Source organism: Lacerta agilis, chromosome 18 (genome assembly GCF_009819535.1).
Source record: "Lacerta agilis isolate rLacAgi1 chromosome 18, rLacAgi1.pri, whole genome shotgun sequence".
Classification (NCBI taxonomy): Eukaryota; Metazoa; Chordata; class Lepidosauria; order Squamata; family Lacertidae; genus Lacerta; species Lacerta agilis.
The window spans coordinates 7,724,787-7,862,461 of NC_046329.1; the positions used below are offsets into that span (position 1 = coordinate 7,724,787).

Sequence of the window (137,675 nt, forward strand, 5' to 3'; positions counted from 1 at the left end):
GGAGTGCCTGGCATGCTCTGGTCCATGGGGTCACGAAGAGTCGGACACGACTAAACGACTAAACAACAACACATGGAGGCGAAGGCTACTTCGCCCATGATCTTGTTCCACGCCACCCAATCTCCAAGGAATGCGAGAGTCCAGGGGGTTCCAGGGACTTAACACGGGGTTCTTGTTTCCTTTTGGAAATAAGACAAAGAGCAGACAGGTACATCTTTATATTATACAGCTTATTTACTCATATCTACAGCCTGAGTGACGCGGGTGGTGCTGCGGTCTAAACCACAGAGCTTGCCGATCAGAAGGTCGGCGGTTCGAATCCCCGCAATGACGGGGTGAGCTCCCGTTGCTCGGTCCCAGCTCCTGCCCACCTAGCAGTTCAAAAGCACGTCAAAAGTGCAAGTAGATAAATAGGTACCGCTCCGGCGGGAAGGTAAACGGCATTTCCGTGCGCTGCTCTAGTTCACCAGCCACATGACCCGGGAGCTGTACGCCAGCTCCCTCGGCCAATAAAGCGAGATGAGCGCCGCAACACCAGAGTCGTCCGCGACTGGACCTAACGGTCAGGGGTCCTTTACAGCCTGAGTCTATGATGGAGGCATTCAAAGCATTAACATTCCTGAAAGGGTCTTGTTTTCCCCCACGGCTTGCAGCCTTGGGTTCAAAGAGAAGCCAACCCTCGCTCTGCCTCTCTGGCTCTCCAGTTTGTTGTTTTGCTTCTCCGTCACATTGCTGCAAAACTGTGCTTCGAACTCCGGCTTTGTCCAATGATTGGAGGCAGCGATTCTTCTGAATGCCAGTCGCTCATAGCCACAGGGTGGGAGAGTTGCTGTTGGGCTAGGGTCCTGCTGTTGGGCTAGGGTCCTGGCTGGCTGCTGTGAGAATGGGATGCTGGACCCGATGGGCCACTGGCCTGTTGCAGCAAGCTCTTCGGCTGTTCTCTCTCAAACCCATATAGACCTACCTTTGGGAGGGTAGCTAGGGACTTAGGAGGCGGCATCCCAGCAGAGAATCCTCACCTGGAATACTGTGTCCAGTTCTGGGCACCTCAGTTCAAGAAGGATACGGACAAGCTGGAACGTGTCCAGAGGAGGGCAACCAAAATGGTCCAAGGCCTGGAAACGATGCCTTAGGAGGAACGGCTTAGGGAGCTGGGTATGTTTAGCCTGGAGAAGAGAAGGTTAAGGGGTGATATGATAGCCATGTTCAAATATATCAAAGGATGTCATCTAGAGGAGGGAGAAAGGTTGTTTTCTGCTGCTCCAGAGAAGCGGACACGGGGCAATGGATTCAAACTACAAGAAAGAAGATTCCACCTAAACATTAGGAAGAACTTCCTGACAGTATGAGCTGTTGGACAGTGGGATTTGCTGCCAAGGAGTGTGGTAGAGTCTCCTTCTTTGGAGGTCTCGAAGCGGAGGCTTGACAGCCATCTGTCAGGAATGCTTTGACGGTGTTTCCTGCTTGGCAGGGGGTTGGACTGGATGGCCCTTGGGGTCTCTTCCAACTCTAGGATTCTATGCTTCTATGATCAGTTAGAGCAGCGGCACGGCGATGCCCCCACTTCTGGTTCCGCCGCGCCACCCTTCTGAGTCCCCACTTGATAGGGAAGGAATAATGGAGTCGGGGCTTTCCGTGTTGTATGTATGTGTGTGGGCGTGTGGGAACCCACCCAGCCCTCCACGCCCTCTGTATATCCGGAGCTGAAGAGCTCTCAGCGTTTACTGGGTGCTGTGGCTGAAGGGTGCTTGAGAGGAGCGTGGGGGTGTGATGCATCGCCAACCTGAGCACCTCGCTCCATCAGCGTGCCAAACAAAAGCCGAGGGCACTCCAAGGGCGAGGCAGCAGCGCTCGAGGGCTCTACTGAGTGTATTAAGTGGTTTAATGTTGCAGAGGGGGGAAGCAGAAGGAGATGGGGGGGGAAGGCAAGAGAGAGGCTGACATGCCGTCTGGTAGGAGTCATAACAGCCGGAGGCAGCGAGGAAGGACGGGGCTGGCGCACAGAAAGGGAGAATGAAATAATTGTCGGCGTATGAAAGGGACCCGAAGGGTCATTTAGCCCAACCCGCTGCAACCGAGAGTCTGCATGTTGTTGTTGTTGTTGTTCAGTCGTTCAGTCATGTCCGACTCTTCGTGACCCCATGGACCAGAGCACGCCAGGCACTCCTGTCTTCCACTGCCTCCCACAGTTTGGCCAAACTCATGTTAGTAGCTTCGAGGACACCATCTCGTCCTCTGTCCTCCCCTTCTCCTTGCGCCCTCCATCTTTCCCAACATCAGGGTCTTTTCCAGGGAGTCTTCTCTTCTCATGAGGTGGCCAGAGTCTTGGAGCCTCAGCTTCAGGATCTGTCCTTCCAGTGAGCACTCAGGGCCGATTTCCTTGAGAATGGATAGCTTTGATCTTCGTGCAGTCCATGGGACTCTCGAGAGTCTCCTCCAGCACCGTAATTCAAAAGCATCAATTCTTTGGCGATCAGCCTTCTTTATGGTCCAGCTCTTGATGGTCCAGTAGGATCTGATAAAGAAAAGAAGAAGAGTTTGGATTTGATACCCCGCTTTATCACTACCCAAAGGAGTCTCAAAGCGGCTCACATTCTCCTTTTCCCTTCCTCCCTCACAACAAACCCTCTGTGAGGTGAGTGGGGCTGAGAGACTTCAGAGAAGTGTGACTAGCCCAAGGTCACCCAGCAGCTGCATGCGGAGGAGCGGGGAAGCGAACCCAGTTCACCAGATTACGAGTCCACCGCTCTTAACCACTACACCACACTGGTAACACACCCACAAGGATGTTTTGCCTCCAGGGTCGCTTTGCTGTGAAGAGATAATAATAATAATAATAATAATAATAATAATAATAATAATAATATTTTGCCCATCCCAGATGCACCTGCCCAGACGGAGCTTGCAAATAGCCAGAGGTGTAGGAAGTTCAGGTGGTACCCGGTGTGGAAAATTTCTTGTCACACCCCCCCCGATTGATTCCCCCCCTCCCCATTGCAAAAATGGTTTTACGTTATTTAATATTTTCTTACAAAGGAATAATGACAAGTAATAATAATAATAAACTTTTATTTATATCCCGCCCTCCCCAGCCGAATAATAATAATGGTATAACCACATCAGCTAGCAAACATGGATACGTATGCAATAATGTTATTGTTTTAATTAAATAAATTGTTTAAATTGTTACTAAGGAAATGATTATTTTTCTCCTTCTGCCTGGAAACCTATGTCCCCACTATGGAAGGACGTGTGGGACCAGAATTGGCCTCCACAGTCACTTACGGACTCACTTTTTAAACGGTGTTTACGGAAGACAATCTTACTCGGCTACGAGGGATCGCCAGAGAAGAAGAAGATTTTGCTCAATGACTCATCCAGACCTGATAAGCTCCGCCCCCAGGGCATCTGGCTCCTCCCTTGTGCCAGCACCACCCACCCTTGCTATGCCCCTGCATAGCTGCCTTCAAATGTCTTCTAAAAGTCAGATAGTTGTTTATGTCCTTGACATCTGATGGGAGGGCGCCACCACCGAGAAGGCCCTCTGCCTGCTTCCCTGCAACCTTGCTTCTCGCAGGGAGGGAACCGCCAGAAGGCCCTCCCCAGCCGAAGTCGGGCTCAGGGTGGCTAACATCAGATACATAACATTGGTATAAAACCAAACAATAATTAACCCACCTGAGCCTCAGCCCCTGGTTCTTCTCTCTCTGACCCCGGTCCTGATCCATGCCCACAACTCTCCTCTCTTCCCAGCCCTTTGAGCTGTCAAGTGCACGAGAGGGAGGGAAGGAGTGGGGTGAGCTGCGAAAGGCTACATTTCGCGTCACACCAGAGGAAATTAAAAAGATTCATGCCACCGGCGTTCGTCTCGTTAAAGGTCCGCTGCTCGTTAAGGCTGCATCTCACCGCCGGGCTGGCACAGCAGGCGAGGACACCTCATAAATTACAGGCGGGCACTCGAAGCAGATGCCCCTCTGACAAGCAGGTGGAAAGGAGGGGGAGTCAGCCCAGCCTAATCTGACACCGAAAATAGGCTTGGAGGACAGCCGCCACTGAGATTTCACAAAGAAGAGGGGGGAATGTGGGTTTTTCAACGGAGGTGCAGGCCTTGGAGGCCATACCTGAGTCAGCCAGGCAAGTGCCTGGGCATTCACTGGGTTTGGGTCAGTTTGTACACACGTCTAGATCATAGCAGCCTCACTGCTCTGGAGAAACCGAGAGCTTTAAAGGGGCTGGAGGGCTCCCATTGGCTTCTGACGTCACCTGACGACCTGGAGGACCAAAAGCTGCACTACCACCTCCTGGCCACTAGTGGCGCCCAAGTGCAGCGGAGATCACCCTCTGCTGCAGGGCTGGGAGTAGAGCAGCAGGAGTCAGGAACTCAGATCGACCTCCCTGTACCCACTCATTGCCAAAAAGGCAGGCGTGGGGATTTTGTGATTGGTGTCCGCAACCATACCTAGTGGTCGACTGCAGTGGGGCTTGCTTTCACCACCTATCAACTGATGGGCACTGATGGCGAGCCCTGCTTGCAAAGACCGAGAGTTCCCTTTCAGCTTCCCATGGTTCCTTTGGAGCTGGCTCAGCCACTTACGGTAGGACTCACCGTCCCTACCTTATCAGCTGATCGGCGCTGACCGCAAATCCTGCTTGCAAAGGAGAAAAAAATTCAAGAGTTCCCTTTCAGCTTCCAATTGCCCCCGTGAAGCTGTGCCCAAAGATGGATGCAGCCAAGGTCTCGGGTGCCATCAGGGCCGGCGCGTCCATTTAGGCGAACTAGGGAATTGCCTAGGGCGCCAAAATGGAGGGGGCGCTGGCCAGGCTTGGGCGGGATGGGGCTAGCAAGAAGCCCTAGCGCCGGTCCTGGGTGCCATCCCAACAACGAACTCCAGTGTGATGTAGCTGTTAAGAGTGCCAGCCGGGCTCGGAGCTGCGAGACCCGAGTTCGAATCCCAGCTCAACCATGAAGCATCACCGGGCGAGTTTGGGGGAATGAGTCTCTCTCTATCTGCCTGGCCTACATTGTGGGCCGTTGTTAGGATAAAATTTGGAAATGGTGGGGGGGGGGGTGGAATACACAGAGGAAAACAAGGGAATCTGCATAAACAAATAAGGGGGGGGAATATCTTCCCAACCGGCTTCCAAGAAAGAATGCCAACGGAGGTCTCTGTCTGTGTGTGAGTTTGCGGCGAGGTCCGTGGCCAGAGGGAAGTTGCCACTTGCTTGATTCGGATGCTATTCTGAGGCTTCTCGAAAATTTGTGAGCTTTGACACCCTGTTTCTACACTTATTCTACCCCCCCCCTTCCATCTGTTCCACGGCAAAAGTGTACGGAGATTTTTGCATACTGTTGCTGGGCAAAGAGAGGAAGGATTTCTCTTTCATACTAAAATCCCTGTTCTTCCTTTCCCCTGCCTCAGTCCTCACGGCAGCCCTGCAAGGAAGGGAGTTTGGACTGACAGGAGAGACAGAACAGTACAGGTGAAACTCGGAAAATTAGAAAATCGTGGAAAAGTTCGTTTATGTAAGCAATTCTTTTCATTAGCTTTGTTGTTGTTGTTGTTCAGTCGTTCAGTCGTGTCCGACTCTTCGTGACCCCATGGACCACAGCACGCCAGGCACCCCTATCCTCCACTGCCTCCCGCAGTTTGGCCAAACTCATGCCAGTCGCTTCGAGAACACTGTCCAACCATCTCATCCTCTGTCGTCCCCTTCTCCTTGTGCCCTCCATCTTTCCCAACATCAGGGTCTTTTCCAGGGAGTCTTCTCTTCTCATGAGGTGGCCAAAGTACTGGAGCCTCAACTTCAGGATCTGTCCTTCTAGTGAGCACTCAGGGCTGATTTCTTTAAGAATGGATAGGTTTGATCTTCTTGCAGTCCATGGGACTCTCAAGAGTCTCCTCCAGCACCATAATTCACAAGCATCAATTCTTCGGCGATCAGCGTTCTTTATGGTCCAGCTCTCACTTCCGTACATTACTACTGGAGTTTAATATACGAGATAGACTCATGACATGCAAAGCGAGATATGTCAAGCCTTTGCTTGTTATAATTGTGATGATTATGGCGTACAGCTGATGAAAACCCCAAAGTTGAGATTGTTAATTTGGGGTTCTCATCAGCTGTACACCATAATCATCACATTTATAACAAATAAAGGCTTGACATATCTCACTTTGCATGTCATGAGTTTATCTCATATATTAGTTTCACCTTTTAAGTTGAATTACTGAAAGAAACGAACCTTTCCACGATATTCTAATTTTTCGAGTTTCACCTGTAGCTGGCTGGATTTATAAGAACATGAGAAGATGTTCTCATCAATGGCCATATAGTCTTCAATTTTGTCAAGTCCACTTTTTAAAACCATATGTGTGTACCCTATAAAATTTTAGGGTACACACACACAGAGAGAGCAAACACACGCTCCGCGGAAAACCCAATCCTTCGCCCTTCAAAATTTAGGAAATATTCCCTGGGAAGGCTGGACATTATTTTAGCCCACAGAACAATCCCAAATACCTCTCCTGGTTATTCTAAATTAATTCGTGGTGCTGTGGGTTAAACCACAGAGCCTAGGGCTTGCCGATCAGAAGGTCGGTGGTTCGAATCCCCGCAATGACGGGGTGAGCTCCCGTTGCTCGGTCCCAGCTCCTGCCAACCTAGCAGTTCGAAAGCACAAAGTGTAAGTAGATAAATAGGTACTGCTCCGGCGGGAAGGTAAATGGCGTTTCCGTGCGCTGCTCTGGTTCGCCAGAAGCGGCTTAGTCCTGCTGCCCACATGACCCGGAAGCTGTATGCCGGCTCCCTCGGCCAGTAAAGCGAGATGAGCGCCACAACCCCAGAGTCGGACATGACTGGACCTAACGGTCAGGGGTCCCTTTACCTGCTGGAGGCAGCTTTCCCCAATAGTTCTTTCACTTACAAATCCTGTCTTTGGGGCACAGGACAGGAGGTGTCCTGTGACCTGGATTCAAGAAGGAGAAAGTATTTACCATCTCAAAAGAATAGCCAGACTGCCCAGGTAATGCAATGAGCAAAACATTATCACGTAGCTTGGCAGACAGGAGAGAAGCCACACTCAAATTTATGTTTCTGTGATGTATGTATGATGCTTTTTGCGTGATCTTTGGTTAAAGGGGTTGGGGCAATGTCTCTATAAAGTCTTAATTGTTCCTGCAGTTTGTTCTTGGTCCCTCGCCTCCTAGCAAGAAGGGGGCGGAACTCTGTTGCAACAGAAAAATAAAAATCTTCCTTGCTTTCACTGAATGCTGCTTCTGTCCTTTCTCAGACCAGTCATGGACCAGTCATCTGTGCCTCTTGTGGGTGCGAATTCCATAATCTAACTCTTTTATCTGTCTTCCGCCATTCAGCTTTGTTCTGGCTTTACGAGAGGGGGAGAAAACCATTCCTTTGCCCACTATCTCATGCTAGAAGCATGGCACTGCAATCAGATATAGATCAATGCATCTCATCTCTTCCTGGACCTCTGTTTCCCCTTCTCTTTCCAGGTTATCATTCTGTGCCCAGCAAAGTTTGATTTCAGTTTCACCTGTTTCCTAAAGGTAAAGGAAAACGGACCCCTGACCATTAGGTCCAGTCGTGTCTGACTCTGGGGTTGCGGCGCTCATCTCGCTTTATTGGCCGAGGGATCCGGCGTCCAGCTTCCGTGCCATGTGGCCAGCATGACTAAGCCGCTTCTGGTGAACCAGAGCAGCGCACGGAAACGCCGTTTACCTTCCCGCCAGAGCGGTACCTATTGATCTACTTGCACTTTGACGTGCTTTCGAACTGCTAGGTTGGCAGGAGCTGGGACCGAGCAACGGGAGCTCACCCCGTCATTGCGGGGATTCGAACAGCCGACCTTCCGATCGGCAAGCCCTAGGATCTATGGTTTAACCCACAGCGCCACCCGCGTCCCTACACCTGTTTCCTAGCAGACCTCTTTTTCTTTCTTTCTTTTCTGGGCAGAGCCCTGCAAGACTCCGTTTTGCAGACAGTACGGTAACTGGGGCCAGGGAGGTGGGGCGGGGGGACTGCGGGCAGGTAACAAAAGGAGAGAGTGTTTGCATCAGGTTCCAGGAGCAGGAGGAAAACAAACGCTCAAGGCGAACAGGTTCCCTTTTGGATAAACACAGGGCCTGGGCAAAAGTCCAGCCGTGCCCAACTGCAACAGCTGGCAAGCAACCGATGCCCTGCAGAGGCTGGCAAGAGGGCACAGGAGGAGGAAGAAAACCTGTACTGTTTGCCCACATTTATTTTATTGTTTTCCCATTCCGTTCCTCCAAGGAATGCAGCGTAGCACACACGGTTCACCCCAACCTCCTCATATTATCCTTACAACAACCCTGCGAGGTAGGTTAGGCCGAGGGACAGCGCCATCCACGGAGAGTTCCAGGGCCAAGCGGGGATTCAAAATCTAGTCTCCCCCAATGAAGCTGAGGTAGAAAAGAAAATGTTAGTAATTAATTGTGGGATATAAATGTTTGTAAAAAGTGTTAAGGGGGAAAGAAATGTGGTTTAAATTAGATTTGGAAGATGAGAGGAAAACTGGGAATTATGTGTTACTTTGAAGTCAACAGGGGGGGGATTCGGGGAAGTCAGTTTAAGAGATGAATTTGTGGGAAGTATGAATACCTGGCCCAGGAAAAGGGTTTGGGCAATGATTTTAGTATGTTGTTGTTCAGTCGTTCAGTCGTGTCCGGCTCTTCGTGACCCCATGGACCAGAGCACGCCAGGCACCCCTATCCTCCACTGCCTCTCGCAGTTTGGCCAAACTCATGTTAGTAGCTTCGAGAACGCTGTCCAACTATCTCATCCTCTGTCGTCCCCTTCTCCTTGCGCCCTCCATCTTTCCCAACATCAGGGTCTTTTCCAGGGAGTCTTCTCTTCTCATGAGGAGGCCAAAGTACTGGAGCCTCAACTTCAGGATCTGCCCTTCCAGTGAGCACTCAGGGCTGATTTCTTTAAGAATGGATAGGTTTGATCTTCTTGCAGTCCATGGGACTCTCAAGAGTCTCCTCCAGTACTAGAATTCAAAAGCATCCCTTCTTCGGCCATCAGCCTTCTTGATGGTCCAGCTCTCACTTCCATGTTACTACTGGGAAAACCATAGCTTTAACTATACGGCAAGGTGATGTCTTTGCTTTTTAAGATGCTGTCTAGGTTTGTCATTGCTTTTCTCCCAAGAAGCAGGCGTCTTTTAATTTCATGACTGCTGTCACCATCTGCAGTGATCATGGAACCCAAGAAAGTGAAATCTCTCACTGCCTCCATTTCTTCCCCTTCTATTTGCCAGGAGCAATGGCCCATTGATGATGGGACCAGTGGCCCATTTTAGTATGGTATTTTAGTATAGTATGAGGTTAAAAGTGGAATGATTTAATGTACTCCTGTGAAAGGGGGGGGGGGGTTGGATATTTTGCTCCCCTCGGTGGGAGAGGGGGGAGTATGAAAAGTTTAACCATGTAACGATTTGTGCTTTTAACTGGGAAATCTTATAATTTTTTAATGAAAAAGGATTCAAAATCTAGTCTCCCAGTGAGACTGCAGATTTAGAATTATGTTAAGGGTCAAAGAAATGTGAAATAATTAATTAAGATTATAGTTAAAGAAAGGGATAGGATCTTTTGAAAAAATAAGGTTTGTACAATGTAAAGAAATTACTAAAGACAAATGACAATGAACGCAGGAAGGGCAGACGTGAGGAAGTCATTTTACAACGTTAAGGAAAGAATCAGTTTTTAACCAATAATTTTTTGTTTTTCATTATTATCGTTTGTTTGTAATAATTTTTCTTTTTATTTTCTTTTTGTAGTTCGTTTGTAATAGTTGTATTTGTTTTTGTTTGTTCCAAAACAGAGTTTTAACAGCGAATCCGTAAGCGACTTCGGAGGCCAATTCTGGATCCACACGTCCTTCTACAGTGGGGACATTGGTTCCCGGGTGGGACTTGATCCCGGTGAGGGTTCGCCAAGCGTGCCTTCCTCTTAGCACGTTTCTCCCTCGTGTCCTGAGTTCGAGCGTCTTCAAAGCCCACGCCGCCTTTGGGAAAGGCTGTTCTCCAATTGGAGCAATCACTTCTCCTACCTGGTTGATTAACTTTCTGCAAGGGCCGGCACTGATGCCGAAATCCAGCGTCGCCTGAGCTCACTGAGAGCCAGTGTGGTGTAGTGGTTAAGAGCGGTAGACTCGTAATCTGGGGAACCGGGTTCGTGTCTCCTCTCCTCCACATGCAGCTGCTGGGTGACCTTGGGCTAGTCACACTTCTCTGAAGTCTCTCAGCCCCACTCACCTCACAGAGTGTTTGTTGTGTGGGAGGAAGGGAAAGGAGAATGTGAGCCGCTTTGAGACTCCTTCGGGTAGTGGTAAAGCTGGATATCAAATCCAAACTCTTCTTCTTCTCTACGAGTGCAGCGTTTGAGGACCGGGACATTCGCAGGGAAACCAAAATGCTTGTTCACAAAGCTATTGCACTACCAAATTTACTGTATTGCTTGTGAAACGTGGACAACTTACAAACGCCATCTCCAACTCCTCGAAGGATTCCATCAATGGTGGTGCCGTAGCGGCACCTAGAACCCATGAGCGTATAGGAAGAAGTCACGGGCCCATCTGGTCCAGCACCCTCTTTGCAAAGGAGCCACCCAGATGACCCTCAGGGAACAGAAGAAGAGCTTGCCGGATCAGGCCACAGGCCCATCTCTCGACCCAGAGCTGCCCCCTCGCATGCAGAACCGGAAAGCAATCAACAAAGAAACCCTGCGGGTCCTGGGATCTCCGAGTCTTTTCTTCCCGTTTGGCGTCATGGCTTCATTCATTACCAGGAAGCGATTTGCAGCGCAGCAGTTTAAAGGCCGGGCTTCTTTTCAACTCGCCTTTGTTCCTTGCACAATGGCAAAGCGAAAAGAGAGAGAGAGAGAGAGAGAGAGAGAGAAGTTGCCGGATAAATAGAAAATAGGAAGCATAAATCAAAGTCAGGGGCTTGTTCTTGTTCCGCACTCACCTTTACCTGGGGGCGGCGGGAAGGTGTCGCGGGATATTAAAATGAGAACGATCAAAAGGCACTGGGGTTTTTTTTGCCTCTCTCCAAGGAAATGCCTACTGCTTTGCAATTGAATGGGGGAGAAGACTAAGGGGGATAAGAGACACGATGGAATCATAGAATTGCGGCGTTGGAAGGGACACCCAAAGGTCATCTTGTCCAACCCCCTGCAAGGACTGAGGTCTGCAAAAAGGAGCAGCCTATGTTCCGAGGGCAGGATTTGACACCTAATAAAGCTAATAAAGCGGGTGGCGCTGAGGGTTAAACCGCAGAGCCTAGGGCTTGCCGATCAGAAGGTCGGCGGTTCGAATCCCTGCCACAGGGTGAGCTCCCGTTGCTCGGTCCCAGCTCCTGCCAACCTAGCAGTTCGAAAGCACGTCAAAGTGCGAGTAGATAAATAGGTACCGCTCCGGCGGGAAGGTAAACGGCGTTTCCGTGTACTGCTCTGGTTCGCCAGAAGCGGCTTAGTCATGCTGGCCACATGACCCGGAAGCTGGACGCCGGCTCCTTCGGCCAGTAAAGCGAGATGAGTGCCGCAACTCCAGAGTCGTTCGCAACTGGACCTAATGGTCAGGGGTCCCTTTACCCTTTACCTAAAGCTTCTGAAACTCCCCATGGCCAAAATGCTCGTGGGTGAGCATACTGAAAATTTGATCCTGTTAGGTACTCAGATTATGAGAGAGGGGTTTTGTTTGTTTTTTAAGGTGTCTCCCTTTCTGGGGCAAAGTCTTTCAACGGATAATCCAAGTCACCAAACAATCTGCCTCACCAGATCCCAAGATACCAGTAACTTTATTTTCCTACTATTATCCGGCTGCTCCGGATTTGTCTAATAAAGAGCTTATTGCTCACCTGTTCCTCGTGGCTGAGAAACTTGGTATATAGCCAGATGATGTAGGGGGAAAAACCTGTTCCCTTTTTGGGATATTCCAGAGCCCACATAGAGTCCTTAAGTGGGTTCCCTGTTGGTAGGAGAAAATAGACAGAGGCCAACCAGAGTATATTGAGAAGCAAAGCAGATAGTAAGCCTGATCTTTATTAAACTGTTGCAACAGGGTCCCCCGCTCACCCCACGCAGGAGGGTGGAGAGAACTCAGAACAATGGTGTCCAAGCCCTTATATTTGTTGTTTAGTCATTGAGTCATTGAGACTGATCGTCGAAGAATTGATGCTTTTGAATTATGGTGCTGGAGGAGACTCTTGAGAGTCCCATGGACTGCAAGAAGATCAAACCTATCCATTCTGAAGGAAATCAGCCCTGAGTGCTCACTAGAAGGACAGATCCTGAAGTTGAGGCTCCAGTACTTTGGCCACCTCATGAGAAGGGAAGACTCCATGGAAAAGACCCTGATGTTGGGAAAGATGGAGGGCACAAGGAGAAGGGGACGACAGAGGATGAGATGGTTGGACAGTGTTCTCGAAGGTACTAACATGAGTCTGACCAAACTGCGGGAGGCAGTGAAGGATAGGCATGCCTGGCATGCTCTGGTCCATGGGGTCATGAAGAGTCGGACATGACTGAATGACTGAACAACGACAATAACATTGAGTCGTGTTTGGTTTTATGCTGTTTTTTAAGTTGTTTTAATCATTGTCTTATTTCTGTTGTTAGCCGCCCTGAGCCCCGTCTTTGGATTGGGAAGGGCGGGGTAGAAATAAAAATTTGTTACTTATTATTATTATTAATATCTTCCGGGGCCCTCCTTTGTGTGCCTCCTCCTCGAGAGGTCCAGAGGGTAGCAACACAAGAACGGGGCCTTCTCTGCAGTGGCTCCCCGTCTATGGAATGCTCTCCCCAGGGAAGTTCACCTGGCACCTTCATTATACACCTTAAGGCACTAGGCAAAAACGTTCCTTTTTAACCAGGCCTTTGGTTGATCTTACTGACTTCCAACACCATTTTAGAATGTGGCCTTGAGTGGGGGCGGGTTATTGCTTTTCATTTGATTTTCTGTGTCGTGGTCTTTTTGTGAACCGCCCTGGGACCTCCGGGAATAGGGTGGTGTATAAGTTGAATAAATAATAATAATAATAATAGGAATAATTTATTATTGGCCAAGTACATTTTCCAACATACTTGGAATTTGTTTCAGCTACATTGCAATGTAAACATACAGACACTTGTTCCTCTCACAATACAAAGAAGCAGAGAAACACCACCCATAATTTACCTCCCCTTCAGCTATACAACTACGAATTTAACAATTTAATGGCACAAGGGGGAAAAACTATTCTTGTGCCTGGCCGATTTTGTCTATGAAGTCCTGTAGCGACGTCCAGATGGAAGTGAATCAAGCAGATGATGACCGGGATGTAAAGGATCTGCGACAATTCCCTCTGCTCTCTTCCTAACTCGGGTAGCATAAATTGTCTCTATTGAAGGCAAGCTAACACCAATTACCCTTTCTGCAATTCTTACAGCTCGTTGGAGCCTTTTCCTGTCTCTCTTGGAGGCTGTACCGTACCAAGCTGTTATAGAATTACAGAGAACAGTTTCAATGATGCCTCTGTAGAATTGGATCAACACTTCCTGGGACAATTTAAATTTCCTAAGTTGACGCATAATAATAATAATAATAATAATAATAATAATAATAACCCACTGACTGCCATCCTGCCCCCCATCCCTCCCGTTGGCAACCTCCGCTCTCTCCTATAGGCAACAAAAGCGTAGCAATAATTATAATAATAATAACAGGAAATTTATGTAAATTGGGCGGGTGGGATTCCATCAGCTCCCCAGAAAAGGCCGCAGGGGCGAGGGAACGAGAGGGAACGAGATTGCAGCAAATCAAATCAGAGACGAACCGAGAAAACTGCAATACTGAAATATTGCCTCCGGCGTTAAGAATGAAAATCTCTGGGTAGTTCGAAGGATTCGTGTTGACACACTTCTAAGCAAGATGTGGGGAAATGAGGCGGGGAACGGGGAGAGGAACAATCTTGAAGAAGCAGACGTAAACTTATCCCCCCCCTCCCGCCGCCGCCATCTGTTTGTAGCTGGATTCCCTCATTCCCAAACCAATTTGATCTTTGTTTTATTTCAGCAGAGACCTCTGCCAAGGCGGAAGGAGAAAAAGAATCCTAGGCAATTAAAAACCATGAGAAGTGCGGAGGGTGGGAGGGAAGGGGGCAGCAGTCGGAGGAGAGACGAACCCTCCAAGATCCGTTGTCCGCAGCGGATCTGGGAGCCAGGAGGAGGCCGCAACAGCGAAGTGCCCAGCGCCGTAATTGGCTGAAGGTTATTCCAAGGCTCTGGCCGGCAAGGAAACCGTCTCAGGCAGCCTCCAGAAGCCTCCACTCCAGAGGACGATGCAATTATCTTTGGCAGAAGCCATCCAGCAGCGGCAGAGCGATGAAAGAGACAAGTGGGCGTCTCAGAAAGCTACGGATGCGTCTCCCTTTGTGGCAAAGTGGCAAGGAATTCGCCGGCGTAGGTGATCAATGCGGCAGCCGAATCCGGCTGGAACGCCTTATAAAAATAATGTCAGGCAGCGTGGTGCAATGGTTAGAGTGCTAGATCAAGACCTGCGAGACTAGGGGCTTAGCTATGCAGCTGCAAATCATAGAATCCTAGAGTTGGAAGAGACCCCAAGGGCCATCCAGTCCAACCCCCTGCCAAGCAGGAAACACCATCAAAGCATTCCAGACAGGTGGCTGTCAAGCCTCCGCTTCAAGACCTCCAAAGAAGGAGACTCCACCACACTCCTTGGCAGCAAATTCCACTGTCCAACAGCTCTTACTGTCAGGAAGTTCTTCCTAATGTTTAGGTGGAATCTTCTTTCTTGTAATTTGAATCCATTGCCCCGTTTCCGCTTCTCTGGAGCATCAGAAAACAACCTCTATATGACATCTTTTGATATATTTGAACATGGCTATCATATCACCCCTTAACCTTCTCTTCTCCAGGCTAAACATACCCAGCTCCCTAAGCCGTTCCTCCTAAGGCATCGTTTCCAGGCCTTTGAACATTTTGGTTGTCCTCCTCTGGACACGTTCCAGCTTCTGAAGAAGTGTGCATGCACACGAAAGCTCATGCAGTCATACCTCGGGTTACGTCCGCTTTGGGTTACGCACTTTTCGGGTTACGAACAGCAACCCGGAACCAATAAAGTACGTAACCCCGAGATACCACTGTACCAATAACAAACTTACTTGCTCTCTAAGGTGCTACTGGAAGGATTTTTTAAATTTTATTTCGACCACGGCAGACCAACACGGCTACCTACCTGCAGCTGCAAATATAACGTTCTAAGTGCATTACACAAATGTGACACTGGATGGCGATGGTGAGCTAATGGCCAATTCCACATATATTTTCAAACAGTTTTTTTTTAAAGTATTTTCACGGCGTTTTTTAAATATATGTGTAGATTCAGCCCAGGGCTCAAATCCCCACTCTCAGCTGTGAAGCTCACTGGGTGACCATGGGGAGCCAGCCCCTGTCTCTCGGCCTCACAGGGTTGTTGTAGGGAATCAAATGAGGAGGGGGAGAACCAACTTGAGCTCCTTGGAGAAAACGTTGAGATATAGATGAAAGAAAATAAATAAATCGTCTAAGCCTAGCACTGGCGACTCTGACTGGCAGTAAGCTCTGAGCAGAGAAGGGTGTTTTCCTCCTGCTCTGTCAAACCACCGCCACCCCATCTCCAATTTTTGGTGTTATATATATATATATTTGCAGGGCTGGGTGGCAGCAGCTAAACCCAAGAAAGTAAAAAATGGTAGGATTTTGATGATTTGGGATGGGAAGGGAGAGAAATGCAAACTGCAGAGGAATTCCTGGGCGAGCCTATGCAATACGACCTGGCCAAGCCTGGGCCATTAAGAAACAATACAGGACCATTGAGAGCTATTGGCTCTGTAGTCTAAACCACAGAGCCTAGGGCTTGCCGATCAGAAGGTCGGCGGTTCAAATCCCCGTGATGGGGTGAGCTCCCATTGCTCGGTCCCAGCTCCTGCCAACCTAGCAGTTTGAAAGCACATCAAAGTGCAAGTAGATAAATAGGTACCGCTCCGGCGGGAAGGTAAACGGCGTTTCTGTGCGCTCTGGTTTCTGTCATGGTGTCCTGTTGCGCCAGAAGCGGTTTAGTCCTGCTGGCCACATGACCCGGAAGGCTGTCTGTGAACAAACGCCGGCTCCCTCGGCCTGAAAGCGTGATGAGCGCCGCAACCCCATAGCCGCCTTTGACTGGACTTAACCGTCCAGGGGTCCTTTACCTTTTTTTTTTCTTTTTTCTTTACCTTATTGGCAATGCAAGAGAACTGTCCTTCCCCTCTGCCCTGAGCATAGCTGTCAACTTTTTACTTTTTTAAAAAGGGAAATTCCCTTATTCCGAATAGGAATCCTCGCAAGAAAAGGGACAAGTTGACAGCGATGGCCCTGAGGTGTGAACAGAAACAGGGGATGGCAAAGTAGCCAGGGTTACTGAGTGTGAGGTGGAAGAAGAAGAAGAAGAAGAAGAAGAAGAAGAAGAAGAAGAAGAGGAGGAGGAGGAGGAGGAGGAGGAGGAGGAGGAGGAGGAGGAGGAGGAGTTTGGATTTGATATCCCGCTTTATCACTACCCGAAGGAGTCTCAAAGCGGCTCACATTCTCCTTTCCCTTCCTCCCCCACAACAAACACTCTGTGAGGCGAGTGGGGCTGAGAGACTTCAAAGAAGCGTGACTAGCCCAAGGTCACCCAGCAGCTGCATGTGGAGGAGCAGGGACGCGAACCCGGTTCACCAGATTACAAGTCTACCGCTCTTAACCCCTACACCACACTGGCAGCAACGGAAAGAGAAGGAGGAAAGGACACTGGGGTCAATTGGGGGCGGGGGCTGGCTGGGGAAAATGTCTGCAACTGTCCCTCTTGAAAAGACCATGTTGTAAGATCTGGACTCTCTCCACGCAGACTGAAGGTGTAAATAGGTGAATCAACCATATCTCTGAAAGCTACCACAGTCTTCGCCGTGTCTCGATTCTCCAAAGGACCACAGTCCCCGGGTGAGTGCCTCCCCCCCCCCGGGCTCCTGCCACTGCTCAGCAGAGGGGGGGGGAGGCACCCAACTTTACTAATACAGTGGTACCTTGGTTCTCAAACTTAATCCGTTCCGGAAATTCCGTTCCAAAACCAAAGCGTTCCAAAACCAAGGCGCACTTTCCGTAGAAAGTAGTGCGAAATGGATCAATCCGTTCCAGACTTTTAAAAACAACCTCTAGAACAGCAATTTAAGATGAGTTCTACTATCAAACGGGACCGTTGATCCGTAAAATTGAAAGCGATAAACGATGTACTGCAGTCACACAATCGGTCCATCGGTAGGTGGACTGGGTTCCACACAGTCACAAAACAGAACGAAAAAAGCTACAAAAATGCTAAATAAATAGCAACCACAATCAGACCACTGCATAACATTCGAAATGGAAGTGTGGCGCTCAAAACGGAAGCGTAACACTCAAAAACGGAGCACGTTCGGCTTCCGGAAAAAGGTTCGCGATAAACGATGTACTGCAGTCACACAATCGGTCCATCGGTAGGTGGACTGGGTTCCACACAGTCACAAAACAAAACGAAAAAAGCTACAAAAATGCGAAATAAATAGCAAAAACAAACGGACCTCGGCGTAACATTCGAAACGGAAGCGTGGCGCTCAAAACGGAAGCGTAACACTCAAAAACGGAGCACGTTCGGCTTCCGGAAAAAGGTTCGCAAACCGGAACAGTTACTTCCGGGTTTGCAGTGTTTGGGTTCCAAGTTGTTTGAGTACCAAGGCGTTTGAGAACCAAGGCACCAATGTACATGAAAGAAGTTTTCTTCTCCTGAGAAAGGAGTTTCCATTTTTCTGGCACATTGAGAAGATCGAATGTTAATGTCTAAGTGGTGTGTACATCAAAACATTTTATTTTATTTTATTTTATTGAGCAAAGGGAAAACAACAGCCATCAAACAAACAAGGAACGTTAAACATTTCCGTGTTTAATTAGAAACATATTCAAAACAGCCAAAGCTTTCCGGACAACAAATTCTCCCGTGGATAACTGTGTGATAGAATAGGCCGTATTTGTTCATATATGTGCTAAGACTTCTGCAGACATTCGCCTGGGGAGGGAATGGGCAAAATGAGTTTCTATTTTAAATAAAAAAATAAAAAAATCTAGGAAGCAATGTGATAGATCATAGAGAAGCAAGTGGGGGCATGCCCAGAGAAGGCGGGTTTGTTCGTTTTTTGCATTGGAAAAAAGAGAAGCAACTTTTAAATGCTGCCCTAGCGTCACAGCACCCCCTGGTGGCACAGGAGGGAATTTTCAGCCACCATGACCCAAGCAGCCAGTCCTAAGAGTTAATTTTTAAGAGACACACTTCTGGCCCTGGTAGTTGAGCCTTCCAAACTCCCATTAACTGAAAGGAGCACCAATGTCAGTAGGGGGGGAAAAAACCAGGCAGTGTCAGGCAAGTAGCTCCAGATCATTTGCTCCCCTTTCCCCTCCCTTCTTCCAGCGACTCCAAAAATGCAAAGCGCCAGAATTCAGAGACAGGAATTTGCAGAAAAGGAGGTTAGAGAACCACACAGTTGTTCCTCGGCTGCCTCCATTCCAGGCTGTTTGGGAAGCCAGAACGTCTTGGAGGCCTCTCCTTCCAATCGAGAATCTCCATTTTCATCTACAAAGTGAGACCTAACCCAGCTTCTCTCACTGCCCCCCACCCCATTTTTAATAAAAAATAAAGGAAACCGAGAAACCTTCCAACACTCGAGCTGATTTGCTAGAAAGCTGGGCACAGGCCTCCCTGCGGTGTAAGCCATCTGCACTGATTTACAGCTTTGCGCCCCACATCTGGAATGGGGAGAAGGACATTGCTGACTTTTTAAAAGGATTTAAAAAGAGTGGGAGAGACTGGTGATGGGGCGGAAAGAGTCGTGAAGGTGGAAGTGCAGGTAGAATCTGGGATTTCCGACTCCACTTCAGATCTCTCTCTCTCTCTCTCTCTCTCTCTCTCTCTCTCTCTCCTCCGCCAATAGATTGCTGCTTCTGCAAAGCTAGACGCAAGGATTCCAGGCTCGGATTTGGCCGGTAGGAAGGCTGGGACAGCTTCTGCACAGAGGGCCAGATTCCTAATGGAAAAGACATTTCAGTAAGGGGAGCAACTGGGGGGGGGGCTTGTTGTTAGCGGGTGGCCCGATCCCTTGTGGTGTCTGCACTGCTGCACATATCTCTGGCTTCTTCCTCCCTCCCCCTTTTAAAAATATGATATTTTCCTTGCAGGGTCATTAAGGGTCATGAATGAATGAATGAATCTTTGTTTTCATCAACCATCGGCCAGAGCAATAAAACAACAATACGATATACAAAAAACAGAAAATAAAAAAGTCAGTTATATAAAATACATTTTAGGGTTTTGAGTCAATAGTCAAATAGTGGGTCTTATTCTGATTGCCCCAGAATGAGTTAAGTATGAAAACGCAGGGCAACGACCATATATTCCTGTGTATTCCTGTGCCCCACCTCACCCCCGTGTATAAGTCAACCCCAATTTTGGGGGACTCCAAATTAAGAAAATGAAGTGGGGGGGGGAGAGAAATTGCCCAGAGGTGGGTGATTGGCTGATAGGTGAGGTAAACCTCTTGACGACTGTTAACGACTGCAATTGGTCTTACAGGGAAAAGTACCACCAAATCACCCATCTCCCTCCACCCTTCTGAGTAATACACCCCTCCCCACCCTCTCACTATATATAAGGGTCTGGTGACTTCTGTTTCAGTGTATCTGAAGAAGTGTGCATGCACACGAAAGCTCATACCAAGAACAAACTTACTTGGTCTCTAAGGTGCCACTGGAAGGAATTTTTCTGTTTGTTTGTTTCGAATAGGAAGCTGAGTCAGACTGAGTCAGACCCTCGGGTCCATCTAGGCTCAGATTTGTCTACACGGGCTGGCAGCAGTGGCTCTCCAGGGTTTCGTAGCCTCCAGCTTTAAGCCAGGGATCGAACCCGTGACCATCCGCACGCATGCAAGCAAAGCAGCTGCCCTGCCAACCAAGCTACTGTACATTCCCTTCCTCCTGTTCCTTTTTAAAGGTTTCTTCTCAAACAGGTCACACAAGTTCTGGGAGCACCTAAAAAAACAACAACCCTGCAGGACCTATTGGGGCCTCCTTTGCAGATGGAGTCTCAGTTCAGATTTGCTGAGGGTGTGTGTGGGGAGGGAATTTAGGGAGGGGTTTTTTTTTGCTTCCCCCGCACCCACCTAGCAAGGCCCCATCAGCGCTGACAGGTAACCCGACAAGCCGTCATTCAGAGGGAGACGTTGCCAAGAAGGTGGAGGAGTGGGGAATGGCAATGGCGGGGGGGGGGGTGATTTTCGGGCCGTGGCGTTGAAATCCTTGGAGAAGAACAGGCAGCGGCCCAAAAATAAAAACGAAAATGAAGAAGATATTACCGAGTAGGCAGAACTCAAGGGCAAGGCAGTCAGAAACTTTTAACTGAATCCTCCAAAGATGGAGAGCATGGTTTTCAGCAACATTCTCCATCCTTATCCTTTCAGATCTGACTTGGGGGACCGGCCCTCTATCCCCCCAAATATATTTTTGGGGCTCGTTTCCTATTCCCTATTATTTTTACTGCCTCATCTTTCCAGTCTCCCATCTTCGATCTTCCACATTCCCGCATCGGTCTGTAGTGATTCTCATTTGTGTGTGTGTGTTTTTTTTTAAAGAAAATTCATCAGCAATGCAAAACAAACAAACGAACAAAAAACAAAACCAGATGAACTGGGCTGCTGGGTGTTTGGAGACAGCAAATCTGAGCTCCTTGGAGCGAACAAAAATTACTTAACAATTAAATATGAGGCGGTGTCAGAATTCCAAGGAGGGCGTGAAGCAAGGCCAGTGAGAGGTGTGGCCTGGGGAGAGTTCTGAGGGCCAGATAGAAAGGTGCCGAGGGCCTGAGGTTCCCCATATTGCCCTGCCTTAGGGTTATACAGATAGCTGTCAACTTTTCCCTTTTCTTGCGAGGAATCCTATTCGGAATAAGGGAATTTCCCTTAAAAAAAAAAAGGGAAGAGTTGACAGCTATGGTTATACATAAGTCTCTTCTATATGGAGTCGCGTGACCTCATTTAATTTTAGCATTATTTGAAGTCCCCCTCCCATCTTGTGGCAGTCAGTTCCACAAGCCATTGAAGCAACGATGCGCTAACATCACGCCACCAGAGCAGAGGGAGAGCTGCAGCAGCAGGATACTTACCCACCCGCGTCACTGCTTCCACCTTACCGCCTGCCGCAGGTGGAGCTCGCTTTCTGCGGCGACGATGGGCTGTTCGTTCTGCAGGTGGTAGTTTATCAGGTGGCTGATGCTCTCGAACAAGGCGTCCTTTGTCCTCACCTGAAGCAAACAGGTGCGGAGAGCAGGAGGTTTCATCTTAGCCCATGGGAGAAACAGAGGAAGCACATAGATCTTGCAAGCATTGGTGGAATCAGGCTTGAGGCTCCACCCCCTGCTCCTTTAGCCACACCCAACATCCAATGCAGTCCCCTCCCACCTGTGGCCACGCCCTTCCTTAAAGGAACAGGTCACTAGTTTGGTCCAGTCCATTATGTATCCAAACGTTTCGAAAGTTTAAAAGGTAAAGGAACCCCCGACCGTTAGGTCCAGTCGTGTCCGACTCTGGGGTGGCAGCGCTAATCTCGCATTACTGGCGTACAGCTTCCGGGTCATGTGGCCAGCATGACCAAGCCCCTTCTGGCGAACCAGAGCAGCGCACGGAAACGCCGCTTACCTTCCCGCCGGAGCGGTACCTATTTATCTACTTGCACTTTGACGTGCTTTCGAACTGCTAGGTTGGCAGGAGAAGGAACCTGAGCGACGGGAGCTCACCCCGTCATTGCGGGGATTCGAACTGCCGACCTTCTGATTGGCAAGCCCTAGCTTTAATCTGTTTTTAGTCTATTGCTATTTTGACTTTTAAACTAAGTTTTAAATTCCTTTTGTTAATTTTTCTTACTGGTAATCTTGTTTTATCCTCTCTCCGCTGCGCCCCCCCCCCCCGGCAGATGCTATTAAAGTTTGAAAGGTTAATATCTTTTTTTTAGGGGGGGGTAAACCACCTATGTGTGTAGATTTTAAGAAAAAAAGAAAAAAAGTAAGTCCTACTCGGAGCAGACCATGGAAATTAATGAATCTAAGTCCGCTGTGTTCATTTGCTTCAATGGGTCTACTCTGTGTAAGAGCGATGCTGCATGCACCCCTATATTTATAGATCACTTCGGAGAGGCAGAAGCAGCAATTTATGGCAATAAAATACAGAACGCTTAGGAAATTCAATACAACCGTACAGATATGAAATACTAAAAGTCTTCATCCAAATAAATTTGTGCCTAAAATGCAGAAGAAAATCCATGCAGGGATGTATATTAGTTAATTTGTCTTTCGGGCTCCTTTTTCATTTTGTTAGGTATTTTGAATAAGACGTAATTCTTATTCTTTAAACTGAGAGCAAAGGAAGCTGTATTTTAAGCACCGAAATTTGATTATGTTACAAAATTCTGCTTTCTGGATGGGCACTGGTGTCATGGTGAATTTGAAAAATGCTTTTGAGCTGTGTATATATTCAGTATTATCTAAACAGCGTGGTCGTGTTCTTATTGGGAACTGCCCTGGGATATATTTATATGAACGTAAATATAATACATTTTTTAAAAGTACTGCTAGGCATGTGCAAAGTGCCTTTCCCCTCCCGTCTGCAGAGCAGCAACCTACACTCGGGGGTACGTCAGGCTCAGAGGAGACCCACTGAGACCAATGGGTGCCTCAGTCCCCAGCCACACTCTTTGAGGTCCAGCTGCTTACCACGCCTTCCGGGTCCACCAGGAGCAAGTGCTTGGGCTGCCCACTTTGCATCCCGGTCAGGACGTATTGTCCCGGGTTGGTGACGCTGTCCCTGACCAGGAAATCCCCATCCACCTGCAGCAGCTTCTCCGCGTCCCTCCGGCTCAGCTTCCCGCGGTACCAGGGCTCCTGCTTCAGTTGCTCCTCTGTGGGGGCGATGGGCGCCTTCCGGGTGGGCGGGCTGGGCCACTGGTCCTCAATTGGCGGGCTGCCGCCGCCGACACCCGCGCCACAAGCTGACATGGATTCGTGAAGCTTCAGAGCATCCTCAAACGGCCCTGGGGGAAACCAAAAGGCTGAGGTCAACTCAATCAAGGACAGGGAATCAAGGGCCGCATTCCCTTCCAGGGTCCACTTGTCAGCGGTGGGTGGGGCAGAGGCGAAAGTGGGTGGAGCAATGAACTAGCAGCTAGTTTCCATACCCCATCCTGGTCCTAGACTGCCCACATCTCTATCTTAGTGCTGTCCGTGGTGCTGAAGCCACACATTCCATCTCAGACGCTTTGCTGTTGCAGTCAAATCTGGAGCCCACCTGCTATAGGGGGATTATGGTCATTGTCCTTAGGAGCACAGAAAGTCGCCTAACACTGAGTCAGGCCATTGGCACATTTAGCTGGGTACTGCCTGAGTACTGATTCCATCAATGGTGTCTCCGAAATACTTTACACATCACTTGGGAAGACAGGCAAACTAATGCCAGTGTACTGGAAGAAGCAAAGATCCCGAGTGTCGAGGCGATGATTCTTCAACATCAGCTTCGTTGGACTGGCCATGTTGTGCAGATGCCTGATTATCGTCTTCCAAAGCAACTGCTCTATTCCGAACTTAAAAATGGAAAGCGTAATGCTGGCGGTCAACAAAAGAGGTTTAAAGACTCTCTCAAGGCAAATCTAAAAAGAAATGTAGTATAAACACCGACAACTGGGAAACACTGGCCTGCGAGCGCTCCAATTGGAGAACAGTCTTTACCAAAGGCGTTGTGGGCTTTGAAGACACTCGAACTCAGGACGAAACGCGCTAAGAGGAAGGCACGCTCGGCAAACCCTCACCGGGATCAACTCCTGCCCGGAAACCTATGTCCCCACTGTGGAAGGACATTTGGGTCCAGAACTGGCCTCCACAGTCACTTGCGGATTTACTGTTAAAACCATGTTTGTGGAAGACAATCTTACTCGGCTACAAGGGATTGCCAGAGAAGAAGATCACATTCAGGATTGAGTCTGGGGTCTTCTGCATGCAAAGCAGATGCTCTAGCACTGAGTCATGGTCTATTTCCCAAAATGGCTAATGGGTGGGGTGCAGGAGGTGGTCAACATGCCTGACCCACTGCTAACACACTACATTATTATTTGCTTTTCTTGGTGCAGAATTCAGGCACTTGGCCTAAATTCGACAACTGCCCCATCCACTTTGAGCACAGAAAGTCGGGGAGGGAATGGTGCCAGAAGCCCTTCAAATTTTTCACAATACAGTGGTACCATAGAAGCCGAAAGGAATCCGTTCTGGAAGTCCGTTCGACTTCCAAAACGTTCGGAAACCAAAGCGCGGCGTTCCGATTGGCTGCAGGAGTTTCCTGCAGCCAATCGGAAGCTGCAGAAGCCGTGTCGGACGTTCGGCTTCCAAAGAACATTCGCAAACCGGAACGCTCACTTCCAGGAGGTTTACGGCGTTCGGGGGCCAAAACGTTTGACTCGCAAGGGATCCAAGGTACGATTGTACAATAGAATAATATCTACAGCAAATAGAATTGCTCTGGGCACCACAGTTCAGGAAGGATACTGACAAGCTGGAACGTTTCCAGAGGAGGGCAACCAAAATGGTCCAAGGCCTGGAAACGATGCCTTAGGAGGAACGGCTTAGGGAGCTGGGTATGTTTAGCCTGGAGAAGTGAAGGTTAAGGGGTGATATGATAGCCATGTTCAAATATATCAAAGGATGTCATATAGAGGAGGGAGAAAGATTGTTTTCTGCTGCTCCAGAGAAGTGGACACGGGGCAATGGATTCAAACTACAAGAAAGAAGATTCCACCTAAACATTAGGAAGAACTTCCTGACAGTGAGAGCTGTTCGGCAGTGGAATTTGCTGCCAAGGAGTGTGGTGGAGTCTCCTTCTTTGGAGGTCTTGAAGCGGAGGCTTGACAGCCACCTGTCAGGAATGCTTTGATGGTGTTCCCTGCTTGGCAGGGGGTTGGACTGGATGGCCCTTGGGGTCTCTTCCAACTCTAGGATTCTATGATTCTAAGACATGAGAGAGGGGGGAAAGAGAAGGAGAACAAGAAAATGAAGGGGGGCGGGGGGGCAGGAAGAGGAATGGCGCCAGAACCTTTCCTTGCCGCAAACTAAACCCCTTCGTCCCTCTCACGAAAGCTCCCCTCATCAGATTCGCTTTCTGTTGTGTTTATTTTCTCTCCCCACACTTACGCAACTCACCCCGAGCCCCATTCAGTGTGGGAAGGAGATATTAATAAAAATTATCGTTCAACTCTGCCAGGTGGGAGTAGCGCACTTCTGTCAGGTTCCGCCCTGCCAGCGTTTGCAGCGGCAACTTTTGAGAGGAGAAGCGGAGGGAGAGGCAGCCCTCGCCACCTGCTCCGTCGCCCCCCCCCCACTTCCTTACTCATATCAAAGAGGTCCTTTGTGGGGCTCCCGTCAGGCTCTCGGTGAACCCCAGCATCTGCCTCCCAGTTCTCCAGGCTCTGTGTGTTCACATACATGTGCTCTTCGTAGTCTTGGGAGCCCAGGGGCTTTCCATCTGCCTGGACGTACCCGTCACAGCTCTGGCCTGGAAGAAACAACCACAAGCAGCTCACCATAAGGATTCCCTGGTCCTGAACGAGGTAACTGTGCCCCTGAAGGACCAGGTGCGCAGCCTGGGAGTCATTTTGGACTCACAGCTGTCCATGGAGGCGCAGGTTAATTCTGTGTCCAGGGCAGCTGTCTACCAGCTCCATCTGGTACGCAGGATGAGACCCTCCCTGCCCATGGACTGTCTCGTCAGAGTGGTGCATTCCCTGGTTATCTCCCGCTTGGACTACTGCCATGCGCTCGCCGTGGGGTGATGGCGGAGGGGAAATGAGCGGCGTGAAAGGGCTGGCTCTGGAGAGGGGCTGGTTAAAATGGCACTCAGTCAGCTCAGCCCAGCCTCCTTCCTCCTCTAGGCAGGGCAGGGAGAAGCCAGGAGGGAGGAGGGAGGAGGCGGCGCCGCGGTATGTGAGAGGGAGAGGGGGGGGAATGGAATGGGACAGGGGGGAAATGGCGCAGCCCGAACAAACAGAATCCCCACGCCGATCCACGGACAGTCCACAGCCTGGATCCTGAAGGCAATTGGGCCTGATTTGGCCCGCGGACCTTAGTTTGCCGACCCCTGTTCTCCCTCCCTCCCTCTGTATCTCTCGATGGGCCCCTTTTGCATAAAGGACCAGCAGCACTTGGAGAAGAACTTGAATCAGAAAGAGGAATAAGTGGTTACCGTGAGCATCAGAGTCCCAGTTCAAGTTGGAATGAGTGCTGTGGTCTCTCCTGGCCGGAGACGCAACCTACAGAGCAGAAAATTGGGGGAGGGGGACGACGACAGATGTCACGCTTGGCTGGAAGGCCATAATAATAATAATAATAATAATAATAATAATAATAATAATAATAATAACAACAACAACAACAACAACAACAACAACTTATTATTTATACCCCGCCTATCTGGCTGGGTTTCCCCAGCCACTCTGGGTGGCTTCCAAGAGAACATTAAAATACAATAGTCCGTCAAACATTAAAAGCTTCCCTAAGGAGGGCTGCTTTCAGATGTCTTCTAAAAGTCTGGCAGTTGTTTTTCTCTTTGACGTCTGGTGGGGAGGGCGTTCCACAGGGCAGGTGCCACCACCGAGAAGGCCCTCTGCCTGGTTCCCTGTAACTTGACTTCTGAAGAAGTGTGCATGCACACGAAAGCTCATACCAAGAACAAACTTAGTTGGTCTCTAAGGTGCTACTGGAAGGAATATTTTTTAAATTTTGTTTTGGCTTCTCACATCGAGGGAACAGCCAGAAGGCCCTCGGAGCTGGACCTCAGTGTCCGGGCTTAAAAATGGGGGTTGGAGACACTCCTTCAGGAATCAATTCCTTAGGCAATCGAGATTACAAAGGTTCTCATCTCGTGGGGCCGTTGCTCAAAGGTGGCACTCACACACCTGTCCCCAGAAGTCCGGTTTCAGAAGGAGGCGGTTGCATTTTACGAATAATACTTGCAAAGGGAAATTTGTGGTCACCTGGCTGAAATGACTGGCGCAGGAGAGCTGGGAATGGGCGTGGCTCAGGGAGGGGCCATGATGAAGGCGGGAGTCCACCAGCCCACCAATGGGCGGCTCCTTTCCTGGGATGCTGTTGTAATAGTCGTGCTCCAAAGCTTCTTCATCCTCTCCCCAAGCAGAGTCTTCCGTTCCCATTGCCCTGGCCGGGAAGATAAATTGGGAAGGGAGGGGGGTCATGTGAAAAATGAAAGGCACAAATACAGGATGGGTGACACCTGGCTTGAGAGCAGTACATGTGAAAAGGATCTAGGAGTCTTGGTAGACCACAAACTTGACATGAGTCAACAGTGTGATGCAGCAGCTAAGAAAGTCAATGCAATTCTGGGCTGCATCAATAGGAGTATAGCGTCTAGATCAAGGGAGATAATAGTGCCACTATATTCTGCTCTGGTCAGACCTCACCTGGAATACTGTGTCCAGTCCTGGGCACCACAGTTCAAGAAGGATATTGACAAGCTGGAACATGTCCAGAAGAGGGCAACCAAAATGGTCAAAGGCCTGGAAACAATGCCTTATGAGGAACGGTTTAGGGAGCTGGGTATGTTTAGCCTGGAGAAGAGAAGGTTAAGGGGTGATAGGATAGCCATGTTCAAATATATAAAAGGATGTCATATAGAGGAGGGAGAAAGGTTGTTTTCTGCTGCTCCGGAGAAGCGGACACGGGGCAATGGATTCAAACTACAAGAAAGAAGATTCTACCTAAACCTTCCTGACAGTAAGAGCTGTCCGACAGTGGAATTTGCTGCCAAGGAGTGTGGTGGAGTCTCCTTCTTTGGAGGTCTTTAAGCGGAGGCTTGACAGCCATCTGTCAGGAATGCTTTGATGGCGTTTCCTGCTTGGCAGGGGGTTGGACTGGATGGCCCTTGGGGTCTCTTCCAACTCTAGGATTCTATGATTCTATGACACAACAAGCGACCAATGGGATTCCACTTGAACTACACAACTGGACATCTTTTCTTTATCTCGTTCCAGCAACGGTGGAACTGCCCTCAAAGTTACGGATGGGGTTAACCTGCCCATTTTAGTTTAAGAACATAAGAAGGGCCATCTCCTCTTTCAAAGCCATCTTAGTTGGTTGGCCATTGCTGGCTCCTGCAGCAGCAAGTTCCACAGTTTAAACTATGTGTTGCATCAACAAAATCCTTCCTTTTCTCTGCCCTGAACCTTCCAGCTTCAATTTTTTTCCCCAGTTCCTCATTTTATTTTATTTTCGAAACTGGCTCGGTTTGCCCCATTTCCACATCTCTTCATGAACCGCACAGAAACGCGTTTAGAGTCCTTATGAAACGTTCTGACGGCGTTTGAAATTTCAGCGCTCCCTCCGCCCCTTACAGTAATGCATATTTCATGCTATTTTAATTCATATATTCCTTTTCTTTTTTTAAAAAAAGTATTTTTATTAAAGATTTCTTGATTTACAAAAGTATGTGCAATGTCTCTCTCTCTCTCTCTCGTATTTTTTCCATGTATCATTTTTACAAATAAGTTTCACGATCAAGGTGTCTCCCCTGCCAGGTAAGTAGGGGATTTAAGTATTATAATAATCTGAATTGTTGATTCTTTTAATTAATTTTTAAATTTATTCTTTTAAAGCAATAATTATTAATTTTAATGTACTTTAATTTTAAGACGGCCAACCCCTTTTAGATCAAATCTCAGATCAATTTTAAATTGCATTTATTATTGATTCTGTATGTGTCTTGTGTGTGTGTGTGTGCTGGTCATCGACCGTAATAAAGAACTACTACTAAAATAAGTTTCATTTGTTGAGATATTGGGAAGAAGAGGTGGACAGGGGTGGGAGGATGGGTGGGGTGGGGTCAGGTGACGATGTTTCTGTTTTACTTAATATACGTAGGGTTTGATGTCAGCGTTGCTTGTGCAGGTTCTCTGTTGTTTGCTTGTGTTCCTTTGGTGGTGAGAGGGGTTGGGGTTGGGCTAGGATGTGGTTGTTCATTTGTGTTTGGCTGTGGTGGTCTCTGTTTTCATGTGTGAGTGGGTTGGGTGGGTGGGTGTTTTGGAGTGGGGCTGAGAGACTTCAGACAAATGTGACTAGCCCAAGGTCACCCAGCAGCTGCATGTGGAGGAGTGGAGACGCGAACCCGGTTCCCCAGATTACGAGTCTACCGCTCTTAACCACTACACCACACTGGGGTCTTCTTCTGTTTGTCCCCATGTCAGTTTTAGCTTATTGGTTAATTTTTCTAGTAAGGCTGTTTCCCATACAATACCCACTTTTTATCGTTGCTGGAGAATTGCCCCCAGAGAGGTACGAATTCTGAAATACCTACCTGTCCTGCAGCCCCATAGCCTTGGGGGGGCTGTGGAGATATTGCTTAAACCGGAGCTCGAAAGCTTGCCCCACAGTATTGATGACACTCTGTGCCAGCCCGTCGCAACACTCCAAGATGTGACAGGCTGCCAATCAGAGAGAGAGAGAGAGAGAGAGAGAGAGAGAGAGAGAGAGAGAGAGAGAGAGAGAGAAAGGAGTTACTCAACACTCACTCAGGTTGATGACAAGCTCAACATGAGCAAGCAGAATGACACAGCTGCTAAAAGGATGAATGTAAAACTTAGACTACATAAGAAGCAGAAGTTTACAAATATGCCCACCCTGGCCAGGGGTATCCCAACCCTGAACTGCTTGAGACCTCAGAGGAAGAGAAGGATTTGAACTCGGGCCCTGGTACCGAGTTTTTCTGGGCAGTCACCAGCGACCCACTCCCCTGGCAAGAGACATCAGCACCAGATTCTGCACCTATCTCCCCAAAGTTGTTAGACCCTAGCAATTCTGAGGAATGGGCAACTGAGTCCTCCAAGGAATCAGAGAGTCCACAGCCCCACCACCTAGAAAGAAGCAGCCCTATCTCCAAAGGACAGCAGTCCTTGTTTAACCAGTTGGCTTCAGCAGCCACGAGGCAGGGCTTCAGTCTGGGTCCTCCACACCCAAATTACAGGTGAAACTCGAAAAAGTAGAATATCGTGGAAAAGTTCATTTATGTAAGCAATTGTTTTCATTAGCTACTGGAGTTGAATACATGAGATAGACTCATGACATGCAAAGCGAGATACGTCAAGCCTTTATTTGTTATAATTGTGATGATTATGGCATACAGCTGATGAAAACCCCAAAGTTGAAATTGTTAATTTGGGGTTCTCATCAGCTGTACGCCATAATCATCACCATTATAACAAATAAAGGCTTGACATATCTCGCTTTGCATGTCATGAGTCTATTTCATATATTAGATTCACCTTTTAAGTTGAATTACTGAAAGAAATGAACCTTTCCACGATATTCTAATTTTTCCGAGTTTCACCTGTATAAAGCTCCGGCAGTAAGAGCTGTTCGACAGTGGGATTTGCTGCCAAGGAGTGTGGTGGAGTCGCCTTCTTTGGAGGTCTTTAAGCGGAGGCTTGACAGCCATCTGTCAGAAATGCTTTGATGGTGTTTCCTGCTTGGCAGGGGGTTGGACTGGATGGCCCTTGGGGTCTCTTCCAACTCTAGGATTCTATGACTCTATTGCAGCAAGCTGGTGCTGAAACAACTTTTCCCCCTTTCTCAAATAGCTGCTGTCCATGGTCCTGAAGCAATTGCTCTTAAACCCTTGGCCCACCACCCTGAGTTCTGTCCAGGGTCCTGACCTCACACAAGCACAAAGCTGGCTTGAGTAGCCCTGAGTCTGCTCCCACCATCTCATTTGGACGGTCATTCGCTTGTGGCGATGGAGACGGCTCTGGAACCAAGCAATTAGATGTAACTGCTAAATAGCAGTTTGCTACCAAGGAGTTTGGCCAAACTGCGGGAGGCAGTGAAGGATAGGCGTGCCTGGCGTGCTCTGGTCCATGGGGTCACGAAGAGTCGGACACGAATGAACGACTGAACAACGAACAACCAAGGAGTGTGGTGGAGTCTCCTTCTTTGGAGGTCTTTAAGCAGAGGCTTGACAGCCATCTGCCAGGAATGCTTTGATGGTGTTTCCTGCTTGGCAGGGGGTTGGACTGGATGGCCCTTGTGGTCTCTTCCAACTCTATGATTCTATGATTCTTTGATTCTCTCTTAGACACCTGTGTAGGTGGATCCTCTTTGACAGTAACGAGGCTTTTGAGAAGCCTCTTCATAGTTTTTTTTTTTAAAGGTACCCTTGCTTGTGTTGGGGAACTGAAGGAGATACGAGACAGGTTGACCACACAGGATACAAATTTTGACCCTTGCGAATTGCTGTAAGATATACTTAGCGTTTGTATTGCACGGTCAAGTGTTCAGAGCAACCCGGGGGGGGGGGGTTGCCAGTCCTTTCCTTAAACCCCCTCATTGTAGAGTTGTTCTCACCTCGTTGATTGATGGGGTCCTTTGCAACGTAAGCCACGTAGTCAGTTGTGTCCTGTCCAAAAGCCCAATGAAGAAAGGACAGTTAAGGGGTGAAAGATAGAGTGGAGTAGGAGAGCTGGGGGGGATCACATCTGGCAACCAATGTCTCCCTTTGGTTTCAGATAGTACATAGGTAGACAAGTATAAGAAGCCCGGGACACCAATTTTCATTTACAGGAAGTCAACTCTGGAATTTATCCTCAATTCTGACCAAAAATAAGCCCCCTAGAGCGCAATATGCATGTCTTGGGTTTTTGAGACTCATCTACTATCTGAAACCAAAGGGATACATTGGTTGCCAGATGCGAAATATATTTCCAGCTCTTCTTCCCTGCTGGTTCTCATTAGCAGAAACGACAGCTGAAGAGGGAGGAAAGGAGGAGGAAGAAACACATTTTTGTATTCATGTAGGATTTCCGTTTTAAATTTGGGTACGGCATGCACCTGCGCAAGTGCTAAGGTCCTCGGGTGAGCACCTCCTCTCGGTCTCATCAACATCAGAGGCATGGTTGGTGGTCTCACGAGAGACAGGGCCTTTTCTGTGGCGGCTCCCATATTGTGGAATCCCCCTCCCAAGAGGCTAGATTGGTTTCCTCCTTGTTATACTTTCACTCGTAGGCGAAGACATCCTTATTCAGAAAGGCCTTTGGAAACTAAGGAGATGTTGCTTTTAATTTTAATTCCCGGTTATAAATGTGTTCTGCTGTATCCAAATTGTTTCCAGCTAGTTTGTTTTCATTATTCTGTGTGTTTGTAAACGCTGGGAGCTGCCTTGAACCCCAATTTGGGAGAGAGGCAGGATATAAATACATTCAAACAACAAGGCTTTCTTTGGCGTGGTTACAATGATTGTGGAACGCAAGTTCCCGGGGGATGAGAAACACAAGCGAGCCTGCAAACTTTGGCCACAAGAATGAAGCAGCAATGCATGATGGGGGACACCTGCAAAATGGCAACTTTTGTAAATCATACCACCAGTTACAAAAAAAAAGGATTAGGCTCCTGCACTTATTTACATTTATGGTTATATTTACTTCCTGCAAGGAGCCCAATGTGGCACGTGTGGTTTTCTCCCTTCCCATTGCAAAGTCGCCTTAGCCTGAGATGAGGGTCACCAAACATCACCCAGTGCATGTGCCCGGCTGTGTGGGGATGCAAACCCTGCCATACCGGATTGTAATCTTGCACTATAGCCAATACACCACACCAAGGTAAAGGTAAAGGACCCCTGGACGGTTAAGTCCAGTCAAAGGCGACTATGGGGTTGTGGCGCTCATCTCACTTTCAGGCCGAGGGAGACGGCATTTGTCCGCAGACAGCTTTCCAAGTCATGTGGCCAGCAGGATTAAAGTGCTTCTGGCGCAATGGGACACCGTGATGGAAGCCAGAGCGCAGAGAAACGCCGTTTACCTTACCGCCACAGAGGTACCTATTATTCTACTTGCACTGGCGTGCTTTCGAACTGCTAGGTTGGCAGGAGCTGGGACAGAGCAAGGGGAGCTCACCGCGTCGCAGGGATTCGAACTGCCAACCTTTTGATCGGCAAGCCCAAGGGGCTCAGTGGTTTAGACCACAGCACCACCCGTGTCCTTCACACTAGTTCCATGAGACACATAATAAAGAAGAGTACGTGGGTTTTGGAAGGAGAGATCCTGAAGCTGAGGCTCCAGTACTTTGGCCACCTCATTTGTAGAGAAGACTCCCTGGAAAAGACTCTGATGTTGGGAAAGATGGAGGGCGCAAGGAGAAGGGGACGACAGAGGACGAGATGGTGGGACAGTGTTCTCGAAGCTACCAACATGAGTCTGACCAAACTGCGGGAGGCAGTGGAAGACAGGAGTGCCTGGCGTGCTCTGGACCATGGGGTCACAAAGAGTCGGACACGACTAAATGACTAAACAACAACAACAACAAGTGGGCTTTGTTCTCTGGCCACAAACCCTTCTTTTACATAAATAATAATATGCTGAAGGAGTTGTCAGCTGCAACAGAATAGCCCAGCCCTTTAACTGTCCAGCAGGCTGCACTCAGGCAGGTGGGGCCTCATATTGGTGACTACCTCGCCCTGCTATAAAATAGACTCAGCTGCTCAAGGGTCTTGCTAAGGCAAGCTGGATGCCTGGTCTCAGCTACAGGAGTGCTGTCCGTGGTCCTGAACTCCCACCTCGACCTCCTTCCCTCTCCTTGCCTCAGCCCTGCTCAAAGCAGCCTTACCGCTGCTCCCCTTGTTCTGTGCCACTGACCCTCCCCAGTGGTGCCCCCCCTACGGATCATGGCCACAAATAAGGGTGCAGCTCTAGGGCTGCTGTGCTTTTTCACCTCCTTTCAAGGGAGGTGTCCAGGGTACAAGGAGGGGGTGTTGGTTCCAGAGGCTCTGAGACTTCCTGCAAACCAACCCTGCCCCACACTGGCTTCTAGCCCTTCTGCCTTCAGAGCTGATGCGCAACCTTCCACCACCTCATCAGATGGAGGTGGAGGTCTACAGCACCCTACAGACCCTCGGGCACCCTCCCAGGATGCTTTGACTTGCTTCCAAAGTCACCCATCAATTCTTGCATTTTGCACTTGCATTGCATCCTGGGGAGGAACATGGGGGGGTGGTAGTAGCATGTCCTTATCAGCCCTCCGAAGAACCTGAACAATTTCCTTCCAATAACGTTGGGCTTTTTATATAGCCATATATGAAAATCAGAAGCAGCACAGCTCTGACATTAACCTATTCATTTGGCTTAATTTGAAAGGAGTTAAATACCAATTATGTAAACCTGCAGAACAATTTATCCTCAAAGGGGTAGAAATGGAGAAGTTTAAGCTCATTTGCAAAAATAGCTTCCCATATACTCGCGGTTATCACCACCCCCCAATAATAATTCTAATTCGCTTTCAAACCTTGGATTTTAAACCCCCCCCCATGTTTCTATCATTAAACCCCAATCTATATTTAGTTAATAATATTTCAGCGCTCAGTAACTATGAAATTATTTTTCAAAACCAAGTTAGTTGTCTATTCACTTTCCTTCCACGATAATTTAACAAACAACTTAATTGAAAATATTCAAACCATTGAATTCAATCGTCGTGCAATCTTTTACCCATTTCTGTATACTGAAAAAAAAATGAGCATTTCTTTTAAATGTAAAAAAGGATATTTTACTGAATACAACACTTTTCCATGCTACCAGATTTCTCAGCTTTCTTTGCACATACAATCGTACCTTGGCTCACGAACGGAATCCGTTCTGGAAGTCCGTTCGACTTCCAAAACGTTCAGAAACCAAAGCGCGGCTTCAACTTGCAAGGTTTTTGGGATCCAAGGTACGATTGTAGTCCAATTGCCCACAAACCCACAGGTAATCACTTTTTTAAAAAAGAGCAACATTCACACACAAATTTTAAAGGCTCTCACAAAAATCCCGTTGGGGAAAGGCTGTAGCTTCTGTTTTCCATGCAGAAGGTTCCAGGCTGAACCATGAGGACTAGAATTTTACATTTAGAGAAAAGGACCGTAGCAGAGTGGTAGAGCAGCTGCTGCTTTATATGCGGAAGGTCCCACGTTCAAACCCCAGCATTTCCGAGTGGGGCGGGCGAAGACAGTCCCTGCCCAAAACCTTGGAGAGCTGCTGCCTGTCAGTGTAGACAGTATTGAGCTGGGTAGACCAATGTTCTGACTCTGTACAAGGCAGCTTCCCACATTCCTAACCCTGCACCTCTTTGTTATCTGAAAGTCAGCAGGCTTCAACCACTCTAAAGGGGGGGGGCGGGCTCTGCCTGCAAATTTCATCCACTTCTGCCAAAAAAGTTACCTTTCGCTCCATAAGACGCACTTTTTTTCCTCCTAAAAAGTAAGGGGAAATATCTATGCGTCTTATGGAGCGAATGGTGGTCCCTGGAGCTGAATTACCCAGGGGCCAAAAGAGGGTGGTGCTTTTTATTTTACAAAGAGAAAAGGGGGTGTTGAAAGGACCCCGCTCAGCAGCTGATCAGCAAGAGATTGGGAGAGATATAAGAGTCCCTGGCTCCCTTTCAGCCCTGCCCCCTTGCCCAGGCCTCCATTGTTGAATGTGCTGCAGAGGGAGGTTGTTTGTTTCCCCAGCGACATGAGACTGGCTGATTAGATTATTTGTCTGGAAACAGTAGAAACGGCTCCCTTTCCTTTAGAAGCTGCAGAAATGTGAGTTGAACCCCATAAAAATGGGGCTTTTCCTCTTTGCTTTTCCCCCTTTGCAAAAGGAGCGTTGCTTTCCCCCCTTTGCAAAAAAAGCTGCAAAACTTTTAGCTGATCCTCAAAAAAAACCACAGGGCTTTTCCCTTTGCAAAAAAGCTGCAAAACTTTTAGCTGATCCTCAAAAAAAAAACAGGGCTTTTCCCATTGCAAAAAAGCTGCAAAACTTTTAGCTGATCCTCAAAAAACAGGGCTTTTAGAGGAGGAAAACCAGAAAAATATTTTTTTTCTTGTTTCCTCCTCTAAAAAAATATTTTTCTGGTTTCCCTCCTCTAAAAACGAGGTGCGCCCTATGGAGCGAAAAAATATGGTACGCAGCAAGCAAGTGTGGCCTGGTGGTTAGAGTGTTTGCCTTAGAAAGACCAGTGTTCAAATCCTTCACCTGGCCATGAAGCTCACTGGGTGACCTCTCAGCGCTAACCTCCCCTCACAAGGTGGTTGTTGTGTGTGGGGTCAAATGAGGAGGAAGAAGAACTGTGTATGGCACCTTGAGTTTCTCGGTGAGGAAAAAAGGTAGGATATGATCAATGCAAGAAATAAATAAGTATTCGGCAGTAGCAAATCCGAAGCTTTGGGAAACGAACCAATGTGAGGTTCGCCGTTGGCTCCTGATCAAAGGGAGCTCATGCCACTTCAGAGTGCGCAAGCAAAGTGAGCTGCTGTCTGAAGCATGCAGGAGATTTTTTGAAGCATTTCCCACGCACCCCTTAGTCAACAAATGAAAAAAAAACCCATTTCTACTGGAGCAATAGTACTATATTCAACTGGATCTGAACCCGCATATTATGATCTTTCAGGATCATTGTTATTACTGCTGCTACAACCATCCCTCTTTTCTGTACACTATCATTTGAAACTTATGGCCCACCTTCTTATGGGTTTACTTGAAGAGGGTTTCAGGCTAAGAACGCCATACAATGCATAGAAACATAACAGGACAATATCCTCTCATGTTCATTATTTTATTATTATTTTGGTTTATCGTTTTTATTTTTAAAATCTGCACACCGCCCTTCACCCAAACGTCACGGTGCGGTTCACAGCACGAAAATACAAAACGTAAACACAAAATACATAATAAAAACAAGAACGAAAGAAACATTAACCCACCCAACCCCCTCCCACAAATGTTTGCTTCCTTGAGCAAAAAGATTGGATGGATTCCATCCTTTTTTTCTCTCCAAAGAGCTCAATGGGGGCATGTAGATGGTTCTCCTCTCCTCATTCAGTCTCAGCAATAACCCTGTGAAGTTGGTTAGGCTGAGAGGCACTGACTCGCCTGCAGGATCATCCAGTGAGCTTCATAACCAAGACGGGATTTGCCCTGGCCTCCCAGGTCCTAAGGGACGCGGGTGGAGCTGTGGGTTAAACCACAGAGCCTAGGGCTTGCCAATCAGAAGGTCGGCGGTTCGAATCCCCACAATGGGGTGAGCTCCCGTTGCTCTGTCCCCAGTTCCTGCCAACCTAGCAGTTTGAAAGCACACCAGCGGAAGTAGATAAATAGGTACCGCTGTGGTGGGAAGGTAAACGGCGTTTCTGTGCGCTCTGGTTTCCGTCACGGGGTCCTGCTCCTGCCCACCTAGCAGTTTGAAAGCACATCAAAGTGCAAGTAGATAAATAGGTAACACTCTGGTGGGAAGGTAAACGGCGTTTCCGTGCGCTGCTCTGGTTCGCCAGAAGCGGCTTAGTCATGCTGGCCACATGACCCGGAAGCTGTACGCCGGCTCCCTCGGCCAGTAAAGCGAGATGAGCGCCGCAACCCCAGAGTCGTCTGCGACTGGACCTAACGGTCAGGGGTCCCTTTACCTTTACCTTTACCCAGGTCCTAGTCTGATGCTCTAACCGCTCCACCACACTGCCTCTCTCTAGGCACTTCCACCAGCAACAACAGAACCTCTGGTTCCGGTGCTCCAGCCCCTGTGTCCAACCTGCCTAATCTGCTCCAGACATCTGAGACGGATTTGAGGGGTTCCATGGTGTTGCTGGAGGCAGGGAAGAAGTCCTGTTGAACAAAGGGATGCCTGATCATTCTGCACCCCCGGATCTCGCTCACCAGCTAAAAAAACGACCAAAGGTCAACTATCCGAAAACATTGATCACGGTGGAGCACTCGGGGGAGGGATGGCAAAAGAGCAATTAGCTAAAAGCCTCCTGGAACAGATGTGGGTTTGGACAGACGCCCGTGAGAATAAGTGAACGGGCCAAACAATCTTCCCTCCGGAGGGTCATAAAGCACAGCATCCGGAGAGGCCTAATGATAAATGGGGGGGCTGTTGGGCTGATGGGAGTCGTAGGCCAAGACATCTAGAGGGCAGCAGGTTGGCTTTGTCAAGAAAGGTGCTGCTGCTCAGTGGTTAGAGCACTTCCCCAGTCCAGTCCCCATTTGCATCTCCAGGCAGGGGAAGACTCAGGGGTGTAGCAAGGGGGCGGGGGGCCGCCCCGGGTTCCATAATGGAGGGGGTGACAAATTATCAAGGAACAATTTGGGGGGGGATTTGGAAAAAAAATTGATATTTTTTTTTTAATGCCTGCTCCGAAGGTCTTATCTTACTATACTAGGGATTATATAGCTATATATGAAATTTCATGCATATCGGTTAATATCTTGACCCTCCTCCACCAAAATAGCTGTTCGCTTGGCTGTTTTCCTATGTCGCGAAGGCTGAAATATCAGTTCAGTGGGAGCACTTACTGCTCCCAACCTTAACCCTGTGGAAAGCCATCTAATTAGACTTTAGTTTGATTTTGAGATGCTTTTAGGAGGTAATTTAATTATTGTTTGATTTTTATACCAATGTTATGTACCTGATGTTAGCCACCCTGAGCCCAACTTCGGCTGGGGAGGGTGGGATATAAATAAAAGGTTTTTATTATTATTACTTGTTACTATTCCTTTGTAAGAAAATATGAAATAACTTAAAACCATTTTTGCACAGGGGGGGAATCAATGGGGGGGGTTGACAAGAAATTTTCCGCACCGGGTACCACCTGACCTTCCCATGCCTGCGGGGGAGGTGACAAAAAAATTTTTTGCCCCCGGGTATCAATTTACCTTGCTACGCCCCGGGAAGACTTCCAGCAGTTTCAACAGGTGTACTTGGAGGAAGGTGGCGCTGTGGTCTAAACCACTGAGCCTCTTGGGCTTGACAATCAGAAGGTCAGCAGTTCGAATCCCCACAACGGGTTGAGCTCCTGTTGCTCTGTCCCAGCTCCTGCCAACCTAGCAGTTCGAAAGCACACCAGCGCAAGTAGATAAATAGGTACCGCTGCGGCGGGAAGGTAAACGGCGTTTCTGTGCGCTGCTCTGGTTTCCCATCACGGCGTCCCGTTGCGCCAGAAGTGGTTTAGTCCTGCTGGCCACATGACCTGGAAAACCGTCTGTGGACAAACGCCGGCTCCCTCAGCCTGAAAGCAAGATGAGCGCCGCAACCCCATAGTCGCCTATGACAGGACTTAACTGTCCAGGGATCCTTTACCTTTACCTTTTACTCTGAGGAAGACTAACGTTTGGGAGGGCCAATCCGTTGCCTCCCTTCTGGGGTGTCCCAGGAGTAGGGGAAAAATGTGGGTCACTGATAGGACCTGCCATTAGAGGGTGGGGAGGCTGCCTTTCCCATTCCTCTCTCCCCTCCCACGTCGAAGTTTTCCTAGGATGACAGAGTACCCGGGGGATTCCGGGAAAACAAAATGGCGGCCAACACCAAGGGTGGCAAGCCACCAAAACTGGTTTCGGGGCCACTGCCACAAGCCGTAGCAACCAAAGGAATTGAAATTCAAGGGGAGGGGAGAAACCTCCGGAAAACGAGGAAAACAACCGTCAAATGAATGAACGGATAATGAAATGAATGTTGTTTTAACGAATGAATAATGCAATGTTCACATTTAATAGTGGGGGTGAAGAGGCTCACAGCAAACATTGTTGCACCCTGGTCTTTTCCGAAGGCCAGTGAAGACCTTTCTCTGCCTGGACAGAGATGGATCTCCCCTTCCTCCTTCATAGCTGAGCTATGGACGTCCCCATATTTGAATATTTGTTTACTGGCAAGTGGCCAACGGTGGCTAAGGTTATAGGTTATAACAAAAGCCTCCGAAGACCAGTTGTTGCTGGCAATTGCAAGCATTCCCCCATCTCTGTTCTGCGTTATTTCCTGTGCCCTCACCATCGCCTCACAACAACCCTGAGAGGTAGGCTGGCTCAGGCGCAGTGGTTTGGCCCAAGATCACCCGTGGAACTTCATGGCTGAATGGGGATTTGAACCCATTCTTAGGCTCCATTTGCAATATCCGTTTAAAGCAGCGTCATGCCACTTTAAACAGTCATGGTTTCTCGCAAGGAATCTTGGGAACTGTAGTTCAGTAAGGGCGCTGGGGCTTGTTAGGAGACACACACCCCTCTGCCGCTCAAAGAGCTAAAATTCCCAGAAGGTTTTAACGGCCAATCCCTCTTCTCAAGGAACTCTGGGTATTGTACTGAGGGGAAGAGGGGCCTCCCCAAATATACTTCCCAGAATTCTTAGGGGGGAAGCCATGACTGTTTACAGTATTTGGCTGGGCTTCCCCAGCCACTCTGGGCAGCTTCCAACAAAACATTAAAATACAATAATCAATCAAACATTAAAAGCTTCCCTAAACAGGGCTGCCTTCAGATCTGGTAGTTGTTCTCTTTGACATCTGGTGGGAGGGCGTTCCACAGGGCGGGAGCCACCACCGAGAAGGCCCTCTGCCTGGTTCCCTGTAACTTGGCTTCTAGGAGGGAGGGAACCGCCTGAAGGCCCTCGGCGCTGGTCCTCAGCGTCCGGGTAGATCGATTGGGGTGGAGACGCTCCTTCAGGACAGTTACAAGTAGGTAGCCGTGTTGGTCTGCCATAGTCAAAACAAAACAAAATTTTAAAAATCCCTTCCAGTAGCACCAACTAAGTTTGTTCTTGGTACGAGCTTTCGTGTGCATGTATCTGAAGAAGTGCGCGTGCACACGAAAGCTCATACCAAGAACAAACTTTGTTGTTCAGTCGTTCAGTCGTGTCCGACTCTTCGTGACCCCATGGACCAGAGCACGCCAGGCACGCCTATCCTTCACTGCCTCCTGCAGTTTGGCCAAACTCATGTTAGTAGCTTCGAGAACACTGTCCAACCATCTCATCCTCTGTCATCCCCTTCTCCTTGTGCCCTCCATCTTTCCCAACATCAGGGTCTTTTCCAGGGAGTCTTCTCTTCTCATGAGGTGGCCAAAGTACTGGAGCCTCAACTTCAGGATCTGTCCTTCTAGTGAGCACTCAGGGCCGATTTCCTTGAGAATGGATAGGTTTGATCTTTTTGCAGTCCATGGGACTCTCAAGAGTCTCCTCCAGCACCATAATTCAAAAGCATCGGCGATCAGCCTTCTTGATGGTCCAGCTCTCACTTCTGTACATTACTGCAAACTTAGTTGGTCTCTAAGGTGCTACTGGAAGGAATCCTTCAGGACAGTGATATGAAATGGATTTAAATGCACAGTGCAGGTGGTTTCCTTGCAGGCAGGAAACCTCTGGCCCTCCAAATGTTACGGGACTACGGTCCTCATCTTCCATGCTGGCTGTGCCCGGTGGGAGTTATAGCCTGACAACATCTCAGGGGAACGCAGGCTGTGTTGCTTAATGCTTGTTTAGGAGAGCTTTTGGTGTTTAATAGACTATTGTATTTTAATATTCTGTTGGAAGCCACCCAGAGTGGCTGGGGAACAAATGTATTATTATTATTATTATTATTATTATTATTATTATTATTATTATTATTATCATTTCCATGCAGGCCCATTCCTACAGTCCTTTCGGCACAGCTTTATTTTGGAAAAGCGTGATAGGAGCACGGTCGTCCTGTGATTCATCCGTCCCAGATGTGAGGGCCTGTGTCTCTTCCCTGACTGCTCCCGCAGTTTGATACACACACACACACACACACACACACGCCAAAGCTTTCGAACCCCCCCTTACCGTATCACCCCCTGAAGCGAAGGAGATGGATTGCATGTGGTGGTTCGCGATGATCTGTGATGGAAAGAGACAGGCAGAGGTGGGTGGGTGGGTGGGTGGGAGGGAGGGAGAGGGGTTGAGAAGAGTTTGACAGACACGGAGGACAAAGAAGGTCACGGGGATGACTTAGCCATTGCTCAGCGACTGGGTCGATATAGAGCAGTTGGAGAGAGGGGGGGGGACTCAGCAGATCGATCTGCACTCGAGCCTCTCAGGTGGGGGGACCAAGGCCTTCCTCAAAAACATTGGGGTGGCCCAGGCTGATTTCGGCACAGAACGGGGGACAGGACAACCTTGGGGCGGGGTGAAACCCCCCCAGCCCCATACGGATTGGCGAGGTCTTCGCAGGGAGCCCCACCGCCAGCGCCGCTGAGACAATCTGCCCTCTCTGATGTCACGACGCCTGGAACAAGCGGATATATAAACGTGTTCCATTTGGTTCCTCGTTTACCCAGTCTCCAATTATTGTTGTTGTTGTTGTTGTTGTTGTTGTTGCTGCTGCTGTTGTTGATGATGATGTTGTTGTTGTTGTTGTTGTTATTTAAAAACCCCAATTAAAAAATAATAATAATTAAAATCACCAATAAGCTAAATACCTGATTAAAACAGATTCTACATACATAGCTGGCTTCCGCGAAACAGAAATGGCACTTGCTAAAAACTTTGGGAAAGGCGATTCTGCAAGCGAATGTGTTTTTTTTTGCATGTTACGCTGTGTTACAACCGTTTTTGTACGCGTTGCTCAACTAGGGAACTGCAGTCCGAAATTCAGAGGTGTGCAAACAACTTACGGATGCTGTTTTCTTCTGGGAAGTGGCCATTCCATAAATGCAAATGGAATTGGATTCCCACCCCACCTGACAACCTTACCTGGGCCAGCTTTGGTGACCATTGTCAGGGGCCAACGCAGGCCAAGCTGTTGCCGTCCAATGACTCAGACTACAAATCCCATCAGCCCCGGCTAACACTAGGCCTGGCCAATCCAGGGTGCTGATCTACATCTGGAGGGCGGGGCTTGATACCTGTGGTCGTTCATTCCCGGGCAGCTCATTTGGATAAAATTCTGGCATTTTTCCCAGTCTTAAACTTCAGTTCTCTACATTTTTTGCAGCCATTGGCTAATTATATACAGTGGTACCTCGCAAGACGAATGCCTCGCACAACAAAAAACTTGCTAGACAAAAGGGTTTTGCGATTTTTAGGTGACTCGCAAGACAAATTTTTCTATGGCCGTGCTTCGCAAGACGAAAATTTCAATGCATTCCTATGGGAATTAAATTCCTATGCATTCCTATGGTCGCGCTTCGCAAGATGAATTTTTCGCAATACGAAACGACTTGCAGAACGAATTAATTTCATCTTGCGAGGCACCACTGTACCCCGTATTTTCTGGCATATAAGACGACTGGGCGTATAAGACGACCCCCAGCTTTTCCAGTTAAAATATAGAGTTTGAGATATACTCGACTGCAGATTCTCCACCCGGAATATAAGACGACCCCTGACTTTTGAGAAGATTTTCCTGGGTTAAAAAGCAGTCTTATACGCCAGAATATACAGTAACCAGATCTAGATGCGTTTTGCTTCTGGCTTGCTAGATGGTAATCAAGGGCTCTGTTGTTATCTGGGCTACGGCCTTATTTTTTTTGCATTTACAGGTGAAACTCGAAAAATTAGAATATTGTGGAAAAGTCCATTTGTTTTCATTAGCTACTGGAGTTTAATAGATGAGATAGACTCGTGACATGCCCAAAATTTGGGGGGCGTCTTATACATGGATAGATCTCTCCCCGTGTTCTTAAACCGGAGTTCCCAAAACTTGGGGGCATCTTATAGACAGAAAAATATGGTATTAAAAACATCTTGAAAGTTTGCAAGCACTTTGGCTTGGATTTATCCCAATAAATGTATTTTTTCCCCCTATGCAGTGTTGACGACTCTTCACATTTTTGGAAGCACTTTCCCCCAAACATAGCACAACCTTTCTACGCAATTTTTAGGAATGCAGGTTCATTTTTATGCACCTTTCCTCCCCTAATTCGCGCATTTTTGCTTGGTCGGAGAACCGCGTTGCAAAATTCAGACCAGTGCGGATTTCGAGGGACGGCTGTGTTTTTGGTTCTCGTGTTCTTCCGGAAAGAATGGGTTCGATAGATTTGGCTTTAAATGCAAACCAAGTTGAATTTCTTCCCCCTGTTCCAGCCGGGACTGAGGTTGCTGGTTCACGGGCACACAGAGTCCCTGATGGGGGTTGCCAAATTATTTCCTCTTCCTGTAAATTTGGGCTGACACAACACCCCCTCCAAAAAAAGGCGGGGGTTGAATTTAACAAACAAGTTAGTCCTTGTCGAAAGGTGTTTCCCCCCAAAAAACAGCAATGAAACAGAAGTATTTCACTGAATCTGCTACATTTGCCTGTGGTGACATCATAAATTCAGCACATAATCCCTGATTGACAAGACCAGGCATCCCCAATCTCGCCCCTCCAGATGTTTTTGGGACTACAACTCCCATCATCCCTAGCTAACAGGACCAGTGGTAAGGGATAATGGGAATTGTAGTCCCAAAACATCTGGAGGGTCGAGATTGGGGATGCCTGGACTAGACCAACCATGTGACCAGCTGAGGAAGTATTGCCCTCTGTGACATCATCCGTTCAACTTGTGATCCTGCGTAACCATATGTTGGGAGGGGGGGAGTATGTTCCCCTCGGCATTTGGGTATCACATCTACACAGCATCTCCCATCTTACTTCTCATCCCTTACCACTGCAAAACATCGTTTTGCGTTTATTAAGGCAAGGTTTCATGCCTTTCCTTCCGGGGTCATGTCACATAGATTCTCTAGGGGCCGTGTATCAGATTTATGCTCGTGTGATGAGTTGTCGAGGGAATCCCTCCTGCATATTGTTTTTTCATCTGCCCTTTATACGGTGATGTCAGGAGAAATTTGTTGAGCCCACTGGTCCAAAAATTCTCTGGACTTCCAGTTGAGATCCAGCTTGCCCTTTTACTCCAGGATTCTAACCTAACAGTAACCTTGCAAGTGGCAAGGTATCTGACTTCGGTTCTGAACCGTAAGAGGCGAAATGGCCTATTACAGGAGTCCTAGTGGTTCATTTCCACCCCTTTTGGGCCAATAACTCCTGATAGCACCATAGGTTGAATTTAAATTTATTTTTCCTGATTGTAAATATTTTATGTTATTATTCCTATTTTAATGTAATTATTTTAGCTGTTTCCGCATGGATTGTAAGGCAGGTATGATTTGTGTGTCTATTTATGTATGAGCTTATAGCTGCAATAAAGTTTATTATTATTATTATAACTTGTGATCCCTGATTGACTAGGACCACACATATGACTAGCCCAGGAATTGTTGCCCTCTAACTTGGCTTCGTTGACCCTCAGTGACATCACCCAATCACTGCAAGATCTCTGATTTTCTAGGAACACCCTGCGGCTGGTCCAGGAACTGTTGCCCTCCCTCCACCTTGGCTTCATTTGCCCACAGTGACATCACTATGTGAGCCCTGATTGGCAAGGATCACGCCTGTGACAAAATGGGTGGTTGAAGGGCCCTAAGCTGAGAATATTGGGATATTGGGGGGGAGCACTGAGGGCTTACCTGACGGGTTGTAGGGATCATGAGATTCAGCCCGTCGATGGAAATGTTGACCGCTATACTAATGCCAGCGAAACGGAGGTTGCTTTTGCCGAGAATTGAGAAGAGAGCTTTGTTAGGTGCCTGGGAAGAGAGAGGGAAGTAGGAGAGAGGGTCATGCCAAACAACTTGTGAAAAAACTTAATCCTTTATGGCCATTTCTGCATCACAGCTGTCCATGGAGGCACAGGTCAATTCTGTGTCCAGGGCAGCTCCATCTGGTACGCAGGCTGAGACCCTCCCTGCCTGCGCACTGTCTCTCCAGAGTGGTGCATGCTCTGGTTATCTCCCGCTTGGACTACTGCCATGCGCTCTCCGTGAAGCTACCTTTGAAGGTGACCTGGAAACTACAACTAATCCAGACTGGTGACTGGGAGCGGCCGCCGAGACCATATAACTCCGGTCCTGAAAGACCTACATTGGCTCCCAGTACGTTTCTGAGCACCATTCAAAGTGTTGGTGCTGACCTTGAAAGCCCTAAACGGCCCTGTATCCCTGAAGGAGCGTCTCCACCCCCATCGTCCCGCCTGGACACTGAGGTCCAGCTCCGAGGGCCTCCTGGCGGTTCCCTCCCTGCGAGAAGTGAGGTTACAGGGAACCAGGCAGAGGGCCTTCTCAGTGTTGGCACCCGCCCTGTGGAACACCCAGCCACCAGACGTCAAGGTAATAAACAACTCTCTGACTTTTAGATGACATCTGAAGGCAGCCCTGTTTAGGGAAGTTTTTAATGTTTGAAGTTTTATTCTGTTTTTAGTGTTCTGTTGGGAGCTGCTCAGAGTGGCTGGGGAAACCCGGCCAGATGGGCAGGGTAGGAATAATAATAATAATAATAATAATAATAATAATAATATAGTATTAGTATTACACACGGGAGTGTTTCCCAGCCCTACCCAGAAATGCCATTGGGGACTGAACCTGGGTCCTTCTACCCACAAAGCAGATGTTCTGCCACTGAGCTGTGGTCCAGCCAAAAACTACTGATTTATGCAATAATTTCATAGAGGGTGGGGAGGATATCAAACCCACCTTCTTCTTCCAGGTCCCTTTGACTCCCGGGACAGCTTCGTACAGTCTGTTGATGGCTTCCCTGGAAAAGGGAAAAACAATTCCAGAATATCAGCTACGGATAATAAATGGCTCACTGCTGGGCCCCTCTCTATCTAGTCAAGCGTGGGTCACCACAAACATGTAAACACACCAGCCTACCTTTATATTACTTTTATTTTATTTATTTAGACTTATAGGTAAATGTAAAGGACCCCTGGACGGTTAAGTCCCGTCAAAGGCGATTATAGGGGTTGCGGCGCTCATCTCGCTTTCAGGCTAAGGGAGCCGGTGTTTGTCCACAGACAGCGTTCCGGATCATGCGGCCAGCAGGACTAAACCGCTTCTGGCGCAACGGGACACCGTGACGGAAACCAGAGCGCACGGAAACGCCGTTTACCTTCCCGCTGTAGTGGTACCTATTTATCTGCTTGCGCCGGCGTGCTTTCGAATTGCTAGGTTGGCAGGAACAGGGACAGAGCAATGGGAGCTCACCCCGTCACGGGGATTCAAACTGCCGACCTTCTGATTGACAAGCCCTAGGCTCTGTGGTTTAGACCACAGTGCCACCTGCGTCCGTATGTCCACTCTAGGCAACAGGAAACACACACACACACCCCATTTATTTTTTAGCTACGGTATTACAGGTGTAACTCGGAAAATTAGAATATCGTGGAAAGGTTCATTTCTTTCAGTAATTCAACTTAAAAGGTGAAACTAATATATGAGATGGACTCACGACATGCAAAGCGAGATGTGTCAAGCCTTTATTTGTTATAATTGTGATGATTATGGCGTACAGCTGATGAGAACCCCAAATTAACAATCTCAACTTTGGGGTTTTCATCAGCTGTGTGCCATAATCATCACAATTATAACAAGCAAAGGTTTGACATATCTCGCTTTGCATGTCATGAGTCTATTTCATATATTTCGTATATTAGTTTCACCTTTTAAGTTGAATTACTGAAAGAAATGAACCTTTACAAGATATTCAAATTTTTCGAGTTTCACCTGTAATCTTACGTAACACACCTGCTTCTAATTTTTCGAGTTTCACCTGTAGCTGGCTGGATTTATAAGAACACCAGAAGATGTTCTCATCAAGGGCCACATCATCTGCAATTCAGGGGATCGTAAATGGTGATGTTGCTGTTTAATGTTTGAATTTAAATTTGCAATGTAAGACTAAATTTAAAAAACGTTTTTCTCCTCCTCTCGTGACACTGGGGTTTGTGGGCATCAACTGAAGCGCAGTGCGGTAAGATTTTCCAACATATTTTTATATGCTTCAGTATACCTGAAGGAGCATCTCCACCCCCATCGTCCAGCCTGGACACTGAGGTCCAGTTCCAAGGGCCTTCTGGAGGTTCCCTCCATGCAAGAAATGACACTAAAGGGAACCAGGCAGAGGGCCTTCTTGGTGGTGGCGCCCTCCCAATCAGATGTCAAGGAAATAAACAACTATCTGACTTTTAGAAGACATCTGAAGGCAGCCCTGTTTAGAAAAGTTCTTAATGACAGATGTTTTAATGTTACAGGTAGGTAGCCGTGTTGGTCTGCCATAGTCAAAACAAGATAAAAAATAATAAAAAATCCTTCCAGTAGCAACTTAGAGACCAACTAAGTTTGTTCTTGGTATGAGCTTTCGTGTGCATGCACACTTCTTCAGATACACTGAAACAGAAGTCAGATGTTTTAATGTATTTTTAATCTTTTGTCAGAGGCTGCCCAGAGTGGCTGGGGAGGCCGAGCCAGATGGGTGGGGTATAAGTAATAAATTATTATTATTATTATTATTATTATTATTATTATTATTATTAAATTTTTCAGCGGGGAAGATGCAGGGCGGATAAAAGGAAGCCCTTCTCTACACAGCGCAGAGCTAAACTGTGGAACCCCCTCCCACAGGGGGCAGTGACGTCCAGCAACGCAGCAACGTAAGAGATTATGAAAGAGGTTGATTCAATTCATGATCCCACCAAGCCGGCGGTTAATTGGGGGCGGTCAAACGAAGGCAATTTGCAACGAGAGAGGCAGAGACCAGGGAGGTGTTGGAGCAGAGGTTCGGGGAGGGAGAGAGAAGAGCTACAGAGGCAGACCTCCCAGCCTATCCCCCCTGCTGGCACAGAAATCCCTATCAGAGCGATCCATTCCCCCCACCCCAAGCAAACTTGCTGCCTGCGCATTAGGACTCCAAAGTCATTGGGGTCGGCAGGTGAGAAGGGGCAGCGTCTCTTCAATAATGCATGGCCCTCCTGCCCCACTGCGGAGACGCCTTCCTTCTCCGGTTACCCACCATCGATCTGCACTTTGCACGGGCGAGAGAAGGGGGCTACCCCCTCACTGTGGTTCCCCCTCCCTCCTCCTGCCCGTAGGGCTGATGCGTCAAGCACCCCCCAGGGCAGTCCTCGTCTCGGACACGAGTGCGTTAGGAAGGTCCCCCTTCCGCACTGGATGTTTAAAGGAAGACCGTCCCACTTTAACCCTCTGCAACCACAGCAAATATTTAAAGCGCCACTAAAAAGGTAAAGGACCCCCGACAGTTAAGTCCAGTTGCGGACGACTCTCGGGTTGCGGCGCTCATCTCGCTTTACTGGCCGAGGGAGCCGGCATTTGGCCGCAGACAGTTTTTTCTGGGTCGTGTGGCCAGCATGACTAAGCCGCTTCTGGCGAAACCAGAGCAGCGCACAGAAACAATGTGGTATCTGAAGAAGTGTGCATGCACACGAAAGCTCATACCAAGAACAAACTTAGTTGGTCTCTAAGGTGCTACTGGAAGGAATTTAATTTTGTTTTGTTTTGACTATGGCAGACCAACACGGCTACCTGCCTGCAACTGGCACAGAAACAATGTTTACTTTCCCGATGGAGTGGTACCTATTTATCTATTTATGCTGGCGTGCTTTCGAACTGCTAGGTTTGCAGGAGCTGGGACCAAGCAACAGGAGCTCACCCCGTCGTGGGGATTCGAACCACCGACCCTCCGATCGGCAAGCCCTAGGCTCAGTGGTTTAGACCACAGTGCCACTACACCATGTTAAATAGTCATGTCCCCACTCCCGAATCCTGGGAGCTGCAGTTTGTTAAGGGTTCTGAGACACACCCCACCCCCATTCTCTCCCCCCTCCATGGAGCGATTTAATATTATTATTATTATTATTATTATTATTATTATTATTATTATTATTATTTTAACCACAGAGCCTAGGGCTTGCTGATCAAATGGTCGGCGGTTCGAATCCCCGCAATGACGGGGTGAGCTCCCGTTGCTCGGTCCCTGCTCCTGCCCACCTAGCAGTTTGAAAGCACATCAAAGTACAAGTAGATAAATAGGTACCGCTCTGGCGGGAAGGTAAACGGTGTTTCCGTGCGCTGCTCTGGTTCGCCAGAAGCGCCTTTGTCCTGCTGGACACATGACCCGGAAGCTGGACGCCAGCTCCCTCGGCCAGTAAAACGAGATGAGCGCCGCAACCCCAGAGTCGTCCGCGACTGGACCTAACGGTCAGGGGTCCCTTTACCTTTACCTTTATCCTGTTGTTTTTTTTAATAAGATTTTTATTATTTTCCATTAAGACAAAAGAAAACATAACATAAACACCAACATTAACACTATAAAAACACAATACATAAACACAATCAAACAATAACAATAAAAAGAAACATATACAAACCTTAAACTAACACTTATTTTCTTACTTTTCTTGGTACTATCTTCTCTGTTTTGGGGGCTTCCCCCGTTCCCTCCACTGTCTTCAAAATCGTATCTATCTTCTAGGTAGCTTTGTATCTTATTCCATTAACATTTGCCCAATTTTTAATATGCTTAACTTTACTTAATCAGATACCTAATCAAATATAAATCTTAACTTAAACACCAAATCTTAACATATTTTCTAGCAAATAAATCATCACACACAAAAATTTCTTCCTAACAAATTTATCTAACATAAACCTACTAAAGCCGATCTTCTATTTAATTCTGCTCAAATGTTCAATTTTACTGATTTAACTAAGTAGTCTTTGAATTTCTTCCAATCTTGTGACACCTTCTCCTCCCTCTGGTCCCGGATTCTGGCGGTCAGTTCTGCGAGTTCCATATAATCCATCATCTTCATCTGCCATTCTTCCACTGTTGGTATCTCCTCACCTTTCCATGTTCTTGCCAATAGTATTCTGGCTGCTGTTGTGGCATACATAAAAAACACTCTATCCTGACTGGGTATCTCTTCATTGGTTATGCTCAGGAGGAATGCCTCTGGTTTCTTGCTAAAGGTAACTTTCATTACCTTTTAAAGCTCATTATAAATCTTATCCCAGAAGGCATTAACCGTTGGGCACAACCACCACATATGAAAAAAGGTACCTTTCGCATGTTTACATTTCCAACATACATCTGACATTTTGGTATTCATCTTGGCTATCTTAACTGGTGTCAAATACCATCTATATACCATTTTCATTATATTTTCTCTTAAACTATTACAAGCAGTGAATTTGATACCTTTCTGCCACAGTCTCTCCCAGTCATCCATCATAATATTATGACCTACATCTTTCGCCCAATCTATCATTGTCGATTTGACCAGCTCATCTTTCGTATGCCACTCTAGCAAAAGATTATACATTTTAGAAAGGTTCTTAAAGTTGGATTCTATCAGTTCTGTTTCCAGTTTCGATTTTTCTACTTGAAAACCAATTTTTCTGTCCATTTTAAATGTTTCATACACCTGGTGATATTGCAGCCAGTCGGGGACCTGATTTTTAACTTGGTCGTAACTTTTCAACTTAAATGAGTCCCCTTCCTGCTGCAATATATCCATGTATCGTAACCAACTTGCAGACATATTCGGTCTCTTATAGGCCTTGGCCTCCACTGGAGAGATCCATCTAGGAGTCTTTCTCTCCAGTAGGTCTTTGTATCTAGTCCAGACCTGATACAGGGATTTTCTAACAATATGAGTCTTAAAGGTTCTGTGAATTTTAACCTTGTCATACCAAAGGTATGCATGCCATCCAAACATATTATCGTGTCCTTCCAAGTCCAACACATCAACATTCTCTAATTTAAACCAGTCCTTCAACCAGCAAAAGGCCGCTGCTTCAAAATAAAGTCTTAAATCCGGCAGGGCAAAGCCTCCTCTCTCTTTAGAGTCTGTTAGTATCTTAAACTTAATTCTAGGCTTTTTGCCCTGCCATATAAACTTCGATAGGTCCTTTTGCCATTTCTTAAAACAGTCCAATTTATCCAAAATTGGTATGGCTTGGAATAAAAACAGCATCCTTGGTAGGACATTCATTTTAACCACTGCTATTCTTCCCATTAACGACAGTTTTAGTCTTGTCCATATTTCCATATCTTTCTTTATCTCTATCCACAGTTTTTCGTAATTATCCTTGTACAGGTTCAGATTCTTAGCTGTGAGATTGATACCTAGATATTTTACAGTTTTAACAAAATTGAGGCCAGTGCCTTCTTGTATTCTTTGGGTCTGTTCTGCACTCAAGTTTTTACCTAAAACTTTGGTTTTCTGCTTATTTAATTTGAAGCCAGCTACAAGTCCAAATTGTTCAATTAATTCCAAGACTTTGGGGACACTGCTTTCCGGTTCCTGCAGGGATAACATCAAATCGTCTGCGAAGGCGCGTAATTTGTATTCTTTCTCTCCCACTCTAATTCCTTTTATCTGTTTGTCTTTTCGTATCATATTTAGGAGGACTTCCAGGACCGTAATAAATAGTAAAGGGGAGATAGGGCACCCTTGTCTTGTTCTTTACCTTTATCCTGTTGTCTCTAACTGCCCCGCAGCCCACCCTGCCCTGATCTCCGCGGCGTCTCCTCGGGGTTTCACAACACTTACTTGGTGACTTGTGTCCGGGTGTTGAAATCTAGGGACCTCATCGACCGCAGGATCTCGATGCATCCCATGTACTGGAAAAGCAGAGAAGGAGCATCAGCGAAGGTGGAGTGGTCAAACTCTGACTGCTGTGATTCCTGCACTGCAGGGGGTTGCATTAGGTGGCCTTTGGGGGGTCCCTTAAGAGCACAAGAAGAAGCTGCTGGATCATCCTGCCCAGCATCCTGGTCTTACAGTGGCCGACCAGGGAAAACAGAGATCAGGATTCGCATCCAAGACCAACATGCTCGGCCCCTGTGGCTTTGGCCATAACTATATCCATCCTCTTTTAAAGTCATCCATGGCTGGCGGCCATTGCTGGCTCCTGTGGGAGGGGGTTCCACAGGTTAACACGGCGCACTGTGTGAAAAGGGGCTTCCTTTTATCTGTCCCAAATCTTCCACTTCCAGGTCGTAATTCGGTAATACTTGAATTAAGAGAAGAGGGGGGAAAACACACTCCGTTTAGACGGAGTTTAAACGAAGGACTTTTACGTAATCAAAATATTTTACGAAAAGCAGGAAAAAAGCCCCGAGGGATTATTTTGAATTAAATTTAAACCAAGGAATAGATAGAAATATGCTTTGGGATGCTAGTAAAGCAGTAATGAGAGGTTTCAAAATTGTATAGATTTCTCTACCTCTTAATCTCTCCTTCTATCTATCTATCTATCTATCTATCTCTATCTATCTCTATTTCTTTCTTTCTTTCTTTCTTTCTTTCTTTCTTTCTCTCTGTCTCTCTGTCTCTCTCTCATACACATTCCTTGACTGAAGGAGGGCATTGCAAAATTTGGAAATCTGCAAATTTCAGAGGATAGCCGCGCTTTGTTTCACACATTGTTTTGGGAAGCATTCATTAGGTAGGTTCAACTCTAACCACGGGTGGAATCAGAATTCTGCTCCCATCCTTCCTTGTCTGCAGATAAATTCTGCTACTGACAAAACCCGTTGAAATTAATGGACATGACTAACTTAGGCCCATCAATTCCTTTATTTTTTTTAAAGAAAATTTATTATATTTGAAGGATAACAAAAAGAAAAAGACAAAATACAAAAATACAAAATACAAACACTACAAATCCAAAAAATTAAAAGCTACACTTAACTGAACAACAAAAAACTAAAACACCAAAAATACAACAAATAAATCCTAAGCATCCTCATACTTATTTAATTCTTACTTAATGGACTTCCTCCCATCTTCTATGCTGCGTTCACTGCAAATTTACTTTAGTAACTTTATAACAACTTTAAATCATCGTTCACAATTAATCTATACCTTATTTATCTACTATCTTATCTCTAACTTTAACAACTTATATCATTCCTATACACCTTAGCTATTCTTGCAATTATATCCTACTTTTTCTAAACGTAATCTATGCTGTTGCCATTAATTCATTAGGCCCATCAATTCCAGTGAGTTTACTCTGGGGAAAACTTACGTTAGGCATACCTTGTTCTGCTTTCCCTTGATTTACTCCCCTTGAGACATTGCCCCAGCCCCAGCCCAGAAAGGTTATTTGCCAAAAAGGTTATTTGCCTTAGTTATTCTGGAAGAATAACAACCCACCACCTCCCTCCCTAATCTGAAACCAGGAACTATAACTCGGGACCAGGAATTCCTGAAGGATTGGACTGAATTTGAGAAATATTTGAAAGACAATTGTAAACAACAAATCACGCTAGTAGGTTTACAAGAAGTTCTGTAAGGGTAATTTTAGGAAATATTGCGGAGATAATTTTGGAAGGTAATAATTAATTACTGTGATAAAAAGTAATCGTGAAGTTGGAAATACAAGAAAAAATTAGGAAATTTGAAAATCCTGAGAAGTGGCTGATTGAAGTCAAAAATTTGTATGAGAGATGAAAATTATTGGATGTATAAAAGAATGTATGTAAAAATTTAATAAAAATTATTTTTTAAAAAGAGAATAGGAATGGAAGGAGCCATCCCTTTTGGCCGTCTCCGCTTCTCATTTTTGCGGCCTTAATTTCAGTTCTTCAAACTTTGCAGCAATTTGCGGTTTATTTCTCGACCGGGGGGGGGGGGGGCTCATGAAAATTCTTCAGCATTTCAGTGTGAATTGCTTTCAACGAACACATTTTTATATTATACGCGTGCATTTTTGCAAATCAGTTCCCCCCCCCATTATATAATGCATTTTTGCATTATGAAAATATGTGCACTTTGCCCAAACAGATGTGGGGTTTTTTGGTTAATGAATCTTGCATCGCAAAATTCGTAGAAGTGCGAATTTTGAAGGATAGCTGTGTATGGGTTCGCATGGTGTTTAGGAAAGTGACGGTTTGACGGGGGCATAGAATCATTGAATTGCTGAGTTGAAAGGGACCCCCAGCGGTCATCTAGTCCAACCCCCAGCAATCCATGAACCACAGCTGAAGAACCCCTGGCAGGTGGACATCTAACCTCTGCTTAAAAACCTCCACCGCCTTCCGATGGAGTCTTGTTCCACTGTCAAACAGCTCTTACCCTCAGAAAGTTCTTCCTAATGTTTAGCTGGAATCTCCTTCCTTGTAACTTGAAGCCATGGGTTCGAGTCCTACCCTCCAGAGCAGCAGAAAACAAGCTCGCTCCATCTTCCACTGTCAAACAGCTCTTACTGTCAGAAAGTTTTCCTGAATGTTGAGTCGGAATCTCCTTCCTTGTAACTTGAAGCCATGGGTTCGAGTAACTTGGAGCCATGGGTTCGAGTAACTTGGAGCCATGGGTTCGAGTCCCGCCCTCCAGAGCAGGAGAAAACAAGCTTGCTCCCTCTTTACCATGGGACAGACCTTGAAATATTTGAAGATGGCTCCCACAATCACCTCTCAGCCTTCTCCAGGTTAAACATACCCAACTGTCTCATACAATTTTACTGATCTGAATCTCTCCTCCATCCTTACTCGAGAGTCAACCCATCTGAACACACCGGGGATCACATCCCATGTGCACCAACAGCCGGCCTGTGACCCTCAGAACTGTTCTGTCCTCATTTATTGCCATATGCCCTTCGTCGCTGACTTCTCTGCCGGCGGAGGTTCAGAACAATAGATGTTTCTCCCAACCCCCAACCCCGGTTTCTCGAGAAACCCAGCTTAACAAGGAATGATTTATAATCATTTCCCAGGCAGTGAAGATTCCCTCCCCTGCCCACAAAAAAGGCTTTACTGCTGCAATTTGCCTGTCAAAATAAATTGCCCCTTAAATGAATTAAGAACTAGGGGTTAACGAAAGAGTTCCTCCTCCCTCCTCCTCCCCCTTTCCTTTTGTGACGTGTCTTTCCAGTTTTATGCCTGAGGGCAGACTTATTGCCCTTTCCCTGGTATTTGCAAGCAGCTTTCGGAGGGTTTCTTTCCTGGGTTAAAAAAAGAAGAAGTCTCAAGTAAATAGTGCCCATCTTCTAATTGACACACACACTCTCTCTCTCTCGAATTATTTGTTCAAAAGTATAACTCCCAGTGCCAGGTTTCTGCATCCTGTTTCCTGAATATCAGCATAGTGGTAATTATCTACAGCACTTAACTATCCCTCCAAGGAGCCCATGGCAATGTAAAAATATATCTATATTGTTTCCCCCGTCTGCTCACAACAACCCTGTGAGGTAGGTCAAGCTGAGAGGCTGCAGCTGGCCTGCGGTCACCCAGTCAGCTCCATCGCTGAGCTGGGATTTGAACTCGAGTCTCGCAAGGTGCCACACCGGCCCTGGTTATCATTTAATGTTTATTCTTAAAGGTAAAGGGTAAAGGGACCACTGACCGTTAGGTCCAGTCGCGGACGACTCTGGGGTTGCAGCGCTCATCTCGCTTTACTGGCCGAGGGAGCCGGCGTACAGCTTCCGGTTCATGTGGCCAGCATGACTAAGCCGCTTCTGGCGAACCAGAGCAGTGCACGGAAACGCCGTTTACCTTCCCGCCGGAGCGGTACCTATTTATCTACTTGCACTTTGACGTGCTTTCGAACTGCTAGGTGGGCAGGAGCTGGGACCGAGCAACGGGAGCTCACCCCCGTCATTGCGGGGATTCGAACCGCCGACCTTCTGACCGGCAAGCCCTAGGCTCTGTGGTTTAACCCACAGTGCCACCCATGTCCCTTACGTTTATTCTGAAGTTTATACAGTGGTACCTCTGGTTACGTACTTAATTCGTTCTGGAGGTCCGTTCTTAACCTGAAACTGTTCTTAACCCGAAGCACCGCTTTAGCTAATGGGGCCTCCCGCTGCCGCTGTGCCGCCAGAGCACAATTTCTGTCCTTATCCTGAAGCAAAGTTCTTAACCTGAAGCGTTATTTCTCGGTTAGCGGAGTCTGTAACCTGAAGCGTCTGTAACCCGAGGTACCGCTGTATATTTAAAGGACAGCCCCCAAATCACTGGTGCTGCCGAGGGGGCGGGCGGGGGGCCCACTCTTTTTTGAACTTCTTCCAACCCCGACTGAACCCTTGAAGGCATCAACAGACAAGGCCGTTGTGAGTTCAGGTTGCTGTTACACGTAAGTTGTTTGGAGGAAACCCCTGATCGGATCCTCTTTACAGCCTTCAACCCTGCGCTGAGTACAGGGGGCTAAAATCCAAACCACAAAACCTACAGCTCACCCTGCCTTCTGTCTCTCCCCCCTCCCCACACACGCACACCAACACATCAACCTCAACCCCCATCCACTTCTGGCCCCAATGAATTTCAAAACGACAACTTAGCGCGAGAGAGTTTGTCTGTCCCGATTTCCTGTAACATCATTCCGGTCTGTGCAATGGGTACATTCGCCGTTAGGGCCCAAAAAAGTCAAACTAGCGATCACCGTGAGCTAGCTTATGATCAAGGGGTCCCGGGTTTTGGGCTTGCTTCATTCTGAAAACCCTGCCCCAACTGGAAACATATCACGGCACTCCAGAGGCAGCACACAAAGACAAATCAGGGCAGCAAACAACTATTGGGAATGGCATCTGAGCATGTGCAGAGCGAACTCCACTCCGCAGAGCAACTGCAACCAGTTCCACAGTGTCGGGCCGGGTATCTGATGGGCCAGGGCGTCCCCCGAGGTCCACTTCTTTTTTTCACCATGCCCCCTAGAATCATATAGTTGTAGAGCTGGGAGGGACCCCGAGGGTCATTTAGTCCGACCCCCTGAAATACCCCCTGGGTGGGCTCGAACCACCAACCTTCTGGTTGACAGCCAGCCATGCTGACCCACTGGGCCAGATTGCATGGATTAGTACTCCAGGCGCTTCCAGAGCCGACATAGATTCCGGGCCACGGATGGACTCGCGAGGTTCGGTACCCCCAAACTGCCCCCCAGAACTGTTCCCCAAAACCACCCCCCCTTGCGAAGGAAGCAGGGGGCCGGCGGCCACTCACCCGAACGATGTAGGAGACTCCCGGCCCCAGGATCCTCTCGTCCGGGTGCAGCCAGCCTTGGACCGGCTTGCTGATGAAACTCCCTTTGCGACTCCACTCCTCCCCGGCTGGCCGGCCCGCCTCGGCCCGCGGGGCCTTCCTCCCGCCGGCGGGGGCCCCCCTCAGCCTGCTCATCACCTGCAGGCTGCAGGGCGTGGCGCAGACAGGCTCGCAGGCGCTGAGGACGGCGGCCAGGCCCGACGAGGGGGGGTTCTGAGGGCTGCCCCTGGCCTCTCCGGTTCTGGCCCCCGAAGCCGAAAGCTCCTTGCTGTTGCCGGAGGGGCTCCGGCTGAGGAACCCCGAGGGGCTGGAGAACTTCCACTGGGGCATCCTGGGGATGAGCATGCAGAAGGTGGTGACGGCCTCCTGCTCCTCGCCCAGCGGCGGGGGGCAGGGGGGGTCCGCGGGGGGCGGCATCGGGCCGCCGGCCGGAGCGACCTTGCCGCTCATGGCTGGCTTCTCCGAGGGAGTCAGGGCGTCGTTCCAAAAACGGTCATACTTAGGCACTGCTAGCATCCCCGGCCGACGTGCACGTCTGGCTAAGTGGTTTTAGAGTGCTCCAGATCGCTCTGCACAGCGCGGCCGGCCGAACGCCGCCCCTGACGCACGCCGCCACCACCGCCACCCCCCCCCCTCCGCCAACACAGGCCTCCAGCAGCCATCCCTCCTCCCCAACCCCCAGCCCTTGGGAAGATCATTTCCACAAGCCATGACGTAATGCATCCTCGGGCTCCCATTTATTTATTTCTTTGCACACAAAAACACACACACGGTGAGAGCTGGACCATAAAGGAGGCTGATTGCCGAAGAATTGATCCGTGAAATACTTCGTAAAGGGTTTGGTTTTTTCCCCCAGCGAACAGAGAGAACACTTTTATAACAGGTGAAGAGCAAAACTATAAAATAGGTGCCTAGGAATGGGTACAGTTGCACGAGAAATGAAATGACAAAGTCCGAGCCGTGGAAGAGAAAAACGAGACACCACAATGAACTAGATTTAAGAACCACGGGATTGTAGAGCTGGAAGCGACCCCGAGGATCTTCTGCCTCAACCTCCTGCAATGCAGTAATCTCAACGCTTCGTCCCCCATCCAATTTGGATCCATACCGGACCCTTCTTAGCTTTGCAAACACGCTAGAGGTTTCGTTGACTCAAGGCAAACGGCATTCGGCCGTACAACATCGTGGAATTGGTATTTCGGGGGGGGGGGGGAACCAGGCATTTCCTTGAGGGTGTGGGTCTGCCTGCCTTGCTAGGACTCCCCCCCCCCTGTGATCTTCACCGTGACACCCCTGCAAAGAAGGCCGCTGCGAATCCGTCGTAAGCCTCTGACTTTGGAGGCCAGGCCTGCATGCCCTTCCCTTTGCCAGCAGGATGGGCATCGTGATACCGAAAGCAGCCAAATCTTTGCCTCCCTAAGCTCCCTGCTGTCTTGAGAGTGGCTCAAGAACAGTTCATTAAAGGGGATCACAGCCAGAAAGGGGGAAATGCTCTAGCGCTTGCCGAAAGCTGGCCTGTCGTCTCAGAGGCTCGGATTATCTTCTGGCGGAGGAGAGAGAGAGAGAGAGAGATGCCGTAAGTTTCTGAGTTTGCTGAGCAGTCACAGGCCATGAATAACATGTGAGAGCTCCTATCCTCGGCAGGTGGAGGTACCAGGCCACAGGAAGGCATGGAGAAAGCAAGTGATGAATTAATTCCTCCTCTGCCAGGCGTTATGTGCCATCTCTCTCTCTCTCTCTCTCTCTCTCTCTCTCTCTCTCTCTCTCTCTCTTTCTGTCTGTCTCTCTCTGTCTCTCTCTCATACACATTCCTTGACTGAAGGAGGGCATTGCAAAATTTGGAAATCTGCAAATTTCAGAGGATAGCTGTGCTTTGTTTCTCACATTGTTTTGGGAAGCATTCATTAGGTAGGTTCAACTCTAACCATGGGTGGAATCAGATTTCTGCCGCCATCCTTCCTTGTCTGCAGCTAAAATCTGCTACTGACAAAACCCTCTCTCTTCTCTCTCTCTCTCTCTCTCTTAAAAAATATATATATTTCAATTTACAGATTTTGAAACAATCAACAAACAAAGAAAACAAATCCTATAAGTTCCTTTATGTGAAGGGACGTGGATGGCGCTGTGGTCTAAACCATTGAGCCTCTTGGGCTTGTCGATCGGAATGTCGGCGGTTCGAATCCCCGCGACGGGGTGAGCTCCCGTTGCTCTGTCCCAGCTCCTGCCAACCTAGCAGTTCAAAAGCATACCAGTGCGAGTAGATAAATAGGTACCGCTGTGGCGGGAAGGTAAACGGCGTTTCCGTGCGCTCTGGTTTCCCTCACAGTGTCCCGTTGCGCCAGAAGCGGTTTAGTCCTGCTGGCCACATGACCCGGAAAGTTTGTCTGCAGACAAACGCCAGCTCCCTCGGCCTGTTGACTGTTAACGACTGCAATTGGTCTTACAGGAAAAAGCAGTCGTTAACAGTCGTCAACAGGTTTTCCACCCCATCAGCCAATCACCCGTTCCCACCACCCTTCTGAGTAATACCCCTCCCCACTCCCTCACTATATTTAAGGGTCTGGTGACTTCTGTTTCAGTGTACCTGAAGAAGTGTGCATGCACACGAAAGCTCATACCAAGAACAAACTCAGTTGGTCTCTAAGGTGCTACTGGAAGGAATGTTTTTTTTAATTTTTTTATTGCATTAAAACATGTAATTACTCAACCTGAATAGGTAACTAATTCATCTTACAAATCTTCAAATCACCCTGCTAATGATGTTAATTGCTTACAGCTGTCTTTCAAATATAATGCAAATTCGTTCCAGTCTTTTTGGAACGGTTGGTCTCACTGGTCCCGGATTCTCCCTGTCAGTTTCGCCAGTTCTACAAAGTCCATCGTTTTCATCTGCCATTCTTCTTTTGTTGCTACTTCATTCTGTTTCCATTTCTGGGCTAATAAAGAAATTCCTCTGGCTTTTTTCTGTGTGGCTGGAGTAGAACCTTTCAGAGTCGTGCCCTGTGGCTCCGCCCACCTTTGCATCTGGCCCCGCCCACCACCGGCAAGCGGCCCTCAGAAAGTAACTCGCAAGGGAACGTGGCCCTCAGGCTGAAAAAGTTCCACTCCTGATGGTTCGATGAAAATTTCTTTGGATTGAGGTGCACCCCAAAGGCTAGATATTATTATATAACATTATTTGATGGTGGTGGTGGTGGCGCTATTCTGACAGGTAAGGCCTGTCCATCACTCTGCATCTCCCTCTTTTTTTAAAAAAATAATGATTTTTATTTGATTTTACCTCCACTTAGAACAGCTCCACTTCTTTGATTTTACAAGTAAAAAGTTATCACGTTACCAAAAATATAACCATACAGAGAGTTTTCTCTGAATCTCGAGGCTTCTCCCCACCCCCTCCATGGGTCCTATTATGAACATTTACGACATAATAATAATAATAATAATAATAATAATAATAATTTATTTGTACCCCACTCATCTGGCTGAGTTTCCCCAGCCACTCTGAGCGGCTCCCAATCGAGTGTAAAAAACAATACAGCATTAAATGTTTTTTAAAAAAAACTTCCCTAAACAGGGCTGCCTTCAGATGTCTTTTAAAAATAGGATAGCTGCTTATTTCCTTGACATCTGGTGGAAGGGTGTTCCACAGGGAGGGTGCCACCACCGAGAAGGCCCTCTGCCTGGTTCCCTGTAACTTGGCTTCTCGCAGGGAGGGAACCACCAGAAGGCCCTTGGATCTGGACCTCCGTGTCCAGGCAGAACGATGGGGGTGGAGACGCTCCTTCAGGGATACAGGACCACGGCGTGACTATTTTCCACCTTCCCATTTCAACTCTTTCAACCTAGCAATTCTAAAATACAGGCGCGCTTTTACCCCTGCAAGATTGAATGTATTGCCCTCGGCTGTACTTGAGGGACTATTCCAACGGATTCCAAACACAAAAAATGCTTGTGTCCCTGTGGAGATGGCAGTCCCAAATCTGGCTTGCGCTCTTTATAAAGACTTGAGGAATGAGATTATCACCCCTCTTTTATTGTCCGTTCCGGGTCGCCCAGCCACTGCCCCGGTGTCCTTTCTCTTGGCAGATCAAGATGAGAAGGCGGCTGCAAAGGTTGCAAGGTTTTTAGCTGGGGCAATCAGAATAAGGTCCACTATTTGACTATTGGCTCAAAGCCCTAAATAAAGATTCATTCATTCATTCATTCCCAAATCCTTTGCCCAGTGTATCATGACAGCTTTGAATCAGTCTGTGTCTCTCAGCTAATCCTAGATGTGTGAAGGGTGAGGCAGTGGCCTCTGTGCCAGTCCCTGATTCTACCATTCTGGAACATCTGTGATGAGGGGCATGAGGAATTCCGAGTGGCGGACGCCAAGGGAGTAGGAAGGGGCTCTCGCCCTATGAGACTTCACCTTCTCTGGGCTGTGGGCCCCGGGGCCTGGGGTTTGGGAGACCCGCGTGGGCTTCTTCAACCTCCCCAGCATGGAGAAAGACGGGGGCCGGCACAGATAGATGCTGGGGTCCGTGGTGTTGTAACGCCCCGGACCGGGGGTCTGGGAGAGGTCTTCGGCGTAGCTCCCCTTGGAGTTCCAGCCACGGATGGTGAAGGATGGGCTCGAGGGCTTGCTGGGTACCCGCGGGCCAAGCAGCGAGGGGAGGGTGTAGCTGTTGGGGGCCGGGACGGGGTCCACCAAGCGGCTTCTGGTGCGGGCCCCGATGGAAAAGGAAGGCGGTCTCTGCTGCGACGGAGGAGGGGCCCTCTCGGGGCTGTATGCCCCCGGCCCGGGGGTCTGAGGCAGACCTGGAGGGGGAATACACACCGTTGAACACAGCTTGGCCTGTCGCCAGCAGTTTGCTGAATGCAGTACGATGGAGATACCAGAAGCACTTTTGTGGGGAGATCTCCCATTTAGGGACCCTCTCCTGCAAGGCCAGCACGACCTTATTTATTTATTTTATATATATTTTTTATTTTTTTTATTTTCCATTGCCAAGTTTTAATTCACAAAAAATAAGAAAAATCAAATTAACAGATGTCAAATCAATAAACGTCTTATCCAGCCATGTACACAGACCTATTCAAACCTATACAAAAATTTAATAAAATTACACACAGTACTCCTTATTTGTTTGTTTCGTCCTTTAACCCTTCAAGGCCGGTTACATTTTACCCAAACCTTTTTAAATTAAGAAAAAAAGGGGGGGGAGAGAAAAAAGAGAAAAAAAGAGAAAACTAAAATAATACTGCTGCTACTAACAATAATAATAATGGAAAAAGAGAAAGAGAAAAAAATAAAAAAGAACAAAAGAACAAAAATAGAAAAGAAAAAAGAAAAAAATAAGAAAAGAAAAATTAAGAAAAAATATTAGTAAAAGAGAAAAAAAGTAAATAAATCTAAATCTCCTAATCCAACTTCCTGACAAATCCCTTTGCTTCTGCCAAAATTCACTTGAATGTTTACAACACAGCGAATCCTCCTATACATACTCTCCAGAACATTCTTCAGAAATCGGTTACTCCACTTTCTCTCCTTCTCCTTGCTTCCCTTCCCTTAACCCTCAAATGCTGGCATGGTAGCAAACCTTTTATTATATTTTAATACATACCTTTTGTAGGCTTCCCATTTTCCAACATTTTTTTTGCTTTGTATTTCCTCTGATGTTATTTGTTAGTAGAGCCATCTCAGCTAGTTCCTGTAATTTAATTTGCGAACCAGTGACTTTTGGTAGGCCAGCACCACCTTAAGCCTCTGAGGGCGGAGGAACTCGCCAGAGGGCCCGCTCTGCTGATCACCAGAATTGGGCCCAGATGAGCACCAGAATTGGGCCCAGAAACAAACCGGCAGCCTGGTGGAGCTCATAGCCTAGCCACTGTGTTTTGAACCAGCTGCAGCTGTTGTGCAGTCTCCGAGGGCAGCCCCACCCTGAGCGTCTCGCAGCAATCCAGCCGGTGCCCAACCTTCCCGGTCTTGCATGCTCTTTGTTTCGTGAGTGTTTCAAAAGCCCGTCTGCCCACTTACCCGGGGGTCTGGCTCGTGCCAGCATGGAGTAGGAAGGTCCCTTCGCCCGGCCGAAGCGCGTGAGCTCAGGTTGCACGAAGTAGCACGGCCCGGGACTTGAATCCTTCAGGTCTACTGGGGAGGAGAGAGGAAAAACAACAGTGGATATACTACAGGTGAAACTTGAAAAATTAGAATATCGTGGAAAAGTCCGTTTATATAAGCAATTGTCTTCATTAGCTACTGGAGTTCATAGAATCATAGAATCATAGAGTTGGAAGAGACCCCAAGGGCCATCCAGTCCAACCTCCTGCCAAGCAGGAAACACCATCAAAGCATTCCTGACAGATGACTGTCAAGCCTCCGCTTCAAGACCTCCAAAGAAGGAGACTCCACCACACTCCTTGGCAGCAAATCCCACTGTCGAACAGCTCTTACTGTCAGGAAGGTTTAGGTGGAATCTTCTTTCTTTTAGTTTGAATCCATGGCCCCGTGTCCGCTTCTCTGGAGCAGCAGAAAACAACCTTTCTCCCTCCTCTTTATGACATCCTTTGATATATTTGAACATGGCTATCATATCACCCCTTCACCTTCTCTTCTCCAGGCTAAACATACCCAGCTCCCTAAGCTGTTCCTCATAAGGCATCGTTTCCAGGCCTTTGACTATTTTGGTTACCCTCTTCTGGAGTTTAATATATAAGATAGACTCATGACATGCAAAGCGAGATATGTCAAGCCTTTGCTTGTTATAATTGTGATGATTATGGCGTACAGCTGATGAGAACCCCCAAGTTGAGATTGTTAATTTGGGGTTCTCATCAGCTGTACGCCATAATCATCACAGTTATAACAAATAAAGGCTTGACGTATCTCGCTTCGCATGTCATGAGTCTATCTCATATATTAGTTTCGCCTTTTAAGTTGAATTACTGAAAGAAATGAACCTTTCCACGATATTCTAATTTTTCGAGTTTCACCTGTAGAAGATGAGACAAAACAATGGGTACGCCTGGAGAGGGACACAATTGAAAATACCCGCACCACAGTATACCCATTTCTCCCAAACAAACTAAGGGAAATCCACGCAACGCAAAAGGAAAACAGAAATAGGCAAACTGTCCCCAACCCCATCCCCACTAATTCCCCTGGCATAAAAGGTAAAAGCTAAAGGAACCCTGGACGGTTAAGTCCAGTCAAAGGTAACTATGGGATTGAGGCTTTCATCTCGCTTTCGGGCCAAGGGAGCCGGCGTTTGTCCGCAGACACCTTTCCAAGTCATGTGGCCAGCGGGACTAAACCGCTAAGTCCAGTTGTGGACGACTCTGGGGTTGCGGCGCTCATCTCGCTTTACTGGCCGAGGGAGCTGGTGTACAGCTTCTGGGTCATGTGTCCAGCAGGACTAAGCCGCTTCTGGCGAACCAGAGCAGCGCACGGAAACGCCATTGACCTTCCCGCCGGAGCGGTACCTATTTATCTACTTGCACTTTGATGTGCTTTTGAACTGCTAGGTTGGCTGGAGCTGGGACCGAGCAACGGGAGCTCACCCTGTCATTGCGGGGATTCGAACCGCCAACCTTCTGACCGGCAAGCCCTAGGCTGTGTTTCACTCTGAGAGGAAACGTGTAGGTTTGGGGGGGAGGCGAGTGATGTGATCACAGGCGTATTTAAACTGCATTTTAAATTCTTCTAACTTGACCTGGCACCTTGGGGCAAAAAGGGCAGCTTGTAGTAGCAGTAAGTATTAGTATTAGTAGCATTGGTAGTAAGTATCAGTATTAGTAGCATTGGTAGTAAGTATTAGTATTAGTATTCGTAGCAGTAACTATTTTGGCTTGCAAAAGAGCGCACAGCAGCACACAGGTACAATTCATTTAAATCTGCTTTACAACAGGTCAGACTGACTAGGCAACATTAGTCAGAGACAGTACCAGATTTACATACAAGCTAAATAACCTATAGCTTAGGGCCACACTCTCTTGGGCCCCCCAAAAAAATTAAAGGGGGGAAAACTGGATGTACATTTCCAAAATATAAGATAAAAAAACAAATCAAATCAAACCTACATCCAGCAACAGTGTTTTGTGTTGTGTAGGCTCCTGTGATGTAAGTCATGGGCCCCACCTACTAGCCTGCTCCCTAAAATATCACTGGTTTGCTCCTTTCTATATATAGGGTGCCTATATTCTGCATGGACCGGTTGCATGGCAACATGCGCAAATGGCTTGAGACACCTATTGGGTCCATAAATTACATATAGCATATATTCAACACAAAAAAACAGCGGCAATTTGTTGTTGACAAAGGACAGCTGGACATATAAAGGGCCCCATTACCTTCAGTAGCTGAGGGCCGCATCAAACCCTAAATCCGGCCCTGGTTAGAAACAACTCACTGACAAAAATGCACGCAGGTCCATTAATCTCAATGGGACTACTCCGAGCATTACTAAAGTTGGATACTGTTTGCGGTAAAGGCTGCCAGGTACAGAGAGACGTTTGTGGACCTCATCTCTGAAAATTGTCATGGAGACTTGAATACATTGGGTGTGTGGCTGCTATCCTGACAGCTATTGATGCCACCTGTCAAATGTTTATCTTGTCTCAATTTCACTCATGTTCATTTGTTTTATAAGCAAAGCTCCGTTAACTTTGAGAACATGTACACCCCTTTATTCCTTTTCATGTGCTAATTTTAACCGTGCCTTCTGCGTTTTTATGGAAGTTTTGCCTGTGTTTTGTCGCTGCTGTGCCGCAAGTGCTCTTCTGTTCTAACTTTGGGTGCAATGCACACACATTCCAGCACGTCTGGACACACATTCCAGCACATCTGTCTGCATCTGGACAGCTCATTTGAACTTCAAGGAAGAAATATTCAGAAGCATTTTGGAAGTTTCCCAGTCCACTGCATGGCTGGTAGCACTGCTGCATCTGAAGTGTGTGTGTGTGTGTGTGTGTGTGTGTGTGTGTGTGGGCAAGATGGCCTCAGTAGGGCCCTCTCCCTAAGCATGCCCCCTCCTCCTTGACAGTGTCACCACTGCCTACTAAATTGCCCTCAACCACAGACAAGCAAAGGCGAGGCCAGTAGCCCAACGGTTCCAGCAAGCCAACCTCAGTGTAACGTTTCAGCACCATGGTCAGCGGCCCTCCAGTTGAGCCAGACCATACAAGTTGTCTCAGCGCTGTCCTAAGGAGCCTCTGACAACACCAGCACCTCGGAGAGGTTCCTCACTGTGGGTTTCAGCACCATGGTTAGCAATCCTGTAACTGAGCCAGATTGTACAATGAGACTTTCTGCTTGCTGAGGAACGGAAGGACATGTGCGTACTCTTTTCAGGGGAGAAGGGTCCACTATAACCGGCACTCTGGACTGAGGGGAAATGCCAGCCAGAGAGGGCCAAGGAAGACTTGGGGAGACTGCTATCTCTCCCCTGGGCGTTTTTCCAACAGAAAGCACCTCACAAATGGCTGCTAATCACTGCAAATGACTGCCACCCACCCACCCACCCAAGCAACAACAGGCCATATAGAAGCCACAACTTACTCCTGAAGCATTGCTCTTTTACCTTACAGGTAAACCACTTGACGGTTCAACTACTCACTTCTGTTTTTCAACCTCTGGTGGAAGGAGTAAGCTGGACTGGTGAATCGAGTGAAGTCGTGGTTGACGAACCCAACTGTGGGGGGCAAAGTGTAGCATCCCGGTCCGGGGCCTGGCATGGTATATGAAGAGGGGGGGACATTTTAGAAACAAGTTTCAGTGACTAAGAATGTGGCCAGGGTGACTAAACCGCTTCTGGCACAACGGGACATCGTGATGGAAACCTGAGCGCATGGAAACGCCGCTTACGAACTGCTAGGTGGGCAGGAGCAGGGACCGAACAATGGGAGCTCACCCCGTCACGGGGATTCGAACTGCCGACCTTCCAATCGGCAAGCCCTAGGCTCTGTGGTTTAGACCACAGCGCCACCCGGGTCCTTTTGCTAACTTACAAGAGGTCAAATACCACCGCCACATCGTTTCCATACAGTTTTCTTTCAGCGTACAACATGCCGAGAATTTCAAGTCAGTTTTCCATAACCTTTCCCAATCTGAAAACCAAATACTATGCTCCAAATCTCTAGCCCAAATCCCTACCGGGCCTTCTCAGTAGTGGCACCCTGGCTGTGGAACGCCCTCCCACCAGATGTCAAGGAAATAAAGAGCCATCGGCCTACTCCTGTGGCCCCATGGCCCCCAAGCCTCATATGGCTTAGGGGCAGGGCCGTCTTCAGCATATCCGGTGCCGTGGTGCAAAGATCCCTCCGGCGGCCCCTCCTTTGTTTTGGAAAATGTCCTCTGTTTCCCCCACCACCCCGATCCCCGGTGTGGCGGTGGCGATCAAGCAGGGAAATGTGCTGGGGGACATGCTCTCCAGTGTCGGGGAGCCCGAGAAGGCAGCCCGGGAAGGCTGCATGCCGCCTTTTTGCCAGGAAGCAGGAGAAGAAGAGTTTGGATTTGATATCCCGCTTTATCACTACCCGAAGGAGTCTCAAAGCGGCTCACATTCTCCTTTTCCCTTCCTCCCTCACAAGAAACCCTCTGTGAGGTAAGTGGGGCTGAGAGACTTCAGAGAAGTGTGACTAGCCCAAGGTCACCCAGCAGCTGCATGTGGAGGAGCGGAGACGCGAACCCGGTTCCCCAGATTACGAGTCTATCATTCTTAACCACTACACCAGACAATGACCAGGAGCGGGGATTGTTTTCCTCCTGCGGAGGCTTGGGAAGGAAGCTGCACACCCGCCAGCCATATAGTTGGCGGGGCGCAGCTGGCGGGTGTACAGGGAAAGGGGAGGCTGCCGGCAAACCCGCACAGCTCCCCCACTCGCTAGGGTGCCCCTGAGAGGCCGGCGCCGTGGTGCAACGCACAGCTAACACCAATGGGAAAGACGGCTCTGCTTAGGGGTTTAGTACGTTGCCATGTTCAGTAAAAAAACAAAGTAACGGTCCTCCATACCTGTCTCGCGAGCAGCAATCGCTGGCGTCTTTCTCAGCCCAGAGTCTTCCATCTTGGATCCGCAAATGCCCTGATATGGTGTTTGTGGGGGGTCAATAACGCTTTCTTGTGTCTGTCCTCCCAACCCAGGAGAACACACACACACACACACCCTAGGCAGTAATACACAAATGTTTTGGCCAGGGAGGGTTTCTCTCTCTCCAGGCGGACCGTCCCACGGCGAGGAAGAAGGGGAAGCGAGTTTGTGCCTGCTCACGTCTCGCTGCCAGGGACGCCGAGATGTCATTCGGGTGCCGGTGATCCTGTCGATAAAAGGATGCTCTGAAAGGAGATACCGCAGCAGGTGGCCGGAGAGAGATTGTCTCGGTAAATGTATCTTCCCGATCTTTCCGAAGAGAGGGATACGGTGGCACAAAAGGAACGCTGGCGCAACGGCGGAGGCAGCTGAAATGCCTTTGGGGAGCTGTGCTGCTACCGTGTTTCTAGACATCGCGTTGGTGAAATGCTTCTGCTGGACGAGACGCAGGTAAACAAAGAGGGCTGTGTGAGAACATCAAAAGAGCTCCCTGCTGGATCAAGCCAACGGCCTACCAAATTCGGCATTCTCTCCTCACAGTGCCCAGCCAGGTGCCTGGGGGGTGGAGGGAACCCGCAGCGGGATTTGAACACAACTCCCTGGAAACCTCCTGCAGTTCCAGCAACTGGGATTCAGAAGGCTTGCTGCCTCCAACTGCGGAGGCAGAACAGAGCCGTCATGACGCAAGTACACAATATTGTGAGTACACAATATTGTGAGTACGCAACAACTCACAAGATGTTGGCAAAGTAAACTATTCAACGCAACGAAACAGCTCGGGGCAAGTGAGCACAGTGATTCTTCCCCAATGAGGCAGTTGCGAAGGATGAAGGTCTCCACCTTTCCACCGCTCTCCAAGTCCCTTGGGATGCGGGTGGCGCTGTGGTCTAAACCACCGAGACTCTTGGGCTTGCCGATCGGAAGGTTGGTGGTTCGAATCCCCGCGGCGGGGTGAGCTCTGTCCCAGCTCCTGCCAACCTAGCAGTTCGAAAGCACACCAGCGCAAGTAGATAAATAGATACCGCTGTGGCAAGAAGGTAAACGCCGTTTCCGTGCGCTTTGGTTTCCGTCACGGTGTCCCGTTGCGCCAGAAGCGGTTTAGTCCTGCTGGCCACATGACCCAGAAAGTTTGTCTGCAGACAAACGCCAGCTCCCTCGGCCTGTTAACTGTTAACGACTGCAATTTATCTTACAGGAAATGGCAGTCGTTAACAGTCGTCAACAGGTTTTCCACCCCATCAGCCAATCACCCGTCAGTCTTCTTTATATATATATACAGGTGAAACTCGAAAAATTAGAATATCATGGAAAGGTTCATTTCTTTCAGTAATTCAACTTAAAAGGTGAAACTAATATATGAGATAGACTCATGACATGCAAAGCGAGATTTGTCAAGCCGTTGCTTGTTATAATTGTGATGATTATGGCAAGCTTTTCCTTCCAGTTTTTGAAAACGAAGCACCTTAAGGTCTGGGGCCAAATGAAATCCTGAAATAAGCAGAGATCAAGAAGACACAATACAAATATAAAATTTTCAGCATGCAGTTTGTTAAGAGAGAATATAATGAAGATGATGTACAGGTGGTATTTAACCCCTGTGAAGTTATCCAAAATATACCATGGTCAGAGTAACAAATGCTGGAAATGTAAACAAACAGAAGGAACCTTCTTCCATATGTGGTGGACGTGCCCAAAGGTGAAAGACTTCTGGGAAAAGATATATAATGAAATTTAAAAAGTGCTGAAAAGCACATTTAAGAAGAAACCAGAGGCCTTTTTACTGGGCATCCTAGGCCAGGATATTGCTAAAAGTGATAGGATCTGGTTTTTGTATGCCACAACAGCAGCTAGAGTTTTGATAGCTAAGAACTGGAAGACAGAAGAATCACAACGATTGATGAATGGCAGATGAAAATGATGGACTATATGGAGCTTGCAGAAATGACCGGGAGACTCCATGACCAGAGAGACGACACGGTGGAGAAAGAATGGAAAATTTTTAAATTTTATTTAAAAGATCATTGTATGATTGAAAATCAGATATAATCTGACGATAAGATAGGTTGTAGAGTTGAGGATAGTCGATTTAGTTAGAAGATGGTAAGGGTTAAGATAAGATATAAATGTAATTAATTAGATAAGGATATAATATAAGTTTAGAGGTAGGAGATATTAATGGATTTGTTGTTGTTAGAAAACAGATTAAAATTATAAGATTTTGGAAGTTACAAAAAAAGGAATTACAAGGGACGCAGGAGGAGGAGACAGGAAGAAGTCCCACCAAGATGTGAGAAAGTATTATTTTATTTTATTTTTAAGATAAGTAATAAGTTGTTGTTTTTGTTGTGTTTTTATGTTTGTTGTTAATGTAGTTATGTTGTTTTTGTTTTTTATGTTAATTTTTTTAATAAATATTATTTTTAAAAAAAAAAAAAAAGAGAGAGAGAGATCACAGTCACCTTATAAGGTCGTTGTAACGAGCCTCCCGACGGAATGCATGCAAAGCACTTTAAAAAGTTCCATATCGGTGCCAAGTATTAGTGGTCCTAATTAGCATTAATAGCAGTAATTAGGATTAAATTAGAGCTGGTGCGTCGTCGCGCCGAGCAGCTGGTGAGCTGAAACAGGAGCAGAGCTCTTCTGAAGGAAATCATTAGGCATAAAAAAGGAGGTGGAAATGTCAAAATAAATAAATGAATTAATGGCTTAAGAGACCACGCCACAGACGGGTTATATTCCGATTTGATAAGGAGGGAAATCGCCGCCTCTCAGCCTCTACCCTGGTATCAATAATATTAGGGCGCTAACAGATGCTTTTGAATGGTTGCTTTTGAATTATGGTGCTGGGGGAGACTCTTGAGAGTCCCATGGACTGCAAGAAGATCAAACCTATCCATTCTTAAAGAAATCAGCCCTGAGTGCTCACTGGAAGGGCAGATCCTGAAGTTGAGGCTCCAGTACTTTGGCCACCTCATGAGAAGAGAAGACTCCCTGGGAAAGACCCTGATGTTGTTGGGAAAGATGGAGGGCACAAGGAGAAGGGGACGACAGAGGATGAGATGGTTGGACAGTGTTCTCGAAGCTACTAACATGAGTTTGGCCAAACTGCGGGAGGCAGTGGAGGATAGGTGTGCCTGGCGTGCTCTGGTCCATGGGGTCACGAAGAGTCGGACACGACTGAATGACTGAACAACAACAAAGAAACTTGCTAAAAGAGAAACAAAATAGAAAATTCTTTCCAGTAGCACCTTAGAGACCAACTGAGTTTGTTCTTGGTATGAGCTTTCGTGTGCATGCACACTTCTTCAGATACCTCTTTTGCTAAAAGAGGAATGTCTTTAAAAGTTGGCCAAAACAACAACAAACTAGTAGGGACGGCTCCTGTCTGGTATTGTAGTGGGAAGGAGTTCCAAAGGCTACGGTCCAATGTTGACATTGCGCGGAACAAACCTTCTGATTGTGGGATGTGATCCATGAGAGGGAGTCAAGTACAACATTCCTTGTAATGCTAGAGAAGACATGCGAGGGGATGTTTGGTCCAGCCAGTTGAAACTTCCTGTTCCTTCTGGCTGCAGCATCCTTCCTTTTGCATGTGACAGAAGGTGGGCGTGACCTTACCTGTACAGGTAACAAAAGGACGAGTCACACAGCACCCTTCCCTCTCTTTTTGACTTCCTTCTTCTTTTGACCAGCTTTTAGCTAGGACTGCTCTGCTAGCTCTCAGCTAGCAGAAGCACTGGGATTATTCCTACATATGAGGTAGATCCGCATGTACATATTTGTAACTAAGTCTGCCTTCAGGGATCCAGCTGTGAACTGATGTGAGTAAACTTCTTTTATTGACTTTGAATAAGATTGTGGCGTCTTTATTCTTTTAAGGGGGGTTCTAGTGAACAGGGAAGTACAATTCAGTCTGAGACAGACTGAAGTTTTAATGGCGAGAGGCTCACACGAGCCTGCAACCAGCTGTCTGCTGTGCATGTAAAAAGGAGGGTGTAACTCTGCTAAGTAAAGGAACTTGCTAGCACAGGTTAGGAAGGATATTAATAAACAATATATTCTTTTATGCCATCCTGAACATTCCCATCTGGCAAAAGGGAGAGAGAGAGAAGGGAAATTGCAGAAACCATGGTTTGCCTCTGGAATGCAAACCAGGCATTGGCGTGTAAACAATGGATAGCAGAAATCATGATTTGGAGCGGGAGGGAACCTTTTTCGCAGCGCAAGAGGGCCAAACCTACTGGACCACCTTCCTGCGGGCGCATGCAATTGTGGGGAGAGCACTGAACACAGATTTTACCTCTGTAGAGCTGGCTTCTTTCTACAGAACCTTCTCTATGCACCATCCAAGCAAGAGGCAATATGAGAATTCAAAGACACGAACTCCAACCGGGATAAAACGCTTGAGGAGACTGCCAAGCAAGGCCAGTTTCCCAAAGTCCTGTTGGAATAAAAGGATCTCCCCCTGCAGCGGATAGACGGCAAGGTGGGAGCCAGCCTGGTTTCTCTAGGGAGGGAATTCCAACATCTGAGAGGAGCCAACACCGAAAAGGCCCTCTCCTGCGTCCCTACCCAATGCACTTGTGAGGGTGGGGGGGACTGAGAACGGTGTCTCCCCCAAAGAGTCCAGGCAGGGAGAATACGGTTTTTCCGACAGCCTGGGCCCTGGGTCGTTTTTGGCCAAACTGGCTGCGATGAGGAGTCCAGCAGCAAACGGAGGCAGGGGCACCGACTTGGTGAAGCCTGGCCCCCCCTCCTTCCCCGCCCCGCCAACCCTACCGAGCATCTCCCAATTAGCAGCTTTGCCAGTGTTGATGCCAATCTACCGAAAGAAACCTCGCACAGAGCCCTCGGAAACTTCATTTCTTTTCACCCCCGGAGGCATTCATTAAAAGTTTTTAAAACACCTTGCTCTAGTGATGTGCCCCCCCTTTCTTCTCTCGAAGCCAATTTAGCTAATTGGAAGTCTTGAGGCCTGACAGGAGGGCGCCGTTGTTCCTCCTAATCTGGCATTCTTTGTCCTGCGGGCCTGACGTGGCAGATTCGGCAGCCGAATCCCTTTGCCGCCGCTTCCGCTGGATTCAACTTGAAGCCACTCTTTGTGTGTGCTTTCTCACCTTGTTTACTTATTAAAGCGGAATAGGGGCAGCGGATCTTCCCCCGCTATTAACCTGGCGTTGGGTGGTAATTTTCAGGTGAGGCTGGCATAGCAGGTGGAATGATGGCTGTATTCAAGAACCCCCCCCCCTGCTTCCCACGAAACCTCTGAGTAACGCCGCCGCCCTCCAAAGGCAACATGGTTCGAGCCCCTCCTCGGTGAATCCCTACAACGACCCTGCGAGGAAGAAGAGGCTGCGGCTGACTCCAAGGTCAGCCCCGCGAGCTTCACGACAGAGTGGGGATTCGAACCCTGATCTCCCAGGTCCCAGTCCGACACTCTAACCACTACACCACCCTGCCTTCCTGGAGTCCAGCTGTGGGGCAGCTCTATAAATGAAGTTACAGGTGGGTAGCCATGTTGGTCTGCCATAGTCAAAATAAAAAATAAAAAAAATCCTTCCAGTAGCACCTTAGAGACCAACTAAGTTTGTTCTTGGTATGAGCTTTCGTGTATCTGAAGAAGTGTGCATGCACACGAAAGCTCATGCCAAGAACAAACTTAGTTGGTCTTTAGGTTGCTACTGGAAGGATTTTTTAATTTTCTATAAATGAAGTTAGGGACTCAGGGTGGTGCTGTGGTCTAAACCAATGAGCCTCTTGGGCTTGCCAATCGGAAGGTCGGCAGTTCAAATCCCCGCAATGACGGGGTGAGCTCCCGTCGCTCTGTCCCACCTCCTGCCAACCTAGCAGTTCGAAACCACACCAGCACAAGTAGATAAACAGGTACCGCTGCGGCGGGAAGGTAAACGGCGTTTCCGTGCGCTCTGGTTTCCGTCACAGTGTCCCGTTGCACCAGAAGCGGTTTAGTCCTGCTGGCCACATGACCCGGGAAGCTGTCTGCGGACAAACGCGGGCTCCCTCGGCCTGAAAGTGAGATGAGCGCTGCAACCCCATAGTCGCCTTGGACTGGACTTAACTGTCCAGGGGGTCCTTTACCTTTTTTATATACAACTGAAGTAGTCATTTATAGTAGGCATTTAAAGCAAAATGTCACTCTGATATATTTTCCTTGAAGCTTTGTTTTGCTCCAGATTGTTTTATTTGAGGTTTTCATGTGTTGTAAACTGCCTTGAGATTATATATATATATATATATATATATATATATATATATATATATATATATATAAATGTAATGAATAATACCAACAACAACAACAACAACAACAACAACAACAACAACTGTGAGTATTTGGCCATCATTTTTAATATATATATATTAAAGATTTTCTTGATTTGGTCATCATTTTTAATTATTTCTATTTCGCAGTTTTACACCAATTTTATTTGGCAAGCCAAAGCAAATTACATTAATGCAACCGAAACGTTCTTTGTGGGGATTTTTGTTTTGTTTTTTAATTCCCAAATCGCGTTAACAACTTTTTAGCATTCGTTGTTTTTGGAATCTGTGCACCAGTGCCCCCCAGAGGACAGTTTGGGCATAGCTGCTCAGAAACGTGACAGAACGTTTTGAATGATAATATCCTTTTTTTAATCACCGCAGCCCCGATAAATATAGATTTGATGAATCAGTTGAAAATGTTAGTTGGCTGAAAGCTGGATTTTAATGAACCATACTGAGAGTAAGAGAGAGGGAGACACATGCAGAGAAACTTTTATGAAAAACTTTAGATGGCATGATAGACCAGTGTTTTTCAACCACTGTTCCGCGGCACACTAGTGTGCCGCGAGATGTTGCCTGGTGTGCCGCGGGAAAAATTGAAAAATTCAAGAGAATTACTTTATATATAGTCAATATAGGCACAGAGTTAAAATTTTTAACATTTTCTAATGGTGGTGTGCCTCGTGATTTTTTCCATGAAACAAGTGTGCCTTTGCCCAAAAAAGGTTGAAAAACACTGTGATAGACATCGTGATTAGTAAACTAACTTCCTTCCTTCCTTCCTTCCTTCCTTCCTTCCTTCTTTCCTTCCTACCTTCCTTCCCTCCCTCCCTCCCTTCTTTCCTTCCTTAAGATATGGTGACCAGAACCTCGCACAATGGATTGTCTCCACTCTTAGCCCTACCCAGAGTAGTGTTACTGAAAAGAACAGACACAGCTAACTTGAGCCCATTAATTTCAACAGGCCTACTCTGAGTAGAAGCAACATTACATACACCTCAGAACTTGCAAGAAGGGATTGAAATACTGGTGAGGGTGTTTGCTTGTTTGTTTGTTTGTTTGTTGCTTCCTTCCCCAATTATCCCTGATAATTAAGGAGCGGCTGCCAAGATCATATAGCACTGGTCCTGAAAGACCTACATTGGCTCCCAGGACATTTCCGAGCACAATTCTAAGTGTTGGTGCTGACCTTGAAAGCCCTAAACAGCCTCGGCCCAGTATACCTGAAGGAGCATCTCCACCCCCATCATTCAGCCCGGACACTGAGGTCCAGCTCCGAGGGCCTTCTGGCGGTTCCCTCCCTGCGAGAAGCGAGGTTACAGGGAACCAGGCAGAGGGCCTTCTTGGTGGTGGCACCCGCCCTGCGGAACGCCCTCCCGTCAGATGTCAAGGAAATAAACAACTTTCTGACTTTTAGAAGACATCTGAAGGCAGCCCCGTTTAGGGAAGTTTTCAATGTTTGATGTTTTATTGTGTTTTTAATATTAAGTTGGGAGCCGCCTGCAGTGGCTCGGGAAAGTCAGCCAGGTGGGCGGGATATTAATTATTATTAGTATTGGTACTAAAGGTAAAGGTTAAAGGTACCCCTGGCCATTAGGTCCAGTCGCAGACACCTCTGGGGTTGCGGCGCTCATCTCGCTTTACTGGCCGAGGGAGCCGGCGTCCAGCTTCTGGGTCATGTGGCCAGCATGACTAAGCCGCTTCTGGTGAACCAGAGCAGCGCACGGAAATGCCGTTTACCCTCCCGCTGGAGCGGGACCTATTTATCTACTTGCACTTTGACGTGCTTTTGAACTGCTAGGTGGGCAGGAGCAGGGACCGAGCAACGGGAGCTCACCCCGTTGGGGGGATTCGAACCACCGACCTTCTGATCGGCAAGCCCTAGGCTCTGTGGTTTAGACCACAGCGCTACCCGTGTCCAAAAGATGCAGGAGGAAAGGATTAATAATAGGACCCACAAAGGGGAGGATGGAAGTCCAGGAGATTCCTTGGAATCCCGTTTTTTATGGTTACAGGTGGGTACCCATGTTGGTCTACCATAGTCGAAACAAAATAGAAAATTCTTTCCAGTAGCACCTTAGAGACCAACTGAGTTTGTTCTTGGTATGAGCTTTCATGTGCATGCAAACTTCTTCTTCTTTTTATGATTTATGTTTGATACATCTCTGTGAAATTTTGATTTGAAAAACCAAATAAATAAATTCACGAAAAAAAGAAGTAGTAGTAGTTCCAAGGTTGGCCTTGGCGAAGCCAGTGCTGGGAACAGTTTCATTTCCCAGGAAAACCACTTTCCCCCCATCAACAAAACAAAAATTTCCCTGCAGCCGCGGCGAGGAAATAAAACCGCATTAACAAGCACCATTGGCCTTAATGATAACTGGATGGATGAAACGAAAGTTCTGCTCTCGGACAAGAAGCCCAATAAAGCAGGTTTCATTATCCAAGAATGCGATGTGGTGGAAATTCCTTGTGGCCGTGTGCCATTCCTGTTTCTTGGCTCGCAACCTCATCTCTCCCCGCACATAGCAAGCCCTGTCAGTATCAACAGACAGGACTTCCGCTCCCATTAGAGAGGCTCACAAGTCTCCATGCCATTTCCTTCTCAGTGGGGATTTTGTAGTATCTGATTTCTCTGGAGGCAGGGGTTAGAAACCTTTCTCCCTTGTTTCCTGGCCGTCTCTCGGAAGGCTCCTTAGACCAGTGGGTGACAACCAAGTAGGAATTAAAGGGGGTTTTCCTTTCTTTTCTTCTTTTAGTAGCCCTTTAACCGAAAATGCGAAGTGTGCAATGTGATGGTGATGTCTTTCTATTGAATTTATTTTTAATTCTTCCCGGTCGTTAGCGGGGATGGCCTTTCATGGGAGAATTTGCAGGCGTGGGGCTGTAGCATCGGCCAAACGGAAAAGTTTAGAGAGAAGTTCAGGGAAAGGTTAGCTGTGTGCAGGGCTGATTTGTGACTTTGTATTGTATTTTGGTATTTGTTGGAGGCCGCTCAGAGTGGCTGGGGAGACCCGGCCAGATGGGCGGGGTATAAATAATAAATTATTATTATTATTATTATTAGGGCTGGATTTTGGTTTGATGAGGCCCTCAGCTACTGAAGGCAACGGGGCCCTTTATATGTCCAGCTGCCCTTTGTCAACAGCAAATTGTCGCTGGGTTTTTTTGTGTTGAATTTATTGTTGTCTTTGTTTAGTTGTTTGTTGTTGTTGTTCAGTCGTTCAGTCGTGTCCGACTCTTTGTGACCCCATGGACCAGAGCACGCCAGGCACGCCTATCCTTCACTGCCTCTCGCAGTTTGGCCAAACTCATGCCAGTCGCTTCGAGAACACTGTCCAACCATCTCATCCTCTGTCATCCCCTTCTCCTTGTGCTCCTTGTGATCTTTCCCAACATCAGGGTCTTTTCCAGGGAGTCTTCTCTTCTCATGAGGTGGCCAAAGTACTGGAGCCTCAACTTCAGGATCTGTCCTTCCAGTGAGCACTCAGGGCTGATTTCCTTGAGAATGGATGGGTTTGATCTTCTTGCAGTCCATGGGACTCTCAAGAGTCTCCTCCAGCACCATAATTCAAAAGCATCCATTCTTCGGCCATCAGCCTTCTTTTATGGTCCAGCTCTCACTTCCGTACATTACTACTGGGAAAACCATAGCTTTAACTATACGGACCTTGTTTAGTTGTTTAGTCGTGTCCAACTCTTCGTGGCCCCATGGACCAGAGCACGCCAGGCACTTCAGCTACCAGGAGATTCCGGACTTTTTGTTCCTAGGATTTTTAGGCCAAGTGGTTTTTCAGGCAGTGGTGAAGAGCTCTGGCTTTCTACCTTTCAAAAGAGGAGATGGCTTATTAAGGAGGTTGCCTTCTCAAAGAAAGGACTGTTTTGCCTGTTTAATTTCCATCTATATGGGTTTTTCTGGCATCCAACGATGCTTCACAGCCAACTAAAGGTTCTGCTCAGGGGTCCAAATGACCAGGTTCGATTCCCACCATTTGGGACATGTTGTTTTGGGTGGTGTGTCGGCAATTGGCACGGTTTACTTGTTGTTGTTGTTTAGTCGTTGAGTGGTGTCCGACTCTTCGCGACCCCATGGACCAGAGCATGCCAGGCCCACCTTCAGGACAGATCCTGAAGCTGAGGCTCCAAGACTTTGGCCACCTCATGAGAAGAGAAGACTCCCTGGAAAAGACCCTGATGTTGGGAAAGATGGAGGGCACAAGGAGAAGGGGACGGCAGAGGATGAGATGGTTGGACAGTGTTCTCAAAGCTACCAACATGAGTCTGACCAAACTGCAGGAAGCAGAGGAAGACAGGAGTGCCTGGCATGCTCTGGTCCATGGGGTCACGAAGAGTCGGACACGACTAAACAACTAAACAACAACAACAATAAATTCAACACAAAAAAACCAGCGACAATTGGAACACTGTCCAACCATCTCGTCCTCTGTTATCCCCTTCAGGACAGATCCTGAAGCTGAGGCTCCAAGACTTTGGCCACCTCATGAGAAGAAAAGACTCCCTGGAAAAGACCCTGATGCTGGGAAAGATGGAGGGCACAAGGAGAAGGGGACAACAGAGGATGAGATGGTTGGACAGTGTTCTCGAAGCTACTGGCATGAGTCTGACCAAAATGCGGGAGCCAGTGGAAGACAGGAGTGCCTGGCGTGCTCTGGCCCATGGGGTCACGAAGAGTCGGACACGACTAAACGACTAAACAACAACAATCACATGGAGAAGGGAGCATTCTTGCTTTCTTCCTGCTTCGGTAAGTAGGACTCAAACCAATGGCTACAAGTTGCAAGAAAGGAGATTGCAACTCAACAAGAGGCTCAGTGTTTTACACCACAGCGCCACCCGCATCCCTCCTGTAACCTCCCCATGTCAACTGCTGAGAATTGTGTGGGCGCCCAGTCGGCCACTGCAAAAACAGGATGCTGGACTGGCCTTTGGTCTCGCACTCCAAATTTCCCCTTGCCAACTGCGGACCTCAGGAAAGAGAGAAGGTGCCAAGCAGGGTTGGCGGCGGCGGAGGAGGAGGAGGAGGATAAAGGACACTCGGCGTTCCAGACTGACATCTGTCACCCTCAAGGTTGAGAAGAAAGGGAACTGGAGGCCTCAGCGCTTTTCTCCCAAAGTGTCCAGGAATAAGAGCCTCGCTGGGCAGGAAAGGAAGGCATCCATTTACCAAGAAGGGGAACGCAATCCCACTTGAGGGAGAACAATGGGTTTGGAGGACACAAGGCCTGGTCGGGGTGAAGGGCAAATAATTCCAAGGCTGGAAAGTTTGCAGATATGCCAAGGCCAGGACGACTGTGGAGGGGGACCCAGCGCCGGGATCTGTGGAGACTCGGCAACAGGAAATCTATGCCTGCGCTTCCCTATGGTTGTCAAACTTGGGGTTTTGAAGTGCGGTGTAGCAAAACACGCATTATTATTTTTGTAGAATCAGCAGCACCTCACGTCCTTCGAGGTAAACATCCCTTTAGCCTTGAAGGACAGGTTGTGGCCTGAGAAGATGGCCTTGTGACTGCCCCGGGGAAGCGCTGATGTTTACATGGTAAAGGAGGAGGCAGAAGAGGGTCAGAGTTCAGGGACAGAGCCAAAGGACCCTGGTTCCATCCCCAGGTCCTAGAATCACGGAATCTTAGAGTTGGAAGGGACACCCAGGGCTCATCTAGTCCAACCCTATCTCTTTGAGTCTGCTGATAATCTCCAGAAGGGTGGTAGAAGGCTGGGAAGCGAGCGGGAGGAGCCCGTTTGGCAATTCTGGGATGCATCAATAGGAGTATAGCGTCTAGATCAAGGGAAGTAATAGTACCACTGCATTCCGCTCTGGTCAGACCTCACCTGGAATACTGTGTCCAGTTCTGGGCACCCCAGTTCAAGAAGGATACTGACAAGCTGGAACGTGTCCAGAGGAGGGCAACCAAAATGGTCCAAGGCCTGGAAACAATGCCTTATAAGGAACGGCTTAGGGAGCTGGGTATGTTTAGCCTGGAGAAGAGAAGGTTAAGGGGGGATATGATAGCCATGTTCAAATATATCAAAGGATGTTATATAGAGGAGGGAGAAAGGTTGTTTTCTGCTGCTCCAGAGAAGCGGACACGGGGCAATGGATTCAAACTACAAGAAAGAAGATTCCACCTAAACATTAGGAAGAACTTCCTGACAGTGAGAGCTGTTCGGCAGTGGGATTTGCTGCCAAGGAGTGTGGTGGAGTCTCCTTCTTTGGAGGTCTTGAAGTGGAGGCTTGACAGCCATCTGTCAGGAATGCTTTGATGGTGTTTCCTGCTTGGCAGGGGGTTGGACTGGATGGCCCTTGGGGTCTCTTCCAACTCTAGGATTCTATGATTCTATGATTCTAACCCCTTACAATTCAGGGATCTCGGCTAAACTTAGCATCCCTGACAGATGGCCATCTGACCTCTGCTTAGAAACCTCCGAGGAAGGAGAGTCCCATCACCCCTCGTGGGAGCCTGTTCCCCTGCCGAACAGCTCTTACTATCAGAACGTTTTCCTGGATGTTGAGCCGGAATCTCCTTCCTTGTCACTTGAAGCCATGGGTTCGGGTCCCGCCCTCCAGAGCAGGAGAAAGCAAGCATGCTCCCTCTTTTCCATGTGACAGTCTCCTCTTCTCAAGCCTAGACATTCCCAGCTCCTTCAACCGTTCTTCATCCGGCTTGGTTTCCAGACCCTTGATCATCTCGGTTGCCCTCCTCTGCACACCTTCCAGCTTGTCAACATCCTTCTTAAATTGTGGCGCCCAGAACTGGACACAGTATTCCAGCTGTGGTCTGGACCCAGGCAGAATAGAGCATGACTATGACTTCCCTTGATCTGGACACTAGACTTCTGTGGATTCAGCCTAGAATTGAATTAGCCTTTTTTGCTGCTGCATCACACCATGGGCTCAAGTTAACCTTGTGGTCTACTAAGTCCCCAGGATCCTGCTGTCAAGCCAGGTGTCCCCCATCCTAAATTTGTGCATCTGGTTCTTCCTCCCTAAGTGCAGAAGCCAGACCCTCCAAATGTCTCTATTTTCAGGGACATCCCTGATTTAGAGAAGCTGTCCCGGGTTATGATTTGATCGTGGAATGTCCCGTTTCCCCATAGGACATCCTTATTTTCATTGGAGAAATGTTGGAGGCTACGGAGTTATCCGACCCCCTGATCCGTCTGAAGGCAATCCTGTATAGGGAAATTGTTTTTTTAAATGTTTAATGTTTAATTGTGTTTTTATATATGTTGGAAGCTGCCCAGATTGACTGGGGCAACCCAGTAAGATGTGTGGGGTATAGATAGTAAAATTATCCTTAGAGAATGGGACGTCGCTATTTTCACTGGAGAAATGTCGGAGGGTGTGCAGAACCTTACGTTTGTCCCTGTGGAAATTCACTGTGTTAATGTTGGCCCAGTTCCCTAGTCTGTAAAGGTAAAGGGACCCCTGACCATTAGGTCCAGTCGCAGACGACTCTGGGGTTGCGGCGCTCATCTCGTTTTACTGGCCGAGGGAGCCGGCGTACAGCTTCCAGGTCACGTGGCCAGCATGACTAAGCCGCTTCTGGCGAACCAGAGCAGCGCACAGAAACACTGTTTACCTTCCCACCAGAGTGGTACCTATTTATCTACTTGCACTTTGATGTGCTTTCGAACTGCTACATGGGCAGGAGCAGGGACCGAGCAACAGGAGCTCACTCCATCGCGGGGATTCGAACTGCTGACCTTCTGATTGGCAAGCCCTAGGCTCTGTGATTTAACCCACAGCGCCACCCGCATCCATAGGATCCTTAGTCTGCAGCTGACTTAAATTCATTAAGTACAATGGAGTTCCAATGAGAGCCAGTGTGGTGTAGTGGTTAAGAGTGGTAGACTCGTAATCTGGGGAACCGGGTTTGTGTCTCCTCTCCTCCACATGCATCTGCTGGGTGACCTTGGGCTAGTCGCATTTCTCTGAAGTCTCTCAGCCCCACTCACCTCACAGAGTGTTTGTTGTGGGGGAGGAAGGGAAAGGAGAATGTTAGCTGCTTTGAGACTCCTTCAGGTAGTGAAAAGCGGGATATCAAATCCAAACTCTTCTTCCTAGTTAAATCAGCCCTTTGTCCAGAACCATGAGAACTAGAATCTTGGTCTCCGTGAGACTCAAGGGCTTGTGGCTTCTTGAATTCCTCTTTGTCTGTTCCTAAGGTGCTGTATCCTCCTCATTCCATGATGGAAAACCTCTAAATAAAGAAAACAAACACCCCTGTTTAAAAACCCGCTTCCTAAACCGGTTAAAAACTGATTAGCTGATGACCCGACGGATAAGACGACAGGAAAACCTGCAGCCTTAGCTAAACATCCAGCCTGGCTTTCCGGAATCGGCAGATTTTGGGACCTGCCTTTGTGCAGAAAACCAAAGACAACGGTTTTGGGGGGTGGGGTGGGGGGGCCTGCCGGTGATGGGTGACCATCCAAAGGAGAAAGAGAGAGAGACTCTTTGCGCTGGAGTGGGGTCACCTCACCCGGAAATATGTCTGCTAGAAGCTTAGACAATGCTGGGGATTTTTGTGTGCATTTCAGAAGCAGCGCAGAACGATTTTCATTGTTGTCGTTCTGCGGCTTGGATTCTCTCTGCCCTGGAAGCGGAGATTAGTTTCTCTCCAAGGGTCAAAGTTGAGAGGAAAGCACACTCAAGTCAGAAGTGCAGCTTCCAAGAATGGGGAAAACCGGGGAATACCGGGAGGCCCTGTTTGTTCCCATTGTGCTCTAAACTTGCCTAAATCCATGCGCCTCCATGTGGATCTCATTGGTCATTGCCAGGGCCGGATTTCGGTTTGATGAGGCCCTCAGCTACTGGAGGTAATGGGGACCTTTATGTGTCCAGCTGTCCTTTGTCAACAACAAATTGCCACTGGTTTTTGTGTTGAATAGATAGAGATAGATAGATGATAGATAGATAGATGATAGATAGAAGATGATAGATAGATAGATAGATAGATAGATAGATAGATAGATAGATAGATAGATAGATAGATAGATGTTAGACAGAGAGAGAGAGAGAGAGAGATGATAGAGCTAGATATAGATAGATAGATAGATAGATAGATAGATAGATAGATGATAGATAGATAGATGATAGATAGATGATAGATACTTTATTGCCATTGTACATAGTGCAACAAAATTGAATGCCACCCCACATTTACAGCCACATATACGCATTTATGGGATGTGGGTGGCGCTGTGGTCTAAACCATGGAGCCTAGGGCTTGTCGATCAGAAGGTCAGCAGTTTGAATCCGCGTGACGGGGTGAGCTCCCGTTGCTCAGTCTCTGACCGTTAGGTCCAGTCGTGGACGACTCTGGGGTTGCGGCGCTCATCTCGCTTTACTGGACGAGGGAGCCGGCGTCCAGCTTCCGGGTCATGTGGCCAGCAGGACTAAGCCGCTTCTGGCAAACCAGAGCAGCGCACGGAAACGCCGTTTACCTTCCCGCCGGAGCGGTACCTATTTATCTACTTGCACTTTGACGTGCTTTTGAACTGCTAGGTGGGCAGGAGCTGGGACCGAGCGACGGGAGCTCACCCCGTCATTGCGGGGATTCGAACCGCCGACCTTCTGATCAGCAAGCCCTAGGCTCAGTAGTTTTCCCATCCACAATAAAAGCATTGACCATGCTGGGGGAACTGTTGAGAGTTGGGGTGCAACCTCTGCAGAGCCACAGGTTCCCTTGTCCTTGGCTAAAGTTTTGTTTTATTTATTTTAGTTTTCCTTTTTCAGGAAAGTTCTACTTAGAAGTCGTTCCAAGACTGGCTGCGGCCAAGCCGATGCCGGGAAGGAACTCATTTCCCAGGAAGACCACTTTCCCATAAACAAGAGGCAGTGTCCCTGCAGCCAAGGCGAAGAAGTATCTTGCGGAAATAAAAATAAAATAAAAATGCATTAATGAGTGCCGTTGACCTTACTAAGGCAACTTGGTTGGCCACTGTTGAGAGCAGGAGGCTGCAGTAAATGGGCCAGTAGTCTGATCCGGCAAGCCTCTTCCAATCTTATTATGCCATTTTCCAATTTCTCATATTTCGCGAACCTCAGGCTTTCTTCCCTAAGTGCTAGCTAGAGCATCTCTTTTGCATGCAGAAGCTCGCCGGGGCAGCTTTTTAATGTTCTGTTTTCTAGTTCGCCCCACTTTCCGTCCCCGTTGGCGACTTTTTTAAAAAAAGGAAATGTTGGGCGAAAGCCGGTCTGCCTGTTCCGGGTCAATGTACGTAACCCAAAACGTACGTAACCCAAACAATGCGTTTTGCACATGTGCGAAGTGCGCGGAACGCTTCTGGAAGTGTGGGGACCGCTTCTGCGCATGCACGGATCGCGCAGCGGGTTACACTTCCAGGTTACGGGAGTACGTAACCTGAAAAGTACGTAACCTGAAGCGTAAGTAACCTGAGGTACGACTGTACTATTTCTGCAGCAACTTATGCGATATGAAGCAATTTGGCACATAATAATAATAATAATAATAATAATAATAATAATAATAATAAAGTAAAGGGACCCCTGACCGTTAGGTCCAGTCGCGGACGACTCTGGGGTTGCGGCGCTCATCTCGCTTTCCTGGCCGAGGGAGCCGGCATACAGCTTCCGGGTCACGTGGCCAGCATGACTAAGCCGCTTCTGGCGAACCAGAGCAGCGCATGGAAACGTCGTTTACCTTCCCGCCGGAGCGGTCCCTATTTATCTACTTGCACTTTGACGTGCTTTCGAACTGCTAGGTGGGCAGGAGCTGGGACCGAGCGACGGGAGCTCACCCCGTCATTGCGGGGATTCGAACCGCCGACCTTCTGGTCAGCAAGCCCTAGGCTCTGTGGTTTAACCCACAGCGCCACCCGCATCCCCTCAATAATAATTGGGGTGGGGTATAAATAATAAATTTTTATTATCATTATATACAATTTTTTGGACATTGTTCTGCAGAGGCAGCAAGGCTGCTTCTCCGTGGGGCTGCCCCAGTTTCCTTCACAGTCCCCCACTCCCCCGCCTTGGACTGCTTTGAAACGGCAAATCTTGGAAGGAAAAGGGTGAGGCCAGCATCACCCATAGCTGGCCGGGTTTCTGTTTGTCCACGAGCTGACCTTTCGATAAATGTTTTGGAGCGAAAAACACAGAGATTAGAAACTGGCAAGGCCTCCTGTGGTTCTGCCGGTTTTTCACTGGAAACGAGAAGGAAGCTTACGGATTTCGTTGGAAACGTGGAATTCAGTATGTGGAATCGAGGCGGGTTTTCCTACCACGGAAATGTCCGTTCCACCAAAGGCCGGAGGGTAGCATAAGGCCAAAGGATTTCTGCACCTGTGAAACTTTCCCCCTTTCACTTGCCAATTTCATCAGACACCCTCTCTACTCCTGTTAAGGTACACCAGTGTTGTGGTTTTTCTTGTGGGAGGGGGGGGAATGAGGAACAGGACTAGGAGAGGAGCAAATATTGCAAAAGGGGAAAAAAGGAGTCTTCCACGATCAAAACGATTACCGCCAGACCCGTGGCGGCATTCTCAGCGTTTTGTTTCTGATATTTGTACCCTCCAACATCTGATCAAAGCCCGCCTTTTAAAATGAGCTTAAAGATATATTTGCAAATGTTTGTGTGTTTCATTATCGTCTGCGCCAGCCTGCTAAAAATATCAATTCAAAATTGGGCTGTAGATACTCATTTTACTCCAGAAAGAGAAAGCCATAATTCCTTTTAAAGGGGGAGGGGGTGGTCCCTATCTGCAGCTGATTTAGGAGATAGGTCGACACCCAAGGTTGGGAAAGCAGGCTAGAATATATAACTGGTTGGGCTGCAGCATTGACCCTGCATACCAGAGATACAATCCAGTTGCAAAAACACTAATTAAGAGTTAGTAAGATTTATTGTTTAACAATTTCTCAGATGAAAATAGGGACGTCCCATTCCATAACGATAATTTTGCTCTTTATACATCTAAACTATCCATTCTGAAGGAAATCAGCCCTGAGTGCTCACTGGAAGGACAGATCCTGAAGCTGAGGCTCCAATACTTTGGCCACCTCATGAGAAGAGAAGACTCACTGGAGAAGACCCTGATGTCGGGAAAGATGGAGGGCACAAGGAGAAGGGGACGACAGAGGACGAGATGGTTGGACAGTGTTCTCGAAGCTGCCAACATGAGTCTGACCAAACTGCGGGAGGCGGTGGAAGACAGGAGTGCCTGGCATGCTCTGGTCCACGGGGTCACGAAGAGGCGGACACAACTGAACAACAACAAATACACCTTATTGGGCTGCCTCGGCCACTCTGAGCAGCTTCCAACATATGTAAAAACATAATGAAACATTAATTATTATTTTTTAAAAATCCCTATACAGGATTGCCTTCAGACGGCTCGGGGGGCAGATAACTCCATCCCCTCCAACATTTCTCCAGTGAAAATAGGGATGTCCTATTCCATCCCCTCCAACGTTTCTCCCTTGAACGTAGGTCTGGGAAGACTTCTCACCTGCAAACCTTTGCTCCGCTCCACACTCATTCCAGATCCCTCTGCCCGCTTTTCAGAGCACGTAGAATTGTTGTGCTTTAAATTTTTTCGCTGGTTTTTTTGGGTTTACTTTGGAAAGCTTTGAGAGCTGCATTCTTGAACATTCGCTCTGGAACAAGCTGGTACGAACTTTGTTTGGCACGGAACAGGGGAAAGCCGCTTAGGAAACTCCCTAAAGGCAGTTTATTTTTTCTCCAGGTATCCTATAATTTTTTCAGGTTTTCCCCCTGGGCCTTCTTTGTATAAAAGGTAAAGGGAACCCTGACCATTAGGTCCAGTCGTGGACGACTCTGGGGTTGCGCGCTCATCTCGCTCTATAGGCCGAGGGAGCCGGCGTTTGTCCGCAGACAGTTTTTCTGGGTCATGTGGCCAGCATGACTAAGCCGCTTCTGGCGAACCAGAGCAGTGCACGGAAACGCCGTTTACCTTCCCCCCGGAGCGGTACCTATTTATCTACTTGCACTTTGACGTGCTTTCGAACTGCTAGGTGGGCAGGAGCAGGGACCGAGCAACGGGAGCTCACCCCGTCATTGCGGGGATTCGAACCGCCGACCTTCTGATCATCAAGCCCTAGGCTTTGTGGTTTAGACCACAGCGCCACCCACGTCCCATAAATGCGTATATGTGGCTGTAAATGTGGGATGGCATTCAATTTTGTTATAATATGTACAATGACAATAAAGTATCTATCATATCTCTCTCTCTCTCTCTCTCTCTCTCTCTCTCTCTCTCTCCCTCTCCCTCTCCCTCTCCCTCTTTCTCTCTTCCTCTCTCTCTCTATCATCTATCTATCTATCTATCTATCTATCTATCTATCTATCTATCTACCTTCCCGCCAGAGTGGTACCTATTTATCTCCTTGCACTCTGACATGCTTTCGAACTGCTAGGTGGGCAGGAGCGGGGACCGAGCAACGGGAGCTCACCCCGTCATTGCGGGGATTCGAACCGCCGACCTTCTGATCAGCAAGCCCTAGGCTCTGTGGTTTAACCCACAGCGCCACCCGCGTCCCTTAAATATATAAAAGTACATGCTAATCATGAGCTCGGAAGGTGAGTTATGGCAGCTGTGTAACCGGAGACTGGGCTATTGAGAAGCAAGAGGTTGGTTCAGAGAAACCCCAAGGTTCGCAGAGGTAGAAAAATTATTTAGGGGCGGTAAAAACTGAAGGGGGCAGCTGCACGGCCCTTTCCAACATCTTGATGAGTACTGAGCATGCTCAATGGGCGTGGGATGCTGGGTGAATGTTGGAACGGGGTGGACGAAAGCAGGCGAGGGAAATCTTCTTATGGCCCTGAGGACTGCGTTCCGTTCCGGGCAACCTCTCAAGAGCCGCATGCCAGTTGTGGGTGGGTGGGTCGCGGGTGGCCACTAAACCACTAAGCCTCTTGGGTTTGCTGATTGGAAGGTCGGCGGTTCGAATCCCCACGACGGGGTGAGCTCCCGTTGCTCCGTCCCAGCTCCTGCCAACCTAGCAGTTCGAAAGCACGCCAGTGCAAGTAGATAAATAGGTACCGCTCCGGCAGGAAGGTAAACGGCGTTTCTGTGCGCTCTCGTGTCCGTCACGGTGTCCCGTTGCGCCAGAAGAGGTTTAGTCCTGCTGGCCACGTGACCCGGAAAGCTGTCTGCGGACAAACGCCGGCTCCCTTGGCCTGAAAGCGAGATGAGCGCCGCAACCCCAGAATCGCCTTTGACTGGACTGAACCGTCCAGGGATCCTTTACCTTTTACCTTTACGTCAGGAAAATTCCTGACAGTCTCCCTGCTGAGACTGCTGGGAGCTGGAGTCCAGGAACATCTTAGAGGGCCACAGCTGTTCCTTTTCTGTGCTTCAGGTGGAAGTGTCTGTTACGTTACTTCATTCAAAACGTGCTAAAACAACCCGTTGAATGTCTGCCTCCGAAATCCTACCCAGGTAGGGCGAGAGCTCCCTGCTTTCTGAGAAGCCTATCACTGCATGAGTTATGGATCCGGCCCTGGCTGCTATCTGGAGGAAGCAATCCCAGAACGATGGCTCATGCAGAGAAGCGAAGAGCAGCCTCTGCTGACCGCTGACTCTTCGCCTAGAGTGGTTGAATGATCCCCATGCAGATCTGCGAGAGATTTGCCCTGTCCTCATAGGAGGCTGCCCTTCACAAATTGCTGCTCTGGGGCTAGCCCAGATCATGGACTCTTGACAGAGACACGACAAGCAAACTCTTTTTTTTTTTTAAGGGATGGTAATCCTGCTGTGGGTTCGGCTTGGGAGAAAATTAGCATTCCGAACGTCCGATGGCACCTGAATCTGAGCGACGCAGCGCCGTTAAGTCAGGGTGGTTTCTCGGCGGCCACGTATCACGCAGAGATCTAGCAGGAAGGCTCCTTCGTTCAGGGCCGCAGTGGGATTCCCCTGAACGGCTTTCACGTGGGAAACGTCTTTTCCTTGCTGTTTGTTGGAACGCCTCCAATAAACAGAATGGGATTCGTCTGCTGGAGAGCAAGGTTGAAGAGTTTATTGCTCCTCTTAATTGCCCACCCCACCCTTTGATTAAAAAGGAGGTAGTAATGTGGTGGACGTGTGCAATTATTGGGGAATTTTGGGATAACATATACAACGAACTGAAGAAACTGTTTAAAATTACAATAAAATAAAAAAACCAGAGATTTTCCTGTTAGGGATTTTACCCCTGGAAATTAAAAAAGAAATGAGAACGCTATTTATGTACGCTGTCACAACAGCTAGAATTCTTGTGGCTAGAAAGTGGAAAAACGAATCAGTACCGACAATCTTAAGAGTAGCAGATGCTCACGTTAGATTATTTGCAGCTGGCGAAATTGACAGGAGGAGTTAGAGGAGAAATGACGCAGAAAACCATTGGTGAATGGAAAATATTTAAAGAACACATAAGAATATAATGTAATAATAAGGCCATATTAGCAGAACTAGAGTGATACTTGTAATTAAATAAATATTGAATACTATTGAAGATAAAAGAATGAGAAATAAAGATCAAAACTGTGCAGACAAACAATGATGTAATGAAAGTACATTAAGAAAGATCGGAAGATTTGTATGTATGGGAGAAGTGTGGTTATGTAAACCAATTTTAACTTTTTTTCGCGTGCTTTTCTTTTTCTTTATTTTCTTCTTCTGTTTCTTCTTCTTTTATTTGTATTGATGAGACTGTAAATATTTTTTAATGTGTGTAAATAAAACCAATAAAGATTACTTTTTTTAAAAAAAAGGAGGGAAGTATTTCTGGGGGGGGGGGAATGCTAAATCCAGGATTCTATCATCACTTGGAATATGGGAAGAGGCAGGCCACGAGGGGTGGGTGGATAGTGTTTTTTAACACACACACCCCGATACAGGGGTGGGAGGGGCCACCCACCTTGGATTTAAGAGCTCCTGGTGTCATTGAGTTTCGGCCAGACTTGAGATCTGCACCAGGGCGAGAGTGCTGTGAGTGAGGAAGGAAGGAAGGAAGGAACTACCGGTGCATTCATTAATTTGAAGAGAGACAGTCTGTTGCTGCTGGAATAAGTCCGTGTAACTCTAGGTAGCAATATAACGGTAACTCAAGTGCAGAAAGCATGGCAACGATCAGCTTGGGACTCCTGTTCGTCTTCGTCAGGCTTGGCTGGGGTAAGTTGGATCATTCCCACCCCCCACCCACCCACTCCAAAAAATGCATTATTATTATTATTATTTTAAAGAGAGAGAGATAAATAAATAATTGCTTTTCCCTCCGCCTTCCATGACCTTCCCATTAAAAAATATTTTACATATATGTTCTCAAATGATATAATATGTTATGTTTGGTGTATATAATTTAATTAATATAATTTAAATTATGATAGATCCCATTGGATAACAGTTAAGAACAATAGCCAAACTAACAGATGTTTTTTTTCTTTTTGTTTACAAAGTTTTTGTTTCTATTTGTAAATGGAACGTATATGTTACATTTTCTTTCTTATTGGTTTACGAAATATATACTGTATAGTTTTGTTATATAATGTACAAAAGATAAATAAATGATCTTTTTGCAAAATAAATAATAATAATAATAATAATAATGCAATTTTCCCCATGACCACCCCAACGGAACGCCCTTAAAAAATTGCAGCGTTTTCCATTGGCATCTCAACAAAATGCCGTTTGTAAAAGGCGTTTGTTTTCCCACTTTTTTAAAAAAGAAGAAGAAGATTTCTTGCACAACTAAACAGATTTCGTCGGCTGCTCTCCTCCGCACCTCGCCCAAGCAAGTCAGCTCCCGGGCCTTTTAATGAAACGAAGCTGCCCAGGGGTGTTGGGGGTGGCAGTAAGAAGACAAGTCGAAAAGCCAGAACATTGCTGAAAGGATGAGGAATTTGCTGGGGGGGGGGGAGAGAAATACAAAAATATTGGGGTGCCTTACAGAACCGATTGCCACTAGATGTGTGGGCCATGATGGCACTGATTCTTCAAAGTTTCGTTTTTTTCCTTATCTGCGAGTCCCCTTGAGTGCATTTGTTGCCTCGATATCTATGGAACTCCCTGCCACAAGGCGTTAACATGCCACCCCTTTCAGAACTGGCTTCGAAACTGCCCTTAAAACGCCTTTTAAATCTAAGGCACTTCTAATTAAGAAGCTGGCTTTTTAAAATAATAATAATAATAATAATAATAATAATAATAATAATAATAATAATAAAGGTTTCATATTCCTGTTGATTTTAAGGTCTTATTCCCCATTGCTCTTTAAATAAATGCCAAGTGCTGTGCTGGCATTCTGCATTTTACAAAAAAAAACCCACGCCATTTAAACTTTTAGCGTGTTTTCTCAGGGTTAGCTTTTCTCCCTTAGCTCAGCTTGGCAATTTTAAAACCCCGCAATCTTTGCAAAATAGCGAGCTCAAAAAAACAACAACAACAACCACCTGCCATTGATTAATTAAACAGAACCTCCATGTTCAAGAGCAGTCTACCTCCGATTGGAGGCCAGGGGATGAATCCGCTTTCCCTACCCCAGACAAAATGCACCTTATCAACCCTCCACCCACCCCCCCCAGCAGGTGATCTTTAAAATCTCCTCTCCCAAGTCTTAGGGGTTGTGTATACCTCAACATCATTGATCAAGTTTGTGCATGGTGCTGTGGTTAAAACATTGACTTCTCAGCATGTAACACTAATGAATAATGCTTCACATGCGTCATCTAACTGTAATCCTTATACAACAGCCCTGTAAGGGAGCTTGGCATTGCTATCTCCCACATTGCCATTCCCGTACCTGCTGGAGCAGAGTTCGAATCCAGGGCTTTGTGTGTGCATAGTATTTTTGCTTGGACTTGGGCTGTGCGTCCAATGCTAGCCCTGCTCAGACAGAAGTACTGTTTTTGAGGGACAGGGGGCCGGCAGGTGTGGGGGACTCCCTGGTCCTGAATGGGGTAACCGTGCCCCTGAAGGACCAAGTGAGCAGCCTGGGGGTCATTTTGGACTCACAGCTGTCCATGGAGGTGCAGGTCAGTTCTGTGTCCAGGGCAGCTCCATCTGGTACGCAGGATGAGACCCTCTCTGCCCGCAGACTGTCTGGCCAGAGTGATGCATGCTCTGGTTATCTCCCGCTTGGACTACTGCCATGCGCTCTCCGTGGGGCTCCCTTTGAAGGTGACCCAGAAACAACAACTAATCCAGAATGCAGCACCTAGACTGGTGACTGTGAACGGCCGCCGAGACCATATGACACCGGTCCTGAAAGACCTACATTGGCTCCCATTACATTTCCGAGCGCAATTCAAAGTGTTGGTGCTGACCTTTAAAGCCCTAAACAGCCTCGGACCAATATACCTGAAGGAGGGTCTCCACCCCCATTGTCCAGCCCAAACACTGAGGTCCAGCTCCAAGGGCCTTCTGGCGGTTCCCTCCCTGCGAGAAGCGAGGTTACAGGGAACCAGGTGGAGGGCCTTCTCGGTGGTGGCGCCCTCCCATTAGATGTCAAGGAAATAAGCAACTACCTGACTTTTAGAAGACATCTAAAGGCAGCCCTGTTTAGGGAAGTTTTTAACGTTTGAAGTTTTATTGTGCTTTTAATATTCTGTCGGGAGATGCCCAGAGTGGCTGGGGAGGCCCGGTCAGATGGGCGGGGTATAAGTAAAAATTAAATAATTAGATCTTTTGAAACAAAAGAAATAATATTAATAGTAATAATAATATAATAATAATAATACATCTGCACCGTATAACTATTATTATTGAGTTTGATCATTTGAAACGAAAGAAAATTAATAATAATAATAAAACATCTGCACCATATTATTATTATTATTATTGAGTTTGTTCCTTTGAAACGAAAGAAAATTAATAATAATAATAATAAAACATCTGCACCATATTATTATTATTATTGAGTTTGTTCCTTTAAAACAAAAGAAAATTATTATTATTAAAACATTTGCACCATATTATTATTATTGAGTTTGTTCCTTTAAAACAAAAGAAAATTAATAATAATAATAATATACCACCCTTCATCGTAAGATCTCAGGATGGTTCACAAAGGCAACTTAGTGCCATCCATCAACTCCAATGGGCTTGACAGCCATCTGTCAGGAATGCTTTGATGGTGTTTCCTGCTTGGCAGGGGGTTGGACTGGATGGCCCTTGGGGTCTCTTCCAACTCTAGGATTCTATGATTCTACTCTGAGCAGGACTACAACCCCGTGGCCCTTTCCTGTTACCGGAGGGAAGGGGTGGCAGGAAGATGGCCTTCCCTAATCGGGCTGCCTAGAGAGCTTAGAATCATAGAATCCTAGAGTTGGAAGAGACCCCAAGGGCCACCCAGTCCAACCCCCTGCCAAGCAGGAAACACCATCCAAGCATTCCTGACAGATGGCTGTCAAGCCTCCGCTTAAAGACCTCCAAAGAAGGAGACTCCACCACACTCCTTGGCAGCAAATCCCACTGTCCAACAGCTCTCACTGTCAGGAAGTTCTTCCTAATGTTTAGGTGGAATCTTCTTTCTTGTAGTTTGAATCCATTGCCCCGCGTCCGCTTCTCTGGAGCAGCAGAAAACAACCTTTCTCCCTCCTCTATATGACATCCTTTGATATATTTGAACATGGCTATCATATCCCCCCTTAACCTTCTCTTCTCCAGGCTAAACATACCCAGCTCCATAAGCCGTTCCTCATAAGGCATCGTTTCCAGGCCTTTGACCAGCAGCAGTCAGCAGGACCAATGGTCAGGGGACGGTGGGGGTTGGAGTCCAGCCACAGGGGACCCCATCCATGCCTCTGCCCGGCCACCCTCAGCACCAACCTCTCTCTTTCCCTTCTGCGCCACGCAGGTCTTCCCAGCTCCGTCCTGACCGTCCACCCTCGGAAGGCGCTGGTGGAACTGGGGGGCTCCGTCCGGCTGACCTGCTCCACGGACTGCCCCGGCGGGAAGGTCCAGTGGGAAGGCCTGGACACGGACCAAGGGGAAGTCTTCTCCAACAACACACACAGCATCCTGACCATCTCCAAAGCCGCCGTCAGCATGGAAGGAGCCAAGTTTTGCACAGGGCAGTGCCGGGGGGCCTCCGACCAGAAGAACGTGGAGCTGCAGGTGTACTGTGAGTGCAGAGCTAGAGGCGAAGGGCTCGGGGGAGGGGGTGCCGGGGGGGGTACCTGCTGCATGCCAAGCGCCTGCTCCGCCCCTGAGGTCGCAGCTGCCTGTAGAAGGGTCCAGAGCAGATGCTTTGCATGCAGAATTGTTGCAACTTGAGGTGCAAAGTGAGGTGTCAGGCGGAAAGGCAGAGGGCCTTCTCGGTGGTGGCGCCCGCCCTGGGGAACGCCCTCCCACCAGATACCAAGGAGATAAACAAAGACCTGACTTTTAGAAGACATCTGAAGGCAGCCCTGTTTAGGGAAGTTACAGGTAGGTAGCCGTGTTGGTCTGCCATAGTCATAACAAAACAAAATAAAATAAAAATTCCTTCCAGTAGCACCTAAGAGACCCAACTAAGTTTGTTCTTGGTATGAGCTTTCGTGTGCATGCACACTTCTTCAGATATGCACACTTCTCCATATATTTGGTATTCTTTAGATACCAAAAAGTACCAAGAACAAACTTAGTTGGTCTCTAAGGTGCTACTGGAAGGAATTTTGTTCTGTTTAGGGAAGTTGTTAATGTTTGATGTTTTATTGTGTTTTTAATATTCTGTTGGGAGCCGCCCAGAGTGGCTGGGGAAACCCAGCCAGATGGGTGGGGTATAAATTATTATTATTATTATTATTATTATTATTATTATTATTAACACCCAACGGGCTCTTTTCCAGCTTTTCCCGATGCCTTGCAACTGGACTCTGAGCCGAAGATGCTGAGGGTTGGGCAGCCGGCCCGCCTTGTCTGCTCCTTGAGCAATGTGTACCCTCCGGGCGCCCTGACGCTGAGCTGGTTCCGGGGAGAGGAGAGGCTGGAGGCTACCGAGGAAAAAGACGACATGGTGGATTTTGAGCAGCAGCTGATGTTCTATAGCTCTGTCCTTGAGGTCCCGGCGGCCGCAGAGGGAGCAGCCTACAAGTGCGAAGCGACTCTGGAGCTCGAGCCGGACACGTTCCGCCAATCCAGGGTGGCCGCCGTGAAACCCCAAAGTAAGCTCCGACCGTGTGCGAGCCCCACGAGCAGGAGACCCAAGCATAAGCGCAGTGCTCTCCTCCTGCCGGTTTTCGGCATCGGGGATTCAGAAGGATCCCTGCCTTCGCGCCAGTGTGGTGTAGTGGTTAAGAGCGGTGGACTCATAATCCGGTGAACCGGGTTCGCTTCCCCGCTCCTCCACATGCAGCTGCTGGGTGACCTTGGGCTAGTCACACTTCTACGAAGTCTCTCAGCCCCACTCGCCTCACAGAGTGTTTGTTGTGGGGGAGGAAGGGAAAGGAGAATGTGAGCCGCTTTGGGACTCCCACGGATTAATCAACTAAACTCTAGTTGATTAATCCACCGGTGAAAATCTTGCGAATGCCTTTTTTTAAAAAGATGCAAAAATCTTTGGTTTGCAGCCACACAGGTGCCCGGCGCTACAGAGGAGGCTACTTTTGCCCCCGTGACGGAAAGGACGAGCCGCGTGGCTGCTCTGGAGCCGGCTGTCACCTTGCCGGCGGCAACCACCAGGGGCCTTCCCCTTCTCTCCCCCACCGAGCCCCCGACCATGACGTCAACCGCTTCTCCCGCTCCAGAACCCCTTCCGGAAACGAGCAGCCCTTCCCCGACAAGGAACCCCGTTGCGGAGGCGATGACGAGCTCTCACAACTCTGGGACCGGGGCCAACACCGTGCAAGTCCCCGTCTCGACGTCGACGCCAGCAACCTCGCGGGCCTCTCGCTTGACAGGTGGACCGCCTACCACCACGCCCACCCCCACCGCGGCCAGCGGCCTCGCCACGCTCGCCACCGAAAAGCCACGCAGCTCCTCCACCGCCACGGACCCCTCTAGAGACTCCTGCCGCCCAGTCATCACCCCTGTCCCCACCCAAGGCAGCACAGGGGGCACCCTGCGGATCACGTGCCTCGCGGCCGACTGCGACGGAGACGTCCAGGTCCGATGGGTGGAGACTCCCGTGGCTAAGTCCCGGTACCGCCAAGAAGAAGCCGAGGGCTGGTCCACCCTGGTTGTGGAGAGCGTCTCCCTGGAGCATCAGGGGGTCTACCGGTGCATCGTGATAGCCAGCCAGCCCCGCATAGCCAGCTTGACCATCTCCATCACGCCTAATGGTGAGCAGACGGGGGTTCCTATCTCCTTCACCAGCAGCGTCTCAAATCTGCCTTTGGAGTCAGGCCTCTTGGGGTTCTCTCTGTCGTTCTCAGTCGTTTCATTCTGGCCTCCGCAAAAGCCCTGCTGTCCGTTGAGGGGCAACCGCCCACCGTCGCCTAGGGGGTCTTACCCTCTTGGCCTTTTGAATCCCTAGGGTCCCCGTACCAGCACTGCAAATCAGCAATGGGGGGTGGGGGGAAACCCACCAGATTCAGAGAAGTTAACTGTTTAAAGGGAAAGGAGCCTTCTTACCAGTTAGAAACTTTAATGTTCACAGCAAGAGAACAAAGAACCAATCACCCAGGAATGGAGGAGCTCCCAATTTAGAATCCCACCCCTTACGTCCTTGTAACCGGAGCTTGTAATTTCCGTGCTTTCTGTTCTGCTGCTTTCTCAGAGGGAGCGGAGGGAATCTTTCCAGAGATGGTGAATCTCTTAACCCCCTCCCTCCCGGTGTTCCTTCTCCTAGCTGTTCCCCATCCAGTATTCCCCAGCTTCTGCCTTCTGAACTATGCCCCTCTGCAAACCGCTGTTCCAAATCTATACTGTCCTCCTGTTCCTGGGAAGATTCAGGATCTGGGGGGGGAGGGGGGAGGCTCCCACCATTTCTCCTCAGTGCAGCCCTCCTCAGCACGGTCCCCGACACCCAATGAGGCAGCTGTGAGGTTCGCTGCCTTCCTACATCTCCCTGTGTCTCCTCCTCTCCCAGTTCCTTCCCAAGCAATCTGAGACTCCTTCGCCTTGCCTGTCTTTGCCCTCACCCTCTTCATACCTCTTCTGGTTCTGGGAGACCAGAGAGGAAGGGAGCTGGTTGCAGCAGGAGGGGAAGACAGCCGTGACTTGCCCACTAGCCAAAGTGTCCCTCCTCTCCTGCTTCAGCCTCCGATTCTGGACTGCTCTCTGCCACAGACTCTCCCCGCTCACTAAACCCTGTTGCCTCTTCAGCTTCCGACACCTCCTCCTCCTCCTCCCAGTATTTTCCCTCTGTCCCACCACCACTCCCCGGCCTCCAAGCCTTCTTCCCCTGGGGGTTCCCCCACCACTCCTCTGTGTCTGTGGCCACGACAAGAAGTCCACTTTATCTCGGTGGCCCTTTGCACCAAACCCATGGCGTCCAATCTCGCCATATCCCACCGTTGGTCTTGTCTAGCTTTTAACAATATTCCCAACACCACACCTCCCGTGGCATGCAGTGTTTCTCTTTAGGTAAAGGTAAAGGGACCCCTGACCATTAGGTCCAGTCATGTCCGACTCTGGGGTTGCGGCGCTCATCTCGCTTTACTGGCCGAGGGAGCCGGTGTACAGCTTCCGGGTCATGTGGCCGGCAAGACTAAGCCGCTTCTGGCGAACCAGAGCAGTGCACGGAAACGCCGTTTACCTTCCCGCCGGAGCGGTACCTATTTATCTACTTGCACTTTGACGTGCTTTCGAAGTGCTAGGTGGGCAGGAGCTGGGACCGAGCAACGGGAGCTCACCCCGTGGCGGGGATTCAAACCGCCAACCTTCTGATCAGCAAGCCCTAGGCTCTGTGGTTTAACCCACAGCGCCACCCGCGTCCCATGTTTCTCTTTAAGCCGTCCTTAATTCTCAGTGTCACTGCCTACTTCCTTGCTCCATTGTGGGTAATATGCACGTATCAAACACTTTAACTGTCAAGCCTTAAGGAAATATTTTTACTTTCCACTATAAAGCCTGAGTTTTCCATAGGCTGCCTACGGTTGTTTTTATTCTCCTCTCCGTTTCCGCTGTGCGGTTTCCCTCTTCCCAGTGTGATTTCTTTCCTTTTGTTCAAAATAGAGATGTCCTTCGATTCGCTCGGTTCCTTTCTTTTCAAATTTAGGCAATTCGTTTGGGGTTGCGCGTTGAAATATCTGTGGGAGGCTCAGGACGGCAAAGTCGGCGCGGGGAGGGCCAGGGCGGGATCCGGAAGCAAAAGAGGCGATAGAAACCAGGGACCTCAGAAGCTGACTCGGTCCATCTATAGCTCCATATTGCCTACACTGACTGGCAGCATCTCATGTGGGTGGGACATTTGCAGCCCTAACCTGGAGACGGCAGAAATTGAACATGGGACTTTCTGCATGCAAAGCAGACCCCCACCCCCCGCCACTGAGCTGTGGTCCTTCTCCGGAAGGGTCGAGATTCCAGTCCTCATTGTTCTTGATTTTAAAAGGAAGCTGCCTTCTAGGGAGCCAAACCGCAAGGTCAAGAATCGAGCTCAGTAGTATCTACTGGCGGCCGCAGCAGCCTAGAACCCCCCAGATCTAAATCCTGACCGAAGCTCTAGGGCAGGGGTCAGCAAACTTTTTCAGCAGGGGGCCGGCCCACTGTCCCTCAGACCTTGTGGGGGGCCGGACTATATTTTGGAAAGGGGGGCGGGGAAATGAACGAATTCCTATGCCCCACAAATAACCCAGAGATGCATTTTAAATAAAAGCACACATTCTGCTCATGTAAAAACACGCTGATTCCCAGACCGACCACGGGCCGGATTTAGAAGGCGATTGGGCCGGATCTGGCCCCTGGGCTTTAGGTTGCCTACACATGGCCTATACCAGGGGTGGCCAACTTCCGAGAGACTGTGATCTACTCACAGAGTTAAAAACTGGCAGTGATCTACCCCCTTTTTGGGGGTTCAGGTCGAAGTTGTTTTGCTTTGGAATGCCCTGTTTTGGGAGGTTCACGTAAAAGTTGTTGAGGGAAGAGAAAAGCGACGTTGAGCTTTTTTTTAGGAAGGAGAGTCAGTGTGGTGTAGTGGTTAAGAGCAGTAGACTCGTAATCTGGGGAACCGGGTTCGTGTCTCCCCTCCTCCACATGCAGCTGCTGGGTGACCTTGGGCTAGTCACACTTCTCTGGAGTCTCTCAGCCCCACTCACCTCACAGAGTGTTTGTTGTGGGGGAGGAAGGGGAAGGAGAATGTGAGCCGCTTTGAGACTCCTTCGGGTAGTGAAAAGTGGGATATCAAATCCAAACTCCTCCTCCTCCTCCTCCTCCTCTTCTTCTTCTTCTTCTTCTTCTTCTTCTGTTTTTGGTGGTTCAGGTCATTTTATGGGTGCAGGGCAAAAGATGTTGAGCTTCTTTTTAGGGGAGCCAAAGTTTTTTAGCTTCTTTGGGGGGAGCCACACTAATCTACCGGTGACCTACAGTCCGGCTCACCACATGGTCTGAGGGGCAGTGGACCGGTCCACGGCTGGAAAAAGGTTGCTGACCCCTGCTGTAGATTATCTTCCCCCTTCCCTTCGTTCGCCCAGACTGCAAAGAACATTTCCATCCTTCTCCCCACCTCCTGTCTTGTCTGCCCCAAAGTGCGAGCATGTGCAGATTTCTAAAACACGCAAGTCTAAAAACAGAAACTACCATATATACTTGAGTATAAGCCTAGTTTTTCAGCACATTTTTTGTGCTGAAAAAGCTGCCCTCGGCTTATACTCGAGTGAGGCGGGTGGTGGGGGTGGCGAGAAAGAAGCCCTTTCTCTCTGCTCGTGCCACCACCCGCTCTCCCCAGTCAACCATTCCTTAAGAAGTGTACAAGAACGGCGGTTCTTTACTCTCCCCAGGCAGCTTGTTCCATTCCTGAACTGCTCGCATAAATGCAAACTTGGCAAAGGAAGAAGAGGAAGAAGCAGCCCAAAGGGTTGCTTTCGGGCTGCTCGTTCCTCCTCCTCCTCCACAGCGGCAAAGGTGAACCGGCTTATACTCGAGTCAATAAGCTTTCCCAGGTTTTTGTAGGAAAATTAGGTGCCTCGGTTTATATTCGGGTCGGCTTGTACTCGGGTATATACGGTAGTTAGGTCATCCCTTGTGGCAGACTTTCTGGCATAGATGGTTTACACAGCACTCCAGCTATTTCTTGTGTTTGAGAGAGTGTTTGGGGAGTTATTGCCTCAGCACCAGATTCGCCATGGATTGCGCCAGGCTTCTTGCGGTTATGGCAACCGCTGAATTGTACCGCTCACGGTGTCTCCCTTTCGGTGTCTCTCTCCAGCTACGTTCAGCACGGAAACCGCTGTCGCCATCGGAAGCACCGGCTCACTCCTGGGGGTTGTGATCACCGGTTACGTGGCCCGTCGCTTGTGGCGGCGGCGCGGCTAGGAGCTGGCGCCGCTGGCACCGACGCCCGTCTGTTCCGGCACAGCCTTCTCTGCCATGTTTCCCCCCTGAATTTTCCTGGGGAGCCTCTCCTGGCAGCTGCTACAACTAGAGGAAGAAGAAGAAGAAGAAGTGTTCGGATTTGATATCCCGCTTTATCACTACCCGAAGGAGCCTCAAAGCGACTAACGTTCTCCTTTTCCCTTCCTCCCCAACAACAAACACTCTGTGAGACGAGCGGGGCTGAGAGACTTCAGAGAAGTGCGACTAGCCCAAGGTCACCCAGCAGCTGCATGTGGAGGAGAGGAGATGCGAACCCGGTTCCCCGGATTACAAGTCTACCACTCTTAACCACTACACCACACCGGCAGGGGGAATCGAGAGGTTTCTTTATGCGCTTCCTGGAGTCACAAAGAAGAGGCAAGTCCCGCAGAGGCACCCTAGCACCGGAGCAGAGGGCGGCCGACCCTCGCCACCCACCGATAGACAGGAGCAACTTCTGCCGAGACCGAAACCACATGCTGGAATCGTAAAGACTTTAAGAGGTCACCTAAGTCTAGTTGTCCGGTCAAACGCTGTCTCCCCCTTGACATTTTTTTGAGGCTGCGACCCTAAGCACACGTTGGCACTTAAAACTCACTAGGATATCAATCGGGGCAGCGGGCGAACAGATGCTCTAGAGACTAGGTAGAAACTATTCCTAGAGAATCATAGAGGCTTGGGCTCAACATCTCCTCCATTTCTCCCTCTTTCCCAACTCTTGGACTTGAGACGGGTTTGCTGGCTGGACAACAGACCCCCCAAGCACAAATCAAATCTGGTATTTCTTCGCGGACTTTTAATTGCCAGAGGTTGCTGCGATGACCACGGCCTTAGGCAGCCGAGCATCGCGGAATCGTAGAATTGGAAGGGACGCCGAGGGTCCGTCCCCCCGCAACAGGGGAATCTTTTGCCCAATGTGGGGCTCGAACCCCCGACCCTGAAGTTGAGAGCTTTCCTGCCCTACTGACTGAGCTATCCCCCAGGGCTCTTCTGGTCACTTCCATGGAGGGCAGATGTGTCGATTTGCCAGTAATGGAACCTCCACAGTCAGGAGAAGTCTCTCTGGGTTGTCCGATACTTAAAACAGCAGAAGAATGGGACATTTTCTGTGGACAGGGCGGGCGCTAGGCAAATCTTTGCTCCCGTCAAGTGAGTTCATCCAGAAATGCCTTTGCAAACCGCAGCCATCCCCCCAAACGGATTGCTTTGTATAGAAACCCTATCTATTGTACATACAGTTGTTTTTGTTTTTGTACAGAGATTACCACCGCTGCAATTAAACGGGGTTCTTTTCCACATCAGGTCTGCTTTGTATGATCTCAACAAGACTTAACCCTAAAGCAGCCCCATCTATCGTAGGAAGACAGGATTCCTCAACTGCTTAGAGGACAGCTTCTTCTATTTCATGGGTAGGCAAACTAAGGCCCGGGGGCCAGATCCGGCCCAATCGCCTTCTCAATCCGGCCCGCAGACGGTCCGGGAATCGGCGTGTTTTAACATGAGTAGAATGTGTGCTTTTATTTAAAATGCATCTCTGGGTTATTTGTGGGGCCTGCCTGGTGTTTTTACATGAGTAGAATGTGTCCTTTTATTTAAAACGCACCTCTGGGTTATTTGTGGGGCATAGGAATTCGTTGAACCCCCCCCCCCAAAAAAAATAATCCGGCCCCCCACAAGGTCTGAGGGACAGTGGACCGGCTCCCTGCCGAAAAAGTTGGCTAACCCCTGTCAATCTGAAGAAGTATCGGAAGAAGTGTGCATGCACACGAAAGCTCATACCAAGAACAAACTCAGTTGGTCTCTAAGGTGCTACTGGAAAGAATTTTCTATTTTGTTTCAGCCCTGTCAATCTATTTCTTAGGGGAGGGGGGGCTGCGCTCAGTGGCAGAACATCTGCTTTGCATCCAGAAGGGCCCAGCTCCAACCCTTGGCCCCTCTGGTTAATAGGATCAGGGAGGAGGTAGAAGGGGCAGGTGGTGAATTTAAAAGACCAGTGCTGGCTAAATCGCCAAGCGAGGTTGACCTGAAATAAGGCACCCTTCTCATCGTGCCATCGGCTTGCACCTTCTAACCCTGGCAGCAGTGAAATAAAGAATCCTCAAAGCGAAGCAAAGGAGGAGCGTCTTCATTCGTCAAAGTTGGAATGTTTGTGAATGTTCTGTAACACCAGAATGGACCGGCCAACACTTAGCGGGTTTCACAGGGAAAAGGAAGCAGCAGCAGCAGCTAGGATACATTCAGTACGTTTTTAATTGGAATATTCGTTTTCAATCCCCGTTCTACTCCCGACATTACAAAATAAACAGTTCCAGTTATAGGTAGGTAGCCGTGTTGGTCTGCCATAGTCAAAACAAAATATAAAATCAAAAAATCCCTTCCAGTAGCACCTTAAGAGACCATCTAAGTTTGTTCTCGGTATGAGCTTTCGTGTGTATCTGAAGAAGTGTGCATGCACACGAAAGCTCATACCAAGAACAAACTTGGTTGATCTCTAAGGTGCTACTGGAAGGGATTTTTTGATTTTATATTTTGTTTTGAAAATAAACAGTGTTACTACTGCCTTTTACATTAAAATAAATGAGTTTGAATGTACAGTGGCACCTTGGTTCTCAAACTTGATCTGTTCCGTTCCAAAACCAAAGCATTCCGCAACCAAGGCGCGCTTTCCCATAGAAAGCAATGCGAAACAGATTAATCCCTCCCAGGCTTTTAAAAACAACCCCTAGAAGAGCAATTTAACGTGAAATCTACTATCGAACGAGACCAGTGGCCCATAAAATGAAACCAATAAACTATGTACTGCAGTCACACAATCAATCAATCAATCAGCAGCTGAACTGGGTTCCACACAGTCACAAAGAGAGAGAGAGAGAGCGCCACCAAAACAAAAATGCAAAATAAATAGCAAAAACAGATAAACCTCAGCGTAACACTCAAAACGGAAGCGTGGCACTCGAATTGGAAGCGTAACACACAAAACGGAGCACGTTCAGCTTCCGAAAAGAAGTTCGCAAACCGGAACACACACTTCCGGGTTTGCAGTGTGGCAGGGGACTGTCCCCGGCGCAGCGCAAGGTGGTGGAAGGGCTGTCGGGATGCTACAGAGAGCCCTGGTCCCACCTGACCAGCAGCACCTCCTCTGGCAGCAGAGGAAGCAGGGAGGCTTCCAGCGGGGAGGAAGAAGAAGAAGAATTTGGATTTGATATCCTGCTTTATCACTACCCGAAGGAGTCTCAAAGCGGCTCACATTCTCCTTTTCCCTTCCTCCCCCACAACAAATACTCTGTGGGGTAAGTGGGGCTGAGAGACTCCAGAGAAGTGTGACTAGTCCAAGGTCACCCAGCAGCTGCATGTGGAGGAGTGGAGACACGAACCCGGTTCCCCAGATTACGAGTCTACTGCTCTTAACCACACCACCACACACTGGGGGCAGGTTTTTCAGGGTACGGAGGGAAAAGGCTCGGAGGATGCTGGAGAGACCTCACATTCCTCTCGCTCAAGGGGCAAGGAGGGAGACACGCAGCTTCCGGCACCCCAAAGGCGTCGTGGGGTGAAACGAAAGGATGGGAGGCGGGGTTTCCGTATACCGAAGCTCTTTCGTTGGGTCAGAACCGGAAGGCGCCATTCCCGGATTCTGACGACTTCTTGATACAGACATGAACTTATTAGCTCTGCACTGTACATAGCTTGGACAATAAAACTCTTAAAGGAAACTTGGGAGTTTTGCCTGCTTACTCATGAGCAACCAACAGACGACCTTACACAGTGTTTGGGTTCCATGTTGTTTGAGTACCAAGGCGTTTGAGAACTGAGGCACCGCTGTGTTTAACTCTCCCAAAGTTCCTTAATGAAACTCTTCAGTGCGATGCACAGATGGAGAGCATCGAATTAACTTTTGCTCAGCTTTAAATCTCACACACGGCATGTCCATTCCCCCCCCCCCCAGTGGACTTTTGCGAACCAGGTGCGCACCAGGAGGGTGGGGAGGGGGGACAAAGCTAACCCATTTCCTGTCCTCAGGCTTCCCACCCACTGTCTCCCAAGTCTCCGCCCCACGAATGAGGGATGGGAAAACCTGTGGCCCGTGTGGCGGAATAATGCCTGCTGATGATTCAGGTTCATTATGGGCTAACCTATCACTCCCATTTTAGGTAGGTGTTCCCTGGGAGGCGGAGCTAGTTGGCATTCTAAAAGGAGGGGGAACAACCTTGAAAGGGAGTTGGGGGTTTGCCAGTTGGGGGTGGAGGATTAGAGAGAGAAAAGGGGAGGTTAGGCTTTGGGGAATGGGAGGAAAGGTCATTACCATTGCTAAAGGGATGCAGGAAATATTATAACTAAGCTGAATTACATGAGAAGAAGATTTGTACCAGTAATAACCCGAGACATCCATGTTTTCAAGTTACCTAATAAAGTTAACAAAGGTCCGTATAGTTAAAGCTATGGTCTTCCCAGTAGTAATGTACGGAAGTGAGAGCTGGACCATCAAGAAGGCTGATCGCCGAAGAATTGATGCTTTTGAATTATGGTGCTGGAGGAGACTCTTGAGAGTCCCACGGACTGCAAGAAGATCAAACCTATCCATTCTCAAAGAAATCAGCCCTGACTGCTCACTAGAAGGACAGATCCTGAAGTTGAGGCTCCAGTACTTTGGCCACCTCATGAGAAGAGAAGACTCCCTAGAAAAGACCCTGATGTTGGGAAAGATGGAGGGCGCAAGGAGAAGGGGACGACAGAGGTGGAGATGGTGGGACAGTGTTCTCGAAGCTACTAACATGAGTTTGGCCAAACTGCGAGAGGCAGTGAAGGATAGGCGTGCCTGGCGTGCTCTGGCCCATGGGGTCACGAAGAGTCGGACACGACTGAACGACTGAACAACAACAACAAATAAAGTTAAATGTGCTTAAACGTTCGCTGACTGTGGCAGTGTATCAGTACCTTAAGAGGTGCGACTAAGAGGAGAGAACAAAGCTTTCCTGGGGAAGAGGAAACTGTTTGCTTATTCTCCTGTCATACAGAGGGCTGGACAGTGAAGCCAAGTGTGCCACGTAGTTGCTTAAAGGGAAGGCAAACAGCAGTAGTTGGGAACCCTGGCAGGGAGATCCCATAGGTGGCAAGAGGTTTTCAAACGTAGAGCCCTGAGGTACCCCCAGAGACAACTCCCGTATGAACACTGAAGGATTCATCCTAGTTGGCAGTGAAACTTAGGGAGAGTCACTGTTGGGGAAGTATTGAAGGGGAGGGAATAGGATCCCTCACAACCCCCTTCAGATATGGCTGAATCCCAATTTCCCTAAGCTCCTGCCAGCACAGCTAATGGACAGGGCACTGGGAGGTGCGGTCCAACATTCGGGAGGGGGGGGGCATAGGTCTGCACACCCATTTGAAACCGATACACACCACCTGGGCAATTTCAAGCTGAGAGATTGCAAAAGGGGTGGTTTCGACCCCCACCTCCCGCAGCCGGAGCAGTTTCTTGGCATCTCTCACCCACACAGAAGGGAGAGGCTCTGGTGTCTTATAATAGCAATAATTTATTATTTAAACCCCGACTATCCGGCTGGGTTTCCCCAGCAACTCTGGACGGCTCCCAACAGAATATTAAAAACACGTTAAAACATCAAACATTAAAAACTTCCCTAAACAGGCCTGCCTTCAGATGTCTTCTAAAAGTCAGAGAGATGTTTATTTCCTTGACATCTGATGGGAGGGCGTTCCACAGGGCGGGCGCCACCACCGAGAAGGCCCCCTGCCTGGTAACCTTGCAGGGGAGGGAACAGCCAGAAGGCCCTCGGACCTGGACCTCTGTGTCCAGGATAGAGGTGGAGACGCTGCTTCAGGGATACTGGGCTTTCAAGGTCAGAACCGACACTTTGAATTGTGCTTGGAAACGTACTGGGAGCCAATGTAGGTCTTTCAGGACCCGTGTTATGTGGTCTCGGCGGCTGCTACCAGTCACCAGTCTAGCTGCTGCAATTGCCAGTGCCTTCCTGTGTCTGTTTACGCTGGAGGGTGGGGGTTAAAAGAGTCCTTAATAACAAGAATAATTTTATTATTCATATGCTGACCATCTGACCTGGCTGTCAAAGCCACTCTAGGCAGCGGCGTAAAGGTAAAGGGACCCTTGACCGTTAAGTCCAGTTGCAGACGACTCTGGGGTTGCGGCGCTCATCTCGCTTTACTGGCTGAGGGAGCCAGCACACAGCTTCCGGGTCATGTGTCCAGCAGGACTAAGCCGCTTCTGGCGAACCAGAGCAGCGCATGGAAATGCCGTTTGCCTTCCCGCCGGAGCGATACCTATTTATCTACTTGCACTTTGACGTGGAAAAGGGCAGGGCGCTCCTAGCTGTGCATGTTCCGCATGTGCTTTAAGAGGTTGGACTTGTGGTTGAACGCCTTGGAGCAGCGCTCGCAGCTGAAAGCCGGCTGGGCCTGGTGGGTGCGCCGGTGCTGCAGGAAGGTGGAGCGGTGGGTGAAGGCCTTGGCGCACTCCCCGCAGCGGTGCGGCCTCTCGCCCGTGTGCACCCGCTCGTGCTCCTTGACCGAGGCCTCCCACCTGAAGCGCCGGGCGCAGTGGGCGCAGGCGAAGGGCTTCTCCTGCGTGTGGATGCGGAGGTGCTTCACGAGGCAAGAGGTGCGCTTGAAGCGCTTGGGGCACAGGTGGCAGCCGAAGGGCGCCTCGTCCGAGTGCACCTTGCCGTGCTTCTCCAGGTCAGCCCGCAGCTTGAAGCGCTTCCCGCAGGCCCGGCAGCGGAAGGGCCGCTTGGACGAGTGCACCAGGCGGTGCTTGATGAGGTCGGCGCAGCGGGTGAAGGTCTTGGCGCAGCGCTGGCACTGGTAGGGGCGCTCGCCCGTGTGGATGCGCTGGTGCTCCCGGAAGTTCGTCAGGTACTTGATGTCCTTCTCGCAGACGTCGCAGCGGAAGACGTCCACGTCGGCGGGAGAGGAGGGGGCCTGGGGGCGCTTCGGCTTGCCCGGCCGGACCGCCACCTTCTTCCTCTTTTTCCGGGGGCGGGTTTCAGGAGGGGCCCTCCCGGCATCCATGAGTCCCTGGCACCTGGCAAAGATGGAGCAGAGGATCTATGGGGGTGGCGGGGTAGATTTATTTATTCATTTCATAAAATGCATACACCGATTTATTGGAAAAGATTACCAGGTGTTGTAAGAATTTTAAGGTATTTTATTTATATATAATAATTGTTATTAATGTACCAAAACAAATAAGGCCACTGTCTGAAAAACAGCACAGGAAGACAGGCCTCACTCCATTTTGACTCCCAACTGACCAAGTATTTCTTTGTCTCAGGAACAAAGGGGGGGGGTTGCCCCTCCAGCTACTCAGCAGCCCTCTGAGTGAGTGATAATCTCTGGCATCCTGATACCTGAGTGTCAAGACAAAAGGGTGTGATTAACTTGGCTGGGATATAGGGAAATGTAAATATGTTTTGCTTCACTTGATGGGTTTTTGGTGGAGGGCAAGAGGAGGCAGGGGGCAGGATGCAGGATGCTCAGATCACTGCTAACAGACCCTCCCAATTTGTGATGTATGGAGGGGTGGTCTTGAGCTGGAGGGGGGCAATTTCAAAAGTCTATATAGGAGCTTCTGCACCATTGTTCGAGGTCTTTTGCTTGCAAGACACCCTGCTGCAGCAGTTTCTAATAAAGGGCTATCGCCTTGCTTTGGGAGGTTCTGTATCGTCTCTATTTATTCATAAGTGCTCCTGAGAGGAGGGGAGCATGTTTTTACATGAGCAGAATGTGTCCTTTTATTTAAAATGCATCTCTGGGTTATTTGTGAGGCATAGGAATTCGTTCATCCCCCCCCAAATAAAGTCCAGCCCCCAACAAAGTCTGAGGGACAGTGGACCGGCCCCCTGCTGATAAAGTTTGCTGACCCCTTTTCTGCCGTAGTCAAAATAAATTAAAACAATTCTTTAAAAAGATAGTTTAAAAAACTCTTCTTAAAAACCTAAAAACTCCCAGAATCAAGTCTTCAAAAAAGTTATAGGATCTAAGGAAGAAAGAATGCTTTCAAAAGAATTTTAAAATTATAATGTGGCACCTTAGAGACCAACTGAGTGTAGTTTTAGTTACAGGTAGTTTTAGGTATAAGCTTTTGTGTTTGGTATAGGCTTCTGAATGGTGTGTGTTGTTTGTGTTTGTGTGTACCCCGGGCTTTCTGCTTTTAGTGCCACTTCTTGATTTCATCCTCCCGAACCAAGCTTTGCAGTTTTTACTCTTTTATTTCTCTGTCCGTTTCGATTGATTAGCAAGCAGAAAAACACAGGCACGTGCACCCAAGAGACAGAGGTGGTCGTGGTTTCTCTGCCCCCACGCCCTCCTGCATGCTGGTTTTGCATCCAGGCTGAAAATTTAAATAAAATTCTGGGGGGTGGGGGTGGGCAAAAAACAACACAGGCTGATTAGCAATCCGCATCCTTATTGATAAATAAACCAATACATTTTTTTTAATTATGAAAATTTAAATAAATTCTGGGGGGTGGGGGTGGGCAAAAAAACAACACAAGCTGATTAGCAATCCGCACCCTTATTGATAAATAAACCAATACATTTTTATTGATAAACAAATACATGCAGTAACTCCTGTGAGCGTTGCAAAGCCCATAATAGCTTTGCAATGCTATTAGCCCCCCCCAAAAAGACACCCCCCATGCAAACCCCGCCACTTACTGAGCTCCAGCAAGAGGGGGCTGGGGACCGAACTGCCAACGGAAGCAGATAAAACTCCCCCAAGTCACAGCTCAGCCGATACACTAAGAGAGACGGAAACAAAACCAGCCTATTCTGGCATACTAAGGGTAAAGTCACGTTGCCCATACTAAAGATGGCTGCCTTCCCCTCACCCCCCGCCCAAACAGCACGCCTTTTTCCTCCCCGTAGGTTGGCGCAGCGCTCTGATTGGCTGCTGCTCCAACTCTCGCGACACTTCCTCTATCCTGACGGAGACCCGGAAGTTTCGACAGAAATGGATTGCCATAGAGCAGGTGGGGATAGACCGGCGGGGGAAAATAAACACTCCGATAACTGATTTTTTAAAAAAAATACTGCATATATATCATCGATAAGTAGCACATCCTGTTCACGCAAAGCCGTGCTGCCTTATGCCTTAGCAACTTTATGGTAGAGCGCGGCCTATACTTCCGGTAATTGTGGAGGGCAGCGCTCTAGCCATTTCCCTCTTTATGGTGGAAGCTCTCCACAACTTTTCAATGGAAACTTCCCCGTGTTTGAAAGTGCTGGGAGGAACCGCGGAGCTTCCTGTTCCGTTCCTAGGCGTTTCTATACCCTCCCGCTTGGCTGTTCTTGATTAACAACAACAACAACATAACAATAATAGCCGCTCGGATAAAAATAAGAATGGCGGCCGCCTCAGCTTCTTCTCTTCCCTCGCCGGCTTTTGATTGGTTGCCCGTCGCAAGAGAGCGAGGCGCGGCCCTCACCCAAAATAGCCGACGCATGGCCCTCACCCAAGATGGCGGCCGTCGCTAAGCGGCGCCCTCACACAAAATGGCGGCCAGCGAAAAGCGGCGGTCGTCCCCGGCGGCGGCGGTAGCCGGGAGCGACCAGGTCCGGCCGTCCCTTCCCTCGAACGGCGCCCCGTCCGAGAGCGAGGCGGAGTTCCTCCTGCAGGCCGGCGTGAGCGACATGGTCCGCGAGGCCCTCCTGAAGGTGCTGGAGGCGCGGCCTGAGGAGCCCGTCGACTTCCTGGCCGGCTACTTCGAGAGGCTGGCGCAAAGCGGCCCTGAGGAGCCGGAGGCGGGAGAGACCTTGTCGGCGGGCGGCGAGCCCCGGGGGCTGCTGCGGGGGCGCCTCGGCCGGGCCTTGTGGTACCTGAGCCTGGCTCACCACTCCCACAGGTGCGTTAGGTGGGAAGGAAGGCCGGGGGGGGGGCAGAACTACAGCGCCCAGAATGCACCGGGGCAAGATTCGGGGCTCTTTCGTGTGCTTTAGCGCGCGTGGCCTCCTGGGACATGAAGTCTTCCCCCCCTTTCCTTTTTCAGAAGAAAAGCGAGTTAGCGAACGCTTTAAAAACGATTTTTAAAAAAGTTCTTTTATAGGCTGCTGTACAATTCCCCTCGTCCCATGCAGCACTTTTTATATATTGAGTTCAGTTGAGGGGGTGCATTCGTTTTTTTATTTATTGATCTTTCTTTTTCATTGCATTTATTTTTCTTTTTCAGCATTTATTTATTTTTATTTTTCACCACCCCGAGGAGTCCATCGCCCAGCCCTTCCCGGCTAGCTTTTATTAGCCAGGATGGGCAAAGGATCAAGGAGACAGGTGGTCGGTTTCACTCGTCCAAGCAGCCTGTCCACATCCTTGGAGGTAACAGATTGGAATTGATCCCATGAAACATGACTAGACAGGGCTCTAGCACTCTCCCGCCCTGGCCCTGCTCCCACGGTGCAGTCTACCTCCTTCCGAATCTGAGCGACTTTATCTGCAAAAAACATTGCAAAAGCATTGCAGGACATAACAATAAAATAAAATAAAATGTACTGAAGACAGGGGTAAAAAAAAATATAGAAAATACATTTTGGGAGTTTACATCAATGATCAAATAATAGATCTTATTCTTAATTGCCCCCGCTTGCAGTTTTTGCTGTCACCTGATCATCTTGATCTGCTGAAAGAAAGGACACAGTAGCCAATGTTAAACGACCCGGCATGGACAATAATAGAGGGGTAATAACCACTCCTGAAATCTTTATATAGAGTGCTAGCCAGAAGCACATGAGCCACTGACTCGATACTGCCATCTCCACAGGGACATAACCGTTTCTCCAGTGGAATTTTTTGAAATCGACCCTCAAGTACAACCGAAGGCAGTATATTAAATCTCGCGAAAGTGAAAGCGCGCCTGTTTTTTGGAATTGTTAAATTTTGCATTCAGGGTGCCCGAGTGTCAAAATGACTAGGTGGGCAATAATCATACCGTGGACAAAATTTCCTTATCGTAGCCAGATTATTCTGTCGCTCAATATCATATAGGGTGCTGTATAGTTAAATTGTCTGCTTTACCAGTGGCCTGGTTTTATGTTCCTTCCTGTAGGATGGCCTTTAACAACAACGTCAGTGTGGCCTACGATTTATTGTCCGCTGGCGGCAGGCGCAAGAAGCCCGGAGTTAGCGGGAAACTCTACAGTGAGCTGCTGAGGCTGATGTGCCAAGACAAAGGCGCCCCAGAAGACATCGCTTTGCCCCTGCTGCATAAGGTCACCTGCCGAGACCACGAGGCAGTGCCCTTTGACATCTTCCGCTACGGGGTCCTTACCTGCCTGGTCCTCCTCGAGTTCCTGACCAAGGCAGACTTGCTTTTCAACGCACTGGGCGGCAGCTCTGGGGCGGTGGACAAACGAGTCTGTGCGGCGGTCCTTGGGACCCTGGAAGACGCCCTATGCCCCGCCGAGGTCGCCGCCCCCATCCGCTTCCTGGAGGCCGGGTCCAAGCTTGGGCCGGATTGCTTGGCTTCGGCCATGGACAAAGCGCTGGCTGAGCGGAAACCCAGCGTGGCCATGAAGAAAGAGGAGTTCCTCCAGAGAGCCTCATCCATCTTCGTGGCGAGAGTGAAACCCGTCGAATGAGCTTTTAAAGTGGGGTGGGCGGATTTGTTTGTGTGTGTGTGTGTGTGCTTCGTCCGGTTTCCTGATCACCACCTGGCTGTTCTGAAAGAGAGACAATGCCTATTTCTTGTTTTGGGCCGGCGATGGAGAGAGATCGAAACGGAGCAATAGTCGATCGACTTTGCTTTCTGGGGTTCAGTAGAGCTGCATGACTGGTGTCCAAAAACTGCTGCTCTTTGTTGAGTATATCTCATGTCAAACACTGGATAGGTTTGAAGGATGATGGAGATATTTAAATTGGGTTATTTATATTGCAAATAGCCTCAGATTTCTTTCTTCTTCTTCTTCTTTTATTACACCACACAACTCATTGTGCCAGTCCACACCTTTTCTGGGTGTGCTCAGCCAATGGGAAACCAGCCAGCATCGTGGAAGGCAGTTCCCACTCTGCTTCGCGGCGGTTTAGCACAGCGCAGGGAGCCGACCGAGTGGGCCGCAGGGGTCCATGGGCTGGTTAAACGACCCCCTTGGGCCTCTTGTGGCCTATGGGCCTTAGGTTGTCGGCCCATTGTACAGAGTCTGTTGTCCGCTTTCACCCAACCACATGCCTGTGGCCCTGCAGAAGCTTGCCCAGAAGCAAATGTGGCCCTCAGATGGTGTGTGTGGGGGGGGGGGGGAAGCTTCTTTGATCCTGGTTTATATATGAGGACAGACAGTAGAGCAAGCAGCTTGTTGACAGAGAAAAAGGAATATAAGGGTCTGGTGACTTCTGTTTCAGTGTATCTGAATAAGTGTGCATGCACACGAAAGCTCACGCCAAGAACAAACTTAGTTGGTCTCTAAGGTGCTACTGGAAGGAATTATTTTAAATTTTGTTTCAACTACGGCAGACCAACACAGCTACCTTACCTTGTAACTAGAGAAAAAGGAAAGCACTGTAGACACAAACCTACTAGGAACAGCTAACTCTCACACTGAAATTAGCACAGGGGCAAACAAAGGAGGGTGCCTTCGCCGCAGTGACAAAAAAAGACCGACAACCCCCCCCCCCACTCACTGGTGAAGGAAGGGGGGTGCGGTCCGCCCCAGATGTCATCCCTGAGGGGGGGTGACATCGCCATGCTGCCCCCCTTGCTCCGCCTCTGGCCCCACTACACAGTACATGAATCAATATGGCTAACTTGACCCTCCCCTCGTATACAAAACACAGTGCAACCAATCGATTGCAACCTGGGTCTTCTGATCTCTTGCTCCGCCAGCAGAATGAGATCCACTGGACGCTGACTCCAAAGCTCCACTCACATACTATGCAATTTTTTTTTGATAATTTACTGCCCAATTATTTCTATTTCCTCCCCTCTCTCTTGCCCACTTCTCCCCTCAACCCCATCAAACTAAATGTGATTGAAGGATTCTTACCCTTTGAAAACGAGAGTGTACTTTTTACTCATGAAAATATTTTAATAAAACAATTTTTAAAAAGGGGTGAGGGCACAAGCACGGGAATGGTATAGACCAGAGCCTTCCAGACTTTTCACGTTGGTGACACACTTTTAGGACGTGCATCATTTCGCGACACAGCAATAAGGTTGTGCGTCATTTCGCGACAATGGCAATTCAGTTTTACTAGCAAACCGGAGGTTAAACTAACGCCTTTCTATCCCCGGGAGGAGCGTTTGTGTGATACGCCTACTACACACTGCAGCCGACACACTAATGCCGCAACACAGTTTGGAAAGCTCTGGTACAGACAAAAAAATACCTTTAAGGTCAGCCAGACGCCTTTTATCCTGCTAAGGTCACTGAAATATTTGGAGAAATTATCTGCTCCTTTCCCCACAACCCTGTGCTCAGCTGCACAGCCCATAAACTCCTAGAAGCTGTGCATTTCCTGTAGTGAGCCCCTAGGCTGTGCTCTTATTATCTGTTTAATTAAATAGTAATTAAAATTGTTGAATTAAAATCTTATGCATATATACATGTGTATATATATAGATATATACACACACATATATACATTTCAATTAAACAATTAAAACACCATGGAAATCTTAAAATGATGATAATAAAAAGAACACACACACATTTAAAGCTTTCTGTAGTTTATCTGGACTTTCATAATTTTTGTAAGCTGCCTTTGAGCCCCAGTCTGGGGAAGAGGTGGGTTAGACGAAATAATAATCATAATTATACGTAATAATAATGATAATAATTCATTTCATGCCTTGATTGCAAAAAAGGCAAAAAACCCTCAGAGTATTTTACAAAAACAATAAAGCATTGAAATCGCCAGTAAAAAAACCCATACAAAAACCAGATTTAAAACAGCCATTGAAAGTATTTAGAAATAGGAATACTTTATTGTCACTGCACCACATGTTTACAGTGATATTATTTAGGCAATAAAACACACAGAAAGATAAGAGAGAAATTCACAAGACACTGCCCGGCTTATTTGTTTGTCTGTACTGTTCAATACATGCGGAAGGCACTCCTCGCAAAGCCTCCTGGGAAATGCAGTTCTCACCCTCCGGTCCCGCCCTCTTCCCCCCTCCTCCAGAGACGCCACTCATTGGTAGCTGTGCGTGATGGGCGGAGAAGAGAGGGCGTGTCGCCGCCGCCGCGCCGCCTACAGGGGAGGAACTACGCCTCCCAAGCGGCCCCGCGCGCGCTCTCTGTTGTTGTTGTCGTCGCCGACGCCGACGCCGTTCCAGTGGCTCGAGCCCCTTCGCGGCGCTCTTTCGGGTCCGCAGCGGCCTTCTCCCTTCGCGCGCCTTCCCTCCGCCCGCCGCCTTCTCCCCTCCCTCCTTCCCTCCCCTCCCCGTCACGCTCCTCCTCTCCCCCGGCCGCGCCGATCACGCGAGCCCCCGGCTTCACCCGAGGCCTACCCGCCCCTCCGACCATGGCGCGGCCGTCCGTGCCCAGCTCGCAGAAGGCGCTGCTGCTGGAGCTGAAGGGGCTCCAGGAGGAGCCTGTGGAGGGTTTCCGCGTCAGCCTGGTGGACGAGGGGGACCTCTACAACTGGGAGGTGGCCATCTTCGGGCCCCCCAACACCCACTACGAGGGAGGCTACTTCAAGGTGAGGCGGCGGGGGTGGCTGGGGGGTCGGGGGTGGAAACTCACACGGGGGTTGTGCCCTACTCCAGAGGAGACCCACTTTAAAGTAGAAGGAAGTGGCTGGTTTGGGTTCTTTGGCCTCCAAGTGCGCCTACTCTGAAGCAGGGCGAGTGTTAGTCCTACTCCAGAGGAGACCCACTGAAAGTAGAAGGATGGGGCGGATTTGGGTCTAGTCTAAAGCAGGGCGAGTGTTAGTCCTGATCCAAAGGAGACCCGCTGAAAGTAGAAGGATGTGGCTGATTTGGGTCCTTTGGTCTCCAAGTGGGTCTACTCTGAAGCAGGGTGAGTTTTACTCCAGAGGAGACCCACTGAAAGTAAAAGGATATGGCTGGCATGTGTCCCTTGATTTCAGTGGTTCCACTGGAGCAGGATGATTTGTAACCCTACTCCAGAGTAATGAATGGGCATGGCTTAGTGGGCTGCTCTGGAGTATTAAGTTTGTGGCTAACTTGGGGCCAGTGTCCTCAACGGGGTCTGCCCTAAAGTGGGGCATGTTTTAGCCACTGTTCATCCTACACCAGAGGAGACCCATTGAAGGTAAAAGGATGCGGTTGGCTTGGGGCCCATGGACTTCAGCTAGTCTGCTGTGACCCAGTGTTAGTTCTGCTCCAGAGTAGACCCCTTGAAATTAAAGAACAAGGGTGAGTTGGGTCCACTGACTTCAGTAGGCCTGCTTTGGAGTAAGACAATATGTACCCAGAGTGGAGCCATTGTGGTTAATGGACGTTGCTGGAGTTTAGACAACTTCGTGTTAGTCCCAAAGCGAGTCCTCTCATTGAAGTTTCTGGACTCATGACACACCTCTTTACACTGAGGTATGTATTTTCAGGGTCCACCCCCATTCCAGTGACTGTGATTTGGGTCTGCTCTGAAGTAGGACCCGGACAGATATGACCCCTTCCCTTGAAATAGGGGCAAGAGGGAATCATTTCTATCCTTGTAAGAAGAGAATCATCTTTTTTTCCCCTTTCTCTCCATTTAAAACAAAGGTAGTAAATGGCTTAAGCTGGCATCCAACCTACATTATACTAAGTCCTTTGAAAGCAATGGTCTTAAAATTATCTCTAACCTAAGAGTTGTATCCAGTGTTAGTCATGTTCAGACTAGAGAGCCGTTGAAATAAAAATTATGAGCAACAGAAGAATGGCGTGACTTAGCAGAGCTAATGGCCCATCTATCTAGTTTAGCATCCTGTTTTCACAATGAGCAGCCAAATGCCCATTTTGGGAAGATCGCAAACACAACAGCAACACTTGCAGATCTCAACAAGAGGCATTCAGAGCCATACTGCCTCGACTGCAGGGGCAGTAATTCCTCTATGAATTTGTCCAGCCCTCTTTTAAAACCCTCCGAGTCTGCGGCCGGCACTGTCTCTTGTGGGAGCGAGTTCCATGGGTTAACTGTCCGGTGGGTGAATAGATTCCTTGTCTGTCCTGAATCTTCCAACTGTTTAGTTTCATTGGAGTTCTAGCGTTAGCAGGAGGGGGAAAAATATCTTGTCTACTTCCTCTATGCCATGCAAAAAATTTTTTACAGTCTTGAGTCATGTCTCCTCCTGCTCGCCTTCTCTCTAAACTTAGAAAGTAAATAAATCAGGTGTTGTAACCTTTCCTTGTTAAAATTTACAAGTGAAGCTCGTGAATAAATTCTAAACTTAGGGTTTTGTCCAACTAGACTACACTTGGAGCAGACCATTTGAAAATAATTGTCCTAAGTTAATTGGGTCTGCTTGGGGTAGGACTTAATAGGCCAGCAATTTTAAGGGTATATAGTCATACTGTTCAGTAGAACCATTAAACTTAATGAATATGGCCAGGTCATCCTCAAGAGTAGACCTGCTGAAAAGAATGGTCTTGAGTTAGCCATGATGAACTTACTTGAGAGTGTGACTCGCCATGTAATACTAGCTGTGGGTTGTGTCCAACATTAGTCAAAGCTATTGAAATTAACGAACACGGCTAATTTAGCTCGATTATTTCAGTGAGCCTGTACCTTGGTGTATACTCACTGAAATCAGGTTAGTCATGATGAACTTAATTTGGGGTTAACACCATTTCACTTGGTCGACTTTGCATATGATTCCCGCCCCCCGCCCCCAGCTACAACCTTATAAATATATGCAAATAATCTTAATGTGTGCACACTAAACGGAAATGCTTGATAAGTCTTATTTCCGTGCCAATATGCATGACATTGCACTGCAAGTGTATTTTATTGCTGTTATTTATAAATTGCCTTTTACACACGTGTCAAGACGATTTGCAGGCATGCCATAAAGACCACTAAAAATAGCTTTAAAAACAGTAAAAACAAACAAACCAGCCAGTAGCCATAGCTTTGAAAACTACACAAATGGAAACCTAAGTCAGAGGCCTTTTCACTCAGCTGGAAAAGCCTGTCAAAACAAAAAGGTATTTAATTGTTTCCAGAAAGTGCAGGCAGTAATAATTACTACCCACCACCACAGCCCATCTGCCTGGGTGGCCCCAGCCACCCTGGACAGCTTCAACACAATATAAAAACATAATAAAACATCAAACATTAAAAACTTCCCTATCCAGGGCTGCTTTCAGATGTCTTTTAAATGTCGTATAGTTGCTTATCTGTTTGACATCTGATGGAAGGGCATTCCATAGGGCTGGCGCCACCACCGAGGACTCCCTCTGCCTGGTTCCCTCCAACCTCGCAGTGTGGGGACCGCCGGAAGACCCTGGGGGGGGGGTGGACCTCAGTGTCCAAGCAGTGTTAGAAACTGGGATAGAAAAGCTAGGAGCCAAATGGCTCCTAGGACCTGGGTTTTGGATGCCAAAACAGAATATCTAGTCACCATTGGTGGGGGCGGGGGGAGGTCAGCAAGACTTCTTAACATATACTTTGAGGCTTCAAAGCACGTACATTTCAGTAATCGTTGAGCGTCAACCAGGCACAAATAAAAAATGGCACCCAGACTTCTGGAGGTGCTCACAAACGGAGGATCTTTAGCTGCAAAATGCACCTTGCGCCCTGCTAATTTCGAACCCTGTGTCCAAGCAGCACAATGGGGGTCAGGGGTGCCAACTTGAATAAAATATTGCGGGGGCCCAGGTAAGCCCCGCCCCGCAAAATCAATCACGTGGCACAGTGCGCACACAAACCATTTGAAACCCGTCCCCTGCAAATATTTTATTGTGGGGGGGTGGAAGTCCCCACGGCCCCTTGGAGTTGGCTCCTATGATGGGAGTGGAGACTATAGGGTCGAGGCCATTTAGGGCATCAAAGGTTGGCACCAGCACTTTGAATTGCACTCAGAAACGGACTAGGAGCCAATGTAGGTCTTTCAGGACCGGTGTTATATTGTCTCGGTGGCTGCTCCCAGTCACCGGTCCAGCAGCCACATTCTGGGTTAGTTGCAGTTTCTGGGTCGCCTTCAAAGGTAGCCCCACGTACAGCGCATGGCAGTAGTCCAAGCGGGAGATAACCAGAGCATGCACCACCTCTTGTGAGACAGAGCTCAGATAATGTGCTTCTCATACAGGTGAAACTCGAAAAATTAGAATATCGTGGAAAGGTTCATTTCTTTCAGTAATTCAGCTTAAAAGGTCAAATTAATATATGAGATAGACTCATGACATGCAAAGCGAGATATGTCAAGCCTTTGTTTGCTGTAATTGTGATGATTATGGCGTACAGCTGATGAAAACCCCAAACTTGAAATTGTTAATTTCTGATGAGAACCCCAAATTAACAATCTCAACTTTGGGGTTTTCATCAGCTGTGCGCCATAATCATCACAATTACAACAAACAAAGGCTTGACGTATCTCGCTTTGCGTGTCATGAGTCTATCTCATTTAGTAAAACTCCAGTAGCTAGTGAAAACAATTGCTTACATAAATGGACTTTTCCACGATATTCTGATTTTTCGAGTTTCGCCTGTAGGGATGCCATTTTCGAGTTTCGAGTTTCGCCTGTAGGGATGCCATTTTCACATAATAGTGTGGTTTCCCAAGTAACCTGGTTGCGAGCTGCATAGGGCCTTATGAGTTAGTACCAAAATCTTGAACTTGAGGGAACCCAGTGCGCCACAGCGGTGCCCAATGTTGACAGAGATTAATTTCAAAACAAGTGCTAAGGTTGCAGTCCTCTGCCAGCTTTCCTGGAAGGCTGCTGTGAATACAGTAGGCTTACTTCTGAGTCAACAAACCCTGGATGCCTCTCTAGGTACGCAGAAATAAAACTAAGTTTATAACAAGAGGCTTCCTGGTTCAGACAATTGGCCCCTTTTATTCCAGCTTCCTGTCCTCATATTGGCCACCCAGATGCCCCCAAGCAGGACCTGAGTGCAACATTAACTCTCCCAACTAGTGAATCATAGAATAGTAGAGTTGGAAGGGAAGGGATCCTGCGGGTCAACTAGTCTGATCCCTCTGCAATGCAGGAATCTGCTTTAGAAACTCCCAACGAAGGAGAGTCCACTAATGTCCCAGCTTTTACCACCAGGAATTTTTCTTCCTGTGACACTGAACTAGGTGTCGACATAGCTAAACAGGAGTGCCGGTTATCCCCATAAATGAATAGGCACGTAAAAATCCAAACAGGAAGCACATAAGTACAGATTTCATTGCATAAATAGGAGATATATTTTTTGTTGTTCAGTCGTGTCTGACTCTTCGTGACCCCATGGACCAGAGCACGCCAGGCACGCCTATCTTTCACTGCCTCCCGCAGTTTGGTCAGACTTATGTTGGTAGCTTGGAGAACACTGTCCAACCATCTCGTCCTCTGCCGTCCCCTTCTCCTTGTGCCCTCCATCTTTCCCAACATCAGGGTCTTTTCCCAGGGAGTCTTCTCTTCTCATGAGGTGGCCAAAGTCTCGGAGCCTCAGCTTCAGGATCTGTCCTGAAGGGGACGACAGAGGACGAGATGGTTGGACAGTGTACTGGAGCCTCAGTACTTTTATGCATATTATTAAAACATCTAGGCTGTTTTCCCACCCTGGGAGCCTTCCAGGCAGTGGACGAAAATATTCATTAAAAATAAACACAACATTAACCCTCTCCATTAAAAACAACAGAGGAGCAGAATTGGTTTTATTTTATTTATTTATTTTGTTCCATTTGCGAACCACCTCAAAGCGATTTTGCAGTAAAAGCACCAACTGCTTTATTTATTTTTCCCCTTCAAAACTATATGTAAAAACGGTTAGGGGATTCCATTCATAAAATAATTTGAAACCGTGCTGTGCGTCGAAGCGATTTCACACCTGATATGCAGAATGGAAAGGGGGAAAGCAGACGACAGAGGCAGCAACCTCAGTAAAGCAGAGCTAGCAACTAGTATTGAAGGGCCATTGAAATATGTAAGTAGAACAGTAAACAGCAAAGGTAAATAAATATAGGTAAAAGTAAAAGGACCCCTGACCGTTAGGTCCAGTCGCGGACAACTCTGGGGTTGCGGCGCTCATCTCACGTTACTGGCCGAGGGAGCCGGCGTACAGCTTCCGGGTCATGTGGCCAGCATGACTAAGCCGCTTCTGGCGAACCAGAGCAGCGCACGGAAACGCCGTTTACCTTCCCACCGGAGTGGTACCTATTTATCTACTTGCTCTTTGACGCACTTTCAAACTGCTAGGTTGGCAGGAGCAGGGATCGAGCAATGGGAGCTCACCCCGTCATTGCGGGGATTCGAACCGCCGACCTTCTGATCGGCAAGCCCTAGGCTCTGTGGTTTAGACCAGTGTTCCCCAACCTTGGGCCTCCAGCTGTTTTTGGACTACATCGCCCATCATCCCTAGCTAGCAACGCCAGTGGTCAGGGATGATGGGAGTTGTAGGCGAAAAACAGCTGGAGGCCCAAGGTTGGGGAAGACTGGTTTAGACCACAGCGCCACCCGCATCCCTATGTCCACTCTAGGCAACAGGAAATGTTGTATTTGATGTGCTTTCAAACTGCTAGGTTGGCAGGAGCAGGGATTGAGCAACGGGAGCTCACCCCGTCACTGCGGGGATTCGAACCACCGACCTTCTGATCGGCAAGCCCTAGGCTCTGTGGTTTAACCACAGATATAGAATATAGAAATGTCTGAATATGAACAGTGTTGTCAATAGCCACACACTGTGAAGTGAATATCCAGATGGGAAATATATTAAGTGCAGGAACTATAAAGCGTGCCAGTATAGAGGTAAACATACTTTGGGGCTGCCGATCCAGGGCATGGATCCCTGCCAAGTATGTTCCTGTGAATTCCTATTCTGAGTATTTCAAATTCTAATAATAAGCAGTCCCTGGTTTGCTCAAGGATGTGCTGCGGAGCCCGGTTTTCTCGCCTTCCAAGGTGACCTAAATAATAGGTATATAACAGGAAGCACCCTATGCCAATGCCAAAAAAGGAGATCCGTTTCGCAGTTGCTGAAGAGTCACTGCTTTTTGTTAATGTCCCAACATGATTCATCCCCTAAAGGCCTTACTCAGGGGCCTTTTCTACAGAAAAAAAAAGAGAAGACAAGAATTAGTAAACACTGCTTAGAACTCGTTTTAAAAACGACCTGCAAAGCCACATATTTATAAAACCCTGATTTTCTCCATTCCCTCATCAGCATCTTTCGCATAAAAGCTTACTAGAAAATTCCTACCAAACGGGATTGCTTGTCCCATGTGCAGACATGGTAGCTTACAGGTTTACTCATAAGTAGCTCAGTGCAAAACTCCTAAAGGACGTATAGGCCTAAACTTATAGGCCAGGCCTGTCCAAAGTCTGGCCGGGGAGATCTAATTTGTTGCGCATGTTCACTTCATCAAATCTGGCCCTCTTTGAAAAAAGTTTGGACACCCCTGGTATAGGCCAAATAAACACTCAGCTTCTTTCTCTTGTTCATGGCATTTTTTTCTGTGGCATTTTAACAGATTGTTTAGCATATTCTAGATAGGTTTTTTAAAAGCAAATGGATTTGCTGCAGAAGCTGGACTTCTCTCAATCGTTGGCATTGTAGTTCTTGTCAGTCACTGCACTTCTCAGTAACACCAGGGCTTTCAGTGTTTTATCTCATTCCAAGTATTCAAATAATACTATTTCCCCATTTCCTTGCGTCTCCAGCTGTATTTGGACTACGGTTCCCATCATCCCTGACCACTGGTCCTGCTAGCTAGGGATGATGGGAGTTGTAGTCCAAAAACAGCTGGAGACCCAAGTTTGGGAAAAACTGTTCTACAGCCTTTTAAACTGTGGGAAGGGGGTGTGTGTTATTGTTTTCATCCTGTATTTTATTCTGCCAACTGCCCTGAGACCTTATGATGAAGGGTGTATATAAATCTAATAAATAAATATAATAAATTTTAAAATTCCTCCAATCCCCTGATCTTCTCTTTCCTTCAAAAGTTACAAACTTGCGGAAATGTCCTTCCCAGTGTGGTACCCTGGGTTGCGTACGTAATTTGTTCCGGATGTATGGGCCTATGGCCGTAAATAAAATTCTATTCTATTCTAATTGGTTCCGGGTTACAATTTGTAACCCGAAAAGCACGCAACCCGAACAAGCGCGCGGAAAACCCGGAAGTAGCGGTATGCGCATGTGCTAACACGCACGCGCAAACTGCGCATAACGCTTCTGTGCATCGGCGCTCCGGGTTGCGCTTCTGAGTTACCGGAGTTCGTAACCTGAAGAGCACGCAACCCGAACAAGCGCGCGAAAAACCCGGAAGTAGCGGTTTGCGCATGCGCTAACACGCACGCGCAAACTGCGCAGAACGCTTCTGTGCATCGGTGCTCCGGGTTGCGCTTCTGAGTTACCGGAGTTCGTAACCTGAAGAGCACGCAACCCGAACAAGCGCGCGAAAAACCCGGAAGTAGCGGTTTGCGCATGCGCTAACACGCACGCGCAAACTGCGCAGAACGCTTCTGTGCATCGGCGCTCCGGGTTGCGCTTCTGAGTTACCGGAGTTCGTAACCCGAAAAGCACGCGCGGAAAACCCGGAAGTAGCGGTTTGCGCGAACTGCGGAGAACGCTTCTGCGCATCATGCGTGCTCCGGGTTGCGCTTCTGAGTTACCGCAGTTCGTAACCCGAAAAGTACATAACCCGGAGCGTACGTAACCCGAGGTACGACTGTAATGGAAATATGAATACGTCTCCCTCCTTCACCCAGGTAGTAAACGACTTGGGCAGTTCTTTCATGTCTTCCCATTTTGTTTTCACCAGCGTGGTAATGAGGTCTGGAGTCATTCACCCCTTGCTGAAAACTGGGCAGAGGCTTGTTTTTCCTTCTTCCTGGGTGTATGTTTAGTAGGTCATAGGGATCCACAGGAAATAAACAAACGAGCTGCTTCCTCTGAGCCAGCTTTGGCCGAGGGAGCTACTTTGGGTACGTTTACAAGCCTGTTTTGCAACTCTGCCCATCTGCCCTTTTTCGCCTCTTCCCCGACGAACCTGTCTGAGTCAGATCGGGAGTTGGCCGAGATCAGGTAGCTGGGTGTTGTCGTTTCTTGGCAAATCTCCTAAAACCCAAGCCCTAGGGCTCGCCACCGGATGACACCAGCATATGGGGATGACGTCTCTTGTTTCGTCGCGTAGGTGATAACATCAGGCAGCGCTAGCAATAAGATGAGTTTCAGTCCTTTGCCTGCCGGCTCAGAAGCAAGCCTGTCTGTGTTTTACATGGCTTCCTTCCAGGAATGTAAATAACTTTGCTAGGAACTCTTAAACCGTATGCAAGGATTACGTAATCCTTGCATACTGTTTAAGGGATCCTAGCAAAGTTATTTACATGATATTGGCTAGCTACCTTAGGACATCCCTAAGTAATATTATCCTAATATGGCTAAAGGAGCAGGTGGCGCTGTGGTCTAAACCACTGAGCCTCTTGGGCTTGCCGATCGGAAGGTCGGCGGTTCGAATCCCGGCGATGGAGTGAGCTCCCGTTGCTCTTTACCAGCTCCTGCCAACCTAGCAGTTCGAAATCACGCCAGTGCAAGTAGATAAATAGGTACCGCTGCGGCGGGAAGGTAAACGGCGTTTCCGTGCGCTCTGGTTTCCGTCACGGTGTCCCGTTGCGCCAGAAGCGGTTCAGTCCTGCTGGCCACATGACCCGGAAAGCTGTCTGCGGACAAACGCCGGCTCCCTCGGCCTGAAAGCGAGATGAGCGCCGCAACCCCATAGTTGCCTTTGACTGGACGTAACCATCCAGGGGTCTTTTTTTATACCAAATATTGTTGGTAGGAGGGCTGAGGCAAAGAGAGGGCCTTGTTTAAGACCACTCAGTGAGTTTGCAGTTGATGGGACAACTGTAATTTGCACCTGTGGCCACTGTTCATCTGTTTTAGGATTTTTTCAGTTGGTTTCCCCCCCCCCCCCACACACACACACTCTGTCCCTGTAAGGCAAACTTGAGGGTCTCAGGACACTCTGGCCATTTGGAAATGTCGCCTCTCATCACCAGTCCTGCTTCACACCCTCATTGAGTATTTTTCCCCTGGGTGGGATGTATTGCTGTTGTCCGGAGGGAGTTCCACAGTTTAACTCTGCTTACTATATTTTTCCATATATAAGACTAGATTTTTTTTTTACTTAAAAATTATGTGGAAAACTGTGGGTTGTCTTATACATGGGGCAATCTCACCCCCATTTTTCTTAAATTGGAGTCCCTAAAAACAGGGGGTCTCGTATACATGAGAGCCAGTGTGGTGTAGTGGTTAAGAGCGGTAGACTCATAATCTGGGGAACCGGGTTCGCGTCTCCCCTCCTCCACATGCAGCTGCTGGGTGACCTTGGGCTAGTCACACTTCTCTGAAGTCTCTCAGCCCCACTCACCTCACAGAGTGTTTGTTGTGGGGGAGGAAGGGAAAGGAGAATGTGAGCCGCTTTGAGACTCCTTCGGGCAGTGATAAAGCGGGATATCAAATCCAAACTCTCCTTCTTCTTCTTCTACATGAAAAAATAGGGTAAGTCCTTCCTTTGATCTGTCCTAAATTCCCCAGCATTCAGCTTCAGTGAATGGGCTACGCTTTCTAGTGTTATGGCGAGGGAGAACTTTCTCTGTCGGCTTTCTCCAGTGCCGTGCATCAGTTTAGAAACGTCTGTCTGCCGCTTCTTTCTCACTTTTCAAAAGTCCCAAATGCTGCACCTTTCCCATAGGGGGAGGTATGTTTCCTCATCAGACCTGGAGCATTCCCTCTGGGGGAAGGGAGGCAGATAAAACAGCCTCCATCCGGGGGAAAAACCCAGCGCTCGCATGTATCTTTCCTGGTGCCTCTCCGAGAACAAAAGGTGTTATTCTGTTAACCTTCCCCTCTTGTTTGATTTTTGTCTGCGTGGCTTTCCTCCCGCATTGTTCTGGGCAGGTCTCCCTCTACGGTTGGAAAGCTCTCGTGTACCCACAAGCTGGTTCACCCTCATCCTCCCCTCCACATGCTCTTGTGCCATGAGGGCCATGTCCCGCCCCTGCTTCATAGAATTGTAGAGTTGGGTGGGTCCCCCGAGGGTCATCTAGCCCAACCCCTTTCAATGCAGCAGTGGCAGGTCGGTCTCCCAGCTTGAACCCTCCTTCCTTTTACATGGCTCCATCCCAACTTTCCTCCAAGGCAGGGGTCAGCAAACTTTTTCAGCAGGGGTCCGGTCCACTGTCCCACAGACCTTGTGGGGGGCCGGGCTATATTTTGAAAAACAAAACAAAACGAATTCCTATGCCCCACAAATAACCCAGAGATGCATTTTAAATAAAAACACACATTCTACTCGTGTAAAAACACATGTATTCCTGGTCCGTACGTGGACCGGATTTAGAAGGCGATTGGGCCGAATCCAGCCCCCGGGCCTTAGTTTGCCTACCCATGCTCCAAGGAGCTGTGCATGGCTCGCCTCAGTTTTTAGCCTCACAACAACCCTGTGAGGTTGGATGGCCTGAGAGGCCGTGGTTATCCCAAGAGCTTCATGGCCGAGTGGGGAAATGAACCACGGCCTCCCAGGCCCTTTGACTTCTCCTATTTGTGTCTGGCAATATTCTGCAGCTCAGCGCTTTTATGGCACAAGAGGGGGAAGCCCCAACATGCACTTTCTCTTGTCTCTTTCTGCAAATTAGCAAAATCTTGGTTGCCCGGAGGTGGCTCTTGTTTGGCACAGGGAAAGAGCTCCCAACGAGCCCGGGCAGGTCGCTTGCTCTGTCACGGCCGAGGCAAACGTGGGCGAGGCTCGAAACTTTAAAATGCTGGGGCGGCTTCGGAGGAAGTTGAGGCAGGGAGTGCCCGTCCCAATGGTTGCCGTGCTTGACTCAGCTGTGCGCACAACACAAACGGGGGACAGCCTATGAGAGGAAGCGGCGGGTCTTGGGTCTGTGAGCTGCCACATGTCCAGGAGCCTTCCCCAGCCATTGGCTGAGTTGCTGTGATGTCGTGGAATGTTCACCAGCGCGCTTCGCAGCGGTGTTATTCCTCTGAGGAAACTGGGTTGTTCCTGGAGACTCTCAGGCAAGAACCAGGAAACCTTTGGCACGATTGTGTGCTGAATTTCACATTCGTTTGCACTTGGTTGCAGAGACTAACAATTTGACAGGCACGTTTTGCTACTGGGGCAGGTCCAGTTGCGACCACGTAGAGCATGGGTGGGCAAACTAAGGCCCGGGGACCGGATCCAGCCCAATCACCTTCTAAATCTGGCCCGCAGACAGCCCGGGAATCAGCGTGTTTTAATCAGAGTGTCCTTTTATTTAAAATGCATCTCTGGGTTATTTGTGGGGCCTGCCTGGTGTTTTTACATGAGTAGATTGTGTCCTTTTATTTAAAATGCATCTCTGGGTTATTTGTGGGGCCTGCCTGGTGTTTTTACATGAGTAGATTGTGTCCTTTTATTTAAAATGCATCTCTGGCTTATTTGTGGGGCCTGCCTGGTGTTTTTACATGAGTAGGTTGTGTCCTTTTATTTAAAATGCACCTCTGGGTTATTTGTGGGGCCTGCCTGGTGTTTTTACATGAGTAGGTTGTGTCCTTTTATTTAAAATGCACCTCTGGGTTATTTGTGGGGCCTGCCTGGTGTTTTTACATGAGTAGAATGTATGCCAGCACTTTGAATTAGGCCAGAAACCCCATTGGCAACCGGTGCGGTTGGGTGCAGGGCAATTGCAGGCCACCTGCAATTCTAATGCAACAAAACCAAAACACCAAACCGGCTTGCAAATATAAAGAACAATTTTACTCAGTTAAACACACTAAAGTGCAGTGTGCATGTTAAAGCCTGGAGATACTTATTAAACAAATAGTGGCACAACACTGCCAATAATGTATATAACAATAGTCATAAAAGTAAAGGGACCCCCTGATCATTAGGTCCATTCGTGTCCAACTCTGGGGTTGCGGCGCTCATCTCGCTTTATTGACCGAAGGAGCCTGTATAAAGCTTCCTGGTCATGTAGCCAGCATGACTAAGCCGCTTCTGGCGAACCAGAGCAGCGCACGGAAACGCGGTTTACCTTCCTGCCGGAACGGTACCTATTAATCTACTTGCACTTTGACGTGCTTTCGAACTGCTAGGTGGGCAGGAGCAGGGACCGAGCAACGGGAGCTCACCCCATTGCGGGGATTCGAACCGCCGACCTTCCGATCAGCAAGCCCTAGGCTCTGTGGTTTAACACACAGCGCCACCCGCGTCCATAGCGCAGTGCAGATAAGCAAAACGTGCTGCAGACAGTTCTCAACTGGACGTGCAAAGGCATATAAGGGAACGGTCGCAAGAAAGGATTCATCACATAGCCATATGTAGAGGCAGGGGTCATACGTTGTGGTGGTCGCAGACAGGCACCTCCTCACTGTCCCTCAGCGAAAGTGGTACAATAGATCAGAAGGCCTGTATTTTGGATGTTAAGCAGGTTTCGCTACAGCTTCTTCAGTTCATAATACTATATACTGTATTTTTCGTGAATGCATGGTCCCTGGAGCTGAATTGCCTAGGGGCCAAAAGCAGATCTTGCTCTATTTTTTTACAAAGAGAGAAGGGGTTGTTGAAAGGAAGCCTCAACAGCTGTTCAGCAAATGATTGGGAGAGAGATAAAGCTCCCTTTCCAGCCCCCTTGCCCAGGCCTCCATAGTTGAATGCAGAGGGAGGCTGTTTGTTTCCCCAGCGACATGTGACTGGCTGATTAGATTATCTGTCTGGAAACTAGAAATGGCTGTAGGACTAGAAGCTGCAGAATTGTGAGTTGGACCCCATAAAAGGGGGCTTTTCCTCTCTGCAAAAAAAAGCTGCACCACTTTCAGCTGATCCTCAAAAAAAAACAGGGCTTTTCCCTTTGCAAAAAAAGCTGCACCACTTTCAGCTGATCCTTAAAAAAAGGGCTTTCCCCCTTTCCTCCTCTAAATACTAGATGCGTCTTATGGAGCGAAAAATACGGTAGTCAACACGGTACATCAAGAATATAAGTTCTTCACAGGCACAGCAAGTCAAATTGTACACCTGCAATTCTAACCTACTTGTTCATTGCTACTTCGCCAACCCCTGACGCCTCTCCCGTTCTCTGTTCTCCGCAGGCTCGTCTCCGATTCCCTATCGACTACCCTTATTCACCACCCACCTTCCGGTTCCTGACCAAAATGTGGCATCCAAACATATACGAGGTACGGTGGCACACTGAGACATGGGTGTCGAGCTGGAATGCCTTGCTTGGGAGACCCTGGAATGCGGACAAAAGACTCGTGTCTGTCCACCCGCAATGGACACACACACAAACACACACTCTTTTTCCGCATATAAGACGATTTATTTATTTTTTTGCTGATTTTTTTTCCAGTCAAAAATTGGGGGTCATCTTATATACCAGGGGTGGCCAACTCCCAAGAGACTGGGGGGAGTTAGGGTCAAAGTTGTTGAGTTTTTTCAGGGAGGAGGTAAAATGTTGAGCTTATTTTAGGGGAGCCACAGTTGTTCAGCTTCTTTGGGGGGAGCCAATGATCTACCAGTGATCTACTGCAGACATCCGGTGATCTACCGGTAGATCACGATCTACCTGTTGGACATGCCTGTTATATACAGATGGTGATGAACAGGGGTTGGTTCTCAAGCTCTTGAAATATGGCAGCCCTAACTTCAGACGACCTCTGTAAACAACTTTGGCCAACTTTCTTCAAAAAATAAAATTAAAAAAGCTCAGAGTTGTTCTGCTCGATGTTTGTTGTTCTGCTCGATGTTTAAAGTATCAGTTTCTTAATTCGGAGTTCGAAAAAATAGGGGTCGTCTCACACGCGGAAAAAATACCGTATATACCCGAGTATAAGTCGACCCAAATATAAACCGAGGCACCTAATTTTCCTACAAAAACCTGGGAAAGCTTGTTGACTCAAGTATAAGCCGATTCACCTTTGCCGCTGTGGAGGAGGAGGAGGAACGAGCAGCCCGAAAGCAGCCCTTTGGGCTGCTCCTTCCTCTTCCTTCTTTGCCAAGTTTGCATTTATGCGAGCAGTTCAGGAATGGAACAAGCTGCCTGGGGAGAGTAAAGAACCACCATTCTTGTACGCTTCTTAAGGAATGGTTGACTGGGGAGAGCGGGTGGCGGCACGAGCGGAGAGAAAGGGCTTCTTTATCGCCGCCCCCACCGCCTGCCTCACTCAAGTATAAGCCGAGGGGAGCTTTTTCAGCACAAAAAATGTGCTGAAAAACTAGGCTTATACTCAAGTATATAAGTAATGGTATGTCCTTCTTTCAGACCGGAGACGTTTGCATTTCCATTCTTCACCCTCCGGTGGATGACCCGCAGAGTGGAGAGCTGCCTTCGGAAAGATGGAATCCCACTCAGAACGTGAGGTGAGGCCTGAGCTGCAGTTACGCTGTCCCTAGTCCAGGGGTAGGCAACCTAAGGCCTGTGGGCCAGATGCAGCCCAAACGCCTTCTCAATCCGGCCTGCGGACAGTCCAGGAATCGGCATGTTTCTACATAAATAGAATGTGCCCCTTTATTTAAAACACATCTCTGGGTTATTTGTGGGGCATAGGATTTCGTTCATTTCCCCACCCCCCACCCCAAATATAGTCCAGCCCACCACATGGTCTGAGGGACGGTGGACTGGCCCACGGCTGAAAAAGGTTGCTGACCCCTGCCGTAGTCTGTCGTCATAAGATTCCAGTTGAGATCCAGCTTACCCTTTTACTCCAGGATTCTAACCCAACGGCAACCTTGCAAGTGGCAAGGTATCTGACTTCGGTTCTGAACCATAAGAGGCGAAATGGACTATTACAGGAATCCTAATGGTTCTTTTCCACCCCTTTTGGGCCTGTAACTCCTGATAGTATCATAAGTTGAATTTATATTTATTTCTCCTGATGGTAAATGTTTTATGTTATTATTTCTATTTTAATGTAATCATTTTAGCTGTTTTTGCATGGATTGTAAGGCAGGTATGATTTGCGTGTCTATTTATGGATGAGCTTATAGCTGCAATAAAGTGTTGTTGTTGTTATTATTATTATTATTATTATTATTATTATTATTAGATTACCCAGCCCTCCCATCACGGGCAAAATGAAGCAGTCACATCCGCAGGTGACTGATTTAATTGATTGAATTAAAGCTTGCCTAGCAGGGAGGCAGGGAAATCCGGTGGATATTTCTGCAGCCAGTGGCCATATTCCTTTGCCCTGGGAGTTGTTGAACCTCCGCCAACCGTATCACAGCTTTGATTGATTGGCTGTCCCTAATTTTGCATTATGCCCAGGCGCCAGATTGGGGTGTGTAGGTATGTGGAGCTGTAGAACCGACTGTGTTTGTCTCCGACAATAAAGAGTAAACTATCCGAGCGTGTGCATTCCTTGGCTGGAAAGTGCCCTCGACGCCCAACATTTGCTGAATTTTAAAGGACTCTGGGGTTCTGTTTAGATATTTTGGAACCTTTATAAATTAAGGATTCTGGCATCCATTGCAACCTTTCAGTGTTCAGTGTTAGAAACTCGGAGGTATAAGCTAGGTGGCAAGTGGTTACAGTCACCACAATGGAATGTCTATTCACCAGGGGTTTGGACTAGATGACACTTGGGTTCCCTTCTGTGTTGCTTGACTGTAGCTCTTACAACAATTCACTGGTCCCACTGGAAGCAGAAAATGGTACAGTCGTACCTTGGTTATCAAACTTAATCCGTTCCGGGAATCCGTTCGACTCCCGAAACCGTTTGAAAAGTGAGGCGTGGCTTCCGATCGGGCTGCAGGAGCTTCCTGCACTCAAGCCGAAGCCGCGTCGGAAGTTCGACTTCCGAAAAACGTTCGCAAACCAGAACACTTACTTCTGGGTTTGCCGTGTTCGGGAGTCGATTTGTTCGGCAAATCAAAGAAGCTACGACTGTATTAACTATGGTCCGAGGCAGAGATTTTTAAACTGTTTGCTAACCTGGCCCCCAGAAATCTCCACATCGCCGCAACTGGACCCACACTAGTAGAAAAATGCACCCAGCTAATTTCTGGCCCCTTTGACTCGGGCCAAAGCCCCATCTCATCCTGGTTTTCATAGCGGCTGATCAGGTGTGTGAAATCCACCATTAAGAATTCCTTCTTTCCTATTGGTTTTCGCCTTCCGCAACTCGTTTCAGCGGCAGCGACACCGGTGAGCTCCTGCCGCCTCTTCCGCCCTCACCTTGTCGTTTGCTTTTCCTTCCCCTCCCCACCCCCCCCCCCCAGGACGATTCTCCTCAGCGTGATCTCGCTGCTCAACGAACCAAACACGTTCTCTCCGGCCAACGTCGACGCTTCCGTAATGTACAGGAAGTGGAAGGAGAGCAAAGGCAAGGATCAGGAGTACACGGACATCATCAGGTTGGTGGGGGAACCCCGGCTCTCTGGGTAACAGGGCGCCAGAGATCATTGTTGTGCTCCGGTCTTTGCTGACCAGGCTGGAGCTTAGAGACCGGAATCATTCTGGACGTTTTTCAGGAGGTTACCAAGAAAACTGGAGTCTGACTTCACAAGGAGGGTGACCAGGATAATGAGGGGCCTAGGATACAGGTGAGGGACCTCAGGCCCAGGGCCCTGGCTCTTACAACATAGGAAGAACCATCTGGATGCGGCCAATGACCCATCTAGTTAAACACCCTCTTTTCACAGTGGCCAACTAGATGCCTGTGGGCAGTGTTAGAAACTCTGATATGCAAACGAGGAGCTCAATAGCACCTTAAACCTAGACACAGAGATCCAGCGCCGAGGGCCTTCTGGCAGTTCCCTCACTGCAAGAAGCAAAGCTACAGGGAACCAGGCAGAGGGCCTTCTCGGTGGTGGCGCCCACCCTGTGGAACTCCCTCCCTTCAGATGTCAAAGAGATAGACAACTACCAGACATTTAGAAAATACCTGAAGGCAGCCCTGTTTAGGGAAGCTTTTAACGTGTGATATTTTAATGTATTTGTTTTTTGTTGGAAGCCGCCCAGAGTGGCTGGGGAAATCCAGTCAGATGGGCGGGGTACAAATAATAAATATTATTATTATTATGTGGGCGCAACAACGGAATGCCTAGACACACTTTTTATAGCAAGAATACAAAGCTGAAAATGAATGAACTGCAGCTAAAATATTATGTTCATTTTTCACATGGTCTAGTCCTTCCCCTGCCCAAATCCCTAATGTTCTTAAGAGGGTCTCTTCTCCGATCTTCAGAGAGTGGCGGGAAGTGGGGAGGCAGGAAAAGCTCCTCCTTTCCTTCCACTCTGCAGTTTTAATCTGAAATATTAGGCACGGTATTGCGCCCGGAGCTCAGAAACGACATCTGATGGAAGGTAATCCCATAGGGCGGGCGCTACCACCGAGAAGGCCCTCTGCCTGGTTCCCTGTAACCTCACTCCTCGCAGGGAGGGAACCTCCAGAAGGTTCTCGGAGCTGGACCTCAGTGTCTAGGATGGATGATGGGGGTGGAGACGCTCCTTCAGGTATACTTGGCCGAGGCCATTTAGGGCTTTCAAGGTCAGCACCAACGCTTTGAATTGTGCTCCGAAACGTACTGGGAGAGGAAGGGACTTGGGCAGCCAGGAGCCTTCAGCAACCAGAGGTGAATCGCTGTGCTCATTAGGCCGACACTCCTGTGCAGATCCTGTTCTTGCTAATAGTTGATTCCAACTTGCTCGATGTAATTCACGGCTGGCTTGCTCCTGTCCTGGTGGGCCATTTGGTCTGATCCTGTGCTTTATCTTGTGGTTACAGTTACATTTCCAGAGAAAAGTCTGAGCTAGGTCTCAAACCACCTACCCTGTGGCTTCCATCCTCTATAAGGATGAGCCGTGTGCTGCTGGCTAAGAGCCAGAGGAAGAGGGCAAAAGAGCAAAAAATGATGACTGCGTGACTTGCCCTTTTATAGGGTCTGCTAGGGTCGCCCCCATCTTCCTGGTCACACACAGGGGGAAGAGGCTCCAGAGCAGGTATGACAGGAAGTCCTACCTGTTTGGAGCAACATTCCCCTGTATGTCAACACTAGGCAAAGGTAAAGGGACCCCTGACCTTTAGGTCCAGTCACGGACGACTCTGGGTTTGCGGCAGTCATCTCGCTTTATTGGCCGAGGGAGCCGGCGTCCAGCTTCCGGGTCATGTGGCCAGCAGGACTAAGCCGCTTCTGGCGAACCAGAGCAGCGCACGGAAACGCCGTTCGCCTTCCCGCCAGAGTGATACCTATTTATCTACTTGCGCCGGCGTGCTTTCGAACTGCTAGGTTGGCAGGAGCAGGGACAGAGCAACAGGAGCTCACCCCGTCATTGCGGGGATTCGAACTGCCGACCTTCTGATCGGCAAGCCCTAGTCTCTGTGGTTTAGATCACAGCGCCACCCGCATCCCTATGTCCACTCTGGGCAACAGGAAATGTTGTATTTGACTGCTTCGGTGATGATACACCCCACAGATCCATCTCCCCTTAATGCTGTTCTGCCGCCCAAATCCCTGTTGCAAACGAGAGCCAGTGTGGTGTAGTGGTTAAGAGCGGCAGACTCGTAATCTGGTGAACCGGGTTCGCGTCTCCGCTCCTCCACATGCAGCTGCTGGGTGACCTTGGGCTAGTCACACTTCTCTGAAGTCTCTCAGCCCCACTCACCTCACAGAGTGTTTGTTGTGGGGGAGGAAGGGAAAGGAGAATGTGAGCCGCTTTGAGACTCCTTCAGGTAGTGAAAAGCGGGATATCAAATCCAAACTCTTCTTCTCTTCTTCTTCCCGCCCAACTAGGAAGCAGGTCCTCGGAACCAAGGTGGACGCCGAGCGCGACCAAGTCAAGGTCCCGACGACACTGGCGGAGTATTGCGTCAAGACCAAGACTCCCGCACCGGACGAGGGCTCGGACCTCTTCTACGACGACTACTACGAGGACGACGAGATGGACGACGAGGTCAACAGCTGCTACGGCGACGAAGACGATTCCGGCAACGAGGAGTCTTGACGAGGGACACCTCCCCCCCCCTCCCCGCCATTCTCGTCAACCCCTCTTTTTTCTCCGCACCCCCTCTCTGCCCCCTTCCCCTCCACCGCTGCCTCCTGCTGCTGCTCCCAATAGTAGCAATAAACTATCTGACTCTTTTACTTGAACCCAGTTCGCCACCCGGCTGAGACTCGGAAACAAAGCAAAAAAAACAAAAACAAAAAACCCTCTCTGGCCCTCAGACATGAAACAGAAAGAAAGGAAAAACTCTACCTCAAAAGGGAGACTCTGCTTCTGCTGGAATTGGGGGTGGGGGTGGGGGTGGGGTGGGGTTGCCTGTGTGCAGGGAGGGTTGGCAAATCTACAATTTGGCTTAAAATGCTGTGTGTGGTTTTTTTGTGTGTGTCGTCGGTTTGTTTGTTTTTTAAAAGAAGAAGCTGGGAGGACAGGAGAGGGGAGAGTGTGTTCGTTCCCACCAAGCCGTGGCCTAATCCAGCGGCATCTTCTGCTCCCAGTTAAGAAAGACTGCAAAAAAAGGGGGGGACACCTTGTGGTAAGTCCTCCGCGGAGCATTGATAGTGGGTGGGGGGTTTGAAGGAAGGGCCTGTCTTATTTTATTTTATTAGGCCATGTTATTTTGTGGGGAGGGGATTCTTAGTAAGGGCTCTCTAGTTGCATGGGTTGGGGGGGGAGGATAATATTTTTGCAATCTCATCGGCCACGTTAAGTCTAGATCGAAAAGTCTCTCCTAGATGGGCCCTGCCGTGTCACCTGCCGCCACTGGGCGGCGCTTGCACGCTGCCTGCTTCCTGTAGTTTTCAACATCCCCTTTCCCCACTAAGGTGATGTTTTCCCACCCACCTGCGTGCTCAAAATCCCCACCCCCACCCCGGCCTTTCTTGGAGTTTGCTTGGTGGCTGTGCAGTTTCGGAAACCTACGGTGGGACTTTTCTGGAAAGGGGTGGCAGTCCATCTGCAAAAAAAAAAAAAAAGAAATTTTGAAAATGATGGTTTTATGGAATCAGGGAAAGCAGGGTGGGGGGTGGGGCGTCTTTTTTTAAGCGTCAAGGTGTGGGCGATTTCTTTTTTAGTTTGTTTTTTCTCCTAGTTTTTTGAAACTATTTAATAAAATGGACTTTGAAAGGAACTGTGGTGTTGGACAGCAGTGTTGCCACAGCGCTGCCTGGGTTTTGTGTCTTTTACTCTGGTGTAAAGTGGGGGCACAGTTGTAGGTGGAACAATCGCCCACTCTACCCCTCTTTATTTTTATTTTATTTCTTACATTAGTCTGCCCATTTTCACCTGGGGAGCTCCTTTTGATCCTCAACAACAGCCATGCAGGGGTGGATTGCACCTAGGCACATAGCGTTGTAGAGTTGGAAGGGACCAGTAAGCGTAATCTAATCCAACCCCCTGCAATGCAGGAATCTTTCACCCATCGTGGGGCTTGAACCCGCCACCTTGAGATTAAGAGACTTGGTCTGAGGTCACCTGGTGAGCTTCATTTCCTGCATAGCAGACGGGGTTTGAAATTGGGGTCTCCCCAGCCCTAGTCCCAATCTCTTGTCACTGCTTGTCCATGCTGGTTCTCTGGTTTGTTGAGAGCTTGGCCTGAGTTATAGCTTTCAGGCTCAGGGTTCCTTAACGAAAAGGCCTATACAGGTGGGTAAGCCCCCTCTCAACAGCATGAAGGTAACGGGGGAAATGTTAGGTGTGTTCTGTGCCTGCAGGAGTGTGGCCAATGAGAGTTGTAGTCCAATATCATCTAGAGGGGCACTGGTTCCCCTCTGCTGGCCTAGAGGAGTGGTGGGCTCTTGCTCTGGATTGCCTGCATTGAGTGTTCTTCCATGAATTTGTCTGATTCTCTTTTACAGCCCCCTAATTCGGTGGCTACCACTACCTGACATGGGAAGGGCAGGGGAAATGCAGTGTTTTAAATATGCGCTTAATGAAGAAGTCCTTCCGTTTACCTGTCCTGAATCTTTCAGCATTCAGCTTCATCGGACGTCCATAATTTCTAGCGTTACAGGAGGAGAAAAACTTTGGTTTTCAGGTCCTCAAAAGGAATTAATTGAGGTGAGGCCAGAACCAGAACC

General features: G+C 48.4%; 6 protein-coding genes across 6 annotated transcripts; 3 read left to right on the forward strand and 3 right to left on the reverse strand.

Annotated features, from left to right (window-relative positions):
• Nucleotides 1–21,273: 21,273 nt before the first annotated feature.
• SHC2 (SHC adaptor protein 2) lies at nt 21,274–58,324 on the reverse strand. The gene is made up of 12 exons (XM_033136899.1): nt 57,770–58,324; nt 52,380–52,450; nt 46,501–46,561; nt 45,439–45,558; nt 41,773–41,826; nt 31,543–31,594; nt 29,501–29,627; nt 27,168–27,348; nt 26,378–26,444; nt 25,526–25,690; nt 22,870–23,186; nt 21,274–21,405 (listed from the first exon to the last, which is right to left on the reverse strand). The coding sequence occupies exons 1-12, from the start codon at nt 58,322–58,324 to the stop codon at nt 21,277–21,279; spliced, it is 1,899 nt and encodes a 632-aa protein (XP_032992790.1). The 3' UTR covers nt 21,274–21,276.
• Nucleotides 58,325–62,123: 3,799 nt separating this feature from the next.
• ODF3L2 (outer dense fiber of sperm tails 3 like 2) lies at nt 62,124–67,522 on the reverse strand. The gene is made up of 3 exons (XM_033136900.1): nt 67,405–67,522; nt 63,828–63,941; nt 62,124–62,608 (listed from the first exon to the last, which is right to left on the reverse strand). The coding sequence occupies exons 1-3, from the start codon at nt 67,520–67,522 to the stop codon at nt 62,124–62,126; spliced, it is 717 nt and encodes a 238-aa protein (XP_032992791.1).
• Nucleotides 67,523–91,254: 23,732 nt separating this feature from the next.
• Nucleotides 91,255–101,524, forward strand: MADCAM1 (mucosal vascular addressin cell adhesion molecule 1). Its single transcript, XM_033136901.1, has 5 exons — nt 91,255–91,306; nt 94,989–95,255; nt 95,962–96,276; nt 96,682–97,392; nt 101,418–101,524. The coding sequence occupies exons 1-5, from the start codon at nt 91,255–91,257 to the stop codon at nt 101,522–101,524; spliced, it is 1,452 nt and encodes a 483-aa protein (XP_032992792.1).
• A 6,364-nt stretch (nt 101,525–107,888) lies between these two features.
• LOC117039515 (zinc finger protein 79-like) lies at nt 107,889–110,434 on the reverse strand. The gene is made up of 2 exons (XM_033136650.1): nt 110,252–110,434; nt 107,889–108,617 (listed from the first exon to the last, which is right to left on the reverse strand). Exon 2 carries the CDS (start codon nt 108,602–108,604, stop codon nt 107,903–107,905), a length of 702 nt encoding a protein of 233 aa, XP_032992541.1. The 5' UTR covers nt 108,605–108,617; nt 110,252–110,434; the 3' UTR covers nt 107,889–107,902.
• Nucleotides 110,435–111,073: 639 nt separating this feature from the next.
• TPGS1 (tubulin polyglutamylase complex subunit 1) lies at nt 111,074–113,202 on the forward strand. The gene is made up of 2 exons (XM_033136842.1): nt 111,074–111,438; nt 112,636–113,202. Exons 1-2 carry the CDS (start codon nt 111,089–111,091, stop codon nt 113,165–113,167), a joined length of 882 nt encoding a protein of 293 aa, XP_032992733.1. The 5' UTR covers nt 111,074–111,088; the 3' UTR covers nt 113,168–113,202.
• A 2,745-nt stretch (nt 113,203–115,947) lies between these two features.
• CDC34 (cell division cycle 34, ubiqiutin conjugating enzyme) lies at nt 115,948–136,115 on the forward strand. The gene is made up of 5 exons (XM_033136732.1): nt 115,948–116,225; nt 129,746–129,832; nt 130,918–131,015; nt 132,876–133,010; nt 135,390–136,115. The coding sequence occupies exons 1-5, from the start codon at nt 116,049–116,051 to the stop codon at nt 135,598–135,600; spliced, it is 708 nt and encodes a 235-aa protein (XP_032992623.1). The 5' UTR covers nt 115,948–116,048; the 3' UTR covers nt 135,601–136,115.
• The last annotated feature ends 1,560 nt before the right edge of the window (nt 136,116–137,675 follow it).

What these genes read in the sequence shown, in the direction of transcription:
- SHC2 (XM_033136899.1), bottom strand. Translation starts at nt 58,324, where the DNA reads ATGCTAGCAGTGCCTAAGTATGACCGTTTTTGGAACGACGCCCTGACT. An exon ending in CTGGGACTCTGATGCTCACG is followed by an intron (nt 25,691 to 26,377) that starts GTAACCACTTAT and finishes TGTTTCTTCCAG; the next exon opens with GCCAGAGCTGTGACGGGTAC. An exon ending in TGGTGGACCCGGAAGGCGTG is followed by an intron (nt 21,406 to 22,869) that starts GTAAGCAGCTGG and finishes TGTTTGCTTCAG; the next exon opens with GTGAGGACAAAGGACGCCTT.
- ODF3L2 (XM_033136900.1), bottom strand. Translation starts at nt 67,522, where the DNA reads ATGCCAGGCCCCGGACCGGGATGCTACACTTTGCCCCCCACAGTTGGG. An exon ending in CCAGAGGTTGAAAAACAGAA is followed by an intron (nt 63,942 to 67,404) that starts GTGAGTAGTTGA and finishes TCTCCTCCCCAG; the next exon opens with TAGACCTGAAGGATTCAAGT. An exon ending in GGCACGAGCCAGACCCCCGG is followed by an intron (nt 62,609 to 63,827) that starts GTAAGTGGGCAG and finishes TTCCCCCTCCAG; the next exon opens with GTCTGCCTCAGACCCCCGGG.
- MADCAM1 (XM_033136901.1), top strand. Translation starts at nt 91,255, where the DNA reads ATGGCAACGATCAGCTTGGGACTCCTGTTCGTCTTCGTCAGGCTTGGC. An exon ending in GGCCGCCGTGAAACCCCAAA is followed by an intron (nt 96,277 to 96,681) that starts GTAAGCTCCGAC and finishes TTTGGTTTGCAG; the next exon opens with CCACACAGGTGCCCGGCGCT. An exon ending in CATCTCCATCACGCCTAATG is followed by an intron (nt 97,393 to 101,417) that starts GTGAGCAGACGG and finishes GTCTCTCTCCAG; the next exon opens with CTACGTTCAGCACGGAAACC.
- LOC117039515 (XM_033136650.1), bottom strand. Translation starts at nt 108,604, where the DNA reads ATGGATGCCGGGAGGGCCCCTCCTGAAACCCGCCCCCGGAAAAAGAGG.
- TPGS1 (XM_033136842.1), top strand. Translation starts at nt 111,089, where the DNA reads ATGGCGGCCAGCGAAAAGCGGCGGTCGTCCCCGGCGGCGGCGGTAGCC. An exon ending in CTGGCTCACCACTCCCACAG is followed by an intron (nt 111,439 to 112,635) that starts GTGCGTTAGGTG and finishes TCCTTCCTGTAG; the next exon opens with GATGGCCTTTAACAACAACG.
- CDC34 (XM_033136732.1), top strand. Translation starts at nt 116,049, where the DNA reads ATGGCGCGGCCGTCCGTGCCCAGCTCGCAGAAGGCGCTGCTGCTGGAG. An exon ending in ACGAGGGAGGCTACTTCAAG is followed by an intron (nt 116,226 to 129,745) that starts GTGAGGCGGCGG and finishes TGTTCTCCGCAG; the next exon opens with GCTCGTCTCCGATTCCCTAT. An exon ending in GAGTACACGGACATCATCAG is followed by an intron (nt 133,011 to 135,389) that starts GTTGGTGGGGGA and finishes CCGCCCAACTAG; the next exon opens with GAAGCAGGTCCTCGGAACCA.